Source organism: Diabrotica undecimpunctata, chromosome 1 (assembly GCF_040954645.1).
Source record: "Diabrotica undecimpunctata isolate CICGRU chromosome 1, icDiaUnde3, whole genome shotgun sequence".
Lineage (NCBI taxonomy): Eukaryota > Metazoa > Arthropoda > Insecta > Coleoptera > Chrysomelidae > Diabrotica > Diabrotica undecimpunctata.
Window position 1 is genome coordinate 17,395,258 of NC_092803.1, and position 131,561 is coordinate 17,526,818.

Below are 131,561 nucleotides of genomic sequence, written 5' to 3' on the forward strand. Positions count from 1 at the left end.
TTCCTTTTTAACCTTCTAATCGTCTATATTTGGACATAGGCCTCTTCCAACTCCTTTCATCGATCTCTATCCTGAGCCACATTTTCCCAATTTGTTCCAACTATTTTTTTAATGTCATCTAGCCATCTCATTTGTGGCCTTCTTCTTGGTCATCTACCTACCTTTGTAAGGTCTCGAATGTTGTATTTCGGCGTTCCAACGTTGGTCTTTTTGTTTAGCAGTCTGGTCTGCGAAGCTCCATTTTAGATTGGCAATTTTTATTGTAATATCCACGACTTTTGTTTTTGATCTGACAGTCATATACCCAACCCAACCTACATAAACCTTTAAGTTGCTCTAGTTCTTCGTTGGACCATTTTGCATATCTCTGCACTTAATTTTCAATTGCGTCTATAAATTATTGATCACAGGTTTATGTTAATCCTAAGACTTTTTACTATACGATTGATTATTAAGCTTCATTAATAAATTATTAAATGATGGTCCAATTTCACTTTACTGAAGCGTCAATAAATCTTGTCTGATTGGCAATTTTTCTTTCCGCTTTGTTCTGATAAGTTTCTTGTACAGCTATGTCTATATTACATTTACGAGCTCTTGGGTTTCGTTGCGACTTTATTGTTATATTTTTTGAGCTGTTAAACCTTGATCTTTGCTTTTCAGTACTCCCTCCCTTTGTTTCTTGCAATATATTTTTAGTAATTCTTATTTATTCAAACCCCTTCGCCCATTTCCATACACGTCTGCGTATCAACAAGCACATGCTCGATGATTACCGACCTCGACCGAGCGTGTCTTGTTTGGGACGTTCAAAACATGGAAGTAGGAACTTGAAACAAATCAACAGTTCATGTTCATATCGTGAACTGGCGGCAAGTGTTTGTTTTTGTAGTATTTTTGCCGCTCCGAATTTCGCGATACGAAGGTTAGATATTGATTCTTGTAATCGAAATGTTCCAATAAATGAATGGCTCGTTCTTGACCCTGTTACCCGAATTGGACCCACATGTGTTTTGAATTTGAAAAACCAGCTTTTGTAGGAATTTGTCACAACCAGGTAAGTGGTACTATATTGTTGTTTATGTGCGTTTTTTATAGACAATATATTATTATTGATTTATTATGACTGGCTACAACTATAAAGAATTTTTATTGCAAAGTAAACTGAATATTATTTACAGATTTTTTTGTTTGTAATAAAGTTTTAGAATTTCGCGCTTTTTAAATAAAACAAACATTTTTATACTGTTATATCATCTACAATATAGTTCAGCATAATTAAAATAAAAACACTAATAAAAATTTGAACTCAAATCCTTATCCTGGTATAAATAAATTTATTTAATAAGTATTAAATAATTTTTGTTATATTCGAGATGTAAAATCATATACATACAAATTATATCATTTAGAATATAGAAAAAAGAAAACTCGAAAAAAGCTTTTCTCTATTTTATATGAAATATTTTTTTGTTTTATTTAGGTATTTGCAATTTATAACCTACTCAACAAATACATATACAGGGTGAGTCATAACTATTGGGACATAGACTAAGGACAGGTTATTTGGACCAAAATATGGCTATTGGGCCAAATATGCCTTAAGAAAATGTTGCTGAGAAAAAAGATACAGGGCGTTAAAGTTAATTTTTGTTTTTCGTTTTTTGCTAATAGTTTCCCTGTATATTTATAAATTGCTATCAAAATTGGCACAGAGGCATAATCTTAGACAAGAAATAGTATTTTATTTACAATTCCACTATCAAATACCAAACTAATAAACAAAGTTGCAACTAACGTAAGGTTTCCGTTTTGACGATAAATCAAAACTAAACACACTTTAACTTAAAAGAACTCAAAAAAAAACTCAAACTAAATGTTCTACTAGGCCTTTTCTAATTCTTTTTATAAAGGATTTTCGGACGTTAAAAAAAATATTATTCTGTCCCCTTATAAGATTAGCTGCATTTTGAATGTATCTCCAAAGTTCGTCTCGTGTATTAATTTCATTGGCATAAACTAAGGACTTCATATGTCCCCAAAAATAAAAATCTAGCGGGTTGTACTCAGGACTTCTTGGTGGCCATTGAAAATCACTGCCTCTGCCAATCCATCGTTGAGGAAATACGTCATTAAGATGATTTCTAACAGCTAATGAAAAATGAGGTGGCGCTCCATCCTGCATAAACCACATTTTTCTTCTTACATCCAGTGACAGATCATCTAAAATATCACTAAGAGTATTTTCCAAAAAGAATAAATAAGAATCTCCATTTAAATTCGGAGGAAGAACATAAGGCCCTAGTAGTTGGTCGCCTATAATGCCACACCAAATATTCAATTTAAACTCATGCTGAAAATGTCTAGCTTTAATAGCATGCGGGTTTTCTTCTTCCCAATAATGACTATTTCGCCAATTAAAAACCCCTCGTCTGGTAAAAGTTGCTTCGTCGGTGAACATAATATTCTTAATAAAGTGTCTGTCATTGCGATGTTTATTCAGAATACGTTGGCAAAACTGTAACCGTCGTGGAAGATCTGTTGGAAGTAAATTTTGAACAGGAGTGAAGTGATAAGGATGGAGGTTCTCTTTTTTTAGAATTCTAACAATAGACGACTGACTTACTCCTGTTGCTGCTGATAGATGTAGTGAACTTATTTCAGGATTTTCATCTACTCGAACTAAAAGTTCATCTTCTTGATTAGGTGTGATTTGTTTCGCTCGACCACCCCGATTTTTAGTGTGAAATGACCCAGTTTCACCTAAACTACGATATAATCTTGCAAAAGTTTTGTGATTTGGTTGCCTTCTGTTTGCGTATAACATTCCATACCTTCTGGCTGCCAAGCGACCGCAAAAATTTTCTTGTGCGTATACGCAAATCATATCTCGCATTTCTTCATTAGTAAAAGATTGTGACGAGGCATTTCAATCAAAAAAAGTAATGATTACTTTTAAAAAATGCAACATTACACTACACTATCACATCAAAAATAATTTACTCTGAACAAATGACATTTACCAACAACAATTATTATCTGACAGTCCAAAGCATACTTTTCATAAATGAAATAATATTTGAAATCCTTTTTTAAGACTCTAAGCAGTTCGACTGCGTTTTTATCGAAAACAGTTGAAATTATCATGTTTAAACAAGAGTACCAATTTTACGTAAAAATGATGTTTACGTCATATTTTCTAATAAAAATTATTTAAAAGTTTCATCAGAAAAAGTTTAGACTCAATTTGATCCTTAGGAATGATCCACGTGGCGCCCTCTATGACAAAACGTAAAATTATAAATAAAATACTATTTCTTGTCTAAGATTATGCCTCTGTGCCAATTTTGATAGCAATTTATAAATATACAGGGAAACTATTAGCAAAAAACGAAAAACAAAAATTAACTTTAACACCCTGTATCTTTTTTCTCAACAACATTTTATTAAGGCATATTTGGCCCAATAGCCATATTTTGGTCCAAATAACCTGTCCTTAGTCTATGTCCCAATAGTTATGACTCACCCTGTATAGAATAACCTGTAAATATTATGTACGGGAAAGGGAGTGTATCATCCATTAATCATTAATGGTTTACTGTAAATCTCTTGTAAGGCTTCTGGACTTCTGGACATAATTGTTAAGTCCTCTTTCTACTGGTTGCTTTAAGAATTCTCTTATTAGACGATTTTTTTCATGATATGTAATGCGATAAATACATATATTTATTTGTACAAAGTAGTATTACTTCAGTTACATGGTATGCCTAGATCATTATTTAGAGTTTGGTTTGAGATAAAGGGACACCAGTTCTCATTGGCAATGTCAATATTTTTGTTTGGAGCATTTGTAGGATCTTTGTGTTGGATGGTTTACTGCATCCCCATAGTTTTATACGATACGTCCAAATTGATTTCAATTTGATCTTATCTAGATATGGTTCTTTTGTTTTCCAATCTCCAGCGACTGTTGCAATAGTAGGTTGAGACGATTCTGAAGATTTTCAGTTATTCTTGCTGGATCAGCGTGTGTCACAGGTTAGAGGGACATCGGTATGGTTCAGACAGGCTGCCTCTGGTATTCCTGTCTTTTTTTATAGGTAGTCATACATTTTGACTCGTAAATATATTATCACTCATACGAGACTATTAAGTATGTCACATAAAAAAAATAACTGTATTTAACCGACTCAGACAGATCTTATGTTTATGTAATATACATCTGAACAGTAATATAGGTACATGAGCTTTGAGATGCTATGTATTTTTATAGACACAGTTTGGTTTTCGGAACGCAGTGGATACGAGAGACACACAGAGTCTCTTTTGAGCATACAAGTACTATTTCAACGATGTAGAGATGTGAATTGCGATCTTTGATGAAATGAATGAAATCGTTCAAGAAGCAGTAGAGGATGTTGAATCAGGAATTCGAATTAACGGAGAATATATCAATAACATCAGATAGGATGACACGCTGGTATTCGCTGACAGTTATGAAGCCCTTCAGGCGCTACGGGTAGGCAGTACAAGAAGAATGTATTTTCTACCCTTTTATATGAAGAGGAATATTAACTGAGGCAACATCTAAACGACTAGAAGCCTTCGAAATGTGGACCTGTCGTATCATCCTCAGAATTCGGTACATGCATCATGTCACAAACAACACTGTGATTCAGTATATGAAAAGAGATACTGAATTTATGCGTAGGTAGTGTGAAAATCAGAAAGATGTCATAGTTGGTATGTGATACGCAGTTCGAAGCATCAAGTAGTTTAGCTAATTTTACAAGGCAAGTAGGTATTTCCTTCTACAGTTATTTGTTAATCTGTGTTTGCTATGCATTTGTTCATACTCATGATGTAATTGTTTGTAAAACATGATTTTATCTTATGCTTCTTTTGTAGGAGTGTATACGTTTATTATATTTATATTTTTTGTCGTTCTTTTAGTTTCGTATAACACTGTCTAATAGATTGTATGGTACTTATTTGCATCAGTATTTTAAAACCAAATCTCCCCCGTGATTAATCTATTAGATCAATAATTTCATCTACCATCCATCACTTAATTTTAATTATTTTTTATAAATTTAATTTCTCACTGTTTAAAGTACCAATCACACCGTGCAAATCATCTAGTTTCAAGCTTATCTATGAACTAATCTCGTTTGAAATAGTTGGATTATTCACCTCTTCGTTTTGCGTTTCCTTAACAACGACACGGCAGATCCTCCTGTAAATCCTATTGTTCTGTCTTTGCGACAAATCTGGAAGGAAAAGTCATAGACTCTTGAAACTTAAGACTAAATCCTCTATAGTCCATTCCTCTAGAGATTGTAATCTCTAAAAACGAGCTGAATTTTGCCGAGAATATCAATTTTGAGACAAAAATAAAGATGCAAAAAAGTTTACCACTCCTATCCCCGTAAAAAATTAAAAATTAAAAATGTAGTTGAGATAATTTTAAACAAAAATCCGTTTTTAAGCGACCGGCGATCTTGAATGTTAGTTACGCGCGCGAAATAAATTTTAAATAAAATTTTGTATCAACTAGACGGTAAAAATTCGATATCTTTTAATTAGAGTGTCACATCGACAAAAATCAGAATGCGTTTTAAAGGAAAAGAGTACAGCTTTTGTATGCAATATTTGTATTTTGCCTAAAATGAAGTTAGTTTCTATAAATCTGTTTTTTACGATTCTTACTTCCATTGACCGGTCGCAGTGGAATTTCTATTTTCAGAGAATAATTTTCAAAACCTAGAACATGAAATTTCGATTTTGAGTTTTGGCAACAAATATGACGCATTTGAAATATGTCTAAACAACTCTGAATTTAAACTTGAATATTACAAACGATTGCAAGTCACGGGAAATGCGTTCACAAAGACAACAATGGGTGGAATTTGTAGCTGAAGTTATGAAGTTTTGAAAAACGTACTTGTGTAATCAAAAATAAGCAGTTTGTAATGTGAAAGTTTAAATTCAGCGTTTTTTTGGCATGTTTCAAGTGCCTCACATTTGTTGTCAAACTCAGAACCGAAATTTCATGTTATATATTTTGAAGATTATGCTCAGCAATGGAAATTCCATAGTGACCGGTCAATGGAAGTGTTACATTTTATTGATCTCATGATAATCATAAATAATGTCGCAACGTTTATTTATTTAACAGCTTTATAAAAACTGGCAATTTGGATCAAAATGAAAAAACTACATACGAAAGTTGCACTCTTAATCTTTAAAATCCAGTTTAATTTTTGTCGAGTTAATACCATGAACGTATAAACACAGATACGTCTGTGTTTATACGTCCATGGTTAATACACATTCAAAATCGCCAGTTGCTTCAACTGTTGTTTCTGGGAGAATGGTTCATTCTACACAAAAAATGCTAATAAACATTTTGGACATTGATTAGTTTAGTGCACCCAACTTAACCAAATATATTTTTCTTAACGCACGGCGTCACAGTGTTGCCATATTTTTTTTTATAAAATGTATATGAATGTTTAAAGTATAAAGTTGCTTTTACAAAATTTTAATTTGTGTTATGGGCAGATACAAGTTTTGAATAAGTATAAAACAGCATTCATAAATATTTTTCTTTCTTTGAGTAGTCTAGAAGAATTAGAATTGATATTTTGTTTTGGTGTCATATGCTCTAAAAATACCATCTGTAATATTTAATAAAGCAGAAAGACAGCTTGAACCTAAAACCAGACTGCATCGTAGGGAATATGTTATTATTTTTTGAATGCGTTTGTAACTGAATATCGATTACCTTTTCCTTAAATTTAGATCTTTAGAACCTTAAATTTTAGATAATGTAGGCAGTACACTTACTGGTCTTAATTAATTCATTCTTTCTGTAATTTTAGTCTTAGGTAAAGGAATAACATGTGCTCGTTTCAATTTAGTGGGAAAAATTGAATTTGTTAAGCAAAAGTTAATGATATGTGTGATATACGTTATAAGAAAGGGAATACACAGTTGCAGCGTTAATATGTTAATACCATCATCACCGATAGCTTTACTTTTAATATTATTAATAATATGTAAAATATTAATTTCAGATACTGGTTTAAAGGTAAGAAAAGAACTGAGGGAATACTTAAAGTTATTTTCATAGAATATTTGTGTATCAATGTCTGCTTTCATGTTTGGTATGACTTCAATAAAGCGTTTATTTATTTCATTTGCATTCCACACGTTTTTAATTTCGAAGTTATTTTTAGTTTTGCAATTATTTACCAAATATTTTAAATTATTCCACATATCTTGAGAAGATTGATCATGTATGTTTTTAAAATATGATTTTTTCTCCCTTATAGTCATTGCTCTTACTAAGTAGGTACTAAGTTACTGTTATATTTATAAATTCATTCATTGCGATGTTTGATTTTTTGTGGATTTATTTTTTTTTGTTTTATATTTGCAAAAATTTCTCACGTTTCTGTATTCCCCTTTTTTTATATTTTATATGATGATAAAATAAGTAACTTGTCCGTTATAATAAACTGACAGAAAAATAAAGACTCTTTTTTTAAATCCCCAGTAAATTTTGACTGAAATTCACCCTGTAGGTACTCTCTGATTTACGATAAAGCACCGACGAACTCTAGGTAGGCAATCACACCTATTTTTTGTGAATAGAGGCACTTCTTTGTGTTTTGGTACCTACCCAAAACTGTTGAAACAGGTTTATTGACGCACTCACAGCAGGTACTACTATTGTCGCTTTAATAAAAGACCTCACTGCGTGAAGTTTGGTAATATATTATGCTAATATTTGGAATCCCTAGGAAACGACCAATATTTGTTGTGGATTATGGTCGCTAAAGGTTACTATTCTTTGAAATTCGAGGAAGTATTTAAAGTATGCAAAAGATTTAATAAAAGGCTAGCGCTATAGAGGTAGTTTGTGCTTTCAATATTTATCTATTCATAAAGAAATATTTAACGGAAAGTAGTTTCAATTTCACTGAGGTATTGTTAAATAACGAATCTCGTTATTAAAATATACTGATCAATAAAAAGTTGCTTTGGTGATTATAAATTTTTTTATAATATTTTAGCTTTTAAATCGCAAATAGACAATAAAAAAAATTATAAAAACTTTGTGGATACTTGTGTTAAAAGAGAAATATGAAAACATCCCTCATGCAGATCTTAACTAACATAAAAAACCACATACAGGTATTGCATGAAAAATATCCTGCAAAGAAAACCCCAGCCAGCAATGGATGATATTGTAAACAAGTAAAGTGCTTTTATTTTGTTTATTAGTTTAAAATAAGAGACCTCTTGTCTTCTTCTTCTTAAGGTGCCTGTCCGTTCCGAACGTTGGCAATCATTCTGGCTATGATGACTTTGTTGGTTGCTATACGGAATAGCTGTGTTAAGGTCTTTCTATACCATGCTCTTAGGTTAGCAAGCCAGGATATTCTTCTTCGTCCTGGGGTCATTTTTTCTTCAATTTTACCTTGCAAAATGCATTGGAGTAGCTAATAATGGATAAAATCGTATCATACTTTCAAAATACTACTACAAAAGCAGGAAGTCTTTTGCCTAAAACTTCTTTTTGTGTGAGTTTTCACTTAAACCTCTCTTCACTTAAACCCAAGTTCTCTTTTTTAATTGTTGGTGTGTTCTCAAATTTTCCTTTATTTCAATTTTCTTTGTTTATCATTTCCATTTTTCTTATGTACGGTCTTACCTGTAAGCTTCAACTTTCCTCCGGTTCTTGATCTTTTTCCTAATGGTATCCAACCCGCTATACCTCTTATTATTGATTTTATAAAGTAAAATGTGCGAAACCGTTAAAAAACAAGGTACCGGTAGAGTAACCTTACCATTCATTTAGCTAAGTAGAGATATGCAAAATCTTTATTTAAATTTCAAATTTGTGGAACTCGGGACACTGTAACCTTGAAATACATTAATAATATACATACTTCAATATATCTAAAAATTTACATAGAATCCAAATATACACCATTTCTTTCCGTTCTTTTTCTATTCCTTCCTGTAAGCGTAAGTTGGTAACGCTCAGTTAAAATCCAACTGATAACTTAGTAAAGATTAAGTTATTTATAGGTCTCTTCTAATACCTTCGGTGGCCTGGCCATCTGCAGTATGTGGGTCAGTATGTGCATGGAGTGGTTCATAAATCTGTTAAAATATCATGTTGACAGTTCCTTCAACTAGAAAGATAAAAATAGTTTCATTTCAATTAGAAAAGTCTAGTAAAACAATCGGGCATATGTACGGGAAAACATTTAAAAAAAATACGTGATGAAGTCACAAAAGTGGTAAAAGAGCAAGAAATTTTGAATGAGAACTTGTGTATATAATTCAAAATAAATGCCACAGGCAGGAGGAGAAGAAACAACAGATGACAACAAAATAGCAATTCGCAAACGATGGAAGAGGAAATACAGATATGGAATTTAAAAGAGATGGGCGCCCATCTCTCATACCTCACCAACAGCATAGCTTTATCAAGGGTCATTCAACGATTATAAACTTATTTGACTATGTAAACAATTTGGTCTTCATTTTTAAACAAATGGCATCCTGTTTATGTAGTCTACTTAGACTTCTCCAAAGCTTTCGAAGCGTCTTTGGATTCAAAATTTTCTATCCGACAGGTACTCCCGGGTTCGTCTTGGGGAAGAATATTTACTAGATAAACAAGTCAACAGCAGAATCACACTAGGAGCACTAATCTTTTGTGTCTACACCAGTGATCTTCCGCTCATTGTATCCAGTAAGGCTTTCATTTACGCCGATGATATCAAATTATATGTGAATCTCATTATATTAACCAACATGCTCTTTAACGAGATTTTCACGCAATATTCAAATGATCCTCAGAATGGTTACTTCCTCTTAACATTGAAAAATGCGTTGTACTATTATATCGGCAAAATAACCCATCACTACTATACTTTATTAATGGACATCTCTTAAACCCAGAATAATAATGCAAAAATAGGGATAATGAAATGGACTGGAACTCCTGCAGGGTTAGGGAGAGGATATAGATACCGCGATGCTTCCACTGTCTACATGTTTTGAGCATGGCAAGCATGAATTTAAGGGGGAGGACAAATCTGACTTTTGCATCCGATGCGAAAAGACTGGCTATAGGGCCAAGGACTGCTGGAACAAAAAAGAGCTCTGCTGGTCTGCAAGGTATCGAAGCATAATGTATATAGCTTTAGGTGCCCGGAATATAAAAGGCTTGTGGACGAGAAGCAAAAGCTAGCACAGAACCCCGATAGAGTTGGCAAGCCTACGGAAGACGCAGTTCCTAGGACAGTGACAGGTAAAGTACGAGTGAAAGAGATAGGGAGGTAAGACCCATCTACAACGAAGTTTCTCCAGATTAATATGGCTCTCTTTCAAGAGCCCAATGTGGAGTTAATCTTTCGACAGGGTATTATGTATTAAAAATAGAAAATCTTACTAAGCTGTATACCTGGTGAACCAGGGAGTTGGCATCACCAGACACTCCGTGTCAGGTCACCGTGTCACCAGAACGGTTACGTGAAGATATATACTAGAGATCTTGTGGTGTACAACTGTTGTGTTTCACCAAGCGTCCTACCTCTAGTATATAAAGAGTACGTTGACTTGATTATGCAACAGGCAAGGACGGAAAGCGTACCGGTCATCAAAACCGGTGACCTGAATGAGAAGGATCGTCCATTGATCCCACAAGTGCAAGATGGGAGAGGGGAGTACCTGTTCGAATGAATCCACGTCGTGGGTCTAACCGTACTAAAGGACGGTAAGATACCTACGTTCGTGAGAGGAAACAGTAAATCCTTTCTGAAATCTCACTGGTATCAACGTCGCTTCTAAGCAGGATTGTACAATGGACTGTTCTAGAAGAAGAATCACTTAGCTTACATAAGTATGTAAGCTTCGAAAAGGGAGAAACGAAAAGATGTAGATTTCAATTTAAGGAAATGTATGAATGAAGAAGTTTTTGCGGATGCTTTTGGCTTGATTGGTCCGGGATGCGAAAGTTTGAGTGAAAGTGTGAGGGCTTAAGTGCGGTACAAGAGGTGGAGTGCGTGAGAGCAAGCAAAAAGTATGAGAGAAAATTACCGTATTGGTGGAATGGGAGGCTTGAGCAACTGAGGATAAATTATATGAGAGTAAGAAGTGAGTACAAGCATGAGATTTGGAAGAGAGAATGAATGAACTAATTATGAAGATTCACAATTCACAAAAGACGAAAAGGGCATGTACATTCTAAAATATAATTTTGGAAACCTAAACACTATACTTGCTTTAAACCAAGACGAAGGATTAGAGGCCATTATTACAAGTTAAAGTGGGAGCAGACGACAGCAAGGTCCAGAATGAGCTTCTTGCCAAACAGGATATTTAATATATGGAATAATTTGGTTCAAGACACCATATCTGCAACTAAAGTAAAGAGTTTTAAAAATATACTTGATAGTACAATATTTCATTTATGGGACTGCATTGTATTCCACCTGCTTTGTTGTTATTAGTTTTACCATTATATTTTTCTTTGTTTTAGGTCGCTCGCTCCTCTGCCCTTTTTGTTTTATATAATAATTATGTCATTGGTATTTCGTGATATTTCAGGTTCTCTGATACGTACTTTAGAACTTAAGTCTCCATGAAATGAAAAAAGCTGTTGACTCTAAGCTGATTACTGCTGGTTTTCCGCAGTACTTCAGTGCTATTAGCACATGTCCGCCCACTACATATTTTGCCATGTGTTTGACCGGGTATGTTTTCAAAGTGAGAATTATGTTGCCTTCGGAGCCAAGCTTTTTTCCGGTTGCGGAGGATCCTCTTTGGCAGTTCCACGGCCGGCTCTGGACCGAAGTATTTTATAAGTGATACTCTGTTGGCTAGTGTATCAGCTCTTTTATTACCGAATATTATCCGGTGATCTGAAACCCATACCAGTGTGAGACTGTTAGTTCATTTCGGCATTCCCTTACTTGCTTAGAGTCTACCTTCATGCTTAGGCTCCATGGTTGTCTATCTATGCATAAATTAATTGGCTTCGGTTCGAAAGCTCTTATGTTTGTGTGTCCAGTAGGGCCTTTTTAGCTGTCGTTGGTGGTTCCCTTATAACTATCTCCACCCTTTGTACGAGATGAAGCAAGGCCGTTTCTGTAAAAAGTAATGTTGGATACGCATACTATCTTTGATACATCGAACTTTCAACCAATACGACGATTTACGATTCAACGCTTCACGATTTTGCTCAAGAATGACACCCAAAATCGTGAAGTGTTCCACATTTTAAAATAATCGTAGATTAAACTGAAATTGTGTTTAATTCCATATAAAAATAGTAAATAAAGATGAGTTTAGAAAGGAGTGTAGTGTCTTGCAGCTGATGTTTTGTAAAGGCACGTTGTATTAGGTGTATATTAGCTGTGGTTTGAAACTGTTTCTTCCAGACGGTGCATTTGAAGCTGCAGCATAATTATCAAGGGCGATGCAGGAGGAGCATCGGTTAGATGATTGAATTGACTACAAAAGTTATCAATACTTTTCATTCTTAAAAATCAGTAGAATTGACTGTACAAAATTCTCCAATATTATGTAAATAGGTTCTGTCTCAAATTATATCGTCCTAGTTTTCCCTCTTTAAAAGATCTACTTACCCTACACCTCGAATGGTTGGTTAAGAATTTAAAACTTGTTTATATAATGAGAGTGACAACAACAATGGTGGTAATCAAATAAACGTTTCTTTTTCTTAGTGCGCCGTCTCCTTTCGAAGGTTGGCGATCCAAATGGCAATTGTAGCTTTGGAAACTGCTGCACGAAAGATTTCAATGGATGAGCGGTCAAACCATCTCCTTAGGTCTTTCAGCCATGAGTTCTAGCGTCTTCCAACTGATCTTTTGCCCTGCACTTTACTTTCCAATATGATTTGGAGTAATTCATATCTTTCACCTCTCAACACATGACCCAAGTATTGTATTTTTCTCTCTTTGATTATGCTGAGTAATTCTTTTTGCTTACTCATGCGCCGAAGTACCTCACCGTTGGTAACTTTTTGTATCCATGAAACTCTCAGCATCCATCTGTATATATACATTTCAAAAGCATCTATTCTTTTTTCTGTTTGAGTCCATTGTCCAACTTTCACAGCCATATAGCAAAACAAAGAAAACGTAACATCTGATCATTCGAATTCTGAGCTCTAGACTAAGGTCTGATCTTGTAAAAAATGTTTTCATGTTCAGAGTGTTTTCCTTGCTTGTTCTATTCTTGACAGGATTTCTTTTTTTGGGTTACATTGGCTGTTGATTTTTATCCCCAAATATTTTATGGAAGTTATCTGTTCTATTAATTGTTCCTTGGCGTACAAATGTACGTTTGTTGGTATCTTTGAAAATATTAGAATTTTAGTTTTGGAAACATTTAGATCTAAACTGAACATTTCGCTATGACGAACTAGCGCATTTATTAAATTTTTGTTGTTCTTGTGCGTTGCTTGCTATTAGGACGGTGTCATCAGCGTACCTGATGTTGTATCTGCTGGTTCCGTTAATCTTGATTCCACCTTAAACCTCGTCTAATGCTTTTCTGAATATAGATTCCGAATACAGATTAAATAATAGTGGTGATAAGACGCAACCTTGTCGCACTCCTCGTCGGATTCGTATATCTTCGGATGTTGTGTGCTCTATTTCAATTGTTGCTATTTTTTGCCAATATAGTTCTGAGATAATTCGCAAGTCTTGTTTGTCAATTCCAGTTCTCAGAATTTCGATCATCTTTTAATGGTTAACGCAGTTAAATGCTTTTAGATAATTAATAAAACATGTATATATATCTACCTTGGTTTGAAAATACTTTGGACAGACAAAGGAACAAATAGTGAAGTTCTTCGAAGAATGAACAAAGAACGGGAGCTGTTGATCACCATCAAGAGAAGAAAGTTGGAATATTTTGGTCATGTGATGAGAGGGAAAAAGTACTGATTGCTCCAGTTAATTATCCAAGGAAAGATTCAGGACAAACGAAGCGTGAGGAGACGGCGTATATCTTGGCTGCGCAATTTAAGAGACTGGTTCCAGTGCACATCTAACCAATTATTTAGAGCAACAGCTTCAAAGATACGAATAGCAATGATTATTGCCAAATTCCGTAGCGGAGAGGGCACTTGAAGAAAAAGAAGATATATGTACATTCATGTCTCTGCATCGTTGTTTTAACACATTTAAGGCAAAAAGAGCTTCTCGTGTTCCCAATCCTTTTCGAAATCCGAATTGAGTGTCACTCATCTGAAACTTCTTGTAAATTGGTGTATGAGTGATTCTGAGAAAAGTTTTAATGAAATGAGACATCATGCTTAATATTCGATAGTCATCGCAGTGTAAGGCATTTAATTTTTTTGGTAATGTTGATTTTAGCCAGTCTGATGGTATTTTACCTGTGTCATATATCTTATTGAATAGTGCTGTTATTAAGTCGAGGCTTTTTCTTTGTCTGCAATTAATTTAAGTATTTCGACATTGATATTGTCTGGGTCGTTGGCTTTTCCGTTCTTCTGAGCTTTTACTGCATAAATAACTTCTACTTTTGTTATTTTTGGACCTTTTTCATTTATTCGATCATCCGTGGATGGTGGAGAACAAGGTCTATCATCGTCAAAAATGTCTGAATGTATTCTTTTCACCTCTCCAGTTTGTCTTCTGTACTTTTTACTAATTATCTTGTTATTATTATTTCTTAATATTTTTTCCTGTCTCTTTCTGTGTCTACCTGTCATTTCTTTCCCTTTTTATGGACATTAAAGGTGTCGTATTTTTCCTAAAGTTGTTCAATTTCTAGGCATTTGGTTGACATCCAGTTTTCTTTAGCTTCTCTGCACTTATTTCTAATGATTTTATTTACTCGTTTGTATTCTATTGGGTTTGTTTTATGTTTTCCTCTTACGTCTATGATGTCCATGATCGCTTTCATTATTCATTCTTGTTTTCTGTTGTCTTTCGTGAACCCGATGTCTTCTTATTGTATCTTTGTTATTTTGGTTTCTAGAGCAGTCCATGTTACTTCAATGACTGTCTGTACGAAGTTCTCTAGCGTTTCTATTTCTTTCCCAACCTTGATACGTATTTCATTTTTCTTTTTAGGGTTCTTCAATTGTGAGATGCCTATTTTTCTTGACACTTTTACCCTTTTAACTTTGAGAAACCTTTTTAGTCTAAAATCCATTATAACTGGATTGTGATCGCAATGAATGTTAGCTCCAGGATATGTTTTAGTAGATTTTATGTACTTCTTGAAGTTTTTATCGAGCAAAATGAAGTCAATTTGATTTCTAACTATTTTTATCTTTTCTATGTGTTCTATGTGTTTCTAAGTGTATGGCCTTCTAGGATATTGTTTGATGAAGATGTAGGCTACTAACAGGTTGTTCTCTAGGCAGAATTGTATCAGTCTATCTCCCCTATTGTTTCTGGTCCCGTGACCGTATGCTCCTATGTTGTCTCCTTCGATACCATGATCAATTTTGGCGATAAATTCACCCATAATCATCGTTATCTCGCCTTTTTTGTCAGTCACAGTACTTCCTCTATATTGTTATAAAAGTTTTCAACATCTTCCTCTGATTTGCCACTTGTTGAAGCATAGACCTGAATAACATTTAGGTCTCTATGGTTTGTTCTGAATTTCAACATTGTTAATAAATATTTCAACAAATAAATGTTTAAACATGAAAAATTAAGAATAGTTAAGATTTAAACATATTTTGGAACAGACTTCAAACTTTTTTTAATTTACAATTGAACTCTCTATTTATTTACCCATGAGCCGTCGCTAAATTTATGAACACCCCCCGTAGACTATTGATGAACTAGTTTTATATAAAACGTAAGGTTTTAATGCCGTGTAGGTGGACGTAGTAAATGAACTACCGTCCAATAACGATATTTATATACTACAAACGTTACGACTTGTTGACTTTTAACAAGGTAAATGTCAGACTTATTAATAATGTCGCGATATCTAAAAAGATCGGCTACCGCTATGCTTCCAATTCATAATTTATTCAAGATCGAGTTAATTTGTTCAAAGATGCAATAAAATTTAATTTAAACAATTGTTTTTAAGATTAGGAGTCGTTGGACTGAGTTGTATGGAAATAGAACATTACTTTGTCTAAAAACAATAAAATTAATCAAGTTTTATTAGATATATCTGTGATTTGCACGTGCTGGAATTGACAACATATTAAAAAATTATACTCATATACAAGCAGTTTGCTTTAATAGATGCTGTAATTATTTTCATTTAATATTTTGTGTGCGGTATCAGTTCATTATGAATTTTGATTTACAAGTTCTGGTGTTGATTCCAACATTTTCCTCCATTCTTCTTATCTTTCTTTTTAATCTTTTTATGTTTTCCTCCTGATAATAGGTCCGAACATAATATGTAATGATCACTTATTTGTCTTTAAAAAAAATCTTGTTTTAAAAAAAAAGACAAATACTCGTCCAATTTTAATGAAACTTTATATTCTGTTGTGTTTTGTTTTTAGTACACTTTAATGTGGAACAAATTATTTATCTGCACAAATTTTCTACTTACAAAAATTTCAATTTGTATTCAATTTTCAATTCTAACAATAATAGGTGTAATTCAAGAAAAAGTAACACGTATTTTTAAAAGATATTATTTATAATTATAATACTTACATAAATATTTAAGTTATCTACTATTTCATAATATTTTCTACCCATAACAATAAGAGAAAAGTAAAATTTTGCAAAATAAATATTTGTTTTAAATTGTTTAAACAAATTACTCGGTTAAATAACCAGTTCACAAATTAACTAATTGCATTTTTATAATCTATGCAACGCGGTACCCCAAATTAAAAAAAAAACAATAATTTTATTGATTAAAACCGAAGATATTGCCACTTTTATAAATTTAAATTTATGAATTCAGTTTTTGAAATATAGTAAAATCAAGAAATATAAAAAAGGGCTAACTCAGGTTCTAACGGTTGTAGGACTTTTTTTAATTCGTGTAAAAGTGCCAACATTTCAAATAAAAAAATATATACTTCCTATAATAAAAGTGTCGCGAAAAAGGCCTTTTATTTAATAATTTCTCTGGTCTATAATCAAAAGATAAGAGAATCTACAAGCTGTGTGAAAGTCAAATTTCCCCCAACCAGTTCGGGTTCACAAATGCTGTTGGTTCTTGAAAGGCTTTGTTCTCAGTACAAGTCTTATTCCAGAGATGCAGAGACGTCAACTGCGACGTATACGCATGTCTGGTTGATTACGAGAAAGCGTTTGATCGAGTACAGCACGCCAAGATGATACAAATACTAAAAGAAACAGGAATTAATAACCAAGATCTGAAAATAATTAAAAATCTTTACTGACTTTAGAATCAGACAGCAAATCTTAGAGTTAAAGGTGAACACACTGACTATGTGAAAATCATGCATGGAGTGAGGCAAGGCTGTATTTTGTCTCCTCTAATCTTCAATCTGTACTCTGAAAGAATATTTATCGAAGCTTTGCACGAAACTGAAAAAGGTATTCTACTAAATTGTTACCGGCTAAACAACTGATATGGAGATGACACCATAGTATTTGCAGACAACTTAGAAGACCTACAAGTTCTTATGAACAAAATCACGTATTACAGTCAACAATATGGGCTCAGTATAAACGTTAAGAAGACAAAGCTTATAATAATAGCAAGAAAAGGATAACAGGTCAACTCTTCGTCAACCAATCTCCTGTAGAAAGAGTGACGCACTACAACTATCTTGGCACCATAATAAATGAAGAATGGACCAACAACCAGGAGATTAGGGCACGCATCGGAAAAGCGAGATCCACTTTCAATCGGATGGGGGCCTTCTTCAAGGGTCATAACCTCGCTCTTGATACAAAAGTAAGAATGCTGCGATGCTATATCTTCTATGTCCTTTTTTATGGCGTTGAATCGTGGACCTTGAACGAAGATATGTACAGAAAACTGGAAGCTTTTGAGATGTGGCTATATCGGAGAATGCTTAAGATCCCGTGGACTAACCGAGTCACAAATGAGGAGGTCCTTAGAAGAATGAATAAGAACCGAGAGGTACTGATCCCCATCAAATCTCGAAAGTTATAGTTCTTCGGACATATTATGCGGATTGAATCCAGATATGCTCTACTTCAAGCCATCCTGCAAGGAAAAATATTTGGAAAACGAGGTCCAGGAAGAAGAAGAACATCTTGGTTAAAGAACTTCAGAATCTGGTTTAATACAACATCTGTGCAGCTTTTCCGCGCTGCTGCAGATAAGATAAAGATTGCCATGATGATCGCCAACATTCGTAACGGATAGGCACATCAAGAAGAGAAGAATAACCAAAAAGCCATCTGTACTTCCTATATGGGTATTAATAATTAGTCCCTATTAATACCGCAGATGCGTAGATAGTCTACCTAAAAACGATTGGCTTGAAAGGGATTACTTTTTATCCTACTATACTTTTTGGAAAGATTTTGGTATTCAAGTACTTTAAAAATGAGTTACGCAGAACTATTTTTTCTGATGTGACTGTGAAACTGACATTAATGTGTTTGGATAAGATTATTTCATTATAATTAGGGGAGAATGAGACAAGATGGTCACTCTAAAATTTTTTAGCATAGAAATAACAAAAAACGTTTAAACAGATAATAACGGGGGCATAACAGAACATATTTTTTAAAAAAATTATATCTAAGTCTACAGTGAAAGGAAAAATAACATTATTGTTTGAAAGCTCTAAAGGGATTGTCTTACACCATGGTTAGGGTAAAATGACCCCGTCCATAAGGTAAAATGACCCATATAGCTCTTTTGTATAGAAAAAGTAATTTTTACATTTTATTTCTGCTTTCACTAAACACCTTTCTGCTTACAGCCTTTCTAGTTGCTTGTCAAGTTGACTTGATTGTTTTTTGTTTTGCTTTCATCGAAAAAAAAAAATGGTGCGCAAGTAAAATCAGTTGATCCTTGCGAAGGTCTTAAACTTCTTGTCTGAGGGGGTTCCTGAGGTAGTGGAGATATATCCTATGGAATTACAAAAGTATTTTCTAGCGATGATGGAATTTTATTCCTTTTAATGCCACCTTTTTGTCTGGAGAGCTGACTTCGGATATTGGGATTGATGTACCAGTTGCATAGCTTGTAATATCAACTTAATGGTTTGAATCTTCCTTATTTGAAGCTGCAATAAATAAAGTTTAATTTTCCGAAAATTCCCCCAGACTATTTCCAAAAAGGATATCATCTGAAGATTGTACACTTGCTTCCCGTTCCTGTGACTCGTCTGATGAAGATATATTACGAATTTTTCTTTTCCTCCTTGTGGAGATGGAGTTCTTTGTTCATGGATGAGATCAACGGTTTCATTTTTCACTATAGATCGATCAGTTGTACACTAAGGTTTAAATTTCCAATCTGGGAATATGTTCGAATTAAAAGGACCGATGCCTGTCTTCTCGAATCCACTGAGTGCTTTGTCAAGTGTGACTTCTCCAGGGTTTCTTTAAGCCATAAAATAACTTCCTCATTAAATTATTAAATGTAAACATTTTTCAACTTCGTAAATAAGTTCAATGATTTATTGATTTATTTTGAAATAACCCTGATAAAAACAACAAAATTCCTTGAAATAGAGTAAAAAAATTTATTCAAGTTTTAATCATACAATAACATAACCTTTAAATATAAACATTCATAGTAAATATCTTAATAGGTACTTTGATATTCTTACCTCGCAAATTCACGAACAACAAATAATATCAATCGCACAGAATGAATGTTCATAACCAAAAGTCCTTATTAATTCTTCAAACAATTACAAAAACCAGTATTTCCAACTTCTTATGCGACAAATACACACAAATTATAAATGTTTGGAAAGGTTTTTAAAATCGCCGCCCATTGTGACGTCACACTTAAGTAGTCCATTCGCAATATTACATGTGTTTTTATAGGTTATATTAAAACTAGCCGATTATGCTTCGCACATCTTCACAGCGTCGTATATAGGTGGCGCTTGTAGTACTGAATATAATAAACAAAACTATATAGACAGCGGTTTTATGAAAATTATAACAAATATGTTAGGGGAGACCATTTTACCCAGGGCGACCATTTTACCCGACCTTCCCCTATAACTTTTTTTGTACACTAGATATGTAGGTAGTGCTCCTACATATAAATATCGATATTTAAGAATGATACCGATCATTCACTAACACCTACACGGTAGTATAATTACTCATTCCAAAAAACCAGTTTTGTGTGTGATGTGATCTATTTTTAGTGATACAAGAAAATAAAGCTATTAGAGAAAGTTAAACATCTCTTAATTGTTTTTTCTCTTAAGGTAAATCACTGATTAAGAATTTATTGATTTAAACTCAACTTTAAATAGATTTGTTTGCTTTGGAAAATTGCATACTATTGAACATATTTTAGGTTCCGTACGTTAACATTCATTCAATTACTTTTCTTTTTATTTTTAATTATCGCGGTAAATGGTGTTCGATTTCGATTCATTCAATGGATTAGGTTTTTGATCCAAAACCAACTATTACACAAAAAATAATAAAGTTTCTGAAAAAAATAATGTTGGATTTATACTTCAAGAAATCACCATATTTTTAAGATACATATTATGGGCAGTATATGAGCATGCTATTTTAATTCAAAATGAATCAGTGCCCTACTTTATAAAATGTAAAATTATGTTCATTATTGACAAGTTAAAATCTTCTCTTCAAGTCGCCATCTTAATTATTTAGTTGTCAATAAAAGTTATTTATTCAGACTGTTCAATTTTTTCACATGCGAAAAATCATGTCATTTTTTCGCTGTATTACTAGCTACCATTCTACCACAATTTTACAATTATTTCCCGTTCTCCAACCCTTCCTACTCACATTTTAACCCCACTCCATTAGAAATACAGACAGTTGTAAGATAGCAAAGAAAGGCACACTCTCTTGCCTGTTGTCTCTCGATGATAACAGACACTCTCTCTTGACTGCTGACTGTTGCTAGAGACAGTCGTCCTCTCTTTCGTCTGCTGAGTCCTACTAGGCAGACGTATTATCTCTCTATCAATCGCTACCTATCGCTTGGTACAGACTTACCACGCTTTTTCTCTACTCTAATTATCTCTCTCGCTTATAGTTACGCGAAAAATACCGCAAGTACTATTTTAAATCGTGTACAGACGCAAATGTGCTATATCTCGTGTGATCTAAGTGTTAGTACCGCGAAACACGTCTTCAGAAACCGGTAACCGGACAGTTTCCCCGTATGAAGAACAACCGCGACTGAAAGCCTCTAAATACCGCGAGTGTGTGTATGTGCAGCAGAAGAATTGGTAAGACTTTATATAAACTTAATTTGCTATAATCTGTATAACCTTTTACCACATATCCTAATTTATTTGAACCAGCCCTATGTAATACAGTCCTCATTTACTGAAATTATATTTATAATTTCACATATGTACACCCTTTTTGTACACAGACATTGCTTTTAATAAAGTTATATTTTTATACCATTTTTTATTTATTATAATAGATACTCCTTTCTTTACTCGCGTCTGTTTAGGAACAGCTGAGGATAAATTCCCTTTTTCGTGGTTCTCCTGGAAGATTCATTTTCTGTTGTTTAACTTCGTGGATTATTTCATTTATGTATTTGGGTATCTAGTATACATTCTCTGTAGTATCTCTATACAATTTGTATTCTAGATTCATTATCCGTTTCCTCTGCATCGTTCATCTTAGTTTTCAGTTCTGGTCCCAGGTTGTATATCGATTGTTTTGACAATGGTTCTTTTTCTTTCTTCAGTATTTAGTTTATAAATGACAAAATAAATATATTATTAATGGATTATTTCTTTATTGTTTAGAACAACATATTACAACCATATTGACTTGCTTACAATTAATAATCGTTAGTCGTTGATTTTGCCGTAAGTCATAAGTACACTGTAGCCAACCTACACTATTGTACCAACCTATACTTAACACTTTTTACGAGAACAGATATTTGGTCTATTGCTCAACGTTTCTTCTTTGTCGTAACTTAGGACCAATTGAGGTAGTTTGTAAGCTACTCAGTCCATCTACAACATCCAGGCAAAAATTATGATCATATATTATCTGCAATTGCTGAAAAATTCCCCTCAATTGAAATGGAAAAACTAAACAAGATAGAGTCCAAGTTGAACATGGAACAACTTTGGATGGTTTTCAAAGAATATTACGGAAAATATCAAGTGATTCTATCAAATGACCTGTCGAAATGCCAATATGTAATAAAGTATGTATCATTATCCCAATAGTGTCTTTTGCCCTGTAGACAAGTTTTCAAGAAACGCTTTTTTCACTAATTCACGATTCATCTAGACAAAAATTCGGTATTTGTACAGCTTTTGCATTTTATAGATCTTAATAATTTCTTTTTCATACGTACTACTTGTATTAGAAAATCAACGACTCAAAACAGGCAACCTACGCTAAAGCCTCTTATCTGAAAGCCACAAACACAGATGTGAAAGAGTCGACAAGACCCTTTTATTTCTATTAACATAAAGATTTGATCGGGATGTAGTTATTCATGGTTTTCTTAATTTTTTTTACATATTCTTAAATGTGCACATTTCAAAAGTCTTTTTTAATATCTACGTAATTTCCCGACCTACTATATTTAAAACCAATGATGTAGATATTAGATTCCATCGAAAATAGAAAATCGTTAACCTAGAAAAATGTTAGCATCTGCACAGATTTACGACCCTCATTTAGAGCAGGTGCCATAAACTTCACCCTCGTGTGTAATAACAATAACCATTATTTTAGCTCAATGAATGAATACATTACTTAGTATTCGCTCTTATTCGTAATTGGGAGTGTGATATATATGTAGAAATAAATATATCGCTGGTGTCTGCAAGAATTAGTTAACGAGGTCAGCCAAAAAGGGTGTTGTTTCTGGATTGCTTTTCATTAATCATTTTCAGGACATACCGATTCAGATGTCAGTCGTAGCTCAAGATGGATGGAGTCCTGCTGTCGATTATTAGGGGATGAGAAATAGCTAGGCGGTTCAGTATATTTTCTGTTCTAAGTTCGTCTGAACGACAAGTTGAAATTTGCTTATAGATCAGTTACTGAGGGTTTTTACCTCCGAATTTTTTATAACTGAATCGATTCATTTGAAATTTTGTGTGTTGGTAAATAATTACTCAAGGAACAACAGTTATATAGTGCCGATGTGCGCTTCCACCCTGGGGGTGTTTGCCACCCCTTTTCGAGGGTGGAATTTTTTTCACTCAAAATAACTGCGCTATTCGATAGAAAGACAAATTTTAAACAAAAAATGTAGTAAACATTTTTTTTGCTAGATCAATACCTTTTCAGTTATTCGCTGTTGAAAAGTGTCATTTTTCGTTAAAAAAACATGTTTTTCAAAGGTTTGTTAAGAATAGCTTTGAAACTAAGAGTTTTATTAAAAAAAGTGTAACGACTAAAATTAAAGCCCATAAAAAAACAAAAAAAGATTGGTTTTTTAATGAATATTTTCAGTTCAATATTAACTGAGATATATGGCTGTTCAAAGAAGGTTTGTTTTTGTTTTTGTCTTTCAATACGAGTATTTAACGTTAAATAACGGAAAACGGGTACATTTTTCGACAAAAACTCATAATATTTTTAAAAGAGCTTGAAAAGACCTTTAAAATGAGTGGTGGTAAAAGTCCTTTGCACTAACTGTACGTGAGATACGATCTAAAAAACGATGAGTTTCTCAAATTTTTGTAAAAAAAAACGCAATAAAACTAACGTCATGTTCACTAGGATTGAAATAAATTGTTTTCCTTATAGAATTCACTTTATTTTAGTGTTTTTTGTATGATGCAAAAGTTTAGCCACTTTAGAATACCCAGTTTTTGAAAAAAGTATGATTACATTTTTTTTTGTAAATATTAAATAAAATCTTTTTTTTATAATAACTTCAAAACTATAAAAGATACGTAAAAGATGACACAATACAAAAAAATAGGTTTTTTTTCAACAAAAATTTTCATTTTTTAATTTTTTTGTAGCTTAAAAAATAACGGAGATATAGTTGGTTGAAGTTTGCTTTATAGCGCATGAACGACTGGTCTCCGACCTTTTGACCCTTCACCCTTTAAACATGAAGGACTTTAGAATGTTTTACGATTCCTATACTTATAGCCCGTTAAATTACCTGTAAAATCGTTTTTTTTATGCATGTTGTAGCATCAAAATTAACCGAGTTATTGTAAAAAAACCAATAGTACTTTTTAGAATAAATTTTGGAGCATGGAAAAATTTTATAATTTGGAGCATTGGTTTTATTTTTAGTTTTTTGGAAAATAAAAAAATTGTAATATATTATAAACTAATTTTTTTCTATTTATGTCCATGTCTAAGTTAAGGATTTTATTTTCATCAAAAGGGGTGCTTGTAAGGGTTGTAAAAGTAGGCTCATTTTATAAGTAAAAAATTAATTTTTGTCTACAAACAATGCACTCTAAAAATGTTTCAAATAGTTAAAAATATTTTTTAATTCATTTTTGACAAAGGGGGTGGTTGTGAGGGTTAAAATGTTGAAAAAATAATAAAATGTTATTTTATAAGCAAGAAATTAATTTTTGTTTAATAAAATGCGCTCAAGAAATGTTTCAGACCAATAAAAATATATTAAATTAATTTTTTTAAAAAGGGGTTGGTTGTGAGGGTTGAAATGTTGAAATTATGATTAATAGTTATTTTATATGCAAAAAATTAATTTTCTTTAAATAGAATGCACTCAAGAAATGTTTCAAACCGATAAAAATATTTTTTAATTCATTTTTAATTCATTTTTGTCATGTAATTCATAAGGGCGGTTGTAAGGGTTGAAAATTTACAATAAATAAAATATTATTGTATAGCTAGGGTATTAATTTTTATTTACATAATTGAAATGTCTCAAGCTGCTACGACTTTTTTTTCATATTATTTTTATAAAAAGTATTAGCTTTTAAGGGTTTTTAAAGGGTTTTAAGGGTTGAAAATTGTGAATAATTAATTTTTATATTAAAGAACACCTTATAATATTTACCTTATGCGAATAAACAAGATTTAAGTGCATAAAATAATTAAATAGGTGTTTTTCCCAGTTTCTTCAATAAGGGGTAGTTTTCACCCCTTAAAAACAAAAAGCGCACCTAGAGCGTACATAACTTTTGAAGTGGAGGGTAAGATAAGCTTAATTTGAAATTTTCAAAGAAATCGATGCAGTTATAAAAAATTCGGAGGTATTACCATATTTTAAGCCTCAGTATCTGGACTATTAACAGTATATGAGGATGACATAGGTTACATAAAGTTAGACTTCAAGAAGTGGAGTTTGGGGAACATTTAAGACGAAAAACGAAGTGTAACTGTAAACTTCCACGTTCAGGAAATCCTCAAGATAAACAGGTTTTTCTTAATTATTCGCACTACTGAAACCCTTTACACAGAGTGAGGTTTTTATGAACTAAAAACTTTTTGGAAGAGCAGAAAGGTGCAAGTTGATAGTGCCCGTGATATCATAAATATAGCTTGTCCAATTTTTGGTTAATATGACATGATATACCGCAAGAATGAATATTTTTTACCGAAGACCAATCAAAAATTGATTTTTTTGTTTTGATTCACAAACATTTGTATCTAAATGTGGATAGTGTAGTTATATTTATTTTCATAAACTTTATTAGTATTTCGATTGGATTAAGATCTGGCAAAAATTCTACACCAGTCAAGTATCTTTATTTGGTTGTCAGTGAGAAAATTCTCAGAGTCAATCCTGGACCTCTTGGAACATTTTTGTTTGCAGCATTCCAAAAACTTATCCTGTCGGATCGTTCGTTCAACAATATTCTGAATTAAAATTCTCGGATAGCTAATAATCATCATCATCATTGGCTTTTACAACTCTTCGTGAGTTTTTGCCGCGTTTACTATTGCCTTCCATTGATTCCGATCCTGTGCTATTATTTCCCATGGCTTCACTTCCATCTTCTCCAGGTCTTCCCTGACTGCGTCTTTCCACCTTTTTCTAGGCCTTCCTGTCGATCTTCTACCATCTGGTCTTTCCCAAAACACATTGCTAATCAGTCTGTCGTCATCACTCCGTACCACGTGGCCTGCCCATCTTAATCTATTGGCTTTTATGTATCTTACGATGTTTCCTTTCCCGAAGAGAGTCTCTATTTCATTGTTGTATCTGCTCCTCCATTCATTTGTCACGCTGTCCCTGCAAGGACCATATATAATTCGCAGGATTTTGCGTTCCCATACTAATAGCTTATTGATTTCTTTCTTTCTCAATGTCCATGTTTCACTTCCATATGTCACTGCTGGTCGTATTATGGTTTTGTACATTTGGATTTTGGCACGCCTTGAGAGAAGCTTTGACCTCATTAGATGTTGAATGGCAAAGAATGATTTATTCCCCGCCAGTATTCGTATTTCAACCTCCCGTTCTCCTGTGTTTTCACTGGTAATTGTTGCTCTTAGGTATTTGAATTCTTTGACCACCTCAAAATTATGATCGTTTATGGTAATGTTTTGTCTTATTCGCTGTCGTTCCTTTTTTGATACGACCATGTATTTAGTTTTTTCTTCGTTTATTTTCAGGCCTACGCTTAGTGTTGCTTCTTCAAAGTTCGATACTATATCCTTAACTTAGAGTGTTGTCTGTGCTACTGCATCTACATCATCTGCAAATGCGAGAATAATCTGTGCTCCTCTGGCAGTTATGTCTGGTTTGACTCTGGTATAGATTTTTCGCATTGCATATTCCAATGCTAGGTTAAATAGTAATGGGGACAGCGGGTCTCCCTGTCTGAGTCCGGTGCTTATGCCGAAAGCCTTTGAAGTTTTGCCTCCTATTCTAATTTGTGCAAAGGAATTGTTGACACACATTCGCGCAATCATGGTCAGCTTCTTTGGTACGCCTAACTCCATCATTGCACTCCACAGTTTTAAGCGATCTATGGAATCATATGCTTGTTTGAAATCTATGAAGATCTGGTGTACTTCTTTATTATATTCCCAATACTTTTCTAGCATATGTCTGATAGTAAATATTTGGTCGATTGTTGATCTTCCAGGCCTAAAGCCGCATTGGTAATCGCCAATAATTTCCTCTGTATATGGCAGTAATCGTTTTAGTACAACTGAAGCTAATATCTTATATGTAGTACCGATTAGTGAGATTCCCCTGTAGTTGCCACATGTATCCTTTCTGCCTTTTTTATGTATTGGCACGATAATACATTCGGGCCATTCTTGTGGCATTATTTCTTGTTCCCAGGCTTCTTTCATTAATTGGTGTATTTTAGTTCTAAGTTCATGCCCTCCTTTTTTAATCAGTTCTGCATCAATATTGTCTAGTCCCGGGGATTTGTCATTTTTTAGGGTTTCTATCGCCGTGATAATTTCTTCCCGGCTTGGCGGGGGTACTTCTATCTCGGCCGTTTGGTACTCACAATTTGCTTTATTTCCATCCGCGTCTACCTGGACATTTAGAAGACTTTTAAAGTATTCAGCCCATCTTTCGATTATTTTATTTTCAGCTGTAATCATTTGCTCATTTTTATCTCTCACAAAGTTCGGTGTTCTTATATATGCACCTTTCTTATGTTGTCTTACTTCTTTGTAGAATTTTTTATTTTGCTTGCTTCTGTGTTCACGTTCTACTTTTTCAATTTGTTGTTGTAAATGTTGTCTCTTTTTTCTCCTTACTGTTCTTCTGGCTATGGCTCTCTCTCTATTGTATTGTTCACGCTTTTCATCTGTCGGGTTTGTTAGGTAGTCGATTCTTCGTTTGTTTGCTTCTTTTAAGGTATCCTCGCATTCTTCATCAAACCATTTATTTCTTTTTGCTTTTCTCTTCCGACCTATACACTTCTCTGCTGTTTCCGTAATGATCGTTTTAATGGAGTGCCATTTCTGGTCTATATTTTCTCTTTCATTTTCTTTAGTTTCCAACACCTGGAATCTGTTTCTCAATTCTAGTTGGTATTGTCTCTTTCCCTCTTCTTCTTCCAATTTAGACACATTGCTTCTTTCGATCTTCATCTGTTTGTCTGTTGTTTGTGTTGAGATTCTAGTTCTGAGCTTGGCCTTTACTAGGAAATGGTCTGTATCACTATCTGGTCCCCGTCTAGTTCTTACGTCTATTATACTACTGGAATGCCTCCCATCAATTAATACGTGATCAATTTGGTTCCTCGTTCTTCCATCATTTGATCTCCATGTTACCTTATATATGTTTTTCCTGGCAAATTGGGTGCTTTTGATAATCATGTTGCACCCTGCTGCAAACTCAATCTAAGTTTAATATAATAATAATAATAATGCTAATAATGCTCCACACTTAATACTATCGACATAGTCCATGCTATTCTTTTACTTCAGCGATTTTTGAAAGTGCTAAACACGCTGGTGCTTTATTTGCCGACTACTTATCTTGGGTGAAATGCCAAGTTCGACTCCTGCAACACTTTTAATGAGGTTTTTGGCCTTTAAAGACAATATTTTTTCTGTTTTTGTTAACTGTTATTAACTATTGATTGTTATATTAACTGTTGATTGTTAATAAAAAATTATAACAAACACCAACATAAAGCATATTTGTTGTAACTTTTTGTGACAACCTGACAAATCCTATCGAAAAACTGTTCTGTGTTAGGGACTGGTGCTTTAAAAGCATTGCAAAACTAGTTATTGATTGTTTGTGCATTATAACAACTTAATAAAATGGAAATAAATTTATGATTGTCCACTTTTTAGTCTTACCAGATGCCACGAATCATTTTATCACTCAGTGTAGTAGGTATTTCCCTCCACTTACAAATATACTAAGTTAAACGTTTAAATAAACAAAAACTAAGTACTTAAATTGAAATCTTGAAGCTTCCCATATCATCAAGTCTGGATGGAATGTCTGTTTAGATAATAAAGTTTTATGGGGAATCGTTTCAGAGCGCCAGATGAATCGTTATGGACGCTGCTAATTATACATTTTCTGCAAGTGCGTCCCGGTATGTTAGGGCAGGAACTGAACGGTATTTAAGTGATCCGAATATGTATTTTTTAATGGTTTCAATAACCCCCTCGTACAATATATTCAACGTTCACGTTGTAATGTAATGTGTTCTTAAATATACAATCTCAGATATGAGATGGATGCCTGAAATATCCGAGTAAGACTTTATGGTTATTCATTATACAGTGAATCGTTTGTAAAACAGAATCGCCTGGTCGTGAACCAATTTTTTTGGATAGAAGCAAACGTTCGCAACTGCAAAAGTTATATATAAAAAATAAAGACCAAAAAGAAAACGAATAAATTAGAGAAGTAAGTTAAAGACTTTGGAGTTTTCAGGCCTACCGTTTGGAACTGTAATGAGAAATGAAATAAACTGCCCAACATTTTACAAAACCTCATAGGAGCACACCTGAAACGGCGACAAATAGACAAGTCGTTTATTAGGCTTCAGCAGACATTCAGAGATTACGAAGAACTAGATTAAAAATACCTTTAAAAAGTTAAAAAACGAGAAAATACCACACTACAAAACCATTAAGATTAGCAAAATAATGGGCATAGAAGATACAAGAGAAAAGGACGAAATGGAGGCGAAGTATCACAACTCCAAAGATGCTGGGATAAATGTGAGCAAGAATGTTTGAAGGAAGCTTAAGCCGGCAGAGAACGTTTTACGTGAACAGAGAACACCTTATTTTTAACATATTCCCAAATATAGTAATCTAACGGTGACAACGGGATCTTGGTGACCAGAGAAACGGATATTTATTAGCTATCCATCTATCGCCAAATGTTTCATCAAGCAATGTGCCGACTTCTCTATTTTGTGAGCCGGTGCTCCATCTTGTTGAAACCAAGCCTCGTTAGCCTTATTATTATGTAAGGCGTGCAATTCTGGTACAATTACTTGCAGTAACGCTCTCCGTTTAAATGTTCGTAATAAATCATGAGAGTGACTATCTTATTATTTTTCACAGCACAAAAAACATTGAATGAAAAAAATGCTTGAAATTGACGATCCCACGTGAGCTGAGAATTTTCGCCACTCCAGAAGTGACTGTTATGGCGGTTAAACATACCATTTTTTGTAAACTTCGTAAAATAAATATTTTATGAAATCTTGATCTTGACATTTCACTAAAACCCCCTCACAAAATTCTACACGTCTTACATAATCTCCAGGATAAGGGATCAAATGATGTTTTTTAAAATTCTGTGAATTGTTCGAGTCGATACCTGTAACAATTACATACTCACATTACCATAAGGATGAATTTGGATTAGCTGCAAAATATCCCAGGATGTCTAGTTGTAAGTCTTTATTATCGACGTGGGTCCTTATACTTATAAACTGACCAAACTAGAAACAATTGTACAACACACAAAAAACACGGCAAGTTCTGGATGCTATTCTATTACACTCACCGTAAATTATAATTAAATTAAAAAAATCATAATTTGTATATCTTTAATGAACCATTATTATTTTGTAAAGAAAATTAGGCAAATTATTACTATAACTGTCACCCAATGGCATACAACTAGGCAAGGTTACTATTAAACATTAACAATAACTGATATTTTTGTCAGAATATTCCATAGGCTACTTGATAAATAAATCTTTTGTGACAAAAGTGTATAAAGTTAATTTATTAGAAAACTGCAAGAGATAGGTATAGGGTATAACAATACAGATCGATAGTTGAAAACATATTTTTCTAAAATAATGAATCACATACAGGGTGTCCCGTTTGAAAAAAAGGAATTTAGAATGCCGGTTTTATGCCAATTTTGACAGCACACTGTATAATGAAAAATGCAACTTTACACTGTAAACGATAATTGCTGTATCTGGATAATAAGTTCCAAAGAAATTTAAACTTTTATTCAAATTACATTAGAGGATAGGTATCGAACTTTATATGCATGGTAGAAAAGTGTAATTTTCATATAAAAACCATTATAACTCAAAAACGGTTCACAATAGGTATAGGAAAGTATTAACAAAAAATGTTCAGAATAATGTGAAGATTTCTAAAATTCAAAAATATACAGCGTGTCCCATTAAAAAAATCGAAATTGTAAGCAACTTCCGTTTATCTGCCACACTCTATATATATATATATATATATATATATATATATATATATATATATATATATATATATATATATATACCGGTATATTAGGCATCACACCCTTCCGGTAGGGATCTTTGAAGGGGTATCACCAAGCTACAAGCACTTAGCGCTCTAGCCGTAATGCTCCACCATGGGCCGATTAGACACCAGCGTATTTTAGTCTAAGCAGCAAATTCATTTAAAATTTTAAACTACTACTTTAGCCTTTTTATATTTCTGTATGCCGGGCCAGGTTTCGAACGCACTTCCATTAGAGCATTTCTGTAGTGAAACGAAATGCGAATCGGCCGTTTGATTAATCTAAGGAGTCGACCGCCTGCCCCGCTTGGCTATCTGACCGACACGGCCATGTTAATACCATTTTATTATTGATATAATTTGAATAACAATTTTAAAACATCTAAAAAATTTATTTAGCAATAAACTTTTCAAAGCCATCCATATTTCTCGAACGTCCTCCAAATTCTTTTAACTATGATTGATTTATATCCATAGAAGACACCTAAATTTAGAAACTGAATATGTTGTTCTGCTTCTAACAAACAATGATAAAAATTTGGATAAACTTTTATGACTTTATTATTCATATGAGTCTCTGGCGCTGTGTTCAACAGTTACCATTTCAGATTCAACTACAACACCTACGTACCTAATTATTACGGTACCAAGTTTGGAAATTGGGTTCTTCTTTATTATTACCTGGCATTATGTATGCTTATACACGTCTATTACGAAAGAATCAAGCCTCTATCCCGACGTACCGGGTGGTCAAAGCAAGTTTCCTTCAGTTATTTAATCACTAAATGTTTTTTGTAAAAAGTATAGATAATTCTTATTAACAAAAACGAAGAGAATTTTGGCTAATTGGCTTAGTTCCAGTGCCATAAAACAAAACACACACACACACACACACACACACACACACACACAAAAACGAAGAGTACGCACTACTATATACCGAAAATACCAAAGAAGTTTAGTGATTTTTAAAAATGTAACAATATTAGGATATTATGGCTGTCATTTTGTTGTGAGAACAACAAAAGTTGAGTGTTGTTAGAACAACAAAATTTATATGCCATGAACACCCACTTCAAGAAACCAGCAAACCGAAAATGGACGTGTATATCTCCCGATAAAAAGACAAAAAACGAGCTCGATTACTTCTTGTGTGGGAACAAAGACAATAAATAAATTCAACGAAAGCTCTTGAAAGCAGGACTAACTGTTGCAAAGAAAACGAAAAATAAAGAAGACAGAATAAGTGATGGAACAAAACGGTTGATGGCCAACGGTCAAATATCAAATTACTTGTTTTCTACAAACTGCGTATTTGCATAGATCGCTGTTTCAAGAACTTAAGTTTCTACTCACAAGATGCCGCTGGCATCCCTAAATTGTATAAAAATTTTATATAGTATAGTCAGACTTGCTCCACAATCACACTTCCCCGGGTTTACCTTATATAGTCTTTAACTGAATAAGTTGAGGACGGTAGAGCTATTTGTCTCGAGTTGGTCATTCAGAATTATATCTGCATTTTTTAACTTAATAATTTCATAGATTTTAGTAAAGATAACTTAACTTAACTTTTTTAAATGTAGATAATTTGAAATTGGTCATTAAAAGAATGATGAATGGTGAAGTGCGTATGTAGAATCTGTTTTTCCATTATTAAAAGCCCATTTGTGTTCCGCTATACGTTTGTCAAAGGTTTTACCAGTTTCACCGATGTAAGTTTCTGGGCAGTCACTGCATGTAAGTTTGTATAAACCACTGTGTAAGTGCTTTTTCTTTTGGCTCTTGTTGCTCATAATTATTTGCTTAAGTTCTTGTTTGTTCTGAAAGCCCTTTATGTTTTATGTGCTTGGTATTTTTGTTGATATCTTGCTTGTATATGTAATCGAGCAAAAGTTATTGGGTTTTCTCCGGGCTTTCTTTGGTTTAAAATTTTTTTTATATTGTTTTTTCGTTGTATCCATTGTTTACTGCTTTTTGCTTAAGGTTGACCTGCACCCCCAAAAAACAAACTACACATCCAAAATATTTGAAAAATAAGAAGGTATGTGACCACTAGAAGTATTTTGACAAACTTTGAGCAAACTTCATGTTTTCGTTTTCGAAAAAAATTCAAAAAAATTACTTTTTTCAATTATAAAGCAAGAAAACCAAACATACAATTTTGTTAATTTTCTTACAGCATAAAGATATAATCCTAAGAAATACTTTTTGAAAAATTTTAAATGTACGGTTTTGCCACAATAGGACAAAATAATTTGTTCCGGCTTATAATAAAGCTACCGGTAAGAAACCGGACAAAATTTTAATAACAACATATATAAAACTGTAAAAGTGGAATATATTTGCAATAAAACGTTGATTTTTTTTTCTAAACATATATAAAAAATCTCGTTAAACAAGAATTATAACTGCCGCCATCAAGATATGTTGTAGAGTGGCGGCTTGATCTTAAAGGTACACACAAATTTTTTTTGAAAAAAATTTATTTATTTAAAAGTTATTCCAATTGTTTATTAGGAATTTGTTTATTTGATAATGAAAAACGCGGTTTTTTCCGTCACCTTAGAACACTTTATAAAATCTCATTTTGTTTGCTTTTATCTATATTTTTATGTAAGTTGAAATACCATTTTCAAAATTATAATCCCCTAAAAAAATAAATAATAAAGTTAAGTTTAAATAATGGCCGAATTTGTTTATTATAAGGTAAGATGGGGCAAGTGCGAACGAAAAAATTCATAGTTAATATTCATTTAACTACAAAAATTGCCTCTTTCAAATTAAGATTTTTTTAAACTTCTGTCGTATAATTGTGATTATTAACCGACCAATTAAAACTATTTAGATAACAAAAATACATTACCTACCAAATTTGCCTATACATTTTTTTTCGCAAGTACATGTTACGCACTTGCAAGTACATGATCCGGGGTAAGAGCAGAATGTGCCATTATTTTTGCTAATAATAATAAGTGTTCCATACGGGGCTAGTGCAGAAATCCTACATATATGTAATTTTTATTCTTTATGCTTAACTTTAATAAAATATTAAGAAAAAAATGCTACGAAATATTTTTTAGGAGAGAGTCAAAACAATTTCAGATATTTTGACTGAAAAATATTTATTTAAAATAAAAACATAAACTAAACGTACCAGAATGAATAAATCCTGTTAACAGTAACAAAAATAATAATAATTGGAAAAAATACTTATGCTATGCTTCAAACACTTCAGGTGCAGTCTCAAAAATATACTTTTCGTAATCAGCAGTTATTGATATTTTTGGAACAGGTAGTTTTGTTTCTATGTCCGACAGTAGAATAGTGCAGACATCGTTGGGCTTTAAAATAAAATGGCACTTATTTGTGAGCCTTTTCAAGCCTGTTACTTCGGCTTCATCACCATTGATCAGTTGTTTCACCAAACAAACATATTTGAACATTTTCTTTTTTCCAGGAAAATTTACTAATACAAAACCCCCAATTTGTATTTTGGTAAATGTAAGTTTGTCAGTAGGGTTTTTTTCATCAAACTCTTCCAAATCACTTTTGCTTAGCTCGTCAAATTCAACAATTCTGTTTTCGCTTGAATCACTGTACCAAGAACTATTATCATTTTCGGAACTGCTTTCAGCAATTTTTTTTGTAAATCTTTTTAATTTTTTTTTCTGGTTTATATTTTTTTGTTGTATTTGAACTTAAAATTTTTTCAACATCGGCTCTTGTTATCACCTCTGCACCCAAGCACACGCGTTTTCTTTTCTTCGAATTAGAATTGTTTTCACGTTTGGTTGACCTCAATAACAACTCTTCGAATGAAACATCCAGAATCTTCTCAGTTTCTTGAAATGTTTGTATATCTGTCGAGCTGGAAGTTGACTGTGCTTCGACTGTGATTGGATTTTCATTATTTTTTGCTGATGTACTAGGCAAAGTTAAGTCAGGACCATCAAACCTAGCCACGTTACGGGTTTTTTGCCAACGTTGGAGAGCCACTGGGTCAAATAAATCTTGCTGAATAATATTCCTATTCAGCGGAACTATTCCTGCTTTAATGAAACCACTCACTAATATTTCGGGCCTGATTTCCTGCCATATTTCTCCTATCATTTTGGAAAACATACTTTTTGTTACAGCAGCCCCCACATTTCTTCTCTGCCATTCAACAAGTTTAGCATCCCAACGGGTCTTCAGTGATTTAAATACACACAAATCTAAGGGCTGGAGTACATGAATGGTGTGAGGAGGGAGCTTAAGTATCGTAATATGGTTATCAACAGCTATATTTATGACATCTGCTCCAAGATGACTCGCGTGTCCGTCGTAAATTACTAATACCGGTCGTTCTGAACCAATAAACTTTAAAAAACTGTTTTCAAAATAGTTTCTAAATACAGTTGTCTCCATCCACCCTTTAGGAGTGGCAGCGTAGGTAGTATCTAAAAACTCCGTGCCACGCGGAGCAGTCCACTGGTCCCAAACATGTTTACCTTTGAAGACAATAAGCGGAGGTGCTTTTTTGCCACTTGCGCTGCAGCACATAAGAACAGTTGTATTTTGTTTGCCAGGCCCACTAATAGTTCTTGTGGATGGAGCTCCCCTTTGTCCGACAATTTTTGTTTTTGACGGATCTGTGCAAAAACTGCTTTCATCCAAGTTCCAAATTTGCGACGGGCGTTCTTGTAAACCAAGTTCTTCTATAACGTTTTCAAGTAAATCAAAATAGTTGTAGATCAGGAATGGGTCATGGTTTTTTTTTCTAGCAAATTCAACACTCTGGGGTTTTTTAATAGAGAGGTTATGTCTACGCTTGAAATTAAGAAACCAATCTTCTCCTGGTTTACCATCTTTAAACTGTGTCTTAATGTTATTCTCTTTGACGAAGTCAGCTACAACCTGCAACACTTCTTTTCTAGAAAGGCCAAAACCCCATTTTTCCATAGTACGAAGGCCATTTGCTAGTTTTTCTTCTTCCTGTTGAGGAATGTCCTGAGTTCTTCCATAGCTGGAACTTTTTTGTCGTCTCCTACCACCTTTAAGGTGATCATGGAGAGTACTTCTTGGAATTGTGTACACTTTAGTAGCTCGGTATAAAGTCATTTGCCCAGATTTAATTGCCGACAGTGCAATTTTTAAACTCTCTTTCGTATATCCTTTGCCCCTGCTACTTCTGCGAATGTAATTTCTCACCATGGTGGAACTAAAAGCATAAAGAAAAACTGTGTGAGATTTGGGGCAAGTGCGTAATATGTGCCGCTCTTACCCCACAATTTTATCCGCACTAGCCCCGACTTTAAAAATACGTGGGGCAAGAGCGGTACAACAATAAAAACTGTCAAAAAGTAAATATTTAAAAAATATATTATGTTTATCATAAACTATTGTGCCTAAGATAATTACCTACCAAAAATAATATAAAGATGTTCACAGATTCGGTAGATATAAATGGATTAATTTTTATCAGTGACCTTGCTCGAGAAGTTGCAAAACACAAGTGACACTACCGTACCTATAACATCAGTGAAACGTAATAAAGCAGCTCGCTGTTGTTAAAGACTGTTGTCACGGGTATTAAAGATACCAAATAATAGATGGCAGCCCATATTTCAAAAATGATAGGTTTTTATGATAATGTTCTGCACTTGCCCCGATAATGCACTTGCCCCATCTTACCTTAAAGTATTTTGTTAATAACTTAGAAGACAAATGCATGCGAGAAATAAATATGAAATAATGCCATTTCGATATTCGTTTAGATGGCAATTTTTCACAAATTAAAAATTTTTTTTTAAACATTTTGCATGATATTATAATTAGCATGTTGGAGCATCTCTGCGAAACAACTTTTTTCTTCTAGTGCCGTCTCCACTAATGAAGGTTATCTGTCTAATATGACAGGATATTTGTCGTCTACCAGGACCCCTTTTTCCTTCGATTTTATCCTTCATAATCAGCTGCAACAACTCGTACTTATCATTTCTGACTATGTGCCCCAAATATGCTGTCTTTCGCCTTTTAATGGTGGTTAGAAGTTCTCTGTCTCTATCCATTCTGTGCAACACCATTTCGTTCGTAATATGATCGGTCCATGGTATATTCAAAATTCTCCGAAAAAGCCCCATCTCAAAAGCTTCCAGTTTTCTCATTAAGTCAACATTAACAGTCCAGGCTTTGACACCATAAAAAAGAAGAGAGTAGATATATCATTTTAGCATCCTATATCGGATTTGCAGATTGAATCTTTGGTTACTCAGAACTTTCCTCATCTTCAAAAAGGCTGCTCTTGATTGCTCTATTCTTGAGCGAATTTCTGATTTCGAAACAACTGTAGTGATAATAAATTGTAATAAATTATGTGGAAGTGTAGAAAATAAGTTTTCAGTGTAGTTCTTAGATAAAATAAACTTCCATCAAGTGACGGTCGAATTCATCACATTTAAAAAAAAATGACATTCGGATCTTTCAGTTATACATATTCGTCACATTAATATCCATATTTTCATTGCAATATACAATCTTTCAAACATTTACATTAAATATGATAAATATTCAATTTCCATATATACCTAAGTTTACTTATTCGTGATTTTTACTAAATATTGTTACGATAAAAATCCTGGCCTAAAAATAACCGTATTATATTATGACTAATGCTGTTCTGTTTTAGAATATACGAGACCTTTCGAATAGCTGGCATAAACTCCAAGTAATAAAAAAACTGGTTCCATTCGAATCTTCCGGAATTAGGCCTGTCCATTCGAGGCGAAACCAGGTCAATTGAGGTCAAAATCCATGGGATTCTAGAGCAGCTGTTTTCGTATAAATATGGAGGAACTTTTATTTTGAAAACAGTTAATTCGGACGACGCGCTCGCGATAAAATGTTACGTTCGCTTTTTAATAAATTATGTATGTTTAGTGAAAATAAATAAATATCAGTCATTGTGCTTTTTAATGAATTAAGATAAGAACAAGACATTATAAATTAAAGACTTAACAATTAATAAATTCACAACAATATGTTGATAAAAATGCTAATTTTAATAAAAAATACTTTCTATTGTTTTCTACTTCTGCCACTAACACACTTTGAACTTATTACGTGTAACGACAGTTATTCCTATAGCTGCACTAAATAATTTTACGGTTAAGAATCATAAACACAATTCTTCCACTATAACAACTATAATATTATCAAATCTAGAACAAGTACTACATTATTCGATGAAGCATTAAGTAGATAAAAACAAAAATAAATCAAGTAACTCCGTAACTTATACTTCTACTCATTATCCACTGAAAGAAATCATCGGGGTCAATACTGGTGTTACGAGATTGCAGATTTACCTTTATACTTACCGAATGAAGTCCACTTAAGTCCGTTTTGGTCCATTAGGTGATTATTTCCGGAAGAGATGATGATTCAAGCAGAACCGGACTGGTAATTTAGCAAATAAAAGCAGGACTGATTATAAAACTGATTATGTATAAAATTAAGAAGATGCCGACGGAAAAAGCATTCGGGTGTTAAATGCCAAAAAGATGTTTTCAATACATAATACTAAAATAATTGTTCCGAAAAAAAGCAAAGATGAGCTAATTAAGAAGAACCTGGAGATAATTATAACAGGAGACCTTAACGGCAGAACCGGAAGGAAAGAAAACGATAAAGTAGTGGGGAGATTTGGAGAGGATGAACAAAACGATAACGGAGAACGAAATATTCATAAATATACATGGACGCAACAAGAAACACGAAAGGTGAAATCGATAATAGACTACATAATAATCAAACAAGATACCACAATAAAGATCAAAGATGTGCGAGTCAGAAGAGGAGCAGAATGTGGAACGGACCATAAACTACTGACAGCAAAAATAGGCATTAATTGGAAACATAACAAGACCCCCTCTACAGACAAAAACCGTTGAATACTATAAGAGAAAAACAATACAATATAGGACTACTCCAAGAACAATCAATAAGAGAACTATACCAACAACGTCTAGACCAAAAATTAATAGAATTCAGACACGGCAACAATATACGAAGAAATATACGAGCATATAAAGGCGAGTATAAAACAAGCACCATTCGAAGCCCTTGGAGAGAAAAAACATATAACAAATAAACAGCACTATTATGAAATAAATGAACCAACAAAAAGAATAATTGAGGAAAAAAAAATAACTATACAGAAAATGGCTGACTACAAACAACGATGAAGTTTATAAAGAATATAGAGAAAAAGATAGAGGAGTGAAAAAACAAATAACACAACAAAAGAATGAAGAATGGGAAAGAACCTGCTTAAATATTGAAACATACATAGGAGGTACAAGAACGTCGAAGTCATGAAAAGTACTGAGAGGATTGAAACAAAAACTCAAAAGAAAAAATTAAATTGGGAAATATACAGGACAAAGAATGGAAGGACTATTACAAGGAACTGTTAACAGAACAAAGACCACAATTTATTGGAAAAGAAAACATGCGAAGACGAAGCAGATCCCCACAACAAGAAATAGAAATTACAGATAGGGAAATGAGAACGGCCATAAAAGCAATCAAAAATAAGAAAGCACCGGGACCTGGAGGCATCTCACCAGAGCTTATAAAATACGGATCAAAAAAATTACACCGGATGATACAATGGATATTTCAGAAAGTCATAAATGGAGAACAGCTCCCAAAGGAATGGACGGAAGCATATATGACATCTATATTTAAGAAAGGAGATAGGAAACGATGCGCAAACTACAGAGGAATAAGCATAATATCATCAATAGGAAGATTATATGGGAAGATACTGCGAGAAAAGATAGAGCAAGCGATAAAAAGCAAAATCGGGAAGGATCAGGCAGGAAGATCATGCATAGACCACATATACACACTGGAACAACTGTTGGAAAAGAAAAAAGCAAAAAATAGAGATATACATTTGGCATTTGTGGACCTGAGAAAGGCGTATGACTCTGTACCAAGGTCAGAACTATGGGAGGCAATGTAGAAATTAGAAATACCGACGGAACTCATAGAAGCTACAAAAGCTCTGTATAAAGAAAATAAAGTGTCCATTAAAATAGGAACAAGAATCATAGTAGACTTCACCACAACAAAAGGACTCCTGCAGGGTTGTTCCACATCTCCAACCCTATTCAAAATATACTTAGAGAAAGCCTTGGCTACATGGAAAAGAAAATGCGAAGGCATGGGAGTACCGGTACGGAATGAATACCTATATACGTTAAGTTTTACAGACGATCAAGTAGTGATTGCACAAGACCAAGACGACCTCAGCTACATAATAAAGAAACTACAAGAAGAATATACCCAGGCTGGCCTAGATATTAACCTCGCGAAAACAGAGTACCTATCTACAAGTGAAGAAGACATAGAAGATCTACAGATTGATGAAAACGTAACAATCAAAGGAAAGGATAAATTCAAATACTTGGGGTTTATAATCACGAAAAAGGCAACAACAGAGGAAGAAATTACACAAAGATTAGGACAAACAAGAACAGCAATCCGACAACTTAACTAAGTATGGTCAGATAGAAACCTAAATATGAAGACAAAAACACAGATTTATAAAACATTAGTGCGAAGTATTATGACATATGGGGCTGAAAATTGGATCATAAACAAGAAAAACAGCAGTAAGATAGTAGCAACAGAGATGGAATGCCTGCGAAGATGCTGCAGAGTAAGAAGAATGGATAGGAGAAGCAATAACGAAATAAATCAAAGAACATTAATAGAAACAGACATACTAACATATATAGAACAAAAAAGACTAAAGTGTAAGAAGAATGTAAGAAGAACTAGCGACAGCAGATGGATAAAGAGAATAACCGAATGGAGCCCCATAGGAAGGAGGAAAAGAGGACGGCCCTGTAGAATCGGGTGACGGGCTTCTAAATCTTCTTCTGTTCTACAGAAGCTCCCAAACGGAAAACAATACTAAAACATATTCTTCTGCTGTGATTGAACAACAATTTCCTACCTATTGTATTCCCAGCCATTGAAAACCTAAAACTTCAAGATTACCTGCTGAATCCACTAGGAACGTTGATCGAGCCCAAAAATATCCTATTTTTCCCATATAGGAAACCATGTGACTTCATTATTTAATTCTTCTTTTCTTGTTTGGGATCGGCTTCGACAATTGTTTTGAAAATGTCCTATTCTCCCGCAATTAAAACATCTATCTTCTGTTTTCATTTAAAGTTTTTTGTTGAAGATTTTGCAGTATGCTTAAAATTTGGGATAAGATGAGTTGTTGGATATCTGTGATAGACTTCTTCATTTTTTCGATATCGTATTTCTTTTAATTTTGGGTCCTCGATAGTGTCCTCGAAGCGACACTATCACGGAAGCTGCCATTTCTTTCTCAGATCAGCCATTTACTCTAGCTGCAGCTTCGAATTGAAAACGATAAGTTTCCCATGCTGTTTGGCCATTGAATATGAGTGTTTTTAAAATTATCTAGTTCTAATTGTAGCTGGTTCAACTATAGAAGATGATGAAGCTGTTTGTTCTGATTCGACATTAGTTACTGAAACAATATTAGATAAAGAAGCTTGGGTATTATTTTTCTTTCTAAGTCAACTGTTTGTCTTTCTAAATTAAATTTCAAATCGTTGTGTTGTTGTACTATTTTATTTTCTAAATCGTTCTGTTTTTCTTAGTCACAACATGAAAATATGGAAGAAAGAAAATGATTGAAGGATATGGAAAAAAACCTAAATATCCCAAAGCAGTTTCGATTTAATCAAGGCATAATTACCGATGTAATAGTTATTGTAAACCAGGTATCTAGGAATAAAAAACAAACGTTTATGTAGAGTTATTGAAAGGCGTAGCAGAAAAAAGCCATGGAAATCATGGTAGTAGACGATTAGACAAGCCATGTCTATAAAAAAGATTTATATTGGTAAATATAACCAGATACAACAAACGTTTTTACCTTCTCCTCAAATTTTATGTTCTTCCCAATTAATCTATCAGCATATAGTGTGATTTTACGACCCAAAAGTCATAAAATTGGTTATTTCTTCACTCCTGTACAAATCATAAACAAATTTCGAAATCAGCTCTTTAATTAAAACTCAAGAACGGGACTTTTATTAATTATTGTAAATAGTTAATTTAACTTCCTAAATGGTAAATCAATGTTAATGTCAAAACGCTAATCAACGCATTGATTTCCCTTTAAGGAATGATTCTAGATTCTAATTAAGTTTTGCTTTGAATAATCGATAGGCCCGTTGTTGACGATAGATAAAATAAATAATTGTGTCAAATGATCAAACCGAAGAGTATATTTAAAGGAAATTAATATATTACCGTAATTACTGGGTGATTTTGAAATTTAAATATTACGCCAGTTCTGAGCCTGTATTTTATCGTGTAAATGCCCGATATGTCATTTTTATTGTTGACTAAAATTTTACAAATTTTCTTGTGTAAAACGTTCCTCACAAAATAGACTATTAGATATTGAGATTATTATTGATAAATTTGGTTATCAAGTATAGTCTATCATGCTAAAAACCAGAATGTAAGAATGTAAATTAGTATTAATAATAATGAAAGCCTTAATCTATAGTGAACGAGTAAGGGTTACTTTAAGATAGTTCCAAAAAAAGTAAAGATAAACGTAAAGCCTCAAGAAAATACACGTGCCATCAGGATAAAGATAAAATATTGGAACAGCTAACATTCCAATCAATAAAACAATGAAACTAACAGAGAGGTAAAGATTAAAGACGCCAAGTAAAAGATAAAAAAGCAGGTGTATAAACGGAAACGAAAATAAGTGAGACGATGAAATTGATGTTTCAAGCTCATTTCAACTATAAGAATCAGATGAAACTGATCTCAATTTTTTCCATGAAGAGTTGCTGGCTATCTTCGATGAAGACCGGTCTGACCTTATTCCTTGATCGAGTACAAGGACCGATAATGGACTTTCTTTAAGTGTACTGGTAAATCTCTGCACCTGGAGAGTGTCATTTTTGTTCAATAATATTCCCTGGACTGTTTTGGACTACTAAGCAACAATGACTGTCACATGTACCTTTCACAGACTCTTCTACGTATAATGGGAGACTACAATGCCAAAATTGGAGAAGCGAGTTGCATCTAAAAAATCAAAAAATAATAGAAATCTTAGAAAGAAAACAGATGAGGAGGAAAAGGATATTACCATTGAAATTGAAAAGAAAACGGAAATGAATCTAGAGAAACGATTAAGTAACTGTGAGAGAGTGAGAATGCAGATGCCCACATAGAACATGAAAGGAACATATACAGAGGAGATCAATAAACTTACGTTAACCTTTAATTGTGGTTTATTCCCATTTAAATAGTAATTACTTTAAAATGCCACAAGAAAATAGCTTCAGAACAATATCTCGAAGAAAAATTCCGAAAAATTGAAATTAAGTCTTTCTACAGGAATTAAGGAGGATAAAAAACGTTACCACAACAGGAGTACGTATATGATATCGAATGAAGGAATATTCTAGTGAATTGGATTTGATCATAAATGTCCATATGGACAAGTTTCTTTCATAAGCTGTTAAATAGAAATGACGAAAAGGTAAAAACCGAACAAATAATGCTAGAATGCCCAAATAACTATTAAAGACCAACAGAACAAAACATAGTGGACCCAATTCAAAATTTAAAGATTAATATGAGTCCGGAAGCAAATGACATAAATGCAGAAATGTTACAAGCAGGTGGAGTTCTATTAGAAAAGCAACAAGCTAAATTAATTGGGTGTAGAGAAAAGCTAGTAATAGTATTTTCTAAATTAAAAAAGGCCATTCGATGTTTTGCGAGAAATGTAGAGGCATAGCTCTGCTGAACACTTATTGCTATAAATTATTTAGTAAAATTTTGAGAAGAATTATTGAATGAATACGCAGAAACTTTACTGGGAGAATATCAAGCTAGCCTTAGAATCAACAGATCTACAACGGATCAATTTTCTTCAATGAAAAAAATCCAGACCAGTTGTTATGAGTATAAAATAAAATTATACGCAATAATCATTGATTTAATATAGTCATACAATCATCAAGAGGAAACAATTGTATAGAGCAATGAGTCAACTGGGTGTCACAAGAAAGTCCGCAAGAGTAGCAAAGCTAACCTTAAATGTAACCATAAATGAAGTTATATGGAATGGGGCTAATAAGGCAAGGCCTCATGCCACTATCGACAACTTTGTTTAATTTACGTATGGAAACGATAATAATAATCAGTGATATAGAAAGAAATGGAACAATTTCAGTAAGCAGCACCAACGCCTAGCCTCTGCGGAAGATTTAAGACTACTGGTAAAGACAAAGACAGAATTTATTTTAAAAAAATTAGAAAGAGAAACAATATAGTATGGGCTTCAAATTAACATTAAAAATATCAAAATACATGGTTATGAGAAGGAGCCAAGAAGAAGGAGAAGAAAATGTGGAGATAAAAACAGAAGATGATAAAGTTTATGAACTTGAGAAGATCAATAAATTCCCTTACTTAGAGAAAGACCCCGCCAACTCTGGGCTGTACCCAAGCTAGTAATCTACAATAATCTACATATTATCCAGAGATTTCAAAACAAAGTACTGAGGAACATTGTTGATGCTCTTTGGTACATCTCAACGTAACAGCAACCTCCTCCAGGGTATGGAAATTGTGACCGAAGTAATCAAGAGAACAGCAGCAAGTCACGAGGAGACGCTGCATAGTTATGTGAATGTCGAGGCAATCCAGCTTCTTGACAACACTAACCTAAAGAGAAGACTTATAAGGACAAAACCATTTGAGTTAGTGTAAATGTGTAACAGTTTAGTGTTAAAAGCGGAGTATATGGCTGTGATGTTATTACATATTAGTTGAATTGCATTAGTTGATAGATAAAATAGAGTAAGAGTAAGCCATAGGGTAAGCCCATAGATTTAAGTATTTGTTGTTTATTAAGTTAGGCCAGAAAATAACTGAAAATTGGTCATTTGTGACCAGATAGCAGTATGCAAACACTGTACAGGTGTTATAAAAAAAAAAACAGGGAGAGAGAAAGAGAGAGAGAGAGAGAGAGGGAGGATGCTCAGTAAATGTGAGGAGGAACAGCTAAAAGGATGGGAAAATATAATGCTAGAAGCATTTGGAGAGGGATAGCAGTGAGGAAGAATGGAGAAGAATAGCCAACATCGAAGTATAGTTTAAAGTGATACAAATGTAACTTTTGCTCTGGGCCTACACCGTTGTGCACTGTAAATAAATAAATAAAAACATCTAACCATGGAGCAGCCATTGCTTTGGACATGAAAGCATGAAAATCGAAGAAGTCCAATAAAAATAGAATACCCACAATGTGCACACAAAATTTTCCGGAGTTAGAGTAATTAAAATTAAGCTAGGATCCGTATTATTGATAAATGATCAAACATAATAATTACCAACTTCTCAAAATATTTCTGACAATCATGATGGACGAGAATATTCAACACAAACGAGATAATTATATAGAAGAATATTTTATGTAGATCAATTGTTATAAAAATAAAAAATATTTATCTTCACAAAAATTGTTATGTATTCCCGGTTATGTAGGATATATTATATCAGTATTTATTTTACCAATGTTTAGCTCTATATTTATCCAATAGGTAAAGAAACAACAAAAATTATTTTTGTAAGATGTGGGTGTATAGATACTAGGTATACCTTTTCCTGTGTAGTAAATTGTTTTGATAACTAAATTCTCACGAATGCAAATCAAATCTTCATCAAAATTCTTTCCCGGGCGTCTTAAATTTCCCCTTGTTCGATCTCAATTCATATCTGAAGACCTACCAACGACATACCGGATCGACGCATCGCCCACAAAGCGCAATTGACTCGATGCATGGCATCAATGACACATCCGTCATACAGTTATGTGACACTTCATTGTTTCGATGTAATTGAACCAGAAGTGTCGATATCTTTGGAACTAAATGAGAGACTCGGTCGAAAGAAGGTCAAGTTTCAATACAAAGAAAGTTTTTCTACGAAATTGGAGGTGGACTGAATAAGTAATATTTTCTTCGAAATATAGAAACATTGAGGGTTAGAATAGATCAAACATGAAAAGAAGAGATTTATCTAACACTGAGGGTTAGAATAGAATAAACATGAAAATAAGAGATTTGCTTTTATCTGATATAGGAAGAAATACGAAAGTAAGGATATAAAAATGTTTGTAGATTTGACAAGATTAATTTAATAATAAAATTTTAATAGTAAAACTACTTAATTGAAGAATGGTCGAGCTAATAAATAAAATAATAAAAATTACCAGAAATTAAAGAAAACTCGAAAAATAAAAAAAAAATAATACAAATATATAATTGTTTGTGAAAATTCTGCTTTATTAACAAGAATGGAAATAACATATATCAAATTTATGGTATTAATTCACTGAAGAAACTTAGTAATTCACAATAAATGAAGAAAAAATGGAAATAATTTTTATTATTTCATATCTTTTTCTTTCATATCTTTTATTATTTCTTCAATTTCTTCTCTTGTGGGCTTTGGTATTTCTTCTATTACTATTTGAGGTCTAGGAACATTACAATTTTCTTCAGTAGTCACTTCGTCATTTAGTATCTCTTCGAAATATTCTTTCCACCTTTCACATATTTGGTTTCATCCACTATCAGGTTTCCTTGCTTATCTTTTACATTCATCGTTCTTCCCTGGTACCCAGTTTTAATGTATTTTACTTCTTTATAAAAAATTTTTATTTCATTTTTCTTGTAATTTTCTTCAATGCGCTTAATTTTATTCTCCATATACTTTCGTTTCCGCTCTCTTAGGATTCTCTTTACTTGTTTTCGTTGTACGGCATACCTTTCTAGGTCGTCTTGTTTTTGCGAACGTAAACTTTTTAATCTCAAATCTGATCTTTTTTTTTAACTCTGTTCTGCATTCGTCATTGAACCAGTGGTTTTTTCTAAATCTTTTTGCTCTTGGTATGTTCTTCGACGTAGCTTACTTGATAGTGTTTGTCATTTTCAAGAACTTTTGTTGTATGTTACTCACAGTAGTACTATCTTGTTTGGCGTAGGTTTCTTGTATATCCTTTTGATAGTCCTGCTTTACCTCAAATTTTCGCAGTTTTTCAAAGTAAAATTTGCGTTGCACTTTCTTTTTCCGTTTATGCTTTTTAATTATTGCTTCTCTCATATTAATTCTAACCAAAAAATGATCTGACCACTCCAAAATTCCTATTATTGTCTCCACTTGTATAAAACGTGTATGGGCCAATCTTTTCGACGTTGTTTCCAGTTAAATGTGTTTCCTGTATTGCTAAGATGTGTATTTTATATTTTTTTAGTTCTTCTATTAGGTTGATTAATGCTCCCTCCTCGTATACTCCTCGAACATTCCATGTCGCAATATTTAGGTACATATTCTTATTTTTTATTTTGCTATTTATGTTCAAACTCATTTTCCTGTTCATCGCTAGGGTCCGTTGGCATAATGGGCCATCTTTTCCTTTTTCCACTACTATATGCCGTTTTTTGGGTCCATATTTCTAGATTTTTCTCGTTTGAAAGTACCATTTCCGGCTCATACCCAATTTATACCATCCACAGTTAGTTTTCTGTACCCTATCTTTACATTTCTACCTTCAGCTCTTAATTCCTTGCTTTTATTTACGATTTCCTTCCTCATATGTCTTTCTTTTTCGGTCATGTCATCGTTGATGAAGATCTTTTCTCCAGTAAGAAATCTGAGTTTGCTTTTTTCTTTCATTACCTTAATTTTTTCGCCATAATCCTTCATTTGTACCAGACATATATTGTTCTTTAACTTTATTGCAGATTCTATTTCGACATCCTCTTTTAGGTGCTTTTGTATAAAATCTTTTACGTTATTTTTTAAGAGTGTTTCATCTGTTGCGTTTATTGGTAGACCCGTAATTACTATGTTATTTCTTTTCATCTGTTTTTCAATTCTTTCTACTTTGTTTTCAACCTGGGTTAATTTGTTTTTTGTTTCTTCCAATTCTTGATTTATCTTTATATTTTCTTTTTTCAGCGCTATCATCTCTTCTCTATATTCCTTATTTTCATTCCTGATTTCTTTCAGTTCTTCCATCATCTTCTTGAACATGCTTATAACGTTGTCCAAATCCTCTGAATCTTCTTCCTTTGGTTTTATTTTGCTTGGAGTTCTGGCAGTTTTTTTGCTCTGCAGGAAAGGTGAAGTTGACCTTAAAAGCTTGGTATACGAGTAAAATCTCTACCTGAAGATGAAAAGCTATGACCGGAAACTAAAAATTCATGATCGATGGTATCAAAATGTCCAGTGGCTACTAAGAAAATGTATGAGTTTTTTAATTACCCTACACAGTTGTCGCTTCATATATACCTTGCCGCCTGATCAACCCAAAATCTTTCTACCTTTTATCAAAGGTGTCACTGACAAGATCAGTAGAACTCTTAACACTCTAAACATCAAAACCATCTTCACTACTCACTCTAAGTTGTCCAATCTCGCCAGATCCGTAAAAAACCAAATTCCCAATGAAGACCATGGTGTTTACGAAATACCTTGTTCCAGTTGCCCACGTTCATACATAGGACAGACAAACCGACGAATTCACAACCGTATTTACAAACATTCTATATCTGTAAAGCATTCCGATACTACTTAAGCCTTAGCCCAACATCATATTCAGGCAGGTCACAAAATAGATTTCAAAAAAGCAAAAACCATCGCTCCTTAAAATCGAGAATTATTCGTGAAGCCATCGCAACCGTATCCCTCTTGATAATGGCTCCAAAGTGGGACCGAAATGTCGAGTTTTAAATTCTCAACACGGTTCTTCCCGAGAACTTACTAATTTTCATTTAAACAATAAACAAACTAAACAGATTATTAAATGATTATTAAATAAATTAAAACAAAACTGCGATTCTGTTATTAACTTTTATGCAAATAAAGGAAACAGCCGAATTGACATAAAATATAAACAATAGTTTTCAAAATATGTTTTTCCTTTTTCCTACTTGTTCGTTTTTAATTTGTATTCATTTTATAGTAAAATTTTTACTATAAAATGAATACAAATTAAAAACGAACAAGTAGGAAAAAGGAAAAACATATTTTGAAAACTATTGTTTATATTTTATGTCAATTCGGCTGTTTCCTTTATTTGCATAAAAGTTAATAACAGAATCGCAGTTTTGTTATTAATCCATTTAAGAAACGTTTCTCAATGGCAATTAAAGAAAGTGGCGGCATTCGATCTTGCAATTGAGTATTTCTTTGGCATGTTTTAATCCGCTTCATTACTGAAAAACTTCTTTCAATGGATGCACTTGTAGCCGAAATTGTTAAAAATAGGTTTGCCAATTTAAAAACTTCCGGAAATGCATTATCAAGCTCTGAAAACTTTAAATATTGATACAATTCTTGTACATGTTTTTGAATATAATCTGGAAGAGAACTCTTAATTATAATTTAACTTTACTGTGTAAAATTTTTGTCCATATAGCTTTACAAGTTGATGAAAGGCGTTGCCTGGGAATTGTTTTGCATAATTTTTAAAAGTGTGAAAACCATGTAGTGCCAAACACTTTAGATGCTTACCAGAAAATACTGGAAAAGTAAAAAATCTATTTATTTATTTATGTATTTATTTATTTATTTGTTTATTTATTTATTTCTATTTACAATTTGATGACGTATATATCAATGAAGCTAAAATATATTATAGATGTTTATTTGTTGACACTGGAGTTGCTACGGCAACTACCCTCTATTCGTGTCTGTCAATATCTCACAACATTCGTTTGTCACAAGTAACAAAATGCCCATTGCAGAAGTCGAGGAGGCTCTACGGAAATTTAAAAAAGACGAATCAGCAATTAACTGTAAACTGAAGAACATCAACGACTCTAAAGAACGAATAGTTTTAAAAAATTCAGAGAGTTTTTTCAGAATTCAGAGCGTGTTGACTGAGGAAGAAGCGGTGAAAAGGAACAAGGCTCTTGTCAGCGAGTTGGAGACTGTTAAGGGAAACCTACGTTCTAAGGCCATCTATAGTCCTTCGGAGATGCAGTGGAAGAAAATCTGCGAAAACTACAAAGCAGATCAGGCGTTGCCCGTGACTACGTGGAAATGTGTTTCGCCCGTGTTTGTGTGACTAAATTAAAAGTTCATGAGTGTGTAGTGTTATAATTATTTATATACAATATACAGGTGATCATAAAAATAATGTTAAGTATAATTGAAAAAATATGATTTATTCTTTTCTTCCGTAATTTTCAACATCTACTCCACACTCTACAACCCGTTATTACATTATGTTTACATGTTGTTCATATTTAATAAAGCAACACACTATTGTTTCAATTATCTTCTGGAAATACTTATTTATTGTCTCATCACCGTCTCCATTATACAGGGTGTTTCAAAAAAAGGTAACCCCGTCTCTAGGGTAGGTAGAAAACTGAAAAATAATTGGGGTTTACTTAGTAAAAAATTTTTGTAACGCCATCCGTTTTCAAGATACAGGGCGTTAAAGAAAAAAAAAATTACGCATTTTTTACGATTTTGCCGAAACTACTGGCAACATTGTAATGAAATTTTATACGAATATGTTTTATAAGCTGATATATCCCATGAATTTGTTTTTATATCTGATTCTCATAGAGGGCGCTAGTTACATGGATCGTACTAAGTATTAGTCAATATAACTTTTTAAGAGTATAATTATTAATCAAAATTTCAAGTAAACTTAAACATCATTCAATTTTACACGAAAAAGGTACTCTTGGTAAAACTCGATACTGTGTACCGTTTTTGGAATATTTTGATTTAAAAATTATGAAGTAATAATTGATGCTTTGAATGTCGAAAAAAACAAATATTCATTCGTTCGTGTTTTATATACATTTAAAAAAAAATTAATATAATATAATAAATATAAATTATATAATAAAAATGTACTGTTTCAAAGCATACTTGAGGCATAAAACATATACATACATAATAAGGACATGGCAATACCTCAAACGCAAATTTGTGTTTTACTGAGGTTTCTTTTGTAGCTAACTTCATCGGAACGTTTTCTAGACTTTAACCAAAAAACTAATAATTTTCACACATTTACTATTTAAGAATAACACAGCTTTACATTGAGAAAAATAAGACAAACACATAGAAAGTGATATCAAACTGCATAAAAATAATCCTCATAAAAAGAGACCTTACTGTATATACATATTTATTTTAGCACATAATTTAAATGTATATTTTCTGATAAAAATGATACAGAACAAATAGAATTCCAATCAAATAAGATGCAAAGAAAGTGTAAAATTTGCCACTCAATTAACAATTTTCCTTTTTTTACCAATTAGATTCTAATAATCTGAACATCTGCTCTTTCTATTATAAATATTTATTGCTTCTATTTTGTACTAGTAGCTCAAATAAAAAGCAGTGTGACACGATCATAGAGAAAGTTTCTTTATTCCTGACTCCTATATTATACTGTCTTGAATTTATAAAAATGTGTCTCTCTAATGAACGACAAAACGAGATTATTGCATCTCGAGCATATTTTCTTACAGAGAAAGTATCATTAGGACACTTATATAGTTTTTCATGAGTGTAAATTAATGCCAAGTGGAATATTATGGTAATTTGTAAAGATTATAGTTAAATCCTCAGTTTTTTATTATAATAGTAGAAAACTGGGGTTCAAAAGGTTAGAACAAGCAGTGTTGCTATTTAAAGTTTGACATAGATAATCAAAGACAATTTTTTGAAGCGAAGCTTCTATACTGACTTTGTAGGGGTCTTCACATCGACTGTGATCTTGCAATTTTTCATCATGTTGGTAGCTGTAAACAGATAAAGTACCTAATAATAATAATAATCTAAAATTTTCATTATTTCATAATGCCCTACATCCTCTACTATTCCGACGATATGTCAACGCTGTATAACAAATAACGTCAAATTGGATGTTGTGCAACGGATTTCCGAAGAAAAGACTAATGTATATTATTTTCTAGAAGGGGCTAGAATTCCAATGTAGGACATTTTCATTACATATACTACTTTAATTAGTATGGGGATAATAGTTGTTTAAAGTATGTTAATAAGGTATCAATTAAACTACTGTATTGGCTGAACATATATTAATAATATTCATACATTACAACATGATCATGTCGCCCATTGTCCCCGTTGGGAAGTGGTGTTGACTTGACATTGACATATTTGACATAGTTACCAGGTTTACGTTAAGCCTATCTTACATTAATGTCAAACACCTTCCCCTTAAAGATTAAGGCGTACCCTAGGTTTAATTATTTAAACATTACATTTCTTACTATCATTATTTTTTGAGCAGCTATAATGAGGACTTACAATATCAGTATTCCTATGTTCATTAAACAAATTTGTTAAATCATTATCCTGAATACATACATTATTTAAATCATTATTATCATTATCCTTATAACTATTTGGGTTTGTGTGTGGATACAACTCAGGTTCAAGATACATGTCTGCTACATCTGATTTTGTATGTGATGGTCTTATGTGTCTTGTGTTTCTTCTAACTATCCTATTATTGCATTCCTTTCTTATCCAGTACGATCTGGGTTCTTTAGCTTTTTCTACAATAACAGCTTTATACCATACTTTATCAACACTACTCTTAACAACTACATTATCCCCCCTTTTATAAGTTGTTGGTGTACGTTTACTATGTTTATCATACTGAACTTTTGTTTTTTGTTGTTGGTCCGATAACAGTTTATAAATCTCATTCTGAATTTTAGGTTGTAATTGTTCACTATTTACTGGTATTTCTGTTCTCACAGATCTACTATTTAATATTTGTGATGGAGATGCACTTAATGAAATAATAGCAGTATTATTATATTCTAAAACTAACTCACGATAATCAGAGTTTTCTGTAAAACTTTTTTTTTAAATTTGTTTACAAATTCCTACAGCCTTTTCAGCAAGGCCATTACTTTGGTGGTAATGAGGTGAACATGTCAGGACTGTAATTTGTTTATTATCGTAATATTTTTTACACTTAAATGATATAAATGGTAAATTATCTGCAATTAAAAATTGAGGATAGCCAAATCTGGAAAAAACATCTTGCATTGCATCTATTATGGCTTCAGATGTTTTATTATTTAATGATAGCATCTCTATCCAATGGGAAAAATAATCTATTAGAATTAAGTAAGATTTACCACCAAATTCCAAAATATCAGCCGCAATTTTATTAAACCTCAATTTTGGTATTGAATGTGCTAACATTGGCTCTCTATAATTATTTGGCATGAATTTTTCACAAATTCTACATTTTTTTATAAACTGGACAATATCATCCCTAAGGTTTGGCCAAAAAAATAAAGATCTTGCTTTATTAATAGTTTTACTAGTTCCTATATGACCTTTATGTAACAGAGTAATCATTTCCTGTTTTAGAGATTTTGGTACAATTATTTTATTTTCAACAAAAACAATTCCTGCTTCAACATATATATCATTTTTAATACTGTAATATGGCTTTATATACTCTGGAATCTTGTTTTCTTTAGGCCAGCCTTTATAATAAAAATCAACAATTGTAGCCAAAACTTTATCTTTAGAGGTTTCTTCTCTGAACTGATATATTTTTTTATCTGTCATTGGTAAGTATAGTGAGACTGAATGAACCATATCAAACATCTCTAAATCAAGGGTTTGTGCCTTTAAACTAGCTCTAGAAAGCATATCTGCAAATTGAATATGCTTTCCTGGAACATAATAAATATTTAATATGTACTTTAATAATTTTAGCCTTAAACGCTGCAACCTTACTGACCCAATTTTGCATATTGGTTTCTGCATAATTGAAATTATTGGTTTATGATCTGTTTGGACATCAACATCACACTGGTAAATAAAGTTATGAAATTTTTGTGTACCATAAAAAATGGCTAATAACTCTTTCTCTGTCTGGCTGTAATTTATTTCATGTTCATTCATAGACCTAGATGAACATGCAACTAATTTCAACATACCATCATAGTTTTGAAACATACAACACCCAATTCCATTTTTGGATGCATCACATTGCAAAACTATCTTTTTATTTGGATCAAATGGTACCAGAGCTGGAGAATTTGAAATTATTTTCTTTAACTTATCAAAACATTCCTGGTGTTTAGGCAACCATTGCCATTCTACATTGTTTTTTAAAAGTTCACATAAAATTTGCATGTGCTCAGCCATATTTTTAACATAACGTCTAATATAGTTAAAGGAACCTATTATTCTTTGTAACTCTAATTTACTTTTTGGAGTTTCTAATTTACATAAAGCATCTGTCCTCGCAGGATCTACTTTCATTCCTAAATGAGAAAAAATGTGTCCCATAAACTTTACTTCTTATTTGCTAAATTGAATTTTCTCTTTATTAAATCTAGCACCCACCTCTTTTGCTCTATTTATCACCTCTTTGACCGCTTGATCATGTTCATCTTGAGACGCCCCTGCTATGATCATATCATCATGACAAACTACAATTTTTTTAATATCACCAAAATGCTTTTCAACTGCCTCTTGAAAAAGGTCTTGAGAATTTGATAACCCAAAAGGTAAAACTAAAAACCTGTAAGTTCCATAGTATGTAGAGAAACAACATTTCCATGAAGAATTTTCATCAATTGAAAGTTGGTGATAACTTTCAGATAAATCAAAAACAGAATATACATTTTTGTTTAATAATTTTGAACATATTTCCTCAATGGACTCCCCAACTCTAGGTTTGCGTACTATATGTTTATTCAGATCTGAGGGATCTAAACATATTCTTAATTTACCATTACTCTTTTCGACTATCACCATTCTATTAATACTTGCCCTGGGGTCTATGTTTTCTACCTTAACAATTGCTTTTCTTTGGACTAATCTATCTAGCTCAGTTTTAAGTGAATTTCTAATTTTTATTGGACACTTGGTAGGTGGATAGCAAACTGGTTCAAATTTATCATTTGTTGTAATTTCATATGTGCCAGGAAATTTGCCTGACCCTGTGAAAACTTCAAAATTTTCATTGATAAATTTATCTGTTAAATCAGACCGGCCTATCTTATTTATTTTTATAGAATCAATACGTTTTACCAAACTTAAATTTAAACATGTTTGTCCACATATCAGAACCTGACTTGCACCATCCACAATGACAAAATCTTCAAAAATATTCTTACCCTTACATTTTACATTTAAATTTACGACACCTATAGGATGAGGCACATTTCCATCAAATGCCTTTAACACATATTCAGTAGGCCTGGTTTTAAATTGACAATTAAATTTTTTATAAACATTTAAAGGAATAACATTTACATCTGCCCCTGTGTCTAACTTAGCTTTCAATTTATAATTTTCAACCTCTATATACTCTTCCCAAGTGTCTATCAAATCAACATTACATACCTTTTTCCTGCTGTTAACATTTCTTACAAAAAATTCATTAGAAGAGGTTGACTCACAATCATCTTTTTCAGTACTTTTAATATTTTTGACCTTGCAGGCAACTGCATAATGGTTTTTTAGTCCACACTTGTTACACTTCTTGCCATAAGCTGGGCATTCCCTCGGACCATGCTTTTTTGCACACCTTCTGCATAAAAAAACTTCTTCTTCAACTTCTTTCTCTTCATTCCAAGGTTTCTTCTTTATATCATATTTCTTTTTCTCTATCTTCTGTGTATGATTAATATTTCCTGTGTTATATTGAAACTGTAAATTTTGAGATCTACTTTGCTCACTTGTTCTGCAGAATTCTATAGCTTTATTTAAACTTAATTTGTCTATTCGCAGGAGGGCTTCTCGTGTGGTCGGATCCCTAATTCCCATAACAATTTTGTCTCTTAATGCCTTGTCTTGACATGACTCATCGGGATCTAGGGCATTGTAATTGCAACTTCTAACCAAATGTCTGCACTCTGTCAAAAAATGTTCAAATGTCTCCCCATCTTCTTGTACTCGTTTTATAAAGTTGTACCTCTCAAAGCATTCGTTAACTCTTGGGTTCACATACTTATCTAACAGCTGCATTGTGAATTCATACTTATTTAGTTCTTCATCAGGGATAACAAAAGTAGCCATAATCCGTGCTGATTCATGGCCAATAATATTTCGCAGGATGGATAATTTCACCTGATCTACAGCGTCGTGTTGTCCTGTTGCTACTAAATAATCTTCGAATGAAATTTTCCAAAATTTCCATTTAGAAGCGGCACTCTGACCCTGGAGGTCGAAATCTTGGGGTAACTTAACATAACCTATTCCATTGACCATGCTTGCCATTTTGGGAACACTTAAATTTTTCTTTTTAATAAACTTAGCACTTAACTTTATCCTTGGACACGTAGATTCCATAAATTGACTGCGCCATGTTTAAAGTATGTTAATAAGGTCTCAATTAAACTACTGTATTGGCTGAACATATATTAATAATATTCATACATTACAACATGATCATGTCGCCCATTGTCCCCGTTGGGAAGTGGTGTTGACTTGACATTGACATATTTGACATAGTTACCAGGTTTACGTTAAGCCTATCTTACATTAATGTCAAACAATAGTAATTCAAAAGTAGTTTATGTAGGGCTACAGATTCACGACAAGAACGCTTAAATATACTATACATATACATAACACCTTGTACAATATAAATATCTATAAATTTAAAACAACTAGCACGTTTTCCCACAAATAATATAACTATGAATAATTTATAAATCCATCAAACAAATTTGTGATAAAAAATTGCACAGCAACAGACATTTGCGTAAAATCGAATGCGTGGTTTGTCGAAAAAGCGATAATAAAAGTAGGTTTCAATGTTATAAATTGTTTTTGTCAACTTTTTTACTTTGCACCGAGGTAAATGCTAATCAGATTCAATTTAATTTGAATGACGCAAAAATTACTTGTTTATTTTTTATATTCTTATAATTTTCATGTAGAATTTTTATATGGTAGCTTCTATCTATATTATATTATAGGGTGGAAATCACTTATAAAAAATTATAAAAAACGCTGAGAACCGTTGACATGATAGATGCTAGAATCTACAAGGCGATCACTTGCTTTTAAGATATTTAGCTCCCTAACATTAAAAAAAACTAAATCCAAAAATAGATTACAATTATTGGGAATATTATTATGTTGATACAATTTTAAAAAAACCAAAGGCTTGAGCAATATTCACAGCTGGATCATCTGCAGGACAATGCACCATTACACCAAACTCATTATTCTCCCATGATGCATTGGGAAGATTGTAATCACCAAAAACATGGATATCCTGTGCTGAGTATTGCAGAACAACATTTTCCACAGTTTGACAATGCCAGTTGTATACTTCGCGAGGTGATTGTGGAGGTATGTAAACACCACCGACAACAAATTCTACTTCATTAAGTTAACATAAGATATATTTATATTTGCTCAACCCGATCTTCACGAATACTAATGGTTTGTGATTTTAGCTTTTTGTTAACAAACACTAGTACACCACCCCCACTCAACTTTGCACTGGTTCTCTGGAAATCACATATGTAGATACTAAAGCCATCACATTTAATTTAACAATCAGTTATGTTATCATTCAAGTTACTCTATACTAAAATAATTGTACAACAGCAGAAAAAACTTTTCAGGATCTCGGAAATCTTTGTACGAATGCCTCCAACATTTTGATAAAAAACTATTGATGGGAAGGATGTTATACTAGTTTTTTTGTAGTTTAACTTCACAAACTGTAAGAACACCACTGTCCACCACTTTCCTCTAGTTCCTTTTTAGCTACCTTGTAAGCGACTTGTTCCATCTTAGTTTGATCCTTAGAGATTCTATAAACAATATTTCGAACCTTATTACTAGACTTAAGAGCCAATTTCACCGTGTTGGCATTACATATAACTTTGACTGGTCTAGCTTGATTGTAACTGGACACTTTGCCAACTCGAATAACATGTGGTATGGTGAATTCCTCTTGATGTAAGCCAAGTAAACAAAAGACCTCACAGACCTGAGATTTGTCATAGCTAATGCGATCGGCTAATGTATTAGAGTTATATTCAGGAATTTTATAAGTCATAGGATTTTGAGCTTTATCTATACGTTGTTGTACTTCATAAAAAACTGAATTGGCTGTTGTCTGTGAATTGCTATTTTCCGTTATTGTAATCTTTTCTTTGATACTGGTGATTTCTTCTTCCAGCTGGGTAAATCTTCGCACAAACATAGAAACACTCTTAATTGCATCACGACAGGTAGCACAAAAGTAGTTGACGTTTCTGTAAAAATAATTGCCCGTATATCGAATGTGGACAAGCCAGAGCATTTTTCTGCAATGTGTATCCTTGAACGGCAACTATCGTATGCTATTATTTGTTTTTCATCAATACCAAGATCTTGGGAACAAGCGCTACAATTATTGGTCATTGTAACCTCAAAATTTTATCTTAAAATATTTCAGTAATCCTTGGCTTTTTGCGTTCAATTATTTATGAAATATAAAAGGCAATAACCGAATTAACTATTACGCACAATATTATTTTTAATATCCTTTCAAAACTTTGTTTTGATAGCAAACCAGCCATAATTACCAGCAGAAGATTACCGGAAATACCAAGAAAACGATGGTCAGATAATCTTTCAGACAGAAAAACCGAGGAATAATCCGAATGATGAACAGGCATAATATGTCTGTTCATCCTTCATTTCTTCTTATTGTTCTTCCCTGAAGAACAGTAGGAAAAAAAAGGACTTCTAACCTAAAGCAGTATGTTCTTAAAATATTGAAGGAGTTCCAAATACCTACGATTATATAAAAATTATCACTTTCTTCGTATACTATATAAAAATGTTAATATTTTAACTCGGATTAATAGTTTATGTAGACTACCCTAAACTGCAATATATTGAATGAACCCAATTATTTAGTCATAAAATTTATCTAATCAAGTACATAACATACATATATACATCACAAAAATAATAACCAGTCGAATATTTAAAGTACTAGACCCCGTTAGAGGTCAGAAAGTTTATCAAGTTTTTTTTTGGTATTATTACTAGTCCAGTTGCAAAATTTTACTCGTTTATATATACAGTATGTAAATTTTCTAGCAATTAATTTGTTTTTATTAGTGGTAACGTTTGATACAATATTTACGAACAGTTTTCTTTCCAGATTCGCTGACTGATGTTTCAACGTCGACTCAAAGATGGCTGTGAGTGGATATACATGTATCAGGGTATCCTTCTGTTGGGTTAATGTGTTGTTCTGGGTAAGTAGAACATTTTTTTGGTATTTATCATTCCTATTTTTTATACAGAGTGTTCACTTGTCGAACACACCATACAAAACGTAATGAGAAATTCCAAATTTTTAAATTCCTGCTTCCCGATTTATTCTACATTAAAAGCCAGTAGAAACTATTTGTAAAAAACAGAAATCGTATTAAAAATAACTTTTAAAACTGTTATTCGAAATTACGTACATTCCATACAAAAATTTGCATAAACTTTACGAATTCGCATTTTTATTACTTCTAAATCTGTAAACTTTTGGGCAAAATACATTTTAAGTAAGATCACCCAATCCTCAAACAAAGTCATTTTATACCACAGTTAGCTTCAATCACACAATTATTAAAATGTACCTCCATATCCCTGTTTTTCTTCGTCTGCATACCATACTGTATAATTTTCCTTTTCGATTTTTTCATGTCCCTCTGGTTTCCTGAATTCCTGCAATACTTATCTTGTATTGTTTTAACTGTGTCGCTTGTTCTTCCATTTTTCCTGTTTTTAGCAGCGTCCTCACGTTCCATGTTCCAATGTTTTTTGTCATTCTCTTAATTCTCTTTTTTCTATTTTTCTTATTATTCTGAATATACCTTGACTCATTTTCCTCTTCGTTTGCATTGTCTAATTCCTTTTGATCCATCCATTCTTCTTTTTCTAGTTTTTTGGAGCATTTTCAATTTCTGTGAGTTTATTTTCTTTTGAATTCCATTTCAGTACCTTGTCATTTATTTCTAATTTCTGGTATCTGATTTTTACTTTTGCTTCTTGTTTTGATATGTCTCTGATTTAAAAAATATATTGATATTTTGATATGATCGTCGGCAATTTCCGTCTTCTTCGTTTGATGTCATATTAGAGTTATCCAAACGATGGCAATAACCATGTCAACCAAGGATTTACGGCCATTTGCTATATGAAAAAGTTTCCCTGCGTTTTGTAGAAAATCGTATGAGTATTTCCAAGTATATAAGCGTCGTTTGGGCAGTTTAAACTTAGTGCTTGTAATGATCATCTCATTCGTCTCCACTTAATTTTTTTTATTTAACATCTCAATATATATTTACAATATATAATACAATTACAATAAGCAAATGATCTGACAATATTTAACAATATAAATATTATTAAAGAAATAATATCTTGTAGAAAATTGCCCATTGACAATTTCCTGTGTATTCTTGGCACTGGAATAGTGTCACGTATGTCTTAGGGTTTGGGTGGGCTTCTGCTTCTTGATTCTATTAGGCTTCTGTGACTAGTTGCTGGGGTCTTTTGTTTGAGTCTTCGTCCGATTGGTTGTGTCACTAAATTTTGGGCTTTCTGGCTTCACATAATTTTAATAGCTTTTGTCCTCGTTGATTGCGATAAGTCCATAGTAATCTACTCATGAACAATTTTAGTAACGAAATCAAAACTATTAAAAAAAGAATAAAATATCGCTAAAAATTGCTGATTAGTTCGTTGCTTATTTAATTAATCACAATGTGGGATAAAAAATTTCTGCACCTTCCCGCGGGTTTAGTTCCCCTTTTAACCAATAATACTGACTGCCGGGCAACATTGGCAATATATTATTTCGAGTGAATGTTTTTATGAAAGTTTATTAAATGTATCGTGCGAAAATCACACACAATGGGGATATTGTTACTCATGTAATGTTATATTATATTCATTTATTTAAAGAGAACATTATCTTTCAATCTTAATATGAAACTTTGTTTTATTATTTTTGAAACCACAGACGTATACCGAACTGTATCATTAGTAGAGACTTAAAATTAAAGGGTGTATCCAATATATATAATAATTTGAGATTGATTATATGTAGAGTCTCGTAAAAACATGTCGATGAATATCATAATTTTTTTCAAGGCGTACCAATATAAATGATCGTAAATTATGTGCTCAAAACCTTTTAATATGTGTGTCACATCAAGGGCTGTACATCGTTTCAACGCAATTCTAATTCATTGTAAATTCATTGTAAATTCATTGTAAATTCATTGTAAATTCATTGTAAATTCATTGTAAATTCATTGTAAATTCATTGTAAATTTATTGTAAATGCATTGTAAATTCATTGTAAATTCATCTTAAGTTCATTGTAAATTCATCTTAAATTCATTGTAAATTCATCTAAAATTCATTACAGATTCATTGTAAATTCATCGTAAATTTATTGTAAATCATTGTAAATCCAGCTTAAATTTATTGTAAATTCATCTTAAATTCATTGTAAGTTCATGGAAAATTCATTGCAAATTCATCTTAAATTCATTGTAAATTTATTGTAATGTGTAATGTAACTATATGGTCTCCAGTGTATAATCATCTTACTCCATCTGTTGTCTTTCTGTCTTATGGTATGTCCAGCGAACTTCCACTTAAACTTCCACTTCCACTTTGCTATCTGCGTTAATACATCGGTCACTTTTGTTTTGTTGCGGATCCAAGTATTTATTTTCTTGTGTGATAGCCTGATGTTCAGCATTGGCCTTTCCATGGGTCTTTGGGTCAAATTCATTGTAAATTCATTGTAAATTCGTTGTAAGTTAACGCTAAAGTATTACGTAATGCAAGTTTTGACCTCCTCCACCTCAGGTAACGCACCTTAACGTTTTACAAGATCCCCTCCCCCTACCTAAACGTTACGTAACACTCAAGTGACCATTTTTAACTAAAAGTAACAATTATGTTGCGAACACTTCCGAAAATTCGGTAAAATAACTTTGTTATTGTTTTAATCGCATTTGCAGTAATAATAAATAAAACAAGAGATTTGTAACTCGCTATAAATTAACTTTAACTGCTAATCTTTAATTTTTTTTACGTTTTCCTTATTCCATCCTTACATAGATTTTTAGCTTTATCCCTCTTGTGATGGTCAAAAGAAATCGGAGGGCACCTGCTTAAATGCTTTCAGTGGAGGTGACAGATCAACGGACGACCTCACATGAAGTGGAGAAAACTTGGCATCATTTTTTTATCTCACTGACTAGGCACCACGAGCTTACTTGGGATTTGAAGGATTGTGCAGACTGGCTGCAGGAAATCCGGAAAGACAGATTTTAATGTACTCCTCGAGTGGTAACAGCAGTATTCGTCCGCGCATTTAATCACTTGCAAGAAATATTGCAATTTACGGATGTGAATGCTATACCATGCCATTTTAGGTTCTGCTGGATCCTGCAAGCTATCTTTAGGCTTTTTACATTGCGCCGAAGCATCGTAGTCGTCAATTTTCACATTATTTTTTTCAACTTTTGATGACTTAAATTTAACAACACTGACTACAGCAACGTGTTTCTGTGTCTTACGGACAATGAAAACAAAATAAAAAGTACAATATAATTGAGAGATCCTCCGTAAAACATAAAGGAAAAGGATTGCCGACTTAAGAGATATTAATTCCATAATTTTTTTATTTGAGCAAAAAATTTTACGTAACGCGTTGTTCGCACCCCCCTCCCTCCTGTGTAATGCACCGTAACGTTTTGCAAGACTCCCTCCCCTTATTGCATTACGTAATACTTGAATGCCCCTAAATTAATTGTAAATTTATTCTAAATTCATTGTAAATTCATTCTAACTTCATTGTAAACTCAGTGTCAATTTATTGTAAATTAATTGTAGATTCATTGTAAATTCATTGTATATTCATTGTAAATTCGTTGTAAATTCATTGTAAATTTATTGTATATTCATTGTAAATTCATTGTAAATTCATTGTAGTCATTTTAAATTCATTGTAAATTCATTCTAAGACGTAGTTTTAAATTTCTGAATTCCCTCTGAATTGCCTTAATCTTTACTGTGGCAATAGTTATCCCAATGGTAGACAACTGTTTGTAGAATTCAACACAATTCCATTTGCCATCCAACAGCACGGTATCTAATGTCAGTTAGCGACATAGAAATAGTCTATACGATCAGAGATCCAAAGCATTTATTGTACGATATACTGATGCTATAGAAACTCTTTGTTGTAAAATTCCTGATTAATATTTCGGCGACTATACTACGTTCATTCCCAAGATAAGCTCGAAAGGTCACAATGATCGGTCAGTGTCACGACACATCCACCGATCACTGTGACCTCGAACTTAAAAAATAATATTAAACTCACCAAGTTTTCGATTTGCACCACGTCCAATTTGACTATTTCGAGCTTTTGACCTCTTCCCTATAAATGATCAGAACTTTAAGTTTACATTTTGTAGACTGATACTTTCTAAATCATATGAAATTGTTATTAATGGCGCCATATATTGAGATATGGTATAATTCTTTTACTGTTTTTTCACATTTTAACAAAATCTTACCAAATATTTGTTTTAAGATTACAGGATGCGGTCTACTAGGAGTGGGGATTTGGTTGAGGATTGCTTACGAAGGATACGCGAGTCTTCTGCCTCAATATGCTCTACTCAGCGCTGATTCCTTGGCCATCACCTTCGGAACCGTCACCTTCATCTTCTCCTTCTTCGCCTGCTGTGGATCGTGGTTCCAAAACAGGTGTATGCTAATAACGGTAAGAATAACAATATAGATAAATAGATAGATGATAAAATAGATAAACAGTAACTGTAATATATAAAATTAAGTGATGTTGAAATTAAATATACTTTCTTTGATATGTTCTCTTATTATACTTTGTTTTCGTTAGATTGATAGAAAATTCTAAGCAATAAAATTTTCATAGTGGTAAATTAACAATAAATGCTAAGTAATTTCATTTTAAAAGTAACTTCAGTTATATTTGGAAACTGTGAAAATGAACCTTTTTGTTCTCCAATAAAGCATGCCATGTTTGGTAGTTGTACTCCCATATTTTTAATATTTTTCCAAATGAATCGGTCTTTTCAGCTGTTTCAGCAATTTTTGGCAATATTGACATTTCTTCATAAATCCATTTTTTATACGTCAACGCACTATTCTAAGCAGAAACGACATCAGTCTCGACTTGCTGTAATAAACTACAGCTTGCAAAACGATCAAGATGGCTGCAAAAATTGGCACGAGTAATGATCTGAATTTAGAAAAAAGTAAAACAATGGGTAAAAAAGACAATTAAGAAAGCAAGGCTGTGTGGGGAAGAATATGAAAATTATAAAGGTAAGTTTGTACCTGCAAGAAAACCAGGAGGAGACTGTCGGTAAGGTTAAGATAGTTTTAAAACTATTGTTAATAGTTTTAAAACGTTAATGCGGATGTAAGGGCTAAAATACTTGCCAAATTCAGAAGCATGCTTACCAATAATACACAAGATTCATACTTACAAGGGCTTATTAAAGTATGAAGTAAAACAGAGACGACTTCGAAATGAAAATCCAAAAAATATAACATTAGTTACTGCGTGACAGGCTCGGGTCGCAAAATTATTGTTTGCAAAAAAGCTTTCATGGGAATTCACACTGTGAGTCATGAAAGAACTCGAAGAATCTAAGCTACTTGTACAAGGAAAAGCACCACTAAATAAACGTGGAAAAAATATTTCAGGGAATGCTTAGTCTGAAAATTTAATAGAACAGATTAAGACTCATATTAGGAGTTTTCCCACTAAGATTTCATATTACATAGGGTGTTCGGCTCACGATTAGTTTACCGTGAGATATATTTGCTATAAAATATTGTTTTACTGTCGATTTATTGACAGAAAACGGTTCCTGGAGGAAATATTGTTTTCAACATCTCTTGAAACAACAACTAAAGCCATTAACATATTTTCTGCTCTTGAAGATTTTTTAGTAATCAATGAACTTCCATGGGAGAAAGTAATCTGGATGGGGCCCAAGCCATGACAAGATGTTGATCTGGATTTATGGAATTGGCAAAAAAGAAAAACCTTAGGATAATTGGTTCTCACTGCATTATTCACAGACAAGCTTTAGTTAGTCAGACTTTACCTGAACTTTTCAACGTCACATTAAACTTAGCAATTAAAATAGTTAACCACATCAAATTCAGCGCATTAAACACTAGGCTCTTTCAGACACTATGTCAAGAACTGAATAGTGAAACTATGTGAAACATAGGAAAAAACCCTCCTCCAAACAGGAAACCCTCCTGTTTCACATAGAAGTCCGGTGATTATCCAAAGGAAATATGCTTGCAAGATTATTCAGTTTAAAGTCAGAAGTCGAAATTTTGTTAATGACTTCAAAACAAGAAGATCTTCACAGAAGATTTACAGATGATAAAAATATCTTTTACTTGGCTTATTTCTCTGACTTTTTAAGACACTTAATGTCCTGAATCTGAAGCTGCAAGGCCGTAAAAACCTCTTTAATACTTATGATGCACTCAAGGGGTTTATAGAAAAAATATCGCTTTGGCAACGCCGCCTTCACAGTTCCAAGCCAAACTTTTCCTCTTTTCCTAAACTGAACGACCTCCTCGATGATATTCAAACCCTTCCACTACATCTAAATTCGGATTTGAAAGACATCATATCACGGCATTTGGAAGAACTGAAAACTCAAATTCGAGAGTACTTTCCAGATGTTAGCTCGGAAAACTGAGAATTTAAGTTGACAAGAGATCCCTTTCCTCTCATTGAAAGTGCAAAAACACTCATATAAGACTTTCAACTTTATATGCGTATTTGATTTTTTGATTATTCTTTTTCTCAAATAAATAAACAATGTTAAGTTTAATGAGACATCAAATCAACTTTCGTATTTAAATATATCTTAATTTTTATTTTGCATCCCAACTTTTGATAACGTAGAGTTAGCATCGTCAGTTTCACAATTTCACTAGAGGGGAGGCGTGAGCTATCTTCAGTGTTCAAAGGGGGCGCCAGTGCTAAAAGGTTGAGAACCGCTGATGTACAGGATAGTGAAATATTATTGCAACAATTAATTTTAAAGCAGTGTTTCTTATATCGTTTTAAAACAGTTTCTTGTGATTTACTCAAAACTATAATTTTTGACTCATGTTTGATCTGAAATGACCGATTCAAATATATTTTAAATAATACTGGACTTGTGGATAACATCCTTGCAAGAAACACTTTATGGTGTGAAAAAATAATGCGTCGTACAAATTTCACACAAACTAAATCCGAAAATTCAAGGAAAACAACTACAATGATTTGAACATGTAATGAGGATATACGATGAGTGATTGCCAAAGAAAATACTAACATGAATTACAAGAGAAGGGAGGAAAAAGGGAAGAACTCCATCATTATAGAAGAAAGAAGTGGATCTCGCCATGCAGGAGAGAGAGGCCTGGAAGAGGGAAATTGGAGAGACAGGAAGAGATGGAGACTGAAATACGGAAAGCGTGAGTCGACTAAAAATCTGAAATCTATTTTTGGTGCATATGCTATTTATGCAGTTCTTTTATTAATTGTACTTACAGTACCTAGTTCTTTCTATGTTATATTGTTTTCTTTTCTTGTTGCAAAGGAAATATTCATAAAAGAATAAATACCTATACTACTAAAAAGCAAAAATTAAAGAATGCAGTTGCCAAAACAGTTAAAATTTTTTGTTCCCCTTCAAACTCCATTAAAAACCGATATACCAACGGACTCAGATATAAAAAAATACTTAAATACCCAGTAATAGTTTCCAGTTGCATCGAAAACACATCATTGTACTTCAACTTTAGTAAAAACCGAAACACAAGGTCAAATCGATCTTGTTTTTATTGTGCATTCAATATTTTTGTTGTTATCAGCTGATTCATTACCCATTCTTATGTCATAGAAACCCGATATAGGGTTGGCTGGTATTGTATTGAGATGAAACAGCTGCTGGTAGGTTAACAATATGCTGGATATGCGGGCGAATTAACACCTTGGTGTGTTGTGTATAATGTACGGGGTTGATCCCAAATCGCGCTTACACCCTAAGTGAAATATACGAGGACCTTTCTGTACATTCTTACTATATCGAAGATCACATTTTTTTTATAAAAATTATTTTTGCGCCGATGGTACAAAAATTATGTTTCCGATAAGATAATTTAAGAAAAAATTATATTTATTGAGATGTTAGATCTTTGATATAAAAACTAGGGCCCAAACATATGAACAATATTGCAAGCTCCCAGCTATTAGGTACAACTAATATCGCTTTTTTTAAGTTGTTGCTCTTTAAGCTATTGGTCTTGCATGGTCTTGCACTACGTGATTGTTATGAGTTTGAAGAGTCTTTTAATAAGGTTGTGTCTTTAGAACTAGTGATTACATTAAACATGTAACACATCAAACGATGGATAGTGTTTGAGGCATACAAAATTAACGAGGTCGCGTTGCTCTGAATCGGGAAATACGTGGGCGTGGGTGTTTGGATCATTCTCACTAGCACATAAAAAAAAGAAAAGAAGAAAAATTAGAAAATGATAGCTACTCGAGCTTAATCAGAAATATGGAATAAACAATACAAAGAAAATTCACAAATAATTTGCCAAAACGGCGTTTTTTGTGAGGCACAAGGAAAACTCGAAACAAAAATAAATATACAAACAAATAACAATAAACAATCACCAATATACATATATAGACAAATGAACAGTAACGATCACAACTAGCTTGTATATTCGCTCAAAAAACCTGTTAGCAATTACTTATTTATGGTTCAAGAGAAAAGAAGATTGTTAGAAACATCAAAAATACTATATTGTCACGTACATTGTACTAAAACATAGATTTAGCTGGACATATTAATTTAGAAACATTAATTTACAAAAGCCAGAAAACTACAGAGGTATAAACTTGTTAAATACTACAATAAAACTTAAAACTAATATTTTACAAGTACTAATAAATTAAAGGATAAGTTTAGCAGATGAACAACAGGGTTTTCGTGGTGGAAGATCGTGTAAAGATGCAATATTCGTTATAAAGCAAATTACTAAGAAATCACTAGAGTATAATAGACCAGCATTTCTGTGTCTGATTGTCCCAAAGAAACGTATGACAGAGTAAGACTCAAAGATGTAATCCATCTTCTATATAATAGAGAAGTTCTCCTAAATATTATAAAAACTATCAAAAACATCTACCAAAACAACAAAACGGAAGTCGGAATAGAAGGACAACTTACAGAACCTATAGAATTAGGCAGCGGAATAAGACTCATTGGGCACTCATTGAGCCCCATGCACTTCAATTTAATCATGGATGAAATCATCAAAAGCGTTAACAAAGGAAGTGAATACAGAATGGGAAACAAGGAAATAAAAATACTCTGTTACGCAGACGACGCAATATTGATAGCCCAAGATGAAGATAGTCTGCAAAGACTGGTTCATAGATTTAATATACGAGCAAAAGAATTTAATATGACAATCTCATCTCAGAAAACTAAAACAATAGGAGTCAGCTAAAAACCAACCAGATAAGGTAAAATAGAAATAGAAATTGATGGCATCAGTATTGAACAAGTAATGAAACTAAAATGCATGGGAATTACATTGTGTAGCTATGGAGACCTGGACAAAGAAGTAAGAGATACAAGTACAAAAAGCAAATAGATTGGCAGGATGCCTTAATAACACTATATGGCGAAACAGACACCTTAACACTGAGATGAAGTCAAGAATTTATAAAGCCAGTGTAAGACCAATAATGACATATGTCTCAGACAACCTTTGTTAGGAGAAATTTCTGACTTTAACGAAAAGGTTCATCTTCGATAAAAACAGAAGGATTGAGTCTCATTTTAAGAAGTTTGCTTTTGGTAAGAATCTATTTTTTTGTATTCTCGAATCAGCTCCTTGAACATCATTATAAGCAGCCGCCACTGCCAATTACCCATTGCACATCGGAACGAAATTAAGTGAATCACTTCTGTCATGATTTTTCACAAACAATCAAACTAAAATTGAAAAATAAAGACCACACCTGTGGTGTGTTTAGACATGGAAATATCTACACATTAAATACATTTTTCTGAATGTTTGCGCAACTAATGGAATACGAGGAGTGTAGTTAAGTTTTCAAACAAATAAATAAGAAATATTTAAAGAAACAGGTGGATAAAGGTGTCATATAACAAAATAATTATTTTGAGATAATTGACTTTAAAGATTTTCTTTAAGAACTTGTCCAAATATTGTGTTTTAAAAATAGTTAGGGGAGACTGGTACACAATACATTTTTTAGGAAATATACTTTAACATCGGAATGCAATCTTCGAAAAAATCTCCATTTAGAGGTATGTTATGTAAACGCTCCAGTTTTTAAATCTCAGCCACAAAGAACAATAAAACATGTCGTGCAATGTCTTCTACTCTGTATATCAAAACAAACTACTGTCGGCGGACGCACTACATTATGGAGTATCCGTTGCAGCGTTTGTGGCAATGTGGCGGCAAATTTGATTTATTTAATAACAGTGTTTTATTGTGTACTATGTGTCAATGTATACCACTTTCCCCTACTGCTGAGTCAGACAGACTTAAGTAATGTGTTCCATGACATTAAGCACAGCTTTTTTAATTTTGTGAGGCGATTTGTGTTCGGTTCTTTTATCAAACGTAACTGTGTACATAAAGAAATAACTTTGTTGTTTGGAAGTTTGTTACTATTGTAAGGGCTGTAGATACACTACGCAGTACTGCGAGACGTATGGAATGGTTCTAAACACAAAAAAAGGGGGAATTATGATTGTCAGTAAGAACAAGATTGAAGACGATACAAACTACGTTGAATGAAAAGCTTTACAGAAAGTACCCAGATACAAGTACATGGGATGTAAGCTAAATGAACGATAGGACCGTAGCCGTGAAATAAAACGAAGCATTTAGACGGTCAGAAGCTCTTTCAATAAGATGAAAGCAGTATAATGCAATAGAAAACTTTGAATAGAAATTAGAACTACAGTACTTTACGAATTAATGCTATCATAGGCTGTTTTAATGAAAAAACAGTTTATTTAGAAAAAAATTATATTTTGACAAAACTATAAAAGTAAACTTACATCATTTAATAGGAAATATGTATCCCTTTGGCTGCAATTACTGCTTTTACCCGTTTTGGCATAGATTCTACGAGCTTCTGACAGTTCCCAGATATCCTTTTAACTCAAAACCAAACCTGAATAACCGCTTCTATCATTTTTATTTTTGTCGATTTTGAGCAGTCTATCTTTGCAAATAAATGGCCCATAAATTTTCAATGGGTTTGAGGTCTGGCGAATTACCGGGCCAATCTAAAACAATAATCTTCTTATTTTTGAAAAATTCCATCATTTGCTGTGACTTCTGACAGGGAGCAGAGCCTTGTTGAAAAATCTCTCCTCCTTGGGGCTGACATTGTTGGAGTTCTGTGCCCAAATGCTGTTCCAACATGGATTTATATTTTTGGCTATTCATCATGCCTTCAATTGGCACCAAAGATCCAACCCCCATGTATGAAAAACATCCCCAAAACATTTTTTTGACTGGATGTTTTATGGTTTGATCAATATGAGATGTTGTTTCATTTTCATTGTCAGACTTCTTGACGAATGTCGACCGCTATCTCTGAACTATAAAGTTAGTTTCATCTGTGGATAGGACTTTTCTTCAGTTGTCTACAGTTGAATTAGAGTACTTTTTGGTTCACAATAGCCTTTGTTTCTTCATTCGTTCAGTTATAAGCTGTTTTTTCTGTTGAGGCACTACCCTTCTACCATTCTCCAAAAGTCTTTACAGAACAATTGAGTCATGAATCACTACACCTGATGCTGCTAGATCTTGTTGGAGCTCTTGGATTGTTTTTATTGGGTCCTGTTATGTTATGTGAACCTACCTTAATATTTGTAAACCTACCTTAACATGAGTGTCAGTTGAAGGAGATGGACAGCGGACAGGAGGCGGAAAAGATGGCTCGTTAGATATAATTATGTATTAAGTTTAGTTGGTCTTTAATAAAAGATATTAAAAAGAAACTGGTCGTCAATATTATTAAAAGCCCACAGAGACAACGTAACAGGTCCAATTTGCTCTTTCGAAGTAAAAATCTTTCATCTGCTGGTGTTGTTTTTCTCTTGCTTCCGCATTTTCCTAACCTTTTCACAGCGATTGATCCCGATTCTCATTTACACTACAAAATCTTGCTTACTACCCCATGACTCACTCCACACGTTCTTGCGATTTCTCTTTGTGACATAGAAGTGTGTTCACTTAACGTGATAATCTTTTTACGCTTCCTAGGCGTAATATCCATGATGGAATTAAACGAAACAAACTGACTAATTACCGAAAACAACATAAAATAGACAGAACTACGCCAACTTAGTGGGAAATGTCCTGAAACACCCTCAAATAAAAAGCAGAGAAAAGTAAGGTTATGTTTTCAATGCTTGGTCAGTTGTAAATGTGTTCACAGTGTTGCCAACTGTGAATATTGAAAAATGTCACGACGATTCCATTAATTCGCACAATACTGTAGAGTATTGAGATGCATATATTCCCTGTCTTGTTGTATGGAGTTAAAACCTTGATAATTACCGACGCAACTGAAAAAAGACTTGCTAGCTTTAAGATGTGGTGTTATCAAAGAATACGAAAAACAGCATGAATTGAAGAAATGAAAAAATGAATTGTTGCGATTCGTTATACAAGGGACGGTGGAAGGAAAAACAGGACCGTCTGTAAAATAAGAGAACATACACAAAGATATGCTCACAGAATTAGAGTAGATCCTAAGATTATGTCTCAGAACTTGATAAAATTACAAGACATATGGGAATAGCTCAAGAATGGAAAACCTCAACTAACTCGCTGAAGTCATACGTGATGCTGTTGTCAGCGTTATGAACATATATGGGAATGTTAGTGTCATATTTCCCTTGAGATCCCTTGAGGTTAATTAGCTGTTTTTAATTGAAAATAATTTTACTTATTGTTAAGAAAGTATGTAAATAAAGAAATCTACCTGAATTTATAACACCTTGGTACGCAGTATAATGACCTATGGAGCAGAGAATTGGGTAATAAATAAACGAAGCAGGTCCAAAATCACAGCAACTGAAATGGAGTTCATGAGAAGAAGCTGCAGAGTGACAAAAATGGATCGCATCAGAAATAAGGAGATAAAACGAAGAATGGCAGTGGAACAAGACATACTCAGCTACATCGAAGAAAAACGTTTAATTTGGTATGGATATGTGACAAGAACAGATCATACAAGGTGGATAGCAAAGATTTCGAGTTGGAGCCCAATAGGAAGGAGGAAAAAAGGTAGACCCCGAAGATCATGGAGGGATGAAGTGGACGAGGCCATGGAAAGACGAGACCTTAGAGATGGAGAATGGCAGCACAGAAAGGACTGGAGACGTTGGCTGAAAGAAGGAAGGCGGCGACAGCTGTAAAAATCCTTATATAGATAGATAGACCTGTAAATCTATATATATAGTGCTTTTCAGATAAAAGTATCAACTTTAAATAACTTTTGAACTTCTAATTTTTAGAAAAAACGCAAAAACATATCAATGAATATTTGAAGGAAGAGACATTATATCATATTTAAGGTTGCTGGGAAATGCTAACTCTTACCCCTCGCATCATCCCTTAACCATTTATAAATTACTCCTACCTTTTTGTATCTGATATTTTTATTCTCCTCTTTGTACTGATTTCAGAAATGCATAACACATGATGCTAGAGTGATTAGTTTATGAGAAAAATAAATACAAAAACAAGAAAACTGGATTGAAAAAAATTATTTCTTTAACAATTTTATTACAACCATTTAGAATGAAAATTTCTCTACTAAAAATGTTTACAATAATTGTTCAAAATGACTGCCATTCACTTCCATACAATAGTACAATCTCTTTTGTATTTCTTCTCTGACATTGCTTAACAGGTCTGCATTTAATTGTCGACATTCATCCTCTATTCTTTGTCGTAAGTCATCTAAAGATTCTGGTTGAGTAACATAAATTTTTGTTTTTAAATTCCCCCATAAGAAGAAGTCTAGGGGTGTTAAATCCGGTGACCTAGGTGGCCAATCCATCATCTGTCCTCTTCTACCTATCCTACGACCGGTAAACGTTTTCGTTTAAAAATTGTCGCACAGGTAAAGCAAAGTGTGGAGGAGTTTCATCATGTTAAAATACAACCAAATCTTTGGAAAAGTTATTATCATTTTCTACTATTGTTCTAATACGATCAACCACTTGCATAAATAATGCAAGATACGATGCACCGTTTAAGTTTCCAGTGATAAAGAAGGGTCCGATATTGTGATCGCCTAGGATACCACACCGTACGTTTAACCCTTGAGGATTCTGTGTGTGAAATTCTCGTACAATATGTGGATCATTCTCAGCCCAGTATCGACAATTATGTCTGTTTACCAAACCATTTAATGAGAATGAGCATTCATCTACTCTGAAAGAATATTTATCGAAGCTTTGCACGAAACTGAAAAAGGTATTCTACTAAATGGTTGCCGACTAAACAACATCAGATATGCAGATGACACCATAGTATTTTCGGACAACTTAGAAGACCTACAAGTTCTTATGAACAAAATCACGTATTACAGTCAACAATATAGACTCAATATAAACGTTAAGAAGACAAAGCTTATGATAATTAGCAAGAAAAGGATAACAGAAGGTCAACTCTACGTCAACCAATCCCCTGTAGAAAGAGTGACGCACTACAACTATCTCGGCACCATAATAAATGAAGAATGGACCAATAACCAGGAGATTAGAGCACACATCGAAAAAGCTAGATCCACCTTCAATCGGATGGGGGCCTTCTTCAAGAGTCACAACCTTTCTCTTGAACAAAAGTAAGAATGGTGTGATGCTACGTCTTCTCTGTCCTTTTTTATGGTGTTGAATCGTGGACCTTGAACGAAGATATGTGCAGAAAACTGGAAGCATTTGAGATGTGGCTATATCGGAGAATGCTTAAGATCCCGTGGACTGACCGAGTCACAAATGAGGAGGTCCTCAGAATAATGAATAAGAACCGAGGTACTGATCTCCATCAAATCCCGAAAGTTGTAGTTCTTCGGACATATTATGGGAAATGAATTCAGATATGCTCTCCTTCAAGCCATCCTGCAAGGAAAAATATTTGGAAAACGAGGTCCAGGAAGAAGAACATCTTGGTTAAAGAACCTCAGAATCTGGTTCAATACAGCATCTGTGCAGCTTTTCCGCGCTGCTGCAGATAAGATAAAGATTGCCATGATGATCGTTAGCAATCTCAACCGGATAGGCACATCAAGAAGAAGAAGAAGAGCAAATATTGTTTAACATTTGTGGATTGTTAATGATGCATTGCGTCATTAATTTGCAAAATTCGAGACGACGATCAAAATCTTCTTCATTTAATTCTTGTACTAATTTAATTTTATATGAATGTAACAAAAGAATAATTTGTATTTTTTATTAATGTTGTGTTTGGACACTATCCCACATATGGCAGAAACTATTAAAACATTTTTGTTTGATTTACTATTTATAAATATTACTTACCTTGTATTTGATGTGATAATTATTATAAATAAACAACTTGGCAAAGTGTCGCCTACACATAAATACCTACAATGTATCTAATGTTTCCTGTGATGTAGCGTACACTATGAGACAAAGAAATGAGATTATAAATATTTTTATGTATCTATTGAAAATTTATCGGTTAGTTATTTTTATTCTACTATGGATTTAGGGTTATTGCAGAATCGATGGCAATGTGTCCAGTGTCCAGTTGGAACAAATGATAATAATTAATTTCAGGAGAAATTAAATAAATATGAATCTTTTTCATGTATGTATTAAAAATTATTCAATAAAGGTATGTTTCTGGTATGAATTTCGGTTAATAGCACTTTAGAGGGCAACAGATGACTCAATGATTGAGGCAAGGACTGGAATAGAAATAAGAGGATGGAATTACGCTCTATTAATAACTTTGATAACTCCTAAAATAGCAGAAAAACCACAGAGGCTGGCGATTTATAAATTATAAAAAAATCTGTATATACTGTATAAAATCGCAAATGTGGATGGAGGACTACAAAAAATTATTTACAGAAGAACGGAGAGAATGTTTTTAAAATTATGTCTTACTAGGTTTAGAAGTAGAAGTCAAACCTGTAAATATTAACGGAAAGCGTTGACAAAAGAGTTTAAAGAATGGTAAAGCTTTGTAGACCAAAGAGCTTAGAAGCACAAGATTTTATATACAGTGATGAGTGCCTTAAGAACCGGCAAAATATCGCAAAAGATAGAAAACATAATACGTTGTGAAATAAAAAGAGATGGAAGTAGTAGAGGTGGGAAATTATCGATAAAAACCTCTAATTTACATTACATTACATTAGGACTATCGATAGTTTCCCACCTTTAGACGTTAGCTTATGAGCTAGTTGACTTCAGTCATAATATTACAAGTATGACGTCGAACATTAACACTTTTAAAGTAAAAACTGATTGAAGGCAATAAAGCAAATGTAAGTAAACAGTTTAATTAGTAGTAATTTGATAAATACAGAATAACAAGCTATGATAATTCTGTATTGAGAAGAGTGTATGCGACGTCTCAAATCACAGTTTATTATTGATCAATACTTTAATTTTGGATAAAAACATACTCGTACTTGAACTGTTTTTACTTACATTACGTGATACGTATTACTATGACTGAAGTCAACCAGCTCATAAGCTAACGTCTAAAGGTGGGAAACTTTCGATAGATCTAATGTAATGTAAAGTAAATTATAGGTTTATATCGATAATTTCTCACCTCTACTACTTGCATCTCTTTTTATTTCACAACGTATTATGTTTTCTATCTTTTGCGTTATTTTGCCTGTTCTTAAGGCACTCATCCCTGTATGTTATGCATGGTATACTGAAACAGTCATGAGTAACGAGGATCGAGACGATAAATCACCTTGCGAATTTTGACATTAAACGTCCTCGTTTAATGTGAATGATTAATGCCTTAATCTGCTTCTCTTTAATATGGCTTCGTTAAAGTAACATAATCACTAATAGAGTAAATTATTACAGACCCCTATGAGACTGTAGGGATAGTAGTAAGTTCAGTCTAGGGATAAAAAAATTAAAATTAAGCTAGCAAAACGGTTCTTATATAAAAGTTATAATATCGAATACATATCTATCTATATAAAAGGCTATGATGACAAGTCACGCCGTTTGTCCAGTAAACTAACGACGTCATCTAGGAAAGACATCTGAACTACCACCACTTGACATTTCAATCATGTTTTGTTCTTAAAACGATACGTTTAATTAATAATACTGTAATAATTACATATTAATATAATATCAAAATAATTTAAAGGTTTATGTTAGTTTAGATTTAAAATTCTAGCGTTACCTAGGAAAGAAATCTGAACAGATCTTCTTCTTCTTAAAGTGCCTATCCGTTCCTGATGTTGGAGATCATCACGGCTATCTTTACTTTGTTTATTGCAGCGCAGAACAGTTCAGTGGTAGTCGTGTTATACCACTTTCGTAAATTTTGAAGCCAGGAAATGCGTCTTCTTCCCGGTCCTCTCTTACCATTTACTTTCCCTTCGAGAATCAGCTGGAGAAGGCCGTAACGTTCTTGATTTCTCATTACTTGTCCTAGATATTCCAAGTTTTTAGTTTTGACTGTCATGAGAATTTCACATTCTTTCCCCATTCTACGCAGGACCTCCACATTAGTAACTCTGTCAACCCAGGATATACGTAAGATGCGCCTATAACACCACATTTCGAAAGCTTCGAGCCGATTCATAGATGCAACAGTCAGTGTCCATGCTTCCATTCCGTAGAGCAGAACTGTGAATATGTAGCAGTTCAATAGACGGCATTTTGTTTTTAATGATATGTCTCGACTGTTGAAAATGGTTCTCATTCTAACGAATGCTGCTTTTGCTTTTATTATTCGCTGTTTAATTTCTGTTGAGTGGTCCCATTGGCTATTTAAATTGGTGCCTAGATATGTATATTGCTCGACTCTTTCGATATTCTGTTGGTTGATTGTAAGTTGAGCGTTTAGTATTGGTTTTTTACTAATTGTCATAAATTTGGTTTTCTTTATGTTAAGAGCTAGTCCGTATCTGTTGCTGACTTCTGTTATGCGATTTGTTAGTATCTGTAAGTCATTCAGATTATCGGCAAAAACTATAGTGTCATCTGCATATCTAATGTTATTCAACCATTCACCGTTTATTAGTATTCCTTTCGCACAACCGTCTAAAGCTTCCTTAAATACCCATTCAGAATAAATATTGAACAACAATGGAGACAAAATACAGCCATGTCGTACTCCACGTTCTATTGCAATTTTATCAGTTAACTGGTCTTCTATTTTGATTTTGGCCGTTTGATTGTAGTAAATGTTTCTGATAATTCTAAGATCTTTGTTGTCAATTCCAATTTCTTGCATTAGAGTCATTAATTTGTCATGTTTTACTCTGTCAAATGCCTTCTGGTAATCTATAAAGCATACGTATATGTCACAATTCACATCCCTGCATCTCTGAAATAGCACCTGTACAGCAAAAAGGGCCTCTCGTGTTCCCAGAGCATCACGAAATCCGAATTGTGTTCTTGTTAGTTGTTCCTCACATTTTGTATATATTCTTTTGTGGATGACCTTTAGAAATGTTTTAAGTAAATGGCTCATAAGGCTTATAATTCTATAGTCTTCGCACTTTCTCACATTGGGTTTTTTTGGAAGATTTATAAAAGTTGACACTAACCACTCTTGGGGAACCACGCCCGTATCATATGTACTGTCAAATATATTTGTCAACCATTTTATGCCATCATAGTCCATAAGTTTTAAGAATTCTGAGTGAAAATTATCAGGGCCTACTGCTTTACCATCTTTGGTGCTTTTGATGGCATATTTTACTTCTTCGACTGTAAATGGTGGTCCAGATTCGCAATTGGTGTTTGTTGTAATACCAGTGTTCGTATATCTTCAAAAGTTTTTTCCACGTATTTAATCCAAATATCTCTTTTATGCTCTATTTCCAGTACTATGTTTCCCTGATTATCTGTCAGAAATCCAGTGTTCTTGTGTTTATATAAGCCTGCCGCTTCTTTAATCTTTTTATGGAGGTTAAATGAATCATGTTTTTGTTGTAATGACTCTATCTCTGTACACTTCGAGCTAAACCAATTTTCTTTTGCTATTTTAATAGCCCTTTTTATTTCGTTATTTATGTTGTTGTAGTAATTCTTATTATCTTTAGCGTTTCTTCTGTCTTCCATCATACATAGAATCTCCTCCGTCATCCATTCCTTTTTATTTGTTCTTTCAGGTTTTAAGTATTTCTCTGTTATTTCTTGACTTACTTTGTGCAAATTTTCTAGTTCTACATCTGTGTTATCTGTTTCTGTACGGGCACATGGTTTTTCTGTACGAGCCCACGTTTTTTCTTTTAGGCGTTTTTGTACCTTTTCCTTTACTGTTTTATTTTTCAGTTGGTTAATATCGTACTTCATAATTTTTGGTCTTTGAACTTTCTTTAAACTAAGTTTCATTTTGGCGATAAGTGGATTGTGGTCCGAATTTATGTCGGATCCCGGGTACGCTTTAACAGATGTTATAGAGTTTCTAAATCGTTTGTTAATAAGAATATAGTCTATTTGATTTCGTACTATGTGATCTGGAGTATCCTGGGGAGATTTCCACGTATATAGTCGTCTTGGAGAAAGATCATAAAAGATGTTTGTCACTACGAGCTGTTCTTCAGTTGCAAATTCAATCAAACGGTCTCCGCGTTCATTACGTTCCCCTAGACCAAAGGATCCCACTAAATTTCCACTTTGTCCTTTGCTAACTTTGGCATTAAAGTCTCCCATTATTAGTATTATTTCGTTTTTCCGAATCCTTTTGACAATATTAGTATGGTCATTGCAAAATTCTTCTCTCTCTCTTCTTCTCTCTTCTTCTCTCTGAACAGATAAACTGATAAAACAATATCGTTTGTTATCCAGCAACCAAGATACTGGAATCTTTGTACTGGTTCTATATGTTTGTTGTAGATACAAATATTAATGTCGACATTTGGTGCACGTGTAACAGCCATTACTTTTGTTTTATTTGTGTTTATATTTAGTCCCAAGCTATCTCCCTCTCTGGTTATGACATTCAAAAGTCGTTGTAAACCCTCAGCACTGTCCGCAATAATGACGGTGTCGTCTGCGTATCTAAGTTGTTTACGTATTCTCCGTTGATTTTTATTCCTTCTTCAATATTTTCGAGGCATTTTGAAAGATCTTTTCGGAATATATATGTATATTGAATAACAGTGGAGAAAGTACACAGCCCTGACGAACTCCTCTTTTTATTGGCAATTCTGCTGTCAGACGATTGTCTATTTTGATCGACGCCATTTGATCCCAATATAGTTTTTTAATAAGTGCTACAGTGTTATGGTCTATACCATGTTTTGTTAGGGTTTATATGAGTTCTGTGTGTTTTACTCGATCAAACGCTTTTTCGTAGTCGATAAAACAGAGAAACACGTATTTTCGCTGATCTTGGCATTTTTGTAGTAATATCTGAAGGCGCCAAATAATGCCTCCCTTGTACCAAGCCCCATACGAAATCCAAATTGATTGTCGCTCAGGTTTCTTCAGATATCTTCTACATTTTCTGGACTAGATACTATTTGGTTGTTATCATCTACTAAAGTTGTTGTAGTGATTTTTTTCTTCATATTTGTGACTTCCTTAATCTTTTTGTATGCATTAAAGTAGTCATGCTTTGTTAGTAAATCTCCGAGTTCCTCACAGTTGCTGCTCATCCATTCTTCTTTGGCTTTCCTGATTTTGTTTTGGATGATTTTCTGGGTTTCTTTATATTTTTCTTCATTGCGATTTTTGTAAGATCTCCTTTGTCCATTAGTTCTAGGACTTCTGTCATCCATGTATTCTTTGTTTTTCTGATGTTGTCTTGTAGTTGTTCTCTTTGTATAGTTGTGATTGTTGTTTTGAAGGTGTGCCAAATACTTTCTATTGTTTCTTCTGCTTCCTCGGCTGCTTCATCGAACTTTTATTGAGTGTATCATTGAGTGTTTTCTCTATTTCTGCCTGTACTATTGGATCTTTAAGTTTTTCGAGGCTAGGTTTTATCTTCTCTCTGTATTTGATTTTCTTCAGTTTAATTGAAATTTTACCAACAACAGGATTGTGGTCGGAACCGATGTCCGCCCCGGGATATGTTTTAACTCCCCTGATTCCATTTCTATAACGTTTGTCAATTAATATGTAATCAATCTGGCTTCTTATTATGCCGTTTTGATTATCGCCAGGTGCTTTCCATGTATATAATCTTCTTTTTGGTTGTTTAAATCAGGTGTTTGTGATCATTAGATTTTCTTCTTGGCAATATTGGACCAGTAATTCTTCTCTATCATTTCTTTGGCCCAAACCAAAGTTTTCTACTGCGTCTTCGGTCCGCCCTTCACCTACTTTGGCATTAAAATCTCTCATAATAATGTTTACAGCATTTTTCTTTGTGATCTTTATTAGCTGTTTGATCTCTTGGTAGAATTCTCGTACTTCTCCTTTCTGGTTTTTCTGCTGTAGGAGCATATACTTGAATAAAGTTAATATTACGAGGAGTGGTATTAATTTGCAGCATAGCTACTCTATCAGATATAGGTATAAAGTTCTTTATACATTTACTGCTTTTCTGGTCAACTATAAATGCCACTTCGTTATAATGATGAGGATCGTCATTACCAGCATAGTATATTACATAGTTATCGATGTTTGTCTGTCCAGATCCAAGCCATCTAACTTCACTGACTCCAACAATGTTGACTCCCATTCTTTTCATTTCTCTCACGATGTTATTAGATTTTTCTTTCATAAAGAGAGATTTTGCATTCCAGGTTTCAATTTTTAACTTGTAATTTTTGTTTTCCACTTTCGGGTGGTTCCTAGCATTTGTCGTGGGGATTCTTAGTACCCCTTGACCATCTAAGGTCTGCCACGGTCTAGGGGCCTTTTGTTTTCCGTAACTTGCCATAGTTATAATCAGCTTGCCGTAGAAGAATTATTAAAGATGTATTATTTTTTTATTCGTTATTAAATTTTTCTTTACATAATTTAATTTATTCCTACCACCACAAATTGTATAATCAAAAGAAATATTAAAACATTACTGTCATTTCTTTGACAATTAATTAAATATTGATAGCTTCCGAAATAAATTTTACATTTGTCTTACAGATAAGTAACCGCAATATAATTTAACGTGAAAAGACTAATCGATAGGTACATTTTATTGCAACTTTAATTTAATTTTTAATTCTTTTGAAAATTTTGTTGATCCTAAAAAATCTACGAATTTGGCGATCGGTAAAAAATATAATATAAAACTCGAGCTTTCCCAACAAATGAATTGCCAAACTAAAATTACGTTGGTTTTTATAAATAGATCGATTTCAGACTGATTTGTTATGAAATTTATACAACAGATTAAAGTATTATTCTATTGTCGTCATAGCCTTAAATAGGAGAAAGACAGAAAAATTAAGTGGAGTGATTGTAGATGCAATTGATTGGATCCTCCGTCGCATGTTGACGGGCAAAATCACTAGTTTCTTATAAGATCCTAAACAAAGTTTTAGGAAAAGCAGAAAATCGCCAAGAAATGAAACAGTAAAAATATTTTAATGGAGAGTACTAAAAGGAAAATATTTAGCCATTACCAGGAAGGACATGTTATTTTTATAAATAAGTAGAATTTATATTAAAAACCTAAACCTAGGTTATATGCCAAAAAAAAAAGTATAAAGAAGGAAGAAAGCCATAGATAATTTTATTCGTGTACTTTTAGGGAAAATACAAGTAATATATATTGCGTTCCTCCTTACCCGTTGAATAATTTTGAATAATTCTGCACTCAGATTATTAAAGAGCGTTGGGATGAGTCGAAAAGATAAACTCACTTAATGTAGGCAACCAACTATACACTCATCGTTGTAAAATCCGCTTTATTGTGTATTGTGTATTCTACACAAAAATTGCTAATAAACCCCACTCCTACGAGGAGTGTTTTGTGAGGAATCCCTGTGCTAAAAGCTGTGTAAACTTTTTTGCATCTTTTTTGGGTTCATCGGCTTGTTCGTGTGATTTTTAGGGGCCAAATCTCTGAAAACTGGATTAAAAAGCTTATCCAATATATTTTTATAATTTTATGACTATATTTTGCAAAGTCGCGTACTTTAGGCTTTGAAACAAACTGAATCAAAAAGTACACATTTTACCCCTTCCAAATCTCATAAATAAATAATCAAAAATTTGCATAGGGAGTTGTTTCTGATATCGACTTTTAAAACACAGAGTAGGTTTAAAAAATTCACTAATTAGTACATAAAAACAAACTTTTTACCACAGCTAGGACTATAAGTAGTTACCTATTTTAATGGGAATACGCCACAATTGAAGTTTAAAAAAATTGTTTAATAATGTTTGTACTTTGAGACTGATTTACGAAGTGGAAATTGAAATGTCAATAGACTTATTTTAAATTTCAATTGTGGCTTATTCCCATTAAAATAGTAATTACTTTAAGATGCCACCAGAAAATTGCTTCAGAACAATATAAGTAGTTTATCTTAAACTTTTATAACATACAGTTTATATGAAATATTCATTGCATTTATGTTTTTTCTCCCATTTTTATAATACTATATTAATGCATATCATTTTATTTTAGTATTTTTGTCTGGTAGTCTTCATATTCCTGGTGGAGTTCGTTTTTGGATCCGTGGCCTTCATCTTTAGAGAGAGCTTGAAACACACGCTCAGCGAAGAATTGCAAAATGGTATCTACCACCACTACAACGTCTCATTGCATGGACCAAACAGCTTAGTACAGATATGGGATAACATTCAGACACAAGTAAGAAATCGTTATTAACCTAATCTTACATAATCTACAACCTAAAGTGGATGCAATAAAGGGAAATAGGTATTAGATGCCTTTTATTGGTCGGCCTATCGTATTCATTATCGTATTTTTATTCAATTACATATAAAACTTAATAAGCTTACTTCCAAGTAGTAAGAAATTAATAAGTATCTGAGTTTTCTTGATAGCGAATTTGATATATTGTGAATAATATGATTCATGGGATTCTTTGCAATATCTCTGGTTTTTTATTTTAATTTTTTAATCAGTATTTTTCGCTTGTTACAATATTTTTAAAAAAGTTAATTTTTATTTAATTAATAAAATGTTATCGCGTGCATATTCATATTTAGAAATTAAAACATAAATAAATCATTAAGTCTTATCAAAAGTTACATTATGAACATTATTTTTGTGGTAATGATTGTAAATTTTGTAATCTATTTTGTTTGGCACGATCTGTATGATTTGTGCTACTGGAGCAATAATAAAATGATATATCTAGAAAACTATAAATAGAAAATCGTAAATTTTAGTGATTTGTCTTAATTTTCTACGCACCAGCAAAATATGTTTCATGAAATTGCGTAGTGTAGCCTACAAAATCATTAATTTTTCATAAATGCAGTTACTATAAATTTAAATTTAAAAAAGAAACTAAAAATATTGTATAGAAAATAGTTTACATACTCCATCAATTTGCGAATATTTTCAGGCATTGCTAGAAGCTCAACAATCAATATTCATACTGTGCAACATAATTTGTACATAAGTAAACAAAAGTAATTTTTCTTCAAACGTCAAATAATGATGACATTACTTATCTAACTTGATCCTGTCAAAGTTTGATGTCTCCGCCGGCAGCAGTTTTTTTCCCATTTCTTTACGGCGGAGGGAAAAATGTTGTCATGGCAACAATATGATACATGTCACAAAGCAACAATACAAATGTCATTAACAACAATTAAACATCATTTTTATTTATAGTAATATTAAAAGTACAATTAGTTAATGAGGCATTTTCAAAATTGAAACCGTGCAAAAATGTTCCCGACTCTTGATACGCATTGGTAATTGTTGATGATACTGATGGTCGAGAACAACTTTCAGCAATCATTCCCGATGTTGGCCAATCATGAGGGTTTAAAATTTTTTGAGCATTATCGTTCTTATCGGACTTGGAGGGCCCCAAACGTGCTACTGCATCATTAGCCGCGGACTCAATTTCGTTTAGGTTTTCCATTTTCGCACTAAATTTGCGCTTGCGGTTGCAACAACAATAAGCTGTCTTTAATAATTGCAAACAACTGTCAAACAACTGTAACCAGAGAGACGCAAATCCCACCGACGACTTAATTATTTTAATTTCTAACATCTAAGACGACTTTGATAGTTGTCACAGTTAATTTCGAGTAAAAATAGCGTATGCATTGTACTATTTATGGTTGAAAATTGCTACGTTTGAAGAAAAAATAGTATACTTTATTCGGCAAAGAAGCGACTTTTCTTGACTTGCCCTCTATTACGCGCCTCACTTCGTTCGGCACGTAATATCGGGCGCGTCAAGAAAAGTCATACTTCTCCGCCTCATAAAGTAATATACTATTACTCTAATCTACAAAAAATAAAACATAAAATAATTGTATAAAAACTAGTTATTTCTGTTATGAGGAAGATTTTTCCGTTCGTGTATTTAGTTCCCTTTCCTGTTTGTATTTGCTACAACTTTTTTCTGTGTCCAGTTTTCATAAAATTTATTTTTAGTTGTTGTATCTTATTGATACAATGAAGTGTGTATAAACCCACTTTAAAAATGTATTTATCATTTAAGTTTTATGTATAATAATCTTTCATTGACTTCATCTTGAGCCATATTCTTTTTATGTCTATGTTTATATTTATTGGATACTTCTTTCTTGGCTCTTTCGTTTATGTATGTCCGATTTATAGCGTCTTGTCCCTTCCGGTTTCGTCTCCATGCACATCTATCGGCTCAGTTTCCCGGTCGTATATCTCTCTCTGACATTGCCTTTTGGACTCCATTAAGCCATGTTGTTTTCCTCCGTAATATGCTCTTATTTGTTCGTCGGAAGGTTTTCCCAAGGCTTCATACGCACTATTAGGTTTTTGGTCTAGTATGTTCTGATATAGTTTTCGTTTACTGTCATCGCAAAGCCTGTACATATACGTATATAAGAGAGTACGTCTTCCAGTTGTTGGTAGAACGTATCTTTTTCTTCTACTGATATATCTTCATTGGGGGCATTTAGTACGGCGGAGGTCATAATTAAAAGCGCCGTCTTGTCTGCATGCCATATTCTAGTTGGGTATTAATGCAGTTCCAAATTATTCATAATAGTTTCCAGTTGATCAAAGAAATCGTAAACAACAAATTTGTCACTTTGTTGTCATACACGTGATTCAATTATCTCAGGTTCCTTAATAGAAAATCGGTTGCGTTATAAAAAATTCAGAAACCAATCTTCACTAGGCCTCCTCTCTTTAAATTATGTTTGTAGATTATTTTGCTGGAAATACAACTATACAATGTTGATTATTTCTTTGCGAGAAAGTCCAAACCCTCATTTACTCATAGTTTTTTATCCGAGAAGCCAAAATGTCTTCATTTTCTTTAGAAAGGAAAGTTTTACCACCTCCAGTCACACCTGTTTAAAGAGAATTTCATTTGTTTTTAAGTAAAATCTAGTAGGTACATAATTTTGTTATTACCTTGTGCATGTCCTACAGCTGGACTACCTTTCCACCTATTCACTTTTAATCCAAGTGTCGATTTCGGTACGCTATGCTCCATTGCAGCCTTCTTTAGTGAAGATTATTCCGATTTCACATCTTTCCTGCTATTTCTAATGCTTCTTGTCAATACCTACTTCTGATACCACGATTGATAGTCTTTTTAATATACTTTCTTGGTATTTTTGCACCAAAAGAATAAGTTGTAAACAAACTGACCTAGAAACTCTTGGAATCACAGCTGCTCTGGTTTTGCCGTCCACAGTTGCACCGATCACGTACTAACTAAATTTTTGTTTTGATAGCTAAATGTCTCAAGAATTTGTTACTAGTTACTAACAAAGAGATTAAACAAGCGCGTACTATAAACTTTATAATATCTTGTTAATTTAAAAAAACATTAATGGGTATCACCTCATTTCACCCTATACAACATTAAAAGTGTATATAGGCAGCCGCCTTTACTTCATAATGAAAAATTAGTATATTTTATGTATAATATGTTACAGTGTATATTTAATAGTTTTCTATAAATCTAAACTGTTGATCCCAAAGTTATCGTACAAACGGACAGACAACCTAACGATTTTTAGAAGGACTGTCGGGATCTCAATAATTTTCTCTCTTGATAGCTTTTCTTTGTATTAACTACTATTAATAATACTTTTAATATATCTTTCAATGTCATTTTATTTCCAGTTTGGATGCTGTGGTGTCAAAAGCTACGAGGACTGGTACATGATAGAAGCATGGCCAAACGAGAAATGGGTTCCCGACTCTTGCTGCCTTCCTGCGAGCTACGATGTAAATTGCGGGAAAATCAGAGACGTGGACATCTATACACAAGGCTGTTATGCCCAAATTAATAACTTTTTTGTCAGAAGACTGGATATTATTGGATTTGTTGGGATTGTTATAGCATTTTTCCAAGTAAGTGCCTTCTTTAAATATTACCACTAAAAAACTGCAATATTGTAATTGACTGTGATAAGCGCGTTATGTACCTTTATCTCTCTGTCATTATTATGGCAATATTCGACCACATTTACATTTAATTGTTAACAGTTAAAATAGATTAAAAATCCGTTTTCCTCAAAATGATCTTTTAACGATAGTCATCACTATTTGTTTGTATTTCCTATAGAGCTGTTTTCCTCCGAGCAACTTTAGACTCTAATAAAGACGGTAGCGATGATCTTCTGTCTAGAAAAGTTGTTACAGTGTGAATATATGAAAATCGGCAGACGCCAACGATCATTTCTTGATTTAATGCCATCCCTTTATGGTCCGTACGTTTTCTGAGCAAGAGATGAAGTTTTCTCTTTGAACAAATAGCCACACATCCATATTTTTGGTCTTTATTTCACCAATATTATAAATATCAGACAATCAAATACAATGTTTGGTCAAAAATAACAGAAAAAAGTTGGAAAAGCAATTAAGTTTTTATTTTTCTATTTTGTCCCATTTTTTTAAATCAATATTTTTATGGAATTTATAAAAAATGTTTTTTTATTAGAAATTCACAACAAATAAATATCTTTAATAAAGTACGCAATAACGTTAATCATTGGGTAATTGATAACGAGGAAAATAAATGTAACCTATTAGCTATAATGACACTAATGACATTTTTGTGAATTACTGTTTTCAAATTATTTCTTTATAATGAAATAATTTTCTGTAAAAATATCGAGCGTTCTATTAACTTGTCGATCTTGACAATGATGCAGCATAGTCGTCTCTCATTGTAAATCCTTCCTAATTTGCATACCCACGAGTTCTTGGAGAATCCATCAATTTTTCTCTCGGCAGAGAGTCCCTTTCTTATAATTCAAGCATATCTCATATTATTGGAAAGGGAAGATGAAACAATTAAATCTTAAAGTAATTACTATTTTAATCGGAATAAGCCACAATTGAAGGGTAAAATAAATTTATTGGCATTTCAATTTCCACTTCTGGAATCGTTCTCAAAATACAAACATTAATATTAATATTCACCGATCTATTTAATGGATAAAAATTTTTATTCTAAACCTAAATATAAATATTACATTTGTAAAACTGGATTCCAATTAGTGATTTTTATTCTACTTCTGTTTCATCGGAACTAAAATTTTCAATATTGCCTTCGCTACATTCGCCATCATCTTCCGTCATTTCGAGAATATCTTGCACTTTCAAAGGCGTTTGGTCCCCAATAAATCCTGCTGGTTTTAAATAATCATCTAAATGCCAACCACAGTTTTCACGTTGGAGTTTTGTACATTCCGACCAATAGGCTTCTGGTAAATAGAGGGTATATACCGAAGAAGCATCGAATGATTAGATATTTTGTCTCCCTAGGTTTGCCTGGCGCCATCTTGAACACGGGGTTTTCTCCGGCGCGGAAAAAAAGCCTGGTCTGTCAAGCAAATCGTTTTTGGTTTCGGAAGCAGCGTATCTATTATTTTTCTACCTTATCCTCCCCAATAAAGTTTCCGATTCTGAGCAACGAGTTCTTTGTAAAGAGTCCTAATGATCAGCTTATTACGATCTGATCGTTAGGTCAATTACAAGTCAAATAACATTACCATACTGATCTTCTTCTTTTTGACCACCTGAGCTGGAATGATGTCATATTCTTCTTCTTAGAGTGCCGTCTTCCTACGGAGGTTGGCAATCATAATGGCTATTTTTATTTTTGAACTTGCTGCTCTAAACAAATCAATCGATCTGCATTGATACCAATCACGTAGATTCTTCAACCATGAGTTCTGCCTTCGGCCAACAGATCTTCTTCCTTGAATCTTTCCCTATATTATGAGTCTCAAAATTTCATATTTTGGTCCCGTCATCACGTGGCCTAGATATTCCAGTTTTCTGGTTTGTACAGTGGGGATTAGTTCTGTTTCTTTACCAGCCCTCTCCAGTACTTCTTTATTTGTAATTCTATCAGTCCATGATATTTTTAATACTCTGCGGTATAACCAGAGTTCGAAAGCCTCGATTCTGTTTAAATTGTATTTTTTTAATGTCCAAGTCTCAGCTCCATATAATAATATTGAAAATATATAACAGCGAATGGTACGTAGTCTGATCTCCAAATTTAGATTTTTGCACGTTATGAGTGGCTTCATTCGTATAAATGCTGATCTGGCAATCTCTCTTCGCCTGTTTATTTCTGCAGTATGATCATAGGTTTCATTGATCAAAGTTCCCAAGTACTGATATTTTTCGACTTGTTCTATGGCGTTACCATTGATTGTCAATAGGTGATGTATATTTTGTGGTCTTTTTGTAATTAGCATGTACTTTGTTTTTTTTAGCGTTTATAGTAATTCTTATCTCAGCACTATTCATACTTAAGCTTTCGATAATATGTTGTAGATCTTCTATACTCGTTGCTATGATCACAGTGTCGTCTGCATATCGTAAGTTGTTAATTAATTTTGCGTTAACGGTAACTCCCGCTTTGATATTATTGAGCGTGTTTTGGAAAATGTCTTCAGAAAAGTGGCGAAAAACACATCCCTGTCTAACTCCTCTACAGATCTTCATTTCTTCTGAGTGTTGCCCATCATATAATTATTGAACTATGGCACTTTGGTTCCAATATAATGTTTGCACGATATTTATGATTTTACTGTCAATGCTCTTATTCATAAGTATTGATACTAGTTTTTCATGTCTTACTTTATCGAAAGCTTTTTCATAGTCAACAAAGCATAAGTGTAGATCAACGTTTACATCCCGACATCGCTGAATCAATATGTTGATGGCAAATAGTCCTTCTCGAGTACCCATTCCATTTTGGAACCCGAACTGCGTCTCGCTAATATCCTCCTCTAGTCTTTCGTATATTCTCTTATGTATTACTTTCAGCAGTACTTTTAAAGTATGACTCATGACGCTCAGTGTTCGATAATCAGAGCACTCTTTTGCTGCTTGTTTTTTAGGGATGGATGTTAATAAATGCTGACTTCAAAAACTATTGTGGTATTATTTCCGTATCTTACACCGTGTTGAATAAATATGCCAATATTTCCAAGTTATCCTCTTCCATTAGTTTTAACAGTTCTATTGGTATTTCATCTAATCCAGCTGCCTTATTGTCTTTAGAGTTTTTGATAGCATATTTGATTTCATCTATCGTGATCTTCTGTCTCTTTAAAGGATTTAATTCTTGTATTTTCTGCATTTCACCTCTTTCATCTTGGAACAGTTCTCTAACGTACTCCTCCCATCGTCTTAATTTCTCTGGTAAATCTATTAGTAGTACTTCTTTTTTATCTTTTATGTGTCCTTGCTGTGTATTTCGACCCATTCCAGTCACTTCTCTTATTTTTTGTGCATATTTCTCATATCATATTTTTTTTCTAGTTCTTCTATCTCTTTACATTGTTTCATCAAATAGATGTCCTTAGCTGTTTTGATTTTTTCCTTAATTATTCGTTGTATTTCTTTATACTTCTTTAGATCTTTTCCTTTATATTTCCTTCTTTCTTCCATCTGTATTTCTTCGGTCATCCACTGTTTTTTAGCCTATGTTGCATCAAACTTTCCTGAGCTGGTTTAAGTAATGTGTTTTTTATATTATACCACTTTTTCTTTACATCCATAATTTGTTTGTTGTCAGTTAGTGTTTTTTGCATATTAACATTCACATTATTTTTCAATTCGTTTTTTATTTCTTCGTTTTTTAGCATTCTTACAATAATTTTTGGTTGTTGTTTGTCATATAAATCAGCTCAATACAGAGGAGGTATATTACACGCATTATATCTTTTATACCAACGTATTTTAACAAAATTATCCATATTTTTATGTAGAAATAAAACTAAGAAAAATTTTTTTGTTTACATGTCTCATACTAGATAAGAGTTTTAAACTAAGATGTCACAGACAAATAATTTCATAAACTTATTCATTTGTTTTTTTATTTTAGCTTTATGGACTTATCTCCTCGATGATCCTGTTCTGCACAGTGAAGCACAAAAGGTATTCCAGGACTTACAAATCATACTCCTAGCGGTATTAGGAAAATTTTTAGTTTTCCCAGTGATATATTAAGGTTGATTATCGTGTATATTTATAGTTGTTAGATGGATTGTTATACTATAAAGCGTTCCTTAAACAATTGAAATGGTTGCAAAGGAGTGATATCTAGCATCAAAAATCCGAATTGTCACACAAGAAATTTATTATAAACTCAAAAAAGTAGAATGCTTTAAATATAAAAACATTTTTTTCATTTTATTTAATCCATTTACTGTATTTATTTTTGTTTTATTAAATCAAATACTGTCGGAGTAGGAGTGGCAAATTTTTTTGCATATTTTTTGGGGTCTCTAAATTCAGTAGAATTTAGAGTTTTCTGTATAGCTTATTCAGTACTGCTTAGTGTTTTTTTTTTGTTTTCTAAGCAGTTGGTTGTACTGTGAACACGTAGAAATCTTATTGGTAACGTGCGACCAAAAAAAAATGCTTACATTCATTGAAGCATTTGCACTCTGATGCTACCAACTTTAACTCGCCGTTTGTTTTACACCAGTGACGTCATAAATTGTGATCTGCTATTTATGTAAATACTATACTGAATGATCATACATTTTTTCTTTATATTTGTATGGTTCCGATACCTTCTTTTGATGCGAGCTGTCACCCACTGGACAATGTCCAGGTATAGGTACCCAGTATAGACTTAAATGTGAATTATTTGTTGTATATACATTTTTGGTCACTGTATACTTGGTGATTCTTAAAGATTGTCAAATATCAATAAGTCTTAATATACAGGATGGTACAAGCTATAGCAACAATTCAAAAATCTTTTGTTTCAGTTATTTTTATAAACATTAACAGTATATGAAAATTCAAAAATAAAGGGATCTTACAAAGTATATATTTGCAATGACCATTATCTACTTAACAATATTTTAATCACTAGACCAATGATTTTATTCTAGAAACAAATGTGATTCTTAATATATCATCCTGTATATTAATTGATTAAAAATGTAGATAGTGGAGAAATTTGTGAATAAGGATTGTTAAGGAAATAATTATCCCGATATCCTCTATGAGGATATGAGTTTAATTGTGTATAGATTATTTTTGTAAAAAAATAAATGTTATTTATACAGGGAAGTTAGAAAGCACTTTATGATGTTCATAAATAACAACACAATGACGTCAACAAATGAGCGTGTCAGGTTCACGAGATTTTGAACTTGAGAATGCTGCGGTAAAACTCGGACAAAATTGATAAGAAACTTTTTCTCATATCTTTTACGCCTTGGCATAGTGTGGTGTTGTTACTGATATAACAATACTCTCTACATCACTTTTCTCTATTCGAAAATATATAATCGAATATCTGTTATATCTTATATTATTATATTCAATTCGTCGACTTCCAAGTCTATATACGACAAATATTATGACAAATTTACCCAAATCTATTGGCAGCAATATAAATTCTAAAGACAAATAAAAATAGATAAATACTTATCACATCGTAATACTTTTTGACAGTTGATGAACGTTAATATTTTCTATGTGCGAGACTTTGAATGGTCTAAGATGAAATTACATCATAAAGTTCTTTTTAATACCAACATTATACAAATAGTACGTCTTTGCAATAAAAATTATATTAATATTTATTTATTCTTTCTGTACATCCATCAATCGATGTTATTATTAATGTAATAAAAAAATCATATCGAAAACTTTTAATAAAATTTCAAATATCTGGAAATTAGAGTAAAAAAATAAAAATTCCCCTTTACTAGAAATTATTTATAGAAAACGCTGACGAATATGATATATGGCCTAACATCACTTGAGAAAAGCCTTTGACGACGTGTAACACGAGGCACTAATGAACTTCTTATAATATGGAAGAATCTATCATACGAGGAATGATAGATAATTGTTTTTCACCGACAACCAGGTGCCGACTGTCCCCTCCTCTGCCGCGCTTATTCTGCTCCACTGGCTCAGCGACCGCCACTGAGTGAGTGGCTTCAGCAGTGTAAGTGTTTATAACAGTTATAGTTAGGCAGATAAAAATAACGTTTTCATGTTGTGTTAAGCATCACTAACTGTTGTTTGCTTTCATAATAAACTAGTAAGCAGTTTCTGGTAAACCCAGTGACTTCGAAGGATAGTGTTAAAAACCTAAACCTCAGGCCAGTTATAGATACGACGAAAGCTACTTACAGCATGGTTTTATTGTAAAGTCCGACACAGAAAACAGTGGCCATCCTTATTTAACCAAAGCATTAAAGTCTTCTCTACTGATGAGTTACCAAAATACAAAGTAGTCTGATTTGTTTGGTATGCCGATTTCTTTTAAGAAAGAAACTAAATGTATGACACGCTTTGTAAATACTGATACTAATTTAATAAAGGAGTCCTACCTTGTTATTTATAGGATTGCAAAAGATGGAGAGCCTCATACAAAAGGAGAGATCCTTCTACTACCGGCCGCTGTGGATATGGTCCAATCAGAGAAATAAAAAAAATATCATTATCAAACAACACAGTGAAGAGGCGAATTGTCGATATGTCTCCCAATATTGAAGAACAACTGTGTTTAAATCTTCTAGAATGTACATATTTTGCACTTTAAGTGGACGAAAGCAACGACATAATAAACATGGCACAGCTACTTGTATTTGTACGATTTGATTATCATAAAGAAGTTATAGAAGAGTTTTTGTTCTGTAAACCACTTTAATCAAACACTACAGCGAAATTTATTTTTAACATAATTGATGAATATGTGCTCAAAAAAATACCTTGGTGTCAAAGGGTATTGGTTTGGGCAGAGGTGGAGCAAAAGCTATGTCGGAAAAATTGACAGCATAGCAGCAAAAATAAAGAAAGTTGCTCCTAAATGCCGAAGTAAACATTGTGTAATCGACCTGTAAGCATTAGCTGCTAAAAGAATGCCGACAAATCTGACCATTTTATCAGATTTTGTGAAAGTTATTAACTTTATGAAATCTAGGGCCCTTAATTCAAGATTATTATCCTGGATGTGTGAAAATATGAGTGGCAAGTTTAAAACTCTTCTCTTGGATGCAGAAGTGAGATGGTTATCTTATGGGAAAATTTTCTCCCGTCCTTCTAACTGATATCAGTAGTTTTAATGCTTCTAACTGAAAAGAATGGCGACATGAAAAACTTGTTCCTTGGTGAAGAACTGAAAAAAAAATAAACTCTTTTAAGAAAAACTTGGCAAATGCCGGAGAAAAATGTCCCAGTATTTCCTACACTATCATCATTTTTGGAAGAAAATGATATAACTCCAAAGCCAAATGTGTTTGTTGATATAACTCTCCACTTGGAAGGTCTTCAAGAAAGTTTTAATAAATATTCCTTCGAAGATTATTTCAAACTTGTCTGGATCAGAAATGCTCACCAAATGAGTTGGAATTACGGGAAAAATGTATCAATTTAACAGCAGACAGTTCCATGAAAGATGCTTTTAAAGAAAAATGATGAACAGAGTTTTGGATCGTTTGTAAATCAGAGTAACCAATGCTCTTCAAGAAAGTTATATTGTTTTGGACGCCATTTGTCCCTAGTTAATTGTGTAAGGGTGGTTTTTCTAAAGTACTCGTATTGTATATAAAAACAGAGTAACAAACTTAAGGATTATCGTAGGAAGAATGGGCAGTTCAATTACCCCTGTGATTAACTTTTTGCTCAGAGGCAAACAGCAACAAGTTTCACATTAATCAAAATACGCCATTGACTGTTGTTGATTTGTATGTATTTTGATTGTTAGTACCAAGCGTATAACATGTTTGCTCCACCTGTCACTATATGAGAAAGGTTGTGAAACAACTCACGACAGTAACGATAAAGAATGAATGAACTGGTTTTTTGGAAGAACTTGTGAAGGGTGAAGAACATTCCCCTACCATCCGATTCACTCTAGAGCACAAGAATAGCAACTATGAAGTCCCTACTAGATTTTCTCCCTCTGTACATCGTTGTAAGAGGAAAGGCGAGAATGAAATATTATAGACTGTGAGAAAACTAGGGTAAAGTAATGGTAGGGCATAGTAATATTATAAATAAAATTGGATAAGCCGTACGTGTGATGAATTCTAATCATATGGTAGCCAATTATAGGCCCAACCTTCCCATGTAGACGTTGACTTACGGGAGGATGGGGCAGAGCAAACAGACAATTCAGGCTGCATGGTTACTCATGCTATGTAGACTAAAATTGCAGTAGAATCGGATTCAGGAATTTATAGTAATGATGTGAGTGTAAGTATTTGTGTACTCTTAAAAGCCCCAAAAGTTTCTTTGTTGTCAGGATATAAGGTTAGAACTACGCCTGAGAATGCTTCGATGTTACGTGTTCTCTACTCTTCTTTATGGCTTGGAAGCGTGGACACTAAAACAAGTCCATCTGAATAAGTTGGCCGCCTTTGAATTTTGGTGTTACAGAAGAATCCTACGAATATCATGGATTCAAAGAATGTCAAACGTAGAAGTAACTAGAAGGATAGAAAATGAGGAGGAAATAATATTAACTATCAAAAGACGAAAACTTGAGTACTTAGAACATGTGATGAGAGGCCAAAAATACGCATTATTACAACTTATTATGCAAGGCAAAATCCGAGGAAAGCGAAATGTGGGAAGACGAAGAATATCCTGGGTTAAGGACTTAGGGAATGGTTTGAATGCAGTAGTGCAGAACTTTTTAGAGCGGCAGTCAATAGAGTCCGCATAGCCATGATGATTTCCAACCTTCGATAGAACATGGAACTTAAAGAAGAAGAAGAAAAGCCCCAAGATATTCGCTAAGTTAGTCTGGAAGTATCAAGAAGAGATCGGTAGAGCAGTGTAGTAAACAGTGTCATATTGGAATGGGTTAAAGGTTATCGGAAATACACGGCAACTGAATAATTGATAAAATTGTTAAAAGAGGATCATTTTCAAAATAATTCGTTCCATAGCTGAAGGTGGTTTTAGTAATTCCAAAAAGCACTGTTCGCGACCAAATTAGGACCTGGATCAGCTCAGAATCAGAAAAGACACGAATCAGCTCAGGATCATAACAGATCGTGCCTGATGGATGGACATAGTCAAGGAATACCTGCACACAATGAGGCTGTTTTATGAAAACGTAAGCTACAGACTATGTGGCATAGAGCCTGAAACGGTAAAGGTTTTGCACAACTGTAATGAATTATATCATAGATGAGAGGCACTTTTTGGAGACTTCCAAGTGACTCCACTAACCTATGGTACCCATACACTAAACCTGTACATGCTGAGACCGGGTTCCAGAATTCTGGAATGTGTATCATAAATAAAGTATAATGGTAAAATGTACAATGAGCCAACCAAGTACAGGTGACGAACAGGTATATAATAGACAGCTTTTGTACTGTACTGTTCGGTAGGACATAGTTAATTCATCTAATCTTCGTGCCTGGCACACTAGGTCATATTTTCAACAAATTAGATAAGTACTTGTATAAATAGGACTTTTCAAACTTTAAAGTAGTAAACTGCAGTACATGACTTGGAAGGCTTGTCTCTGGGCAACACAAGTACTAAACCTCCTCCCAATAAATAATTTTCGAGTGTTCTTTACGAGTACCTATTCATACCTTTCTAGGCTTTGTTTAGTAAGTTTAGTAAGGTAACGTAAGTGATTTACACAAACTTTTTCTGTTTTGTTATTCATAATATACTATTATGAACATAATACTATATTACATTATATAATTCATAAGTTATTTACGAAGAACATAGATTATATAAATTAATTACAAAACATCCTACACCTTAAAAGGTAATTGAAACTTTTAGACCGTGAAAATGACTAGGCAAATACAAAATAATCAGTTTAACTCAAACTGGCAGATCAATACTCAAAAACAGAAAATTTATCATAGAAGTAAGAGAAAAGAAAATATATAAGATAGCTCAAGGTACCCAACACTCATATCGAGGGAACCGATGGAGCAGATCACATTACTAACAAAGCAAAAATGATTGATAATTTTATAGAGTCTCTATTTTTACACAACGTTCAAACTATCAGAATAATAAGGATATAATTTAAAGAATAATTAAGAAAATAAAGAATGTATTATGGGATAACGGGAGCAAACAGTTAGAACATAAATTCAGAGAAAGGAAGAACAGAAACCTATAATAAGAAAAGTTCTTTATTATTTATTATAGGCAAGCATAGTTTCACATACATATATTATTGGTTGCCTATATTTAGTGTTTGTTAATTCAACATTTTATATTTAATACTAAGTTTATATTTAATATTAAGTAAAACTTATTAAAAAATATATAATTTAAATTATACAATTTATAAATGATGAATTTTATTTACAATTAAGTACAATTATTAAAAAAATTATAAATCAAAAAGGTATTAATCAGATCAATACTCAAAAACAGAAAATTTATCATAGAAGTAAGAGAAAAGAAAATATATAAGATAGCTCAAGGTACCCAACACTCATATCGAGGGAACCGATGGAGCAGATCACATTACTAACAAAGCAAAAATGATTGATAATTTTATAGAGTCTCTATTTTTACACAACGTTCAAACTATCAGAATAATAAGGATATAATTTAAAGAATAATTAAGAAAATAAAGAATGTATTATGGGATAACGGGAGCAAACAGTTAGAACATAAATTCAGAGAAAGGAAGAACAGAAACCTATAATAAGAAAAGTTCTTTATTATTTATTATAGGCAAGCATAGTTTCACATACATATATTATTGGTTGCCTATATTTAGTGTTTGTTAATTCAACATTTTATATTTAATACTAAGTTTATATTTAATATTAAGTAAAACTTATAAAAAAATATATAATTTAAATTATACAATTTATAAATGACGAATTTTATTTACAATTAAGTACAATTATTAAAAAAATTATAAATCAAAAAGGTAGTGTCTTAATCCTAATTCCTAACTGAATATCAGATAATCAGATCAGACCAAGACCACAGATCACCTACCTGTGACCAAGACCAGAGTATGCAGCAACAAGCAATTCGTTGTAAACAAGTAGTAAAATTTGAAATTAGAAATTCCATAAAAAAACATGGACAAGGAAGACAAAAAATACCAACAAGATAAAAGAATTGTTTGCAAATACGGCAACAAATGTTATCAAAAAAATCCAACGCATCATGAGAAATATAAACACCCACAAAAAAGAAAGGTAACCTCTTTTTTTTTAAATTACCAAAGTAACAAATTGTGCAAAAATACGTTTAAAATTTATTATATCTTGTATATAGACCTCTTACTTTCTCTAGATGATGTCCAAAAATTCTTTTGTTTTAGACTCCGCGATCTCCACAACAGGCACCTAAAAAATTAAAAACCGATAAAGTAGAGCCATCAAAAGTTGACTCAGATGCTGAAGACTATTCTATCGAAGATGATTCAAATACGAGTTCAGAGAGTATTCCAAAAGCAACTAATGTGAAGGTAAATCACGAGGTTTCAGATTCTGACCCTGATGATGATTCAGAAAGTAATCATAGTGAAACTGAAGACAATAGTAACAAAATGGAAGATACCTCTAATATACAGGAGGAAAACGCTGTAGATAGTGACAAAGGAGAAAATTTAGAAGACAATAATACTAAAAATGGTACAAAATCAATATTTTTTTGAAATAATTAATTTTCTAATTTTGATGTATAAACAGATACTATTTTTATTTTATATGTAATTGCAGGCACCAATGATGATAGTAAAGACACCAAGGACAAAACATATTCGAATAAAGAAAAAGAATGGAACAGTATAATAAAAGACAAATTTCTGGTGGACATGCCTCCAGATTTCTTTCAATTCTGGGATTTTTGTGAGAAACAAGCCCCCAAATGTCCCTCGGAAGCTTTAAGCAAAGTTGGTATCTTTTTAGTTGGACCATATGATGTACTAGCAGGTAGATAAACTTTTTTATGCAACTTTATATAAAGCATCAAGTATGTCATTTATGGTTGCTCATCTTTAGTCTGGCAAATTCTTTTTGAGGTCATATATTTGAATATCTTGACTTCCAATTTTTTACTAAATTTTATTTTCATATATTTTGTAAACAAAAATTTCTATCATCAATCAAATATCTAAAATAACTAACATACTTTACATTATTTAAGGTAAATTTTCAAAAGTTGACAAACCACCAGAAGATTATTTAATCCACTGGAGATACTACAGAGATCCACCAGAACTACAAACAGTATTAAGGAGTGATGATGCAAATGGATATCATATAGGATATTTTAGAGATGCTCCAGACAAAACTCCAGTCCTCTTAGTCTCAAATACTCCACAAAAGAATGGAATATTAACTCCTATGGGTGGAAATATCTTTGCAGCTGTTAAGTAAGTGAGAATGTGTGAGATGTATTTTTTGTGGTCCTGTACTGTTTTAGTTCTTTTTAACTATGTGATGCATTACTTTCTTTTCCTTCCTGTTTTTTCACAGATTGCTTTTGATGTGGTTCTTTGGCTTGATGGCTTGTTTCGATTTATTTAGGTAGAATAGGTCAGTAAAAGAAATATATAGAAAGAAAAGCAAATGGGAAAGTTTCATAAACCATATGTCATAATCAAAAAGGTATAACCTTTTTAAATGTTTTCAGTTTGTACTTGGAAGATCTGAAGAAAAGCGGGAATCCATTCAGGAAAATGGCAGTTGGTGGAATACAAGCAGCTTTAACAAAAGAAGCTCAAAGACTGGGTATTGATTTGTCAAGAAAAACCAAAGCCATTGTTGCAAGAGAGAAGAAAATAGTTACTAGAAGTTTCAATAAAATTGGTCTTTGTGTTCCTTACAATAAAAAGTAAGTTTTCTTTGTTTTAGAGGTTTTTTGATACTTGTAATAAAACAGAAAATGTTTAATTTTAATTTTCTATAAAATGCGTTTCCCTGAATGGTAGTTTTGAATTATAATTTTTTGTGTTTTGGTAATATTATTAATGAAAGTGCATTTCTTATGTGGAAACTACCTAATTTTACTAGAATAAAAACAATAGTCATTGAATTCTATAACATTATTCATTATATTTTATTTAATATCATTTATTGTAAATGTATGAGCAAAATATGTACAAAAATTATTTTCTTTTAACAAAGATTAAAACTTTTCTCTGTAAATTCATAGCAGAACATGATATGCAAATATAGAGTCTATCTTTCTGAGTATTTGAATAATCTTGTGTTTTACCACATATTTTTAAAGATCCTTTGTATTTTTGTTCCATATAAACTTCTAAACAATCTTATTACAAAATTGAAAACAAAATAAATTTAATGATACACTACTTCAGAGAAAAATAAATTTTATAGAGATTTAGAAAACTTATTAACTTCTAGGTCACAGGTGGGATATAGAGAATTGGCCCAAACGAACAAAGAATTAGAAGCAAACTTAAATAAACTAGAGCAGGCAAAGACCAAAGCTGAACAAGACAAATGTTTCTCTGATCTACAGCCAGTATTCACCTACACAAGTATTGCCTCTGATGAATGTGACTTTGGTACTGGTATTGAGCTGGGCTGGAATATTATCAGTCATGGCACAGACCGTTTGAATGCAACTGCTGGCCGGTTCTTGGCTTCCAATTACAGGTTGTTCAACATGGAAGCTTTTGCTAAGATAGCAGAGGCGCACATGAAAAATAGGAGAAAGGGAAATAAATTGAGTATTATATGATTTTATAAAATAAAAATTTATGTGCAAATTGTTTGTTTTTTATTAAAAATTATTTTATTTGCAAAGCTCTGGAGATTAGATAGACCTAGGCTAGGTAAGTATGCATATTGTAATTTTAGATGTAAAAAATAGTAATTTACAAACATTATACATACAGTTACTCAATTGCTTCTTTTACTATTTTTTCGGGGTTTGTCATTGTTGAAAAGTTCATTGTGTCAAAGTGCATTGATACTACTATTGGGTTTATAATTATTGTTAAAAATCTTACAGGGAAATAAAAACTTATAATGTACCTAATGGGTATAATTTGTTTAATAAAACATTAAAACTAAAAAAACCAAACGAATTACAATTGTTAAAAACGTTTTCGGTCCTATAAAACTATCATTAGTGAACTTAAGAGTACTTGCTTAATTACTCCATCACAAAACAGTGAATTCGTTTAAATTACATTTTAAATGCTTTAAATTATAAACTGAAATGACACAATGTCAATGTTTAAAAATTTACTTTTAAGGAGACACAATGGCCCCTACTCGAAACTTAACCTGTATCTGGGTTGTGTAGAAGACACTAGCGAACTAACTGCTGTTCACTTTGACTGAATTCTTTCAGACCTATACAAATACAATTTGTTCATCATGAAATCTGCAAACAAGCGGAAAGTCTTCTGCAAGCCTGTCAGACAAGTCAAATATAAACACTACATTACATTTTATATTAAAGTATTTAAAAAACTTCCAAAACATTACATACAATACACTACATTACAAGCATTTAAAATTCAAGGAAGCTGTAAAAGTTTTTATGTAGTAAAAACTGTTTTACTTTTGATTTAAAACGACCAGAGCTGCTCAGTTGCAAATTCATATCCGCACCCAATATGTCAATGAGCTTGGTAAAACATTTCACTGCAATATAGCCAGGAGCATGATGTGCCACTCCCAAACGTGAGAATGGATAATGTATATTATCCTTTTTGTTGGATATTATAAAAATGTACATCACTGTTTTTATTTAGTTTATGCTTATTTCCTGTGACATACATTATCAGTTGAAGTATGTACAGACAAGGCAAGGTTAATATGTTTGCCTTTATTAAAAGTGGTCTGCGAGATTCTGCTGGTGGCACATTAAACATTGCTCATATTGCTTATTTTGAGCTTATAAATGCTCTATCCAAGTATGCAGAAGAACCCCAGAAAATTAACCCATATTGAATGGTTCAATGCACTAAACAAATATCTAACAACACTAGGAATCCTAAGATTTCCTACCTAGCGAAACTAAATTCAAATCTTTACCACTGTGTTAAAACTTGCAAAGCATACAGATTGATAAAAATATGTAACAGTTTCATAACATCAAATGATCTAGTTTCTATGATGTATATATAGATTTGTTATGATGTCACAGAGTGTACTTAATTTTGAAATTACTTTGTTTACATGTGGTTCCCAAGTTAGTTTTGGATCCAAGATTCCAACCCAAGAATTTCATTACCTCAATGTTCTGAATAGATCCATTATCAATGCGCAAATATAAATCATATTTGGGAATTATATTCTTGGGTAAAAAACTCATGAAGCACGTTCTCATTCAGTGTTAGGCCATTTATTGTACAGCATTCACTAGGTTCACAAGAAGCTATATTAGAGTTGTCTACGAGTTCTTAAAAGCTGTGGTGAGACATAATAAAATTTCTGTCTTAGGCACATTCAATGATCTTATCAGGAGTAACACAAACTTAACTGATAAACATGATAAAGAACATAGACAAGAACTGAGCCCTGTGGTACTCCAATAGTAGAGATTGCGCGGATCTGATTGTTCATTCTCAAAAAAAAATGGTTTGAGAGCGATTAGATAAATTTCATGAATATGAGTTTATGATCAATGTTAAAAGCACAAATGAGATAATAAAAGTGTAGTATGTTTATGGCTAGGTCGATGGTATTATATATTCAGCCTTTATTCGTAACTATTCTCTTATTAGGTTCTGGGACAATCAAGAGATCTGCTTCGATTTGTGAAGCTTTTGCGTAAATTAAGTCGTGTGTTGTTCAACAATCTACTTGATCAACAAATTAACTATAAAAGAGACCCCGGGGTGCTTTGTTTCTTATTAAGTGAATTATAAATAAAGTTTAAGCAGCCATCAACAGCTGTAGCAGTGGATTTATCTGTCCTAAACCAATGTTGAAGTGTAGGTAATAATTTATATCAAGTATTCTAGATAGTTGACTAATCGTGCGCAATATGCCTATTCAAATATTTTTGCAACATGACTAGATATAGAAATTAGCCGATGGTTCATCATCAACCTGTATGCGTCCACTGCTGGACATAGGTCTCCCTCATCAGCTCTTTCCATCCGGCTTGCATCCAGTTATTGCTAACACACTTCAGGTCGTCAATCCATCTAGTTGGTGGGCGTCCTCTGCTTAGTATTGCTTCTTGTCTTGGTTTCCACTCTAAAAGTACGTTTCGTCCATCGGTTGTCTGATAATCTGGCGACGTGTCCTGCCCAATTCCATTTTAACGACGCGATTTTTTCGATATCGTCTGTTGTTTTTGTTCTGCGACGTATTTCTTCGTTTGGGATTCGGTCTCTCAGATAGACACACAACATCTGGCGCTCCATAGCCATCTAAGTCACGCGAATCTTATTAACTACCTTTTTTTGTGGCTGTTAATGTTTCCGCTCCATAAGTGAGTACCGGTAAAACACATTGGTCAAAGATTTTCCTTTTGTTGTAAAAGATTTATTAATTAAGTACGATAAAGGTTAGGCAATATAAGCGACTATCTTACTTATAAATTTCATATTAATCTCATCCAGACCTTCAGCACACTTGGATCTATTTTTTTGAATAATTGAAACTACTTCAGTAGTTGTTGGACTTCAAGAAACAAGCTTCTCAGTGGCGGCTTTTGGGGGTAGGCAGGATAGGCCGGGCCTACCCAATAATTTTAAGAGCTTTAAAATTGAAAAACATATATTCAAAAATTATGTTAATGCATATAAATAACTTTTAAATGTACTATATCACTCAATACATTAGCGTCCGTTAAAACAACTATGTTATTATATTACCACATAAAGCATCGAATCGTATTTAGGCATTTTAAATATCATTAATAGGTCCGATCGGAACTGGCCGACCCAGCTCACATAAGATCCCCGTACAAAAAGCGTTTGAAGTTAAGCAGCTTGCCAGACAACGATTTATATTGTCGTGTTTATGCTTGCTGTTTAGGCACCAGACGATCGGGCCTAAGCCGACCATCGTTATCACTTGCAACGTAATTATCGAATTATAATATAAATTTTCTTTTAAATTATGATAAAAAAATATGTAACATAATCTATAATTGTAACATATTTTTAAACAAACAACACAATTGCAAACAAGTGCACAGTTGCCCAAATAAATTTTAAAAATTCGAAAAAAAAAGATTCCCACTCTCACACAAAAAAAATATGCATTAGACACACTGGCGGCTACAGAAATTTTTTTGGGGGGGCCATGGATCTTGAGGGTGATTACTTTTCTCTGATGCAAGGTCACCTTTAGTCTTACCACCAATAAGATAAGTGGGTTTTCAAATATTTTTAAGGAGGGGTCATGACCCACCCCGTAACTCCTCCCTCTGGATCCGCCACTGATTACACATAGCTATATGTAATTTGCTGGCTTGGCCTACCCAAAATTTTACCACACCAGCCGCCACTAAAGCTTCTGTGAAATTAATTTGTCAATGTTCATGTTATAATTTTAGAATGATATTACTTACTATGATTTTTTATCAATAAAATAATTGTTTATAAAATTTGGCTGATAAATTCTCGTTTTGGTTAATTTTCCTGTAGGAGGGGGGGTTTGGTTTGGCACCGAAATTTTTTTTATGCTACCTCCATTTTGGGTTCTTAACATTTGTGAGTAACAGTGTCGGAATAGTGCCCTGGGGGGGGGGTTTAACCCCTAAACCCCCCCTGGGTGCGCCACTGATTTCAACTTTCTTTCATTATATTATTTGATTTCACAATACGCTAATTATTCTGTTGCAAGTATATTGCCGTTTAATGTTTTGATGTTCTTTTTTAAACGACTTATAACGGTCGGTTTAATTTTTAGTCTACAAATAAAAAAAATTAAAATCTTAATTTTTTATAAACAAAAAGAGTGGAACAAAACCGGAAGGAAAAGAAAAAGAAGACTACGAAAGTGCTGTATAGAACAGACCACTTTAATGGTTGATTCTTGAAAAGATACAACAAAAATGTAGCATCTACGTCCAGTGAATTATTAAAAACAGCTGTGGATAGGGCCAAAACTATTATTGTGGCAGTATCCAATTTAAAAAAAAGGCAAAATAACTACTACTACGATCCACCATGTAGGTACATTATCACGTGTTTTTACGAATGAGGAAAAATGTGAATATCATAACAGATTTACTATTATTTATCGAGGAAATTTATTTATAGAATATTTCTAATTTTAGCCGGATGACGTGTGTCTATCGCTAAAAATAACCATTATTTGAGTGCCAGAAATGCAATTTTTTGTTCCTCTTTTACTTATAAAATAAACTTTATCGATATATAAATTTTCATAAATGAGGTTAATATTGAAATACTTATAATAAAAATCATTATTACGCTTTTTATTCAATAGACAACAACATGAAAGGATTAAAAACTATTGGGTTAATATAAACTGACACTGATACATGAAAATCAGTAAAAATATTTCTTCTTTTATTATAGTTCATATTTTTCACCACTCATCTCTCTCTTGTCTTTTCCCCATTACTGAGGATTGTGATTTCTTCCAATATTCCTAACAATTTCTCTCCATTGGTCTCTATCTTCAGCTGCTCTGGGAGCTTCGCAGAATGAGTTTCCAGCTGAATTCTTAATTTGGTCGGACCATCTAGTTGGTGATCGTCCTCTTGATCTTCTCCCCGGAAAGTTTCCAGAAACAATTAATCTCTCCAAACTATCGTCACCTCTGCGTACTACCTGACCGAAAAATTGCAGAATATGTTGCAGACATATTGTGGACAGCTAATCTCGAGATGGTTTGGAGTTGAAACGTTTATCCTATGAGCTGTCCAAGATATGAGCATCGTTCTTCTCCAGCACCAGATCTCAAAAGCATCAATATTTTGGCGCTCGCGTCGAGTCCAAGTTTCTGCCCTATCTTTCCAAACTTTAGTTAGGCGACTCATCGCATTTATTGCAATACCAATACGTCTCCGAACTTCTGCTTCACAGTTACCATCGTTAGTTATACTAGACCCGAGATAGACAAAACTGTCCACTATCTGGTATTGCTGTAACATGTTAGTCAGTTAAATAGTGTGGAATCTGTCGACCACCATTATTTTTGTCTTAGTTTTATTGCTTTTCAGACCAACTTTATTGTTTTCGTACTCAACTCTTCGCAGGAGATTAAACATTTCTTGCTCATTTGCTGCTATAAGTGTAGTAGCAAATCTTAAATTGGAAATTTTCCTACCAGCCACTGTTACTTCACCGGCCCATCCATCTAAAGCCATCATCACGACATGTTCACCATACATGTTAAATAGTTCAGGTGACAACATGCATCCTTGTCTAACACCTCTCTCGGTCTTGAATTGGTCTGAGAACTTCTGATCTAGTCGTACTGTTGCTATATTGGACTGGTACAGATTTTTAATAAGTGTCACCAGGTGCATTGGTGTGCCCATGTCTATTAAAATGAACCACATACCTGTTTATCTAGCTTACACAATCAAATGCCTTTTGGTAGTCAACGAAGCATATAATCATAGGTACTTGAAATTCTCTAGACTTTTCAAGGAGTTGTCTCAGGTTCAGGATTTGTTCCCGTGTACCTTTACCCTTTACAAACCCCGCTTGTTCCTGAGGTATTCGGTAATGTAGATAGGTTTTTAATCTGTTTTTGATGATATGCAACAAGATCTTACTAGCATGTGTTATTAGTGACAGTGTGCGGTAGTTTTAACAACTGCTAGCACTTGTTTTTTGTGTAGCGGGATATAAATTCAGGTACACCAATCAGATGGCCATTTTCCTGAATTCCAAACAGCGACACAGATAGAATGGATAATATGTAATCCTTTGTTACCTAGTAACTGTAGCATTTCACCTGGTATTGAATCAATGCCTGGGTATTTATTTCTCTTTAGCGATTTAATTGCATCTTTTTGAATTCAGCGAGTAAGACAGTAGGTTTTCTAGGGTAGTCACATTTTCTGCTGGTGCCTGGTTATTTCTATATATCTCGCCACAGTAGTTTCACCATGTTTCCAATATTTCGTCAGTATCGGTCTTCAGATTACCTTCCTTAAGGCGGCTACAGACACACATGCAAGCTTATCCAGCATGCTTGTTCAATCTTTTTGTAAAAGCACGCTTGAGTGTCTGTAGGGAAATGTAGTGCAAGCTTTGTGATTGTACAGGCGGCTTGAGGATTGAAAGGATCTTAATTATGCATGCTTGAATTAATAGTACTTGCGCAAGCAAAACGGTACGTGTGTACCCAAGATTTTCAAGCTTGAACAAGTTGGAGTAAGTTGTGTTGCTTTGTTTGATGAATAGTGATCTCAAGGATAAACACCAATGTGAAGGATAAACACTTAAAGATATATAGATTAATGAAGAAAAAATGATGGATGACAGATGAGATCCTGAAACTAATGGACGAGAGAAGAGAAGCCAAAAATGGCCCAGGCAAATATAAAACCATAAATATATTAATAAGAACGAAAATCAGAGGAGCGAAAGAAAAAGACGCAATGGAAAGATGCGAAGAAATTGAGACTCTGCAGTCAAAGTACGATAGTCACAATGTACATAGGAAAGTTAAAGAACTCACACGGGGACTAAGTCGAAGGCAAAAAGAAAATATAACTGATTCTGACGAAACCATCATCTTGGACAAACAGAGTAAAATAATAACGAGGAAAGAATATCTAGAAAAACTAGAAGACAAAAGAGATGTTGGAAATTTATTGGTCCATCATTTACCTCTTCTAGCCTTTCAGCTAGAAGAGGTAAATGATGGACCAAGAATATTACAGCAGGAAGTTTATTCCGCAATAACACAGTTAAAGGATGGCAAAGCGGTAGGCCCTGATAGTGCAGAACTACTCAAACTAGTGGACAACGAATTCAATAGCAATAATCACAAAGATATCCAACAACATATACAACTCTGGAGAAATACCAACAGAATGGCTGAAATCCGAGTTTATTGCACTTCCAAAAAAACCAGGAGACAAAAAAAGCGAAGATTACCGTACTATAAGCCTCATGAGTCATCTCCTAAAATTGTTACTAAAGATAATTCATAAGAGAATCTAGAAGCTGTGTGAAAGTCAAATTTCCCCCAACCAGGTTCACAAATGCTGTTGGTACTAGAGAGGCTTTGTTCTCAGTACAAGTCTTATTCCAGAGATGCAGAGACGTTAACTGCAACGTATACGCATGTCTGGTTGATTACGAGAAAGCGTTTAATCGAGTACAGCACGCCAAGATGATGAAATACTAAAAGAAGCAGGAATTAACAACCAAGATCTGAAAATAATTAGAAATTTTTACTGGAATCAGACAGCAAATCTGCGAGGAGTGAGGCAAGGCTGTATTTTGTCTCCTTTAATCTTCAATTTGTACCCTGAAAGAATATTTATCGAAGCTTTGCACGAAACTGAAAAAGGTATTCTACTAAATGGTTACCGGCTAAACATCAGATATGTAGATGAAACCATAGTATTTGCGCACAACAGAAGACCTACAAGTTCTTATGAACAAAATCACGTATTACAGTCAACAATATGGACTCAATATAAACGTCAAGAAGACAAAACTTATGATAATAAGCAAGAAAAGGATAACAGAAGGTCAACTCTACGTCAACCAATTCCCTGTAGAAAGAGTGACGCACTACAACTATCTTGGTACCATAATAAATGAAGAATAAACCAACAACCAGGAGATTAGAGCACGATCGTAAAAACTAGATCCACCTTCAATCGAATGGGGGTCTTCTTCATGAGTCACAACCTCTCTCTTGATACAAAAGTAAGAATGCTGAGATGCTACGTCTTCTCTCTTCTTTTTTATGGTGTTGAATCGTGGATCTTGAACGAAGATATGTGCAGAAAACTGGAAGCATTTGAGATGTGGCTATATCGGAGAATACTTAAGATCCCGTGGACTGATCGAGTCACAAATGAGGATGTCCTCAGAAGAATGAATAAGAACCGAGAGGTACTGACCACCATCAAATCTCGAAAGTTACAATTCTTCGGACATATGCAAAACGAATCCAGATATGCTCTCCTTCAAGCCATCCTGCAAGGAAAAATATTTGGAAAACGAGGTCCAGGAAGAACATCTTGGTTAAAGAACCTCAGAATCTGGTTCAATACAACATCTGTGCAGCTGTTCCGCGCTGCTGCAGATAAGATAAAGATTGCCATGATGATCGCCAACATTCGTAACGGATAGGCACATCAAGAAGAAGTAATCTCAAAAAGGTTAACCGTGAATTATTGGAGAGTTTATTCAAGAATACCAAAATCAGCCATATCTTTGGCACGTTAAATCCAAAGATTATCATAACAAAGCAGCATAGAAAATGTTATTGGAATCTATTTAGAATTATTAAAATCTCGGTTAATTGACGCTAATGCCGACAAGGATGCAGTTGTTAAAAAATAAACTCCTTACGGACTAATTATAGAAAAGAAAAAAGTTGAAGTTGCGGACCACTCTGGAATGGGAGCAGATGAACGTTATGAGCCCACACTTTCTAGTGTCTAGGTCTAAGTCTAGTAAGCCAATGTGAGAATAGGTTTTCTTTTTCATCAACCATTGTTTACACTACACGCTTTTTTATTCGGGATTTTGTTTTTTTTTTCACAAGAACAAAAGCGGCCAAAGCGAGCGTATCGTCGTCCGAGCTCGACATATTTTATTAAACTACCTCTATTTTTATCAAGCATGCTTCTACGTGTGGTGCCAAAGGCAAATTGTGCATACTTGTACAAAAAGATTGAACAAGCATGCTGGACAAGCTTGCAGTTGTGTATGTAGCCGCCTTTATCTATTACAGACCATGTTTGAGATTTAAATTCTCTGGTAAGGAGTTTGATCTTCTGAAATAAATTCCTCGGTTCATTTCGACAGCCATGTTCGTCTGTCTCTCTGCATATTTGAGAAATGTAATCAGCTTTGTCTTTGCGGCACTGTTTTCGGATTTCTTTATTATTGGATATCCACCGCTTACAGTCTGTGAAAACCGCTGCCTCACAGTCTTTTGCAGCCTCCATTACCTTATCTTTGAGATAGATCCAAGTGCTCTCAGGGTCACTATCTACTTGGTCTAAAGAAAGAGCTTCTTCTAGGTTTTGTTGGAAGTCATTGATTTTTGATGGATTTAGAGACATGACTTTTTAGGGGTCTTCTTTTGGGGACTTTAAACGAAGTCGAACGTTCAATACCAGGAGTTGACGATCGCTACCACAGTCTGCGCCAGGACGTTTTACAGTTCCATCGACCAGTGGCCAACGACTTCCATCTTGATCTTATTAGGATGTAGTCTATTTGATTTCTTGTTCGTCCATCTGGGATGCACCATGTGTATAATCTCCGTGGAGGATGTTCGTAGAATATGTTTGTAAATTTTAAGATGTTGTTCTTCACAGAACTCCACTAGGCGGTCGCCATTCTCATTTCTCTGCCCAGTATCTATGCAAAACACAAAAAAACATTCCTAAAAAGTTGAAAGAAATAATAAGTTAGACTTACTCACAATCAATTTAATTTAACTAATCGGACGACCGGTTTCGCTTTCTATAATATGCAAAGCATCTTCAGGTCACGATACAACCTCTAAACATAGTTTACCTCTAAAATCTGATATACAGCACATAAAAAACTCATTGTCTCCTAGTAAGAAATGTAGTTCTTTTGGAAATCCTCTCCTTTTATTTTAAATTAAATGTTTGTTTCGTCCCCCGTTTTTTAAAGTGTTTTCTGTGTGTTTCTGTGTGTGTAAAAGTGTCTTAATTTAATTTTAACATAAAAATCTTTGGACTTTACAATAATTTGCCAGATATTGCAACAACTTTATCAAAGAAATTTTGATAACTACAATATTATACAATTGCACACCCACACAATCTGTACATCCATTCCTATTCATTGTCTTACAACTGTCACCTTCCAGAACAAAACATAAAATCTCAATAAATAACACACATTTCATAAATATATCTCCAGAATAAACTTAAATAACTTTAAAGAAATTAATGGTATAGAACATTACTTTCATAAAACAAACAATACATTCCACCTATCTCTACTTCATTGGATAAAATCTGTCTCCTCAAGAACTTCCCAGTTTACTGTTAAACAATTACAATAGTTAACCTGAGTTCTCCAATCAACAATCCAAGATAGTTTGAACCATGTTCTTTCAACCATCAATTAATAGAGTACCGGCATCATTTTAACTTTGTATCGTGACCTGAAGATGCTTTGCATATTATAGAAAGCGAAACCGGTCGTCCGATTAGTTAAATTAAATTGATTGTGAGTAAGTCTAACTTATTATTTCTTTCACCTTTTGAAATGGACTCACACAAGCAACACATTCATGATCCTAAAAAGTTGTTTATTAAACATATAAGCGGGAAATTTTTGCAGAATTTTCTAGAGATGTTGGTCGGGCAACAAGAGCCCATATTTTGGAATCTGTCTCTTGTTATATTGAGAAGTCATAAAGTTAAGTAGCTGACAGATCAGCTGGTCCTGGAGCTCCAACTCGATCAGTTTGATCAAGTGAGTTTTAAGTTTACAAAAATCTTGGGCCATTTAGCTTGTCACCAAAGCATGAAGACTAGCATTCTGATATAATTAAATAGATTAGCTGTACATGTTTTTATATCATGAAGATATTATTGTGGGGGTAGCTTCAATAAAACAAGATTGCTAAATTCGTTTATAAATATTTATCTAATTAAAAACAAAATGCATATAGACAAAAATCAGGATTAACAGTTACTTCTATATTGGAAGATATTGTTAAGTATATACAATATTTTATTAAACGTTTCCTTTAGCAGTTAAAAGCCTTCCAGAAGGTACCATCAACATCGACAGAGCAGATAAAAGACGGTGACTCGTAGAAAAATATATATTTATATATATTTCAGATTGCTGATGGCACTTTCTCATCAAAGCAAGGCAATAAGTTAATAAAAGCTTCAATCATCATATTCGACAAACAGATGTTCAATTTTGGGCTCAAGCCAGTCCTGGCAGACTGCTTGGTGGGCTTGGAATGGGTACTACCACACTAAATTTCGATGAGAATGGATTATTATTTGAAAAGTTACATTTGTTTACTTTATTGGATATCCATGTTACTATCACTTATTATTTATCTTAAAAAATTGGTATCAATAGAAATTGTGCTACCATTTTCTTTGCAGTTATCATTAATAAAACTACGACATCATAGATCTATCATTCGTAATAATTTCTGCTCAAAAACCTTACTTTGTCATAAATAATAGATCTTAAATATAATGTTGCCAATCGTTATTTATAAATTTAGCTAGATTCTCCACTATTAGCAATACGTATTCGTATTTGCACTCGCGATATAATAAATTATAAGATCTGATTAATGGCGTGCAATGAAAATGGCAGTACCTAAAAATCACAATAATCTTTTGTTCATATCACACATGATGATGTTTTTATGTAACGATACATGTCAAATAAATTATTTCAAACAAAAACCAATATTCCGTGTTTATAGATTGTACAGTTTCTCTATTTTCGATGTAATTTACGAGCTAAAGTTCCGAGATGGGAACTTTAAATACTCCGGTAATTAAAAAAAATAAAAATAGGACTCTCATGTTGATAGTGATTAGCATTATATCGGATTGATTCGGTTCAGTTACTTAGACAACACAAGATGGAGCAGTTAGATCTAACGCAAGTTAGAATACCGCTTGGTAACCGGAATTTTCCATGAGACACAAAAAATGAATACATCAGAGAATATTATCATGCAAGGTAAACATTGGGTACTGATTCAAAGTACTCTACTACTCATACAGGTACTGATTCAAAGAGACACGACAAAAGCATGATCTTAGAATCATAGCCAACTTATATCAACAACAAACAGTTAAAGTAGAAAACAAGTACTCTGAGCAATTTAGTATACTACGAGGAGGTCGTCAGGGATGTGTCTTGTCGCCGATGTTATTCGACATTTACTCTAAGCATCTCCTTAGACATGCTCAGAGTCATCATCTCATTAGAGAAGCTTTGGATGACATTGAAGATGGAATATCAATTAACGGGATTTCCATAAATAATTCCAGGTATGCTGATGACACCGTTTGACTTGCCGATAGTCCAGAGGGACTCCAACGGTTAATTGATAGAGTAGAAGCTGCTGGCAGACGGTATGGTATGCGTCTTAACATCGGCAAATCCAAAGTAATGACCATCAGCAAAAAATCATACCTTTAACCATTAGTTTTTTTTAAGCAATGAGATACTTGCAAGAGTTCAGAATTTCACATAGCTGGACCGTAACCTGAACGAAAATTGATATCACTACCGTGAAATCCATATTAGAATGGAGAAATCCCGAAGTATATTTAAGAAAATGAGGAATGTACTGTGAAACCTGCGGCATAATATACATATTAGATTGCGAGTGCTCAAGTGTTCTCAACTTTTTTGTATGGAGTAGAAGCTTGGACATTGTCAGAGACCACTAGTAAGAAAATAACAGCTTTTGAAATGTGGTGCTTCTTTTATTAAGATAAGGCAATATAAAACAATTTCAAATCAAAATAAAATTCTAATTACCTATTTCAACTTGTTATTAAATAAAACAATACGAATTTAAGAAAACGTCACTGAATGAGAAAAAATAAATGAGAATAGTAATTTAAAATTGGAATTGATAAAAAATATATGTCGAAATAGAACATTTTTAATGGGTTCTTAACAGTGTCATCATTGTATATCCGCATAAGCACAACAAAGCTTCTAACTTAGGTCGGCATCGGCTATAAACGCTTGTAGTCGTGAAACTTCAATCCGCACTCGCTGTCTTGAGATGCTCAAGTTGGTGTTATCGTAGAATCAAGTAGAATGTTACGAATATCGTAGACAAATCATGTCACCAATGAAGCTCTCTTGCAAGACAAAGAACAACTACTTTTAACGGTAAAACAAAGAAAATTGCATATAGCATATCCTTCAACTTACTATACAGGGTAAAGTAAAAAGAAAAAGGGGACCAAGTAGATGACCAGGTCATTTCGTGGTTTAAGAACTTAAGACAGTCCACCGAAAAACTTCGTTTGAATTAATTTGGGAAGCCGTGAATAAGGTTTTGTGGGCTCTAGAGTGACTGGCCAACGTTCGATGAGGATAGGGCACTGCAAGAAGAATATCCCTATTTGACCCTTCAGCATGAACGCATTGAATAATCATAGGTTAAAAATTACGACACGTTTTATCAGAAATTTTTTTCTTAAGAATTAATTATGGATATAATTTCGTTCTACTTCAACAACTACTTACCGAAAGTTTTTTGAGTTGTATTATTTCGACTAAATTATATAAAAATCAAATTCTGAACTTATTAAAGACTCTCATATACATACTATAATGTATATAGCGGCTAACACGAACATTTGAGAAGAAAAATTCGATAAATAACTTTTTTTTTATCAATAACTTCTATTAAAATAAAAAATAAAACAAATTAAATCCATTTTGTATGAAGTCAAAATAAGAATGGTTAACCCGCCAGCAGGAATGCAAATACTCTGATTTTGGCTTCATCAAGTACATGGAAATTTCTTACAGTAAAAATTGTGGCGATTATTAACCACTGTTTCGCACGCCTATTTAATTTTAGCTTTTTTTTAAATTCAAATCTCGAAGAAAAGAAGCTTCTATTTGGACTTAAATTTAAATAGTAGGGCTAAAAACTTTGTCTTTGAGCAAGTGGCTCTATATTAAGCCACATTAATGTTACGTGATTCTATATTTTGATCCTACTATATATTTAGTTCCCTAATCTCAACTGACAAACAAATTTTGATAAAAATAGTTTTCGTTACTGATTTATGTTCAACATTCAGGTCCACATACACTACTTAACCTGACCATAAAATAGGAACGTATTCTTTAGAGATGGACGAATCGGATACGACCCAGATTAGTGAGTCGGAACTGTGAAGATTATTTTAAACGGGACACGGATTCATAATTAATAACTAAAGTGAGGCTTGTTGGGTATGTTTAGTACATTACGTATATTGATGAAGAGTCTGGATTCGACTCATAAATAATATATATCAATTACATATACAATATACATAACTATTAGAATGATTAGAATGAGTAATTATTATCAGAGCTACAGAAAAAAATTAACGGTACTCATAATATATCCGATATAGTCCATTAAAAGTAGAAAAGTTGACTCGAGTGACTTATTACACACTACAAAAACCCAAAACTTATCTTTCTGCTGAATGCTTATTCTGCAGCTGTAAGGCAGAAAAGTTTGATTCTTCCACATCATTTGTATCCAGTTAATGATACATTAAAAAAAATACATTCCTATGTCGTTTCGTACAATAACAAAACGATGAGCCTTAGTTGTTGAGAAGGAAATTTTCATTTTTCTGTTGTAATGGGAAATTTCTGTTATAATGGGAAAATATTACAATAAGAACGGATATTAGGTAAAAAATATATAATATAATTTAAATCAATGTGTAACAATTAATTTTTAATAAAAAATGCCTGGTCCATAGATAATGATCCAGATATAAAAAAAGACAATGTTTTTCGCACATTTAGTGACTAGTCAGGTCAGGTTTATAGACAACTTACATTCAAGATACACTAAATGAAACAGCCTCGAAACATTTAGCAGGAATAGCGAGGCGCGTATTCATCGATTGCAGGCACAGTAGTCGTTAGTGTATTTTGAATGTAATTAGACTATAGTGTGCGTCATCAGTAATTAAGTTATGCCATTCCAAGCCCGCCAAACAATCTTAAACAAGAAATACCTCGATCTCAGCTGCCATTAAACGGAAAGTGACACAAAACTGTTGTATTGAGTGATATTTCTCTTCAATATATCCGCACAAAGTCCCAAAACTCTCTCGAATCGTGCTCTATCTAATTTGACACATTTAAGCGGGCCACATGCGACCACGGTGGCGGCTCTTGGTCTGTCCAGCAGAAGAGCAATCTCTCCGAAGTAGTCGCTTGGTCCCAATCTACCGACCTCTGTAGGTTCTTCACCCTCGATTCTGTTCTGTTTAACTACAGCCGTGCCTTCTACGATAATGTAGAAATCGTCGCCGGGCTCTCCTTGGCGGACAATGGTCTCGTTGTCCTCAAAACTGACGGGTTCAAGGGCGTCAGCAACTGTGAGACGTTCCCATTTGTCCAGGTTTTCTAATATAGAAACCCGGGAGAGGAATTCTTCGTACATTTTTCTCTTACGTATTGTCGAGCCCATGAGGATTCTTCTGTAGGAGTCTCTGTCGATTCCCCACAGTTTGACGTCAGTTTTGGCTTTGACGGTAGCTGCCCTAGGGGTGCCGTATATGAGCGCAAGCTCTCCGAAGCTGCCGCCCTCGCTTATGGTGGTAACAAGTTCATTATTTACATACACTTCTACTTCTCCTTGGTCTATGACGTAAAAGTTGTCTCCCTCATCTCCTTGTTGAATTATGGATTCACCTGGAAAGAAAATTATTGTTAAAAATGCTGACTGTACTAACACATTTATAAAATAGGTCGTAAAAAAGATAATTGAAAAAAGAATACCAATGGAGAAATTGCCACTAATTATTATGGATAAAGTTTCAAAATCATAGTCACTGTAATACTAATATGTAGGCTATTCATTTTAATTTTTAAAATACAATTAAGTTCTAGATTATAATTATTAGCAGAGAACAGACACTTGGATTTACGTTTACAGATATAGGCCATTTTAAAAAATTAAATGGCGGCAGAGAAATAAGAAACTCCACTTTTAAATTAGCACATTCAACAGATAACAAACAACAGGCTAACTGAAATCACGCCAGAGATATGAGCAAATGTTTGCAGGCATATTAAAAAACTGAAGAGGAGTATTTCAGCCTAGAATTTATTATAGATGAAGCGCATGAATTTATTATAAATTTAGAAGATGATAGCGTGTCCAATAGTGACTACGATGCCACAAATAGCCAACTATAGATGCAAATATGTTTTCCTGAATTTCAAAGCAGTTTCAGTCGAGTTTCAGCAGTAGGTAGTGAGAGATCCTTCGAAGTAAGCGGATGTTTCAAGCAGTCCAGTGACCAGTGAACAGTGAAGAAATCCCAGGAACAACACTGTGTGAATCCCAGGAGCAACTTGGCGAAAGTAGGCAATTCTTCCCATTTACAATTTCTGTGCACCTGTACGAATTTTAATTCAAATTTCAGTTCTTTTTCTATCATTCACTAATTTGTTATTTATTTTCCCTCTAAGAAATATTTTACATAAGCATAATTATAGAGTAATGTTTTTCTGCATATGAAAATTAACTAATTTGTTTTAAGTGTAAATAGTAGGTTACATATATATTAAAAATGTGTACTTTGCTATAACTCTCTATAAAGTGAATTACCGAAATTTATTTCTGTAGGAAAAATGTATGTCAAATGTTAGTTGTTTTCATTGTGTATATATATAATATTATATAAATGTAATTTAGAGGTAATAATGGAAATATAGGTATTTTTAAATATTAGAATCAATAGGCCTGAATCAATAAAGGAGGACTATGGCCAGTGATCCAGATCTTGTATAATAGCTTAATTTTATTCATTGATGGGAATTCATAGTTTGTTTCTAATTCTTTTTTTGTATTATATGTAATATATTTTTAGATTAAATGTGATATGAACTGTTTTTTTGGTATAAAGTGATTTTGTATTACTTAATCTACTATTTACATCAGATATTATAATTTCACAAAGGTTCTGAATCTGTTTTTCTGTGGCGTGTTTAACTTAGATATTATTATATAGGATTAAACTGCAATTGATTGTAATGAGAATTACATCTTACTTTTGCTTTTAAAATTGAAAAAAAAACGCTAGAAAAAAGTCGTGAAAGATGTAATTCTAAGCTTAAGTAAGCCTTTATGTCACTAATTTAATACCACCAACTTATAAATCCCAAATAGGGCTAAAAATGTTAGATTGAAAGGTGCTCAAATTTATAGAAAAAATGGTCAGAACATTCATGCTTTCTAGATATGTAATATGCTGCCATTCTGTAAAAAGAACTGGAAAATAGATATCTTCTGTATAACAATAAACTGTAGTACAAAATACATAATTGGATATTGTTTTTTATGGGGTATGCAAATCTGCTTAGCTTCTCGAATAGCTTCGAAAAACATGCGTTTTATTTCGCTATTCAACATTTTTTTGACACACAATCGGATGGTAAAGTTGCTTCAGTGTCAAAATATTGACTGTTGTCAGATCAACTGAATTTTGTGTCAATTTTTTTTGTTAACAATTTTTCGAACTTTGAATATACAGGATGTCCCAAATTGGTATGTTTTGCGGGGTATATTGAAAACTAAAGGAAATAGGAAAAAAGTAGTTAAGATTGCTCATTCAAATCATCAATAGCTCCCCACATTAGCAAGATACAGGGCAATTATTGAAAAATGTCAAAAACGACAAGGTTATACATCTTTATTAAGAAAAATTTTAAAAAACATTATTGGAACTTTTGATAGATATATTATGAAAGTGTTCAGTGGCGTACAAAAATTTTTTTAGGGTAAAATATTTTATAAATAAAATTGTCACGAAATAGAACACACTATGTTTTATTACTTTTTTTTAAGGAATTTTTTGTGAACTATTATTATCTGCATAATAAAATGTTGGAATGTATTATTGAGTGTTTTGTTTCTATGTGTCTTCAATGTGATGCCAAAGAAACAATTTATTTAAAGAGTAGCTCCAACAACTGAGTATATTATTAGGTGAAAGAGAATTAAAAATGAAAACGAAAAATATTAAAATATATAGGGTGTCCCATACTGTATCTCACTTATGTGGGGAGATCTCACATAAGAAACATATATAATCATTAACTTCTATAAAGGAGTGTTGGTTTTCCCATTCTGAGTGTAAACAGTATACAGTTACCATCTCACTACTTCTTGTGATAATATTCTTAATTATAGACCAACCCTGACCTAACTGCTGGACACTGATTAAACAGCAAGATTGATTAAAAAAAGCAGCTAATTCATCCAAAGCACTAAAATATGCAAATATCTGCCAGCACTGTTTTGGCTACTGCATTTTGGACTGCCCACGACATTTTGTTTAACAATTGCCTTCTTACCGAGAGAGAAAAGTAATTAACAGTGAATAATAAATAACATTATTGACTTTGACAGTGAATATTAAATGGTATTAATCAACATGTCACAAATTGATTAAGTATAACAGTAAAAAATAGACAAATTGCTTTCGCAACCATCATATTCTTCAGATCTTGTCACCAGTGACTACTGGATACCTACACACCTCAAAAATATATTCTTGTGAAAAATATTTGATGAAATGATGAAGTCGACGAAACATATTTTGAGGTGAAAAACAAATTATTCTCCAAAAAAGCCTCAAGTTATTACACACATAGGAATTAGTATATCTGTCAAATTTGGTTACATTTTGTTAAATGTTAGTTAATTTTGTTTTTGAAGTTCTTAATTCTTGTGTTAATTTGTATGATATATTCAGTTCTACAATAGACCAAAACATTCAATATATTTACTCATATTCTATGATGTACTGATTTACACATCAAGAATTATTAAATCTACTATATACACAATTATGAAACAGAAAAGCAGATAAGGAATGCAATATGTCACATGTAGTTCAATATTAAAGCATCAGAAATATAAATAAAGTAAAAATAAAGATATAAAATGTAAAAATTGTCTAAATATTTACATATTACCAAAAAAATCAAAACTTAATGTTCAAAAAACAACTTCAAATGAACTTAAAAATCCAATAGGCAGAACATAGTAGCATGCAAGGAAATATTGTTATATCTATCAAGTTCAAATGAAACCAAGTTGCAAGAAAAATCATTTGATGTGGAAAATCAAGAACAGAAAGAAATACTTAAAGAGAGGAATGTAGGAGTAGAGTCAAAACTCAGAAAAGGTTAAAAAAACTGAAAAAAATGAATGATAATGAAACTTTAATAACAATCATATGTCTGAAGAGGTATGAAGCCCTTCCAGAAAGAAAGAATAAGAAATATATGTTAATAATGTACATTAATCAATATTTTTAAAAAGTTTTCTTACTCCCCCTTTACTTAATGTTTTATATTCAAATGCCATTCATAAGCAAGCAAATATTTTAAGAGAAAAAACTAATATTCACTTAATTTTACAGCAAAATACATAAATTTTACAAAAGATAAATAAGAGATATCACTGGATTGTTTGCATATGATATGTGATTTTTATGTTTTATCTGACATAAAAAATGTATTTTGGAAAGAATGGAAGCCCTGATCTCAATGACATATGCTTTTTTATTAAATTAAATGCATACTTTGTCAATGCTGAGATGACACTTATGATAACACCTTGACCTATTTTCACAGCTTGTGCTGAAATACATAATCTTATATAAAAATTAATGAAGTAAAGAATTACCTGGAAGACAATTTACTGGAAACATAGCATCAAAAATGTCAGATCTTTCATTTTCATCCAAATGGGAGAACAGAACATTTTTGGCAATGGCTTTGGAGAGCGCAGCCATTGTTTTGTAGTCTTTTGGAACGACCTTTTTGACATAGCTGGTAGCGTCTTCCTCGCTCACGGGCTCCGCAGATATTCCTCCTCGACGTCGGGCAGGCTGTTGAGCGTGGGCTGGTAGAGGAGACAAGTCTTCAGTGTCCTCAGGAGACATCGCTTGTTGTTTAGCGTCCAGAGCTTGTTCTCGTTCCAATTTTTGAAAATGTTCTCGGAGAAACGAAATGGGATTCGACGGACGGTTTATACATAACTGAACGATGCAATCCTTGAGAACCTGCTGGATGTTGTGAGCCTGTACGTAGGCCTCACATTCACGCAGAGCTTGTTCTTCATCGAAATTTGTGGTCATATTTTATTTTTACAATAAGGTACTGATTTAATAACTGCACTTTAAAATCACTTGCGTATTTACGTCAAATTTAGACGTCTTAAAATATAAAAGTTTTCTTTTTTCACATAAGGATGTACTTGCCTGTGGCTATGTTTGTCAATGTCAATTTATTTATGTCAAATTTTTCATCAAAGGAAATAATCGATAGCAAGGAAACATTTCGATTGCATTTAAAATTGATTTATTTATTATCAACCTTAAAAGGGAAAATAATCAAAAAATCCCAAAATAAACAATTTTGTAAGTACTTTACGTCTGTTAATTGTAATTAATATAGTTACAAAATAATATTAACATTTGTATTGGCTTAATTTATTTAATGAACAATTATTGAATTTTCCAGTAGCTGCATGATATCCTCAGGCAATAAAATCAATATTCGTAATTAACCAAAAGAGAAGAATGTGGTTATGTTCCATTAGCATTAAATTAACAAAGTAAAACAAAAATGTTTTGTAGATTTTGTATTTCTACACTTCCAAAAAGGCATAATGGTTAGTAAAACCATGGTTTTCATTTATCTACACAGGACTAATCATCTTCATTTTCAGGCATCAAAAGATATTCCACAGTGGTTAAGGCTGCAGCACCCCAAGCAAATAGGTCCAATAAAGATAGCATTCGCAAAGAAATTTTAGAATACAGGCACATGTATCCAGAATTTCTACCAGATCCTAAAATTGAATTTAGAAATACGCTCCGGGAAAAACTAGAACGAAATGATATGTTAGCCAGGAGAGCTCATATTAATATCCCAGAGTTTTATGTTGGTAAATAAGTTTATCTAGTCAATATATGTAATTATTCACTTATTGTTGAATATAGTAAATATTTCGAGTACTATATTTTGTTTACTCTCAGGTTCAATCCTAGCAGTGGAATCATCAGATCCCCATGCACCAGGGAAACCCCACAGATTTGTTGGAATATGCATTCAAAGGACAGGCTGTGGTCTTCGTGCTAAATTTATTTTGAGGAATATCATAGATCATCAGGTAAATTTAAACTATTTTATACATTATATAGCTGGTTCAGTCAGCTTGGGAATATTTTGACAGAGTCATTGTTGAAAATATATAACACAAAAATTCTACCACACCTTATAAAGCCTGCACACACACAGACAGCGGTCTAACATTCTAAGTTCTACATCCTTTTCTGGAGTTCTAAACACACACATGTGGTAATCAATTAACAGCATTCCAGTTTCTTTCCAAGTATTCAACCTTAAACATGTTCTCAGATAGTTCTTCTGATGAAGAAACATTACTTTTGTTAATCCTTAGAGTTCTCACATTCTCTGTCTTTCTGTGAATAGAACTCCAGACTGCAATAGTTCTCACTGACTACCAAGCCAAGCTCTCAATTCTGGCAGTATGTGTTATTAGATTGGGATGTAAGTACGGCAAAGAACACAGAACTCCAAATGCCTGACCACTGTCTGTCTGCATGTGGAATAATAGCTGAAATAAATTTATTGCAGCTGACTTTTGTATTGAAAAAAGAAGAATAATGAATAATGGAAGTTTAAATTAATTAATTTTTATTAAAAACATTCTATTTGGAAATACTAAACTATAAAATTTCAACAATAACCTTCTTTTAATTGATGCTGTTTTATTTGGTTAATAAACTGCATGTGGATATTTTTTTACTTCAGGTTACAATTAATATTGGAATTGAGTTTGGTTGTATAGTAACTTCTATTTAGACACTCAGTTGAAGTAAAATTTGACCAACAGAGCAAAAAATTAATTGGGACTGACCTCAGTGAACAGAGTATACCTTATTTTCTTTTATTGAGACTGGGCAACCAAGTTTTATAAGGTTTTTCAATAAAAATATATAAACATTTTATGTAGAACAATTTAATAAGTCTTTTCCAGGTGGTTTATTATATAAAAGTTCTAATTTGCTTTCTTTTTAAGGGAATTGAAATTTCTTATGAGATGTATGATCCAACATTATTAAAAGTTGAAGTATTAAAACTAGAAAAACGCCTAGATGATGAGCTTCTTTACCTTAGAGATGCCCTTCCAGAATATTGCACTTATGATCCAAACATGGAACCTGAAATTTTACCAGAAGGTACATATTTATTAAATTTCATTTTCCAGAAATATATAAATATCTGCTCGATATCTGCCTTTTATTTGTAATAAATAAATATAAATATAACTATACCTACAGATATATATAGTTCAATATTTGCCCCACAAAAAGATCATAGCTCATCTTACATTTTTTATTTTTTTAGTTGACGTATAATGGTATTTTTGTTACATTTTTAGGTTCTCAAATCCCAGTAAACACAACCAAAGTGAAGTTGAAACCAAAACCATGGTTAGAAAGGTGGGAACGGAAAAATCTTCAAGGTGTTCAAGATTTGGGATTACCTGAAAAGTTCTATAAGAGAGCTGCAGAATTAGCCACACCATGGGAGAAATATGATTTAATGAAGGAATATATGTAAGTAATGTACAAATTTATGTTCTTTTTTAACATGCACGACCCAAAATACAAATTAAATTGACAAAGACCAAATATAGCTGTCCTAAAAAATAAATATAACATCAAGTTATGTCTGACATGCATTCAACAACTACTGTAAAGCTAAAAAAATAAAAGGGTCTGAAAATACAATTGAGAAAAAAGACAATTAGAGTTAGCTTAAAAGTACAACCTTACATGGGAATAAGGAGAAGCAATAATACATAGCTTAAACATGAGATAAATCCAATAATTAGTAGATTTATTGGAACAGCGGAGTAAATTTAAAAACATTAAAATGTGAAAGTATAAACAGACTAGGAAACTAATTTGAATTACCAATTACAATAAGTGTGGATTAGACAATATGAAATATGGATATTTATAGATAAATTATATTGTGTCTGGTCTCTTTCATACCAAAAATCAATCCTTTCACAAGAACAAAATTTAAAAAAATCTTCGGAACAAAATGAAAATTATAAAGCAACTGGATCAGATAACATCTGTGAAGAGTTCCTAAAATTTTTAATAGAGAAAACTTGACCCAACCACTTGTAACGAAGAATATCTACCTGAAGATTGACTAAAATCTATATTTGACTTAAAATCTGACCAAAGTCATCAGTTTCTGCTAATCAGTCTAAAGAATTATTAATTTAAAAAATTCTACATAATTTTATACATAAAACATGGAACAAATTTTAAATAAATTTTGCTTGGGTTTAGCTAACAAAAATAAATTTGGTACCATATTTGTATATTTCTATATATTTTTGTAGGCGTACAATTCCTGAAGAAGATCAATTGGAAATATTTGGTGAAATTGATAGCAAACTCCAGAAACTACAAGTACAAGGAAGAAAAATGAAGAAGAGGGTCTTTGTCAAACCGACAAAGTTAGCTTAAGGTTGTAAATAAATTTCTCATTAAGATTTTTTGTTTTATTTAGTAATTGAATACCATGCAACTTTTTAAGAATCGAAAAATGAATATTTTAATGAAATCAAACTACTGTGCAGGTTACAACTGCCAATTTGAAAAAACTTACTGTATATTATACAGTATGTACATCTTTCAGCTGAACCTAGGGAATATACATTGAGGTAGGTATGGCTTTTTCGAGTCTATGCCAATATCAAATCACACTAAGTGATAGCTTACAATTCGATTGAAACTTGATAATTGGCACATTAGAATCTGTTAGCTGTACGTATTTATTTTCAATAAGCTGCTCCAGAAAAGGTTCAAATAATTCATTCTTAAATAATCAAGGCAATTCTTTGTCAGAATGTGTAGATCTATTTGCTAACACTTTCGAGAATAGACACATACCTTGTAGACAAACAATTGCAAATATTGTAAATAGTTTTGAAACACATTATTGTTTACAAGATTGTACAAAATGTCACAAAAGAACACTCTGTCCCCGAAAAGACAGCAGGAAATCGAAAGAAGAGATGAAAGTATTTGTGCTACCATTGAAGTGGACTACCAGAACAGAATCACTAGAAGTGTCGCTGATGAGTTGGAGATCTCGCGTACCACAGTAAAAATATGGCTTAAGAGTTTTAAATATTTCGAATATTTAAAACTATTCTAAGTGCCAACCTTCAAATGTCACCTGTCCAAATTTTGGGCCATACTAGGACAATTTTCAATTAAAGGTGACTTATCTACTAATTGAACTAAGAGTTACCGGCAACAATGTTAAATGTCAGAAGGAAATTCTTACCGGGGTCATTTTTATTATGTATGCTTTGCCAATGTAAATAAGTTAAAAGTAGGATAGTTCTTAAAAATTCGTCCCCGTACCAATATAAATTGATGCGATTCACGAGCGTATAGTTAGACAAGTCCATTGAATAGTTTGAAACATCGGTAAACTTATCAACATTTTGCTGATCTATATATTAATGTTCTTGGAAAGAATGGGAATGAGAGAAATAGTTTATTCGTTTTATATTTTATATGAGCATAGGCGTGGTGTGTTCTATTTCTTGGAAATTTATTTATTAAATAGACTTTATTTATTATTAAATTAACTTTAAAATAGTTTTGAGGTAAGTTAAGTAAATTTGGGGTAAGTTTATTCTTTTTATAGCATTAACTCATCAACTGATTTATTTCGAGCTGTCGTGAGTAGAATAAGATGGGTCAATGTGGTCGCCAACATCTCTAGAAGATAGGAACATTTAGAAGAAGAACCCATTAACGTCCGATACAATAAACAAAGAGAAATTTGACAATTAATTTATTAGATTGCTTTAAAAACACGTAAATTAAGAATTTACAATCTAACAAGTTTTTTTTTCTCATTTTCAAGGAAAAACAGTACAATTTTTAATAAAGGAACGTATTGTATCTTTAATGTATGTAATTCGGGGTGTAGATGCACTCACTCTACACCTTTTACATAAATAAATAGTATTACTTTTGCACATCCGACATTCTTGGATTAGTATTGTCTCTTTTTGTAATGTGGCCAATATTGTTGAATCGAATCTAGTTTCGTCTGGTAAAGCAAATTTAGATTAACGTCCATGTACTAAGTTCGACACTGATGTAGCGGTTTCTTCACTATTCTCTTCTATTCATGTTTGATTGAACGAAATCTATGTAGGCCCATGCTTTCTCTTATAATGTGCACTACTTTATCCGATCAATACATATAAACTTGAATCACAGTGTGAAAACCAGATAATATACATATGCCAATAATTTTTTTTAAATCTATGTCATTCATTTCAAAATCGTGACGGTTTTTCTGCGATGCATAAATATTTGTAAAATATAGAATACTCTCAATTACTTATTTATCAAAAGAGTGAAAAAAATTGCGTTAGGCTTTCACGGCCATCGTCTAACTTATTAAACTGTTTATTCGGGCTGTTGGGCCGTTGTCTTCTGTTGAGATTTGTTCTCGACGTTTCGCCAACACTAGGGGTTGGCATCTTCTGGAGATGTTGATGCTTCGCTTGTAAGCAGAAACTGACGACGCGTTGTACTACGGAGGCAATATTTATAATTCCCACTCGCCTCCCCTCCACTGGTTTCGGCTTGAGGGGGCGTGTCGTTGTTTATAGTAGCTTTTCTATCTCCGTGTTTGGCGGGAAGGGCGTTTGTGGATTTTAATACTGGTATCCATGTTTTGTTGATTTTTAGTCCTTCTTCTATCCTATTGAAATTGTTTGGGTGCTTGTATATTTCCACCGCTTCCCGATATAACCGTGGGTAGTACTGTGAAGTTTTGTCCAGCATCTGTGTTTCTTCAAATAGTATTCGATGTTCTCCGCTTCCCAAAGCGTGTTCGGCAACGGCAGATTTGTCGATATGTCCTAAACGACAATGGCTTTTATGTTCATTTATCCTGGTGTTGGTGTGTCTTTTTGTGGTTCCCACATATACCATTCCACATGTGCATGGTATTCGGTATACTCCGGCCGTTGCTAATGGGTCGCGTTTGTCTTTTACCGATCTTAAACAATCCTTGATCTTCTTTGTAGGTCTGAAGATGGTCTTTATGTTGGCTTTCTTGAGTATTCGCCCAATTCTGTCCGTTACCCCCGATATATAGGGCAAGAACGCTTTCCCTTTACATTCTGTTTCTTCGTCCCTTCTTCTAGATACGTTGTTCATCGCCTTGTGTATTTCTCTTCTGGTGTACCCATTATAGGTGAGCGCTTTTTCAATATAAAGAAGTTCACTTTGGAGATGTTGTGGTTCACAAATTCTCTTCGCCCTCTCTGCCAAAGTTTTGATGATACCTTGTTTTTGGCTAGGATGATGATTTGAGTTCCTGTTTAGGTATCTGTCTGTGTGTGTAGGTTTTCGATACACTTTATGTCCTAAGTGACCTTCCTTTCGATTTACTAATACATCCAGGAACGCTAATTGTTGAGCTTTTTCTGTTTCCATCGTAAATTGAATATTTGGATGTAGTGTATTTATATAAGCCAGGAAATCGTTTAGTTTTTCTGCTCCGTGACCCCAAATCACAAAGGTGTCATCAACGTATCTGAACCATACCCTAGGCTTGTATGCTGAGTCCATTATCTTCTTCTCTAAATGCTCCATGAAAAGGTTGGCTACGACCGGGCTTAGTGGGCTTCCCATTGCTACTCCATCCATCTGTTCATAAATTTGGTCTTCCCATGAAAAGTATGTGGTAGTTAGGCAAATACGGTATAATTCCACCATATCCTTGGAAACTAGTCCCTCAATTAAATTCAGAACGTCTTCTAGGGGGACTCTTGTAAATAGGGAAACCACATTTTGGAATAGGAATCTGACATTCTTGTTAGTTTTGATGTGGTTTCCCTATTTACAAGAGTCCCCCTAGAAGACGTTCTGAATTTAATTGAGGGACTAGTTTCCAAGGATATGGTGGAATTATACCGTATTTGCCTAACTACCACATACTTTTCATGGGAAGACCAAATTTATGAACAGATGGATGGAGTAGCAATGGGAAGCCCACTAAGCCCGGTCGTAGCCAACCTTTTCATGGAGCATTTAGAGAAGAAGATAATGGACTCAGCATACAAGCCTAGGGTATGGTTCAGATACGTTGATGACACCTTTGTGATTTGGGGTCACGGAGCAGAAAAACTAAACGATTTCCTGGCTTATATAAATACACTACATCCAAATATTCAATTTACGATGGAAACAGAAAAAGCTCAACAATTAGCGTTCCTGGATGTATTAGTAAATCGAAAGGAAGGTCACTTAGGACATAAAGTGTATCGAAAACCTACACACACAGACAGATACCTAAACAGGAACTCAAATCATCATCCTAGCCAAAAACAAGGTATCATCAAAACTTTGGCAGAGAGGGCGAAGAGAATTTGTGAACCACAACATCTCCAAAGTGAACTTCTTTATATTGAAAAAGCGCTCACCTATAATGGGTACACCAGAAGAGAAATACACAAGGCGATGAACAACGTATCTAGAAGAAGGGACGAAGAAACAGAATGTAAAGGGAAAGCGTTCTTGCCCTATATATCGGGGGTAACGGACAGAATTGGGCGAATACTCAAGAAAGCCAACATAAAGACCATCTTCAGACCTACAAAGAAGATCAAGGATTGTTTAAGATCGGTAAAAGACAAACGCGACCCATTAGCAACGGCCGGAGTATACCGAATACCATGCACATGTGGAATGGTATATGTGGGAACCACAAAAAGACACACCAACACCAGGATAAATGAACATAAAAGCCATTGTCGTTTAGGACATATCGACAAATCTGCCGTTGCCGAACACGCTTTGGGAAGCGGAGAACATCGAATACTATTTGAAGAAACACAGATGCTGGACAAAACTTCACAGTACTACCCACGGTTATATCGGGAAGCGGTGGAAATATACAAGCACCCAAACAATTTCAATAGGATAGAAGAAGGACTAAAAATCAACAAAACATGGATACCAGTATTAAAATCCACAAACGCCCTTCCCGCCAAACACGGAGATAGAAAAGCTACTATAAACAACGACACGCCCCCTCAAGCCGAAACCAGTGGAGGGGAGGCGAGTGGGAATTATAAATATTGCCTCCGTAGTACAACGCGTCGTCAGTTTCTGCTTACAAGCGAAGCATCAACATCTCCAGAAGATGCCAACCCCTAGTGTTGGCGAAACGTCGAGAACAAATCTCAACAGAAGACAACGGCCCAACAGCCCGAATAAACAGTTTAATAAGAGTGAAAAAAACTTCAATATGTGACTGGCCTCCATGGTTGGCTTTCTTCTTCAGGTTCCTTCTCCTATCGGAGGTTGGAAATCATCATCGCTATTTTAATTTTATTGGCCGCGCTTCTGAATAATTCTAATAAGCTGCAACCGAACCACTCTCTCAAATTTCTTAGCCAGGATATTTTGCATCATCCTGGGTTTCTCTTCCCTTGCATAATTAATCTAAGTAATACGTACTTCTCGCCCCTCATCATATGACCCAGATATTGAATCTTTCTAATTTTAACAGTTTTTATGACTTCATATTCTTTCTTCATTCTTTGTAACACCTCTATATTAGTTACTTTTTCATTCCACGATATTCTGTGGATTCTCCTGTAGCTCCACATCTCAAAGGAGTTTAATTTTTTGATTTCAGACTGTTTTATTGTCCACGCTTTCATGCCGTATAGTAAAGTAGAAAAAACGTAACAACGTAGCATTCTTGTGCGGATCTCTAGATTAAGGTTACGGTTGCAAAGTAAGTTCTTCGATTTTATGAACGTGTTTCTTGCCATTTCTATTCTAGATCTGATTTCTTTTGTTTGATCTCCATCTTCGGTTAGCCACGTTCCAAAATATTTATATGTTGTTACTCTTGGCTAATATAAATCTAAATTTAAATATATATCAGACTGATGTTGAATTACTACCCAGTACGAAGGAGTATCTGTTTTTACCCAACTTGAGACAAATTTGGATTTACTATTTTTGCCTGTTTTTTTCTTTGGACATTTTGATCTATGGTTCAGACGAATATTCGAATACCATAATCAGAATCGTCAGAATTTCCATTCACTTGTATTTCACATGTACCTGCAATATCCGATTTTATTCCTTCTTCACAAATAATATTATCATCAATGTCTTTTACATCGGAAACTTCATCTGATTCCGGCGGCACATAAACCACATCAAGTGAGTCAGCATTTTCACAATCTGAGTCTTCTTCTAAAAAAGTCATTAACTCTTTGGTAGTTCTTGCCCTCTTCATTTCATATTTCGAGAATTTACTAAAATAAACAAAACAAATGCACTACTATATCTACGCATTCACATGATAATAGTTTAGCTTACCTCATTTTAATTTATATGGAATATAAAACAAATAAACAGAAGGAAACTTTCAAATCAAGTTAAAAAAAAACAAATATAACATTTACAGCACACAGCAATTCTATAAATATGGAGAATACGAAAACGTATGTTAAAATTTCAGATTGTTTACTCTAATGAAAAAATAAGTATTTTGCATGTTTTTTGAAGTACTGTACACATGATAATTTAATAATTATATCGGTCTTAGATTTAATTTTTACATAATTACTTATGTGTTTAAATAAATATTCAAAATAGTATATTGGTACGCCTCTACAAAGTTGATAAGTGGAATATGATTTCGACGCTTTAAGTGCGATGTTGCCAATTAATCACCTTCAATTAAAAATTGTTTTAGTATACGTAGGACCATTAGATTACTTAATTAAATTACAAGGTGATTCAAGTGATGCTACTAATGCAATTTCAACAATGGAAAAGTTTAAATATCTAAAATATTTCTTCCTGATGGGAAAAGTACTGCTTAATATTCACTATTTTGTACCATTTTTTGATTTACCACATTTAAACACAATAAATGTGAGTTCGTTCATCAATATAAGACAATGGATCCACCACTTCACTAAAAAGTCCAATTGGCAGTCAATGAACACAACTGTTAACAATATCTTGAGATGTGCAAAATATTTTGTTTATCAATTAACTTGAGAAATATAGAACAAACATTACAGTTGCGTTTAGAGGAAAAATTGCTAAAAATCATGTTATAAATGAAGAAAAAACAAGCTGCTGCTGGAGAAATGA

The 131,561-nt window shown here is 33.1% G+C and overlaps 5 protein-coding genes across 7 annotated transcripts; 3 read left to right on the forward strand and 2 right to left on the reverse strand.

Moving 5' to 3' along the window:
- Positions 1–835: 835 nt before the first annotated feature.
- On the forward strand, positions 836–93,089 carry Tsp5D (Tetraspanin 5D). 2 transcript variants are annotated; one of them, XM_072537683.1, is made up of 6 exons: positions 836–1,057; positions 59,638–59,734; positions 64,096–64,287; positions 83,427–83,612; positions 87,072–87,302; positions 91,303–93,089. In XM_072537683.1, exons 2-6 carry the CDS (start codon positions 59,672–59,674, stop codon positions 91,384–91,386), a joined length of 756 nt encoding a protein of 251 aa, XP_072393784.1. In that variant the 5' UTR covers positions 836–1,057; positions 59,638–59,671; the 3' UTR covers positions 91,387–93,089. The 2 variants fall into 2 exon arrangements, with proteins under 2 accessions (XP_072393784.1, XP_072393792.1); XM_072537691.1 differs by lacking the exon at positions 836–1,057 and adding an exon at positions 20,322–20,425.
- On the reverse strand, positions 54,813–56,738 carry LOC140433001 (uncharacterized). Its single transcript, XM_072521118.1, has 2 exons — positions 55,640–56,738; positions 54,813–55,456 (listed from the first exon to the last, which is right to left on the reverse strand). The coding sequence occupies exons 1-2, from the start codon at positions 56,736–56,738 to the stop codon at positions 54,813–54,815; spliced, it is 1,743 nt and encodes a 580-aa protein (XP_072377219.1).
- A 5,287-nt stretch (positions 93,090–98,376) lies between the features above and the next one.
- On the forward strand, positions 98,377–101,145 carry Hpf1 (Histone PARylation factor 1). Its single transcript, XM_072527692.1, has 6 exons — positions 98,377–98,602; positions 98,728–99,040; positions 99,128–99,340; positions 99,555–99,783; positions 100,044–100,244; positions 100,778–101,145. Exons 1-6 carry the CDS (start codon positions 98,483–98,485, stop codon positions 101,115–101,117), a joined length of 1,416 nt encoding a protein of 471 aa, XP_072383793.1. The 5' UTR covers positions 98,377–98,482; the 3' UTR covers positions 101,118–101,145.
- Positions 101,146–114,726: 13,581 nt separating this feature from the next.
- Pka-R1 (protein kinase, cAMP-dependent, regulatory subunit type 1) lies at positions 114,727–121,556 on the reverse strand. The gene is made up of 2 exons (XM_072537701.1): positions 120,965–121,556; positions 114,727–116,955 (listed from the first exon to the last, which is right to left on the reverse strand). Exons 1-2 carry the CDS (start codon positions 121,416–121,418, stop codon positions 116,291–116,293), a joined length of 1,119 nt encoding a protein of 372 aa, XP_072393802.1. The 5' UTR covers positions 121,419–121,556; the 3' UTR covers positions 114,727–116,290.
- Positions 121,557–121,565: 9 nt separating this feature from the next.
- mRpL19 (mitochondrial ribosomal protein L19) lies at positions 121,566–124,885 on the forward strand. 2 transcript variants are annotated; one of them, XM_072537716.1, is made up of 7 exons: positions 121,566–121,700; positions 121,804–121,954; positions 122,012–122,230; positions 122,322–122,455; positions 123,389–123,548; positions 123,752–123,929; positions 124,733–124,885. In XM_072537716.1, exons 2-7 carry the CDS (start codon positions 121,909–121,911, stop codon positions 124,857–124,859), a joined length of 864 nt encoding a protein of 287 aa, XP_072393817.1. In that variant the 5' UTR covers positions 121,566–121,700; positions 121,804–121,908; the 3' UTR covers positions 124,860–124,885. The 2 variants fall into 2 exon arrangements, with proteins under 2 accessions (XP_072393817.1, XP_072393828.1); XM_072537727.1 differs by lacking the exon at positions 121,566–121,700 and having other exon boundaries at positions 121,798–121,954.
- Positions 124,886–131,561: the final 6,676 nt, after the last annotated feature.

Excerpts from the sequence above, each read along its gene's own strand:
- Pka-R1 (XM_072537701.1), bottom strand. The coding sequence starts at position 121,418 with ATGACCACAAATTTCGATGAAGAACAAGCTCTGCGTGAATGTGAGGCC. Across the intron at positions 116,956-120,964 it reads TCCAGTAAATTGTCTTCCAG|GTGAATCCATAATTCAACAA; the intron begins GTAATTCTTTAC and ends TTTTCTTTCCAG.
- Tsp5D (XM_072537683.1), top strand. The coding sequence starts at position 59,672 with ATGGCTGTGAGTGGATATACATGTATCAGGGTATCCTTCTGTTGGGTT. Across the intron at positions 83,613-87,071 it reads GGGATAACATTCAGACACAA|TTTGGATGCTGTGGTGTCAA; the intron begins GTAAGAAATCGT and ends TTTTATTTCCAG. Across the intron at positions 87,303-91,302 it reads TTGTTATAGCATTTTTCCAA|CTTTATGGACTTATCTCCTC; the intron begins GTAAGTGCCTTC and ends TTTTTATTTTAG.
- LOC140433001 (XM_072521118.1), bottom strand. The coding sequence starts at position 56,738 with ATGGCAAGCATGGTCAATGGAATAGGTTATGTTAAGTTACCCCAAGAT. Across the intron at positions 55,457-55,639 it reads CGTAAATTTAAATGTAAAAT|GGTCAGGCAAATTTCCTGGC; the intron begins GTAAGGGTAAGA and ends AAGTTTTCACAG.
- Hpf1 (XM_072527692.1), top strand. The coding sequence starts at position 98,483 with ATGGACAAGGAAGACAAAAAATACCAACAAGATAAAAGAATTGTTTGC. Across the intron at positions 98,603-98,727 it reads AACACCCACAAAAAAGAAAG|ACTCCGCGATCTCCACAACA; the intron begins GTAACCTCTTTT and ends CTTTTGTTTTAG. Across the intron at positions 99,784-100,043 it reads AATATCTTTGCAGCTGTTAA|TTTGTACTTGGAAGATCTGA; the intron begins GTAAGTGAGAAT and ends AAATGTTTTCAG.
- mRpL19 (XM_072537716.1), top strand. The coding sequence starts at position 121,909 with ATGTTTTGTAGATTTTGTATTTCTACACTTCCAAAAAGGCATAATG. Across the intron at positions 122,456-123,388 it reads GGAATATCATAGATCATCAG|GGAATTGAAATTTCTTATGA; the intron begins GTAAATTTAAAC and ends TTTCTTTTTAAG. Across the intron at positions 123,930-124,732 it reads GATTTAATGAAGGAATATAT|GCGTACAATTCCTGAAGAAG; the intron begins GTAAGTAATGTA and ends ATATTTTTGTAG.